The following is a 118,155-nucleotide window of genomic DNA, read 5'->3' on the forward strand; positions in this document are numbered from 1 at the left end:
GTCCCAGTGCCTACCACATGCCAGCTGGTAGTGGATGGAGTTGCTGGCATGTAATTACTCAGGAGGTGCTGGAAGGTGACCCGCATCTCCCAGGGATGATGGCGCCACTGCCTCTCCCTGGCACAACCATCCATTCTAAGCTCCTGAGTTCAGCTCCACACTATCTGCTTTGAGGCCTTCCCAGCACTATTATACACTGAACATATATGTGCGCTTCTCTAGGGGGTGTGGCCCAGGGACTACCAGGTACCCCACCCTCATGAGCTTCTGCCTAGGCATGGCCCAGCTGGGCTGCTGGCTTCAGAGCCAGGGCACCAGGGGGCAGAGTTCCAGCCAGCAGGGGCCAGAGGATCACGCAGGAGGCAGCTAAGAGAGCAAAGCGCAAGCCAGCTGGAGGCAGACAGCAGGGGCCATGGCTCAGACTCTCTCAGGAGCTGCAACACTAAGAAGGCAGCGGCAGGGCCCCCACCCCTGAGGAATACTTTCCCCACAGAGGCGCTGCCACTCACCCTCTGTCTGAAGACCCAAGACATTGAGACACACTAGCAAGGTGTCCTCACGTCAGGACTGATGGGACAGAGCTAGGGCATGGCACCTTTCTGTTTCTTTTCTGTTTTCCTTTTTGGGGAGGGGAGAAGGCAGCTTCTCCCAGGGAGTTGCTTCTCTCTGGGAGTTGCTCAGGGATCACTCCTGACAAGGCTCAAGGGGACCATATGGAGTGCCAGGGACTGAACACAGGCCAGATGCAATGCAGATAAATGCCCCACTGCAGTGCTCCTGGGAGTGGAGCATTGGTTCTTGTAGGAGCACGAGTTCACAATACAGCTGCTCCAGAACCTTCCTCTGCTCTGCTTTCAGAGGTTACTCACCCCTGTAGCATTAAATAATTAATGATGGTGGTGGATGGTGAAGGATGGAGGGATCTTTCTCTGCCATCCCAGGCCACGTGGCTCCGCAAACCCCATTCAGCTGGCCAGTCCCAGGTTTAGGTGGATGGCGGAATCAGACTCATCCAGAGACAGGCATCAGGAAGCATCATCTTTATTCATGCCCTATTCACCACATGTGTGTGGCCTATATCATAACCTTTCAAGCAATTGCTATTCTTAGCTAGCCCTGCAACTCCTTTCAGCCATCTTCCTTTGACCTCCATGCTGGTCAAAGACCAGAAGCTCCTGTGCCAGCCAAAAGCCCTAATCCCCTCTGGTCCATACCTTATCTACCTTTTCCAAGACCCCTCCCAGGAATGGGCGGGGTCTTGCAGGTAAGGTCAAGTTACCTAGGGAGAAAGGGTGGGGGATGAGGCTTCAATCCCAAATGAGGACAAGGGTCAAGAAGGCCCCTCAAAGGACCCTGGGTTGGTGTCTGGGACAGGGGGCTGCTTTCATCACCAGGGGACACATATCACTTCCACTCTGCCTCTGGCAGTGCTGGCCAATCTCTGCTCCCTCGTCCTGGTGTCTCCTCTTAGACTTCAACTACCGTCCTTCATGCTGCACATATACTGAGTTCTGAGTGAGAATATTAATGTGAAAGTTTTCATCTTATATTTTTTATTGTTTGTTTGTTTTTGTATTGGGACTATACCAGTGATGCTCAGGGATTACTCCTGGCTCTGCACTATATGGGATGCCAGGGATAGAAGCTGGGTTGAGGACCCGAGTGATAGCATAGCAGAAGGGCATTTGCCTTGCACGAGGCCAACCCCAAACAGACTTCGGTTAGATCCCCGGCATCCCATATAGTCCCCTGAGCCGGCCAGGAGTAATTTCTGAGCTCAGAGCCAGGAGTAACCCCTGAGCACAGCCAGGTATGACTCAAAAACAAAACAAAACAAAACAAAAAGTTAGGTTGATCACATGCAAGGCAAGCCCCCTATCTACTGTCCTCTCGCTCTGGCCTTCATCATACACTTCTAGACCACTTGTCTACCATTATGAGCAGGACCTCTTCCTTTGGACTCTAACTTCCCCACACTTCCCTCAGCCCACCTTAAGACCTCCTTAAGTCCAGCCCTCCTGTGGGTTTCCAGCAGCATTTCACAGCAGTAGCATGGCCTCCTGCCCACCCCACTGTCACTGCCTTGTTCTCTCTGTCTCCCAGACTCCAACATCATCTCCACTGCTCTCCCCGCCATATTCTTGCTCAGCTTCTATTGAGAAATCACCGATGTGCCCAAGACTGCGCCTTGTACTTATCTCTAGAACTCAAACCTGATCTTCATGCCATACACTTCCTTCAAAACTCAGGTAAACCCCCTAAACACTGCCAGTACAGAACTAGGAACAACCCTCATCACTGCTAGGCGTGGCCCAAATACCCCAAAGCAAAAGTTGAACGTTCCAATGACTCCCCTTTTTCTCTGAGATCAGCCCCCCAGAGTGGTATGTGGACTGGGGCATATGCTACTTCAGCCTCCCAAGGTTAGTGCCCAGTCCTCAGGCCACCTGAGTCCCACCTCCAGGCAAGCAGGACCTCTGCCCTGGGCATGGAAAGTACTATCTCTGCTTATTTTAGGAAGGGGGGGGTGTTGTTTGGCTTTTGTTTGGAGGCCACCCAGTGGTGCTCAGGGCTTGCTCCTTGCTTTGCTTAGGGATTACAAGTGGCAGTGCTCAGGGGACTATATGTGGTGGGGTAGATTGAATCAAAATAGGGTCAGCCACAAGAAAGGCAAGTGCCTTCCTCTCCCCTATACTAGCTTCTGACCCTCCCATTCTGATCTCAGTCACTAAATCCCTTAGACCCTGGTGCCTCTCAGCACTGGCAGCTACTACTACCGCTATTGCTACTACTGCTACTATGATCCAATGCTATCTCACTGCTCTCTGTATTGCTCACCCCATTTCAGTCATTCATGCTATTTTTTTCGTCTCAGGGAATTCAGAAACCCGCTCTGTCCTCATCACTGTCTTTCTCCCCCATCCAGTATCTCTCCTCCCTCTCCCCCTTCCCCCCTGCCCTGCTGCTCTCACTGTAGGTGAGCATCGAATTCACAAAGGAAGAGGCCAATTAAGATATTTAAATCCCCTGCATCCAGCCGAGAATGCCACCGTTTTCAATTACAGAGGGATACCCCCCTAGCCTCTCACTATTTGCTTTTGGAGGATAATTTTGTGGTAAGCACCTGACTGCACGGTGAGCCCACCCCACCCCACCTGTGCTTTGTATCTGCAGCTCTGGGTGCTTCCTGTATGCCCAGACTCATGTGGGTTCACCTTTGCAGCACCCTCCTAGGAAACCCTCCTTCCCTCACTGGCTCTATCTAAGAGGACTTGGCTTCTTTCGAAGGTCAGGCTCTCCGGATAAAGGTGTCTCCAAAATCTCCAACTGCCCATTCTGAGTTCATTGTCTGGCTTCACAATGAGCAGAAGGCAATGCTATCAGTGACTCGGGTGGGTCAGGGGACCCTCCTCTCCCCTCCTGTCCTCTGTGCCCCTTTCCCTTCCCCCCCCCCGCCCTGCCCCCATCTGCCCCCACTGCCAATTTCTTTTTAAAGCTGCACCTCTTAAGTCTTGATTGCATATCTCATAAATATGCAGCATTTCCTAGAAGCACCTCAGAGGGAGGATCTCTCCCCACTCTGGGCCGCTTCCCATCTCATCAGAAATGGGACATTCCTGAGGGTCTTGCCTCCAGCTCCAGCCTGAGGATGCAGCACAGGCCCTTAGCATTGGGAGGGCCCCCCGGGGGCCTGGGAGATGGCTCAAAAGGGCTGAGTGGGGATTTGCATGCAAGAGTCCTGGGTTCAATCCCTACCATTCTGAGTACCATCAGGGATGCCCTCCTAAAAAGGCTGAGGGCCAGTCTTTTGTGAGATTCTGCAAGGGTGCATGATGAAACTTGTCTGCCCAAATATAATGACTCTGATTTGGGTTAAGAGACACAGGGGAGGAAGGAGAGAAATGGATTAGAATTATGATCCAGGCCACCAAAATAAATAAATAAAAAGGTAATTTGGGCCTGGAGAGATAGTATGGGGAGGACTCTTGCCTTGCACAGCTGACCAAGGTTTGGTCCCCAATATCCCAGACTGGATCAAGTACAGAACTAGGAGTAACTCTTGAATATCAGTTGGATATGCCCCCCCCCCAAAAAAAAACAGAAAAAGACAAAAAGAAAAAAGAAAGAAAAATGACTACTATGCACCTGGCACATAAAAGACACTTAGTAAATATCTCATTATGTTGAGCATAATGGAATTTAACCCACATGCAAGTTGAAAAATTGAAATAGAAAGAAGCCTAAATATAAGCAAAGGTAGAACTGGGTGTGAGTAGATATACACAACACTCTATGTTCCCCACACCGAACAGTTTCCTAAAGGGAGCTGGCAAGCATGCAAACGAGGGAGATGATAGGTGAAGTGTGGGGCTCTCTGGCCCCTCTCAGACCCTCTCTAGACCCTAGTTCAGACACTAATTTGGAAGGGGGTCAGCAAAGCCAGGGCAAGGAGAGGCTGGAGGGGTGGAGAGAGAGGAACAGGTGACTGGAGACAAAGAATGTGGGTTCCTTTGCCAGGGGACTCCCAAACTCTTTTATGAGGAAGGAGGCAGAGATTTTGCAAGCTTGACCTCAGGAACTATTGCTGTGACATCTTACACAGGCTTGGGGTGACATGAGACACATGACCCCATGGGGGGTGCAATAGGAGCTCAGCATTGATGATGGGGCTGTTGCAAGGGATGGTCCAGTCTGGAAGTTTGCTTCGTCTCCTGGACTTGCTTCTGGTTCTAGCAGCAACTAACTACAGGACAGAGAGGGCCAAAGGCAGGAAGGGAAGTTGGGTCAAGAACCCAATAGAGATTGAGGTTGGTGGGGTAGGACAGTGGATAAAGCACTTGCCTTGCATATGACTGACCCAGATTCCATCTGTGGTATTCCATCTGGTCCCCCAAGAGAGCTTCGGGAGTGATTTCTAAATGGAGAGCCAGGAGTAAACCCTGCACACAGTTGGTTATGGCCCCCAAACTACACACACACACACACACACACACAGCAAACAAACAACAAAACACGCCATAGAGATGAAGTCCAACCAGAGAGATAGTACTGTGAATAAGGCATTTGCCTTCAAGCAGCTGACCTGGGTTCAATCCTCGGCATCCCATATGGTCCCTGAAACACCGCCAAGAGTGTAGAGCCAAGAGTAAACCCTGAGCATCATTGAGTGTGCCTTCCCCCTCCCGAAAAAAGAAATTTGGACAAAGACAAGCTCCTGGCCTGATAGCAGGATTAGCTGGGAAGAGACTAAGAGCTATGTTCTCTCCTCACACCATACTGTGGCACAACCCAGAAGGGGCCTGCAGTGGGCAGAAGTTGGCATGGGGCAGGCAGCAGTGACTTGGACTGTCACCCACTGAGCAGCTTCTAAGACTCACATAGACCCTGCTCCAGCAAAGACTTGGAGTTTGGAGGTGGGTGTGGGGAATGTTCCATGAGCCTATTTCAAAATACAGGGCTGCTATCAGAGATAGCTGTAGAAATATGTGTCCATACATGTGTGTGTATGTATAAGTGGATTGCAAAAGTAGGGACAGGGCCATGTGTGTGTGTGTGTGTGTGTGCAGGGCAGATCCGAGGACAGGGCCCATGTGTTCTGGGCTCTATTAACTAACTCCCTCCCATTCATCATAGCCTCCCCCCGGGCCCTGGCAGCTGGGTCACCCTGGGGAGGCCGAGCTGGGCTTCCCAAAGGGAACCGGGCTCCAGGCAGAGCAGCAGAGACACATGTGTGCCTGGTAGGGCCAGGGCTGGCGCCTCATTGAGAAGGGGACTCTCCAAGCTGGGCTTCATTAGGACAGAGGCACTAATAGGGGTGGGGGTCCAGGGGGTTGGGCTGACAGCCAATTACTTGCTCGTCTGCATTATGGATTAACCCATCTGGGCCTGGGAGATTGGCTCTGAAAGGGGCACAAAAGGGGGGGCGTGACCACAATCACACACTGAATTATCCAGTCAGAGCGCAATTGTCCACCGACAAAAGGGGTCTCAGGATGGGTGACCCCCTTGGGTTCCCGACACCCCCTCCCCTGTCCCCACAGGAAAAGGCAAAAATAAACTACCAAACTGCCTCAAGAGGTGCGAGGCAGTGTTTGGGAGGAGGTGAAGGGGCCAGGGCTCCAGAGAGCCAGAAACTGGGGGTGCGGGCTGGAGGTTATCAGGCTCTAGGCAAAGTCTGCCCAGCATCATTTTCTTCTTTCATAGGACGCAAGAAACTCCCCAAGGAACTCAGAACCACAAAAAGAATCAGATCAGCAGGCCTCTGCCCAGCAGAGGGGAGCAGCATGAAGGGGGACCCCCAGAGTCAGGGGTCTTGCAACTCACCCCTTTGAGGCTAATTGATTCCAAACATGAATGAGGGGCTCTCAGATGGGGTCTTAGCAGACCCCTGCCCTGCGCTGGCATTTCCAACGCTCTCCCGGTGGGGACACCCCACCCTCCCCCACACCTCCTTAGGAATAAGCCAAGGGTGCTGGTGGGGAAGGTGGGAGGGGGCGGCAGGCAGGGGGGGCGCTCTCTTGGATCTAATCCCCTCATTACCATCTCATAATCAGAATCACGCTTTCAATGTAAATGCGGATGTTAAATATTGGTTTCTCCAGACACAAGCTCCTTTGGAGAAAATTATTGATGCTCCCCCTTTTGCAGGAGCTTGGCAGCTCCCACGGAGAGGGGTTGGGGGTGGGAGCCTGCCAGGGTGCGGGGAGGAAGGTGGAGGGCAGAGCAATTTTTCTCTTTGGCCTGGCCAGCCTCAATTTCCCTGATTCAGCAGCAGAAGCTCATCCAGAGGAAATTGGCTCATTTTAAACCCATCAGGGATGTTCTGGAGCTGATTGGCTTCTGGACTCAAATCACTCTGGACTGGAGATCAATAAGGGAGAGTTGGAGATCCCCAAGTTAGATTACTGGGGGGAAGGGAAACATTCCCAAAGGGAAGCCCAGCTGTGCGCCCAGTTGGCCCTAGTAGAAACCCTTGGTGCACCTCAAAAGCGACCTGGGCTCCCGTACCAGACACTGGCAGACACAACCTAACCTAACCGAAAGTCACAAAGGGTTTTCACACACGCAGCTATATGTGTGTCCTTGGCACAATCTTGTGAGACACACGTGACAATTCTCTCCTTGGGGGACATCTGAGTTCAGCAACTTCCCCAGCCCCAGCTATTGGGGTTCAGTGGGCTGGGTGATGGCAGATTCCGGTCAGGACAAGGGTCTTGGGAACCCAAACTCAGCCCTGTGCCTTTGAGTCATGTCTTTGCCATAAGATCCAGGTGACCCATCCCTTCCCTGCCCTGTGTCTGTCAGGCCCAGGATGTCCCTCTGTGTGGCTGTGGGAACCATTTTGTCTGTCCTTGTCTGACTATAGAGACAGGTACATTGAGGGGAGATAAAGGGTTCAGAGAGACCACCTGCTTTGCTCCCCACACTGGTCTGACAAGCTACCACATTGCCTGCTCCTTCTTCCTCTGAGGGCTCCCACTGGGGTCAGAGCCTGGAGGGAAGTGGGACAGCGGCTTCTTGTCACACCCTAGGAAGCAGTCCAGCACATTATTGTGTGTCATGCCCATTTCCTGTTCCAGTGTGATGCGATCAGTATACACTTGTGTACGAATGGATTCTGTCACCCCAGTTTAGGGCCCAGTCTCATTGACTGGGCTGCTCACTCCAGCAATGTGTCTGTGAGCTCAGGCAGGTTTTGGCAAGCTCTGGCCTCTGTGTGGTAGGAAGATGAACACTGTGGAGTCTTCTGTGAGTGGTGGGGAAAGGGCCGAAGTAGGCACACAGCACCTTCTCAGCTGGTACTGTGGGTGGGGTGTTCCCATTTCCCAGAGCAAAATTCGAGGCTGCCTAGGTTTTTGTTTTGTTTTGTTTTGTTTGTTTGGTTAGTTGGTTTTTGGGTCACACCTGGCCACTCAGGGATTACTCCTGGCTCTACGCTCAGGATTTGCTCCTGGCAGGCTCGGGAGACCATATGGGATGCCAGGATTCGAACCACCGTCCTTCTGCATGCAAGGCAAATGCTCTACCTCCATGCTATTTCTTCAGCCCCAAGGCTGTCTAAGTTAAGTGGGGGAGTGTTCTGCAGGTGGTCAGGCATCTCAGGAACTCAGCATCTTCAGCAAAACAGAATGTGGGGGGTCTCCAGGGTCGCCGGGGCTCCCAGACTGAGCTTCCTAATGAGCATGGCCTGAATTAAGTAAGAGCTCCTGCCTGACTCCTGGGCACCATGTGGCCTACACGAAGTCTGTGCTGAGAGCAAGCTGGCAGGAGATGCCTTCGGACGGCCCCCACCAGGCCCCCCAACCCCCTCTGCTCTGCCCCCTCCGTTTGGCTTTTCTCCTCATTAACTCCCCAGCCTCATTAATCAGCCCCGATGAAATGCACCCCTGGGAGCACTGGCCGCCCACTCTGCTGTTTGGTGCTTTAATTATCTTCCCAGCGGGAGGAGGAGGGTATGGAGCAGAGCCGGGCACCCACAGGCAGAAGCGCACACATATGCACCAACAGAAGCACAGACATACACACACATGCCACAATGCAATCCCTACCACAGATGACCATACAAGGTGGAGGGACCCACACCCTCCATGCTGGGCCCCAGGATGCCACTTTATCCCTGCCATCACTCTCCATGTCAGTGAGTCCATGTGGTACAAACTTTCATCGCAGCAAGTTTAAGCCTGAAAAGGAAGGAGAAAACTTTCTAGATCCAATAAAGGCCCCACTTGGGCCCCAGAGATAGTATAGCAGGAGGGTGCTTGCCTTGCACATTGACTTGGGGTGAATCCCAAACATCCCATATGTTCTCCCAAGTACAGGAGTAAGTCCTGAGCATAGAACCAGGAATGATCCCTTAGCACCACTGGTGTGCCCCCCCCCAAATTTAAAACAAAACATGTCTCTACTTCATCTCTGCTACACCCTTACAGCCCCTCCAGGGGAAGGCTGTGGGCAGGGGCGTATGGCAGAGTCCCCTCATGCATAAGCCCACTAAGGCATAGTGCTACTGCCAGCACAGGATGCCAGAAAATTGCCCCAGCAGCAGTCACAGCTACAGCAAGCCCCAAAAGATTGGAATTGGGACTGACACCTCACTTGGGGAGCATCATGGGGGTGGGGTATACTTAGAGAAACAGAGAAAGCAAAGGCAACTTGGTCAGAGTCCAGGTCACAGCAGGGACCTGAGTCACAGAGGGGCAATTTCCTGTGCATAGAGGTTGTTTTTTGTTTTTGTTTTTGTTTGTTTTGTTTGTTTGTTTTAGCCACACCCATTTGATGCTCAGGGGTTACTCCTGGTTATGCGCTCAGAAATCACCCCTGGCTTGGGGGGACCATTTGGGACACCGGGGGTCAAACCTCAGTCAGTCCTAGGCTAGCGCTTGAAAGGCAGATGCCTTACCTCTAGCACCACCTCTGCTTTGAAAAGCCTGGAAGTCAGTGAGGAGGCTGAGTTGGAAAGGGGCAGGAGTGGAAGAAGGGGGGCTAATTGTCAGATGAGGTGACTGACTGAATGTAGGAGGCAAGAGGGAGAGGAGCTCAGAACATTCCCAAGCAGCTTCTGCCAAGGATGCTTTGGGGCTCTGGAGGAAGGTTAGTTATCTCAGAAGTTTCCAAAGTCTCTGTCCAGGCCCACCTGAAAGGTAAGGCAAGGCCTAGTCCTGAAGCAACTGCATCACCTGTTAAGAGCCCGATAATAAGTTCCTTCTCAATGGAGGATAAACACAGGTTGGATCTGGTTTATAACTCACATGGTAGAGGTGGGGTAGGGTAGAGGGGTGGGGATGTGGGAAGGTGGAGAGGAAACTGGCTTGAGCAGAGCTGGACAAGAACAGGTGAGCCCAGAAGGGGGAGAGGAGCAACAACCTTCACCCCATCTGTTCTGGCCTTGTTGGAGAGTGATGCAGGATCACCAGTGTGTCTCCAGGAGGAGCTGGACTCAATACTTTTCTGTAGCTAGTCATTTCAAAGTCACCTGCAGCAGATGCCCCAGAAGCAGAAAAGGCAGAAAATGGCACGATTGGCCTTTTTACCTAGGCAGGCCCTGCTCTCCGGGACCCATGAACATGGGTTGACACTGCCTAGCTGCTGAATGAAGATGAAATTATAGCATCAGAATGCCCCAATCTGACAACCATGATAAAATTCATAAGGGGTCTGGAGATGGCCATTACGGATGATGGGTCACCAGCTGCCACCAAACAGGTAAGCTGACAACTCAACAACCCGGAGTGCCAGAGACAACATTGCTTGTGACACGGTCTTGCAGCAGCCAATCAAGCATTAATTGATCAAATCTCTACAACTAACAACCAATTTACAGGAAATATGAGGACTGAGAAGATGGTCAATGAGACCATGGGGATCCATTCAACAAAATCCAGACTGTGAGAAGGAAAGTCTACAGGATAAATGACCCCATTCCTTCAAGAAATAAATGGCAAAGGATTAAAAACAAAAAGGGAAAGAAAGAGATGAGAGGTGCGTGGTGAGTTTGACAGAAACTTTGCATGGTTTAGACTCATTTGGACCCTGATCTCAGCAACAATGGCAAAAATAAAGAGGATTGGGGATTAAATAGTATTTGACTACCTCAGACCTGATAATGGCATTATTAGCACATTAAATGGGTCCCTGAATTTTAGGATGACACTGAATAGTTAAAAGAAAAAAGATCATTTCTCTTTTTTTCTCTTCTCTTCTTTTCTTTCTTTATGGACTATGTCGTGTTTCTTATCTCAAGACCATGGCGTGTGTGTGTGTGTGTGTGTGTGTGTGTGTGTATGTGTGTGTGTGTATGTGTGTGTGTGTGTGTGTGTGTGTGTGTGGTGCTTATCATTATTGTTGGAGTCCTCACTGGATATTGGACACTTTTTTTTTGTACTGATGGAATGTTTCATCTTCTTTTTCTCCTTCACCTCTCAAATCGATGATGAGAGCCTCTAGAAGGATTCCGACCACTTTCGGAGTATTAGACTTTTACCCCAGTTTATTACTTTTCTCTTCTTCAAACAAAACCACGCAAATTGAACTAGCTAGTCCTGCCTCCCAATTAGAGGGGGAAATAAGGGAGGCACCTAGACCAATCAGGTGCAAGACTAGTATGTAGTAGGATAGCTACATAGGGGACCACATATTCTAGCAGCCCTGGGGGTGAGGGAAGAGGATACGGGAGATAGGACAAAAACGGAGGTGTAGGGAGGACAATTTGGTGATGGGAATCCCCCCTGATGTTATGTAAATATTTACCTAAAATATTATTGTCAACAATATATAAGCCACTATGATCAAAATAAAAATTATATTAAAAAAAAAAGATCATTTCTAAGACCTGCCTGAAAATCAGGAAGGGTGAGTGGGAGGAGATGAAAACCAGATGCCCACGACTGAGGATGCACAGAAGTTTAGGGATTCATGGGGTCTTTCTGCCTCTCTCCATCTTTAGGAAGTTTCAGCAGCCCCAAGGTCCAGGGATGTCCTTAGATATCTGCTTCCATTTGCCTTTCAGGGGCCACGAATCCAGACCCTCAGTGACACCTTCACTAACCAACCCTTCCACTGTTCCCCCACCCTGTGTGTCTCTGATCTTCTTCCCTGCCCCTTTCAGGTGTCCATCTCCCAGAGAAGGTGATAATGTGGTAGCATTGAACAAAGCTGGGAGCACCAGCTCTTACTTCCTGGGGTAGCCACCCCGCAGGCCTCAGAAGTTGGGGCCATGAGGACCTTCCCTATTCAATTTCTTAAAGAAGATCAAGTCTGCACCCATCTGGGCAGACCTATATTTCACCCAATAGGACCAGGGTTGGGACAAAAGCCTCAGCATGAAAGGGGATTGAGGACAGAGGGGAAAATGATCGCCTGCACAGGACATTCCCCGCAAAACAGCTGGGGCTGGAGGGTAGCAGGCAGGGCTTTGGGGGTGGGAAGGAACATTTGGGGCGCGGGATGGAGGGAGGGCGCGCTTCAATGGCAGACCTGGGGAAGTGGAAGGCCGGCAGTGCGCCTCCTCTTCTCGCATAACATGTTCATCAGATGCTCTTGAAAGAAGCTGAGGGCGCAAACCTTAAAGGTGTTTTATTGGGAATAGAGCCCATTCCTGGGGGGTTAGATAGGGAGTGATATCAGAAACCCTTGAGCTGTCAGTCAGGTCATGTGCTTCTCATGATGATCACTATGTTTTTCTGTATGTCCAATTCTTGTTTTTCTGATAAGGGGATAGAAAATTGCTTTCTAACATGCACATGAAGGCCAAACCCCCAAACTCGCCACATTGGCAGAAAGCGCCCCTGGGTCCCCATCCCCAAATCTGCAGCCTCCCAGGGGCGCGCACGGCGGACAATAGGGTCCCCTCCCGGGGTTCATAATGCCCGTCCTGAGAGTCTGGCGGGGTGGGACCCAGAGGTGCCTGGGCCGAGGTTAGCCCCCCACCTCCCTCTGTCCTCATCAGTGCCCCCGGCCCGGGCCCCCGCGCCTTTCTTTGTGTGCGCACCGGGGTGGCACCGGGTCTCCGGCGCGCGCTGGAGGGTGACGGTGCGCTCGGCTGCGACCCCCGCTCGCTCCACACCTGCTCCCCGCCCCTAGCGCGGGGTGTGTCCGTGTGTCCGCCGCCTCCCCCCGGGAGGGGTCTCAGCTGGGGCTGCGCTTGGTAAAGAGGCCGTGGAGAGGCCGCCGGCGGCCGGGGAGGAGCCATAAATTTGGAGCAGATGCGACCTGACAGCCCCGCTCCTTACAGCCTCCCCGCCTCCGGGTGGCACGCATCGCTTTGTGTGCGCTTGTGGGTCCAGGCTGTGGGGACACCTAGGTGCCAGCTAGCGGGTGCTAGATAAGGTTGGGGTCCCCAAGACGCAGCTGACCCGGGGGAGCCTTGCAATGCGCGCCCCACGGTGCGTGGGCCCTGCGAGGGAAGAAGCCATCGCCACCACCGCTCCCCTGGCCGGTCCGCGTGGAAGGGTGGAGGCAGAGCCTGGGCAAGGTGGTGGGGACCCCAGGAACCACCTGGCTGTGCTTCAGCACCCCTCCCCAGTCCCGCAGGCTGCGGTGCTGGGAATGGCGCAGAAGGCAGGAATTGTGATGCAGCATGTCATCCGCCCCTGAGGACGTGCGGGGTCACTCCGCATTGCTAGGAGGGAAATGGAGAGTGGGAAGTGGCCGCAGAGCTGGGGGCACCGACTCCCCGAGGGGAAATCTGCGTGCTATTGACCGCCCGCTCGCCTGTCTGTTCCCTTCTCCTTCCTCCAGGCCTGTACTAATCCCATCTAGTTTGGCCTGGGGGAGGACTACTCACCGCTCTCCCAGTCATGGGTTTGTTTGTTTGTTGTTTTTTAGTTTTTTGGGGGGGTCACACCCGGCAGCGCTCAGGGGTTACTCCTGACTCTGTGCTCAGAAATTGCTCCTGGGGGACCATATGGGATGCCGGGATTCGAGCCACCGTCCTTCTGCATGCAAGGCAAACACCCTACCTCCATGCTCTCTCTCTGGTCCCCATCCTGGTGAGCACTGACTGACCCTCTCAGTTTGTGATTCAGTTGACCCGAAGCTAGGCCTAAGAATGTGCATTTCTAAAGGTTCCCCTGTAGGTAATGCTGCTTTGAGGTTGGGGAGCCCAGTTAGAGAGAGCAGACCAGGAAAGCGAGCGAGCGAGCGAGAGAGAGCGAGAGCGAGAGCGAGAGAGAGAGAGAGAGAGAGAGAGAGAGAGAGAGAGAGAGAGAGAGAGAGAGAGAGAGAGAGAGAGAGAGAGAGAGAGAGAGAGAGCTGGTGCAAGTGGTGTGTGTGTGTGTGCGTGTGTGTGTGTGTGTGTGTGTGTGTGTGTGTGTGTGTGTGTGTGTGTTCTGGAGATCCTGCACCCCCTTACTGTGCCCTCCTCAGGGAAAACCAACGGGGCTGGTAGCAGCTCACTTTGTCACTGAGGGGTAGGGGTTCTGGAGGCCTGAAGACACAGCAGGGCTCAGAGGGAGAGAATGTACATGAAAAGCAAATCTTTCTCCCTCCTTTTGGGGCTCCCGAACAAGACCTGTCCTCACCTTGACTCTCCCTGTTCTTTTGAGCTCACAGGTGATTTAAGGCGCTTGACTTTCAGGTATTCACTGAAAACTGTTCCTCAGGGTTATCAACATTATTCTCTTAGCCAGTGGCATGTTAGGTAGACCCAAGTCAGTGGCTGACGGCTAGTGCAGAACCCAGGTTTTTTAAATGGGGCTGGCTAGTGGGGCTGGAGAGAGAGAACACAGCGGGCAAGGCATTTGCTTTAAAAGAGACCAGCCTGAGCTTTCTACCGGACATCCCATAGGGGCTCCTGACCACTGTCAGGAGTGACCACTGACCATTGCCACGCATGGTCTCAAGCCTCCCAAATTAATTAAATTTAAATGGAGGTCTAAAGACAGTGGCGTAAGGTGCTGGCCTTGGATTAAGCTGACTCAAGTAGGAACCAGCATCCCATAGGGTCCTTTAGTTTTCCAGTGAAAACTGGGTGTAGTGCCAGGAGTAAGCTGTGACATCCTTGGGTGTGACCCAATAACAAAAATAAAATAAAATAAAGAATGTCTGTAGGTGTGTGTGGATATTTTCTACCATCAGGGGAGAAGGTAAATGACATTTTACTTCTAACCACCAGATGGCAGACCTTGCCTCTTTAATGAGGACTCGGCTCTTCGCCATCTCCTACCCATACTCTGGCTCTGTGCCGAGGTATCAGTTCTGCAGAGCTTGGGGAGCTATTTGGGAGCTGGGGATCAAACAAAGGTGGGTCGCAAACAGGTCAAGCACCTTCACCCTTGTATCATGTATGTGGTCCCTAAAACTCAGTTCTTTTTTCTTTTTTTAATAATTTTTATCGTGACTAAAGTGAATTACGAATCTTTTACAGTAATATTAAGGTACATAGTGACAATGAATCAGGGCCATTCCCACCACCAGTGTTGTCCTCCCTCCACCCCTGTTCCCAGCATGCACCCCAAATCTCCCTCATTTGCTCCCCGGAATGCTAGTGTAACTGCTCCCCTCTGTGTATAGCTTGTTGTAGATTGGGTATTGATTCTGGTGTCGTTGACTTTCGGTTTGGTGTTTGACTTTGATCAGTTTTTATTTCCACTCAATGTTTATATGGCTGTTCAGTCTTGATTCAAGTTATGTGATTCTGTTGAAAAAGGAAAAGGAAAAAAATAACTGGAAGGATTTTGTCTACAGGTTATAAGTGCTAATTTAAAAGAAGAAAGGGAAAAAGAAGAAAAACAAAACAAAAAAACCCCAAAACATCCCAGCAACTACAAAAATAGCACCCAGCTACTAAAAACAACCACCATTATATAATAACCATGAGAACAAAAAAAAAATAATAAAAAGAAGACAAAAAGAAAAAGAAAAAAAGAGAAGAAAAAGAAAATAATAAAAAGAAAGAAAAGAAAAAAACGCCAAAAAACTAAGAAAGGAGAGCTGGTATGGCAAGTTTTTGTGCCTTTTTTTTTCTGCATAGGCACAGTAAGTATTGGGGAAATTAGAAAGGGTATTCACCTAGCCTAAGAGATATAGGGTTTTTCCACTCTTGAAGCATACTGCCATGGCAACAACTACAGGCTTCATATACAATCATTTTCACACCCTAACATCTTTTTATGGTGCCAGGAAACTTTCCACTCAGTTGTGGATGATAACATCAGTAACATCAGGCCTCTGTAGCTAGAGATCTTGATATTTGCACAGGTCATAGGATGAAAGCTAGGATAGAGTCTTTCTTTATGGTTCTAGAAGTTCTGTTCCATCACTGTTGTTGTAATCAGTCTTCTGTAATTAGTGGTCTTAATTAATGGTTCCAGAAGTTCTGCTCAGTCACAGTTGTCAAAGTCAGACCTCTGGAATAAGAGATCTTGGTTTTTGTACAAATCCTAGGCCCGAAGCCTAGGCTAGGATCTTTCTTTATTGGTACCACGATAAGTTCTGCCCAGTCATGATTGTCAAAGTCGGTCTTCTGTATTAGCAATCTTGGTTTTTTCACAGAGCAAAGGATGACATGTCTTCTGATTTCATCTTACTGTTAGATAATGAGATAGGGCAACCAGCTCTTAGGTAAAGTTGTTGCTGTTTCATCGATGTCAAGATGTCATACCAGAGCTGGTGCAAGTTGATGCCAGAGCAGGATTAGGAATTTCCCAGTGGGGAGGTTGGTTCCTTGTGCTGTTGCAAGGAACTGTGTCAGTTCTACATCTGGGATCTGGTAGAACTCAATTCTTAACAAGATCACTAGCTTTCCAACTATAACCATGACAAGAGCTAAGACCTGCTCAGGACCCCTAAAGGCACCCCTAAAGACCCCATCGAGGCCAGAAGTAGAAGTACTTTCACAGCTGCATCAGTGTATCTGAATGATTTATCCCTGGAGTTTCCTCATTAGTAAGAAAGGACTTGCTGAAACTTCTAGATTTTCCTTCAAGACAACCCCCTAGTAGCTGTAAGAAAATGGATTACTTCTCTAAGGAAAGTGAAAAGAATATAACTCCAGATCAGAGATGTGTGATATGGCATAAATATGGCCGATTCGAGGCTTTTTCCTCCTTCCTCCACCCAGCAGTCAAATTGCATGCCCTTTTCTACCTAGAACTCAGCATTTTCCATTCTTTTTTTTTAAATATATATATATATATATATATATATATATATATATATATATATATATATATATATATATATGTTTTTTGGGCCACACCCAGTGGTGCTCAGGGGTTACTCCTGGCTGTCTGCTCAGAAATAGCTCCTGGCAGACACGGGGGACCATATGGGACACCGGGATTCGAACCAACAACCTTAGGTCCTGAATCGGCTGCTTGCAAGGCAAACACCGCTGTGCTATCTCTCCGGGCCCTTTTAAATATATTTTTTATTTAAGTAGCATGATTATAGTTGGGTTACAGTCATAACCAGAACACCCCCCCCCTTTACCAGTGTAACATTACCCCTTCCCCCCTTCCCATCCCCTGCTGATATTCGAGACAGGCATTCTACTACAGTTATTTGTTTTTAAGTTCAGTAAGTTGTATTTTTTTTCCTTAAAGGATAAGAGTAAAAAATATATAGTAAGGATGTGATAGTACTGTTGTTTGCATAGGTCCAGAAAAATGGGGAAAATGGAAAAAAATCCTTGACCTGATTACAAAAAGGCCTCACCACAGAAGTTTATTGGCATAAGACCGATTCTGGGTTCCAGGCATACCAGTCCGTCCAACTCGAGTCATTCTCCATGGTCCCGGTGAAACTTTTTCACACTTTAGCTATTGTTGGTATCAGATTCTTATATTTAAAGACTCTGGATTCTGTGCATTTCTTTCATCGATGTCAGGCTGATGTGGAGCATCCTCTAGTTTCAGCATACCATTAAATGCGGAGCGATCTGCCCTGCATGCAGACTGTTCCTGAGTCGTCTGGGTGTTGGGAGCACCCTTTGAAGTAAGTCAATGCCAAAGCAGTGGTAGATCTTCCCTGGTAGAGGCTTAGATCCTGGTAATGTTATAGACAATTGTGGTTGTTTCCATAGATGGTATTCATTGTTCAGGTGTGTGTGGGCGATGCCCATTCTTCTGAGGCCTGAGCCAAATCATTATGCCAATGTTCAGGGTAAAAGGCCTAATTACATTACCAAATTTGTGTTCCCATCTCTATTAGAGCATTCTCCACTCTGTTGTTCACAGAGAACTTTCCCCAAGCAAAACCAAAAGTGTGCGGCTGGAGAGATAGCATGGAGGTAAGGCGTTTGCCTTTCATGCAGAAGGTCGGTGGTTCGAATCCCAGCATCCCATATTGTCCCCTGAGCCTGCCAGGAGTGATTTCTGAGCATAGAGCCAGGAGTAACCCCTGAGTGCTGCTGGGCGTGACCCAAAAACCAAACCAAACCAAAACAAAACAAAACAAACAAAACAAAACCCAAAGCGTTCCTTTACCTTTCCACCCCATTTGCGTCCTTCTTAGCCATTCTAAACTTGTAATCTAATAGACACATTAGAGCCCTCCACTCCAAAATATCCTGATCAATGAAACTCAATATGGGATAGAACCAGGCAATGACTAGCAAGATGAATTATATTTATGGGAGGATCTCAGTGACTATCTGGGAAGAGACAAGGGTAAAGCTGTGTTTCTAAGTCCTTATCTTAGGTGCTGTGGCAGTGGATGGTGAAAACAAAGGGGCACCCAATAATAATGTCAATGTCTGTGCTTTTCCCAGAAAACAGTTCATTTGTCCACAGCATTGTCAAGTTCTCTAACAGGAGGAGCTGAACTCTGTTAACCTGTGAGATTTATTCCTTTTTTCCACTGGCCAGCTTGAGGCCTCTTCCCTATTTTTGCTATTACTTTCATTGTTAGTTTTGGGCCACCAGGTAATGCTCAGGGCTTACTCCTGGCTCTGCACTCAGAAATCACTTCTGGTGGGTTTGGGGGACCATATGGGATGGCATAGTTTGAACCCAGGTTAGTCATTTAAAAGGTAAGTCCCTACCTGCTGTACTATCTCTCCAGACCCTGGGATTCTACCCTCCTTATGGGAACACTCTGAGATTAAGGCAGACTCCCCAGCACAGGGCTGCCTTGTGGGACAACTGTGGCATGCCCCCATATGCACCATAGATGTGCATAGACAGGGGCAGGAGAAGTAGAAGAGGTAGTAAGGTATTTGCCTTGTATGTGACCAACCTTGGTTCAAGTCCCTGAGAACTGCTAAAGGTCACTTCTGAGCACAGAGCCAGGAATGGTGCCTAAGCACCACCAAATGAGGCCCCAAGCCCAATAAGCAAAATGCATCATAGATATCTGCACTGAAGAGAAGGACTATATACAATAATTAAAATCTGACATATTTAGTGCCAAGGGTGTGGCTCACCTGGCAGAGCACATCTTTGCAAGTTCAAGGCCCTTGGTTCGATCCCTGACACTACATGCCACCTGTCCCCCAGCGTGATGGTGGTTCAGCCCCCAGAGTCATTATAGAAAAACCACATGTTTGGTGATTTTTTTCCTCTGTGTAAATTGCTGTCAGTCAAAACATTTTTATGGGATGCTTGCAGGAAGCTGGCTCTTAATCCTTCATTGAAAATCCATTAAGACAATTACCAGGTCATGCTTGGAAATTTTTTTCCACAAAGGAATGTAGTTGCTGGGTTACCAGGAACGAATTTGAGATGCAAAGGTAATAGTCCCATTTGTACTAGGAAGCCCTTATGTAAATCATCACACATTGAAAATACGCACAAATTGAGTTGTCCCTGTACCCCAAGTACAGGCAAAATATTGAACCTGGCGTGCCCACACACAAACCGTGTGCTTTAATTCCTTAACCTAGCTTGTGGCCCAGGAATGATAATTTATAAATACTATTTTTTATAAATACTATTTGGATTTGGGTTTTTTTTTTTTTTTTGGTTTTTTGGTTTTTCAGGCCACACTCGTTTTATGCTCAGGGGTTACTCCTGGCTAAGTGCTCAAAATTCGCCCCTGGCTTGGGGGGACCATATGGGACTCCGGGAGATCGAACCGAGGTCCTTCCTTGGCTAGCGCTTGCAAGGTGCCACATCACCGGCCCCTATTTGGATTTGTTTTAATAAAATCTGTCAGTGTGCAAAGGATATTCCTGGCTCTGTGCTCTAGAGTGACCACTGACAGTGCTTAGGGGACCCTATACGGTGCCAGGGATTCAAATTGGGGCAGGTGGGATACAAAGCAAACACTGTAGCACCTGTAATATCCGGCCCCTCATGCTTCTGTTTTTTAACAGATGGCTGCACATTGCGTTGTGTTTTCAATCCCTCGTTTGAAAGTCTGTTTCCAAAAATAAAATAAATAAGAATTAATAGCAATTTCCACAACTAATTTAAGAATCGAAGGCAGAACTTTCCAGAAGGTTGGCAGCCCCTCTGCTCCATGCAGATTCAGTCTGAGGGATAAGGTTTCACTAATGGGCTCCTGGTGGTCAAAGTCACTACTTGGCTCTTTCTGAACAACCATGTTTCTAGTCCCAAGACTTCTCTCTTTGGTTTTGTTTTGGAACCATACTTCAGGGCTTGCTCCTGGCTCTTCCCTCAGAAAATACTCTCCTGGCGGTGTGGGGGGTCATATGGAAAATTGGAGAATGAGCCTGACTTGGCCATGTGCACAGTAGGTGCCTTTCCAGGTGTAGTCTTGTTTGCTCTTTAGGTCACCCCCAAAGGGTCATTCCTGCAGGGAATTATTCCCCACACTGTAGTGGAGGGGAAACACTGAGGTACTGAGGATAGAGGGCCTGACCTATATGCAAGTCTTTGAGCTCTCTGGTTCCTGGAATCATAGTCTTAAATGGGGTTCTTGGTGTGACCAAACCCTGAAAAACCCACCTGTCCCTCTGTGTGGTAGGAGAAACAAAGTTCAATGATATGTTCACACTCTGGAGGTGTCTGGGCTGACAACTGCAATGACTGACAGTGGCCCCCCTCTAGTATCTGAGTGCCCCAATCTATGTAATAGCATCCGACCAGGGGAACTGTGGTAATGGGTATCAGAGATACTGAAACAGTCTAGTGCTCTAGGTGGTGTTTGAGATCATGGCTGGGAAGCACCTATGGGATGGGGGCGGTTAGAGTGTTGGCTAAAATGATCAGGGTCTGTTTCAGAGATTCTGAGTTGCCTCCTAGACTCTTTTTCTTTGGGGGGGGGCACACCCAGTGGTATTCAGGGGTTACTCCTGGCTCTGCACGCAGAATCACCCCTGGCTGGCAGGGGGACCATATGGGATGCTGGGAATCAAATCAGGTCCATCCCGGGTCAGCCATATGCAAGGCACAAACTCTACCCCTGTGCTACTCTCTCCAACCCCACCTCCTAGATTTGATTTCTGACTTCAGGTTCCTGTGAGAAAGCTTTACAGGCTGGGAAAACTGGAGAGAAGAGACTATTGTTGTGTTTCCCAGGCCAGAAAATCCCGATGCTTGTAAACACCTTCGAGATTCCACTCCTGAGTTGAGCAGTCCCTCCTCCTGTTCATCTCTCACTTCCCGTACATTCTCGTATACAGCCAGAGGAAGCCACATGGTATGTTCCACATTCTGTTTGGCAATCTCTTCAATGACAGTTTCTTAAAGAGAATGGGTTCCCTCATCTCTCTATCAAGCTTCCATAGGCAACGTTTTGCCAGTTCTTCTATCTCTACGTTCAGAACTCAAGCTGTCCTTTCTCCAGTGGGATCAGTCTTTGCTTCTACACTGCCAGCTCCCAGCAACTGTGTGTTCACTATTGCCTTGCCATTGCTAACAGCTCTCTGGTGTCTTTCCAACCTCTAATCACCAACTGGTCCAAGGGCAGAATTCCCACAGCCTGAGAACAGCAGCCATAGGCTTCTTGAATGGTATTGTGCCAGGATCTTGTTTTCACCCTGCTACATTTTATCTGCTTAAAGCATGCCTCAGGATCATTCTAGATTCAAGAAATACAGGAAACAGACACATCTTTTAATGGGGAGAATTGTAAAATACATGATGGTGTTTCTCAATCTATAGCAGGCATCTGTAGTCACACAAACGTGTGGCTAAATCCTCAGAATTAATCTGAAGACTGAACTTGCCAAACAAATGCAAAGAAACGCAAGATGAAAGATGATGCTAAAAAAAAAAAAAGCAAAGTGTGTGCGTGTGAAATCAGGTCAGGCTTCCCCCTTTCCCTTCTCTCTGCTGGTGCTGTTGACCTTGACAGGATCATGGTGCTTGGCTGTGGTGCTCCTAAGGGGTTGCATACCAGATTGCTCACCAGGTCACACTCCTTTAGTTATTTGCATATGAGCTCACTATGGGTTATACTGCTGACCTGGGGGCATGCACATCTTTTTAGTTTGGGTTCTTACTTAAAAGGCCACACCTTTTAGGGCTTGCTCATACCTGTCTGCAGCCTGTTGACAATCCCTTGCAGTTCTTGGGAACTGCAGACAGCAGAGTGGTCCACACACAAACATGCTTGGTAATACTGCAGTAGCAGACATTGAACTCACAACTTAATCTTGCAAGCAGGTGCTTTAGCCGCTGTGCCATCTCCTGGCTCTTCGACAGATTTCAAATCATACTAGCAACATAGAATGGGACCAGTGAGGTCTTGCCAGATCTCACAACATGATACGTTGTCTGTGTTTATTTCTCTTCTGCTAATCTGATGGGTTGAAATGGCATCTTCCTTATCATGTTAATTTGTATTTTACATACTCGGAGCAAAATGCCTTTCAGAACCATATTCTGTACTTTAGCAGAAGTGTGTTTTCTTGATGTTGGCTCCTTGGATGTCTATCATTTTATTTAGTTTGTGTGTTCAGTTTCTCGTCCAAAGTACTCACTGTACTAAGTATTCAAGCACATTTGTGGTGAGCTCAGGAACATCAGTCTGTGCCAATCTCTCTAGTCTACAATGCCACAACTGGGGTTTCTGCTGAGAGTAACAGGATTGACTCTCTTGGGCAGGGCCATCAATTTGAGACACAGGAGTACTCATGGGAAAATGTGGCTGTGACCTGAAGAAGACTCGACTTTCTAGGCATTTCCCCCAAATCTCACTGTGCTAAAGAAAAAACATCATGGGAAAGGAAGTCCTGATGAGTCAGAATGACTTTTCTGTTTCTTGATGCCTCAATGCAGCATGCTGTGAAATATGCAACCATAAAAAAGTGCCCCCCAAGGGGCCAGAGCAATAGCACACTGGTTGCTGACCTGGGACAGTATGGGAGAGAGAAGCTGGGAAAACGTAAGGGGAATTCTGCTGGCCTTGAAGATAAAAAAATGTCTCTGTTCAGAGACTTATTTTCCCTGCTGTTACCAGGGCAGGTTGAGCTGAGAAGAAAGCCATCCAGGTCAAAACAACATGTCCTCACATGTCATCTAGCTTAATGGTACCTGAGCATTGCAACCGCTATCCTTACATACCATCTGAGTTAATGATGTCATGTACCTTTTAACTGCTATCTTCACATAACAACTGCTTGATGTAATGGCTGAGCAACGTAAAGCTGTATTGTCTACATTCTATTTCCGACCTAAATTTCGCCTGTAAAAACCCCACTCCTACCTTCAATAAATGAAGATCTTTGCTAGACGATACCTCCCTTCGAGTGGTCTGTGTATTGGACTCGCAGTCTTCCCTCCTCTTCCTGAGTCCGGCCTCATAGGCTACGGGCTGAAAAAGAACCTCTCCCCACCCTTGCTTCAGCCTCATGGGGGTCCCCCACCAGAGCCCAACAGGATAGACCTGGGTTCGATCCCTGGTACCCCATATGATCCCCTGAGCCTGCCAAGAGCAATTTCTGAGTGCAGAACTAGGAGTAACCCTTGAGCATCACCAGGTGTAGCCCCCAAACCAAAAAAAGGACCCCCCAAATGAAATTTTTTCGGTCCATAAGAGAGGACAGAGTCATCTCTGTACACCTAAACTGGCTGTGTTACTGCACTTCAAGTATGCCTGAGAGCATGAAAATTGACTGATAGCTTCGCCATAGAAAAGTCAATGAGGCCAGAAAGATAACATAGTGGTTAAGGTGCTTGTCTTACATGTGGCTGACCAGAGTTTAATCCCTAGTTCCTCATATAGTCTGCCGAGCACTACCAGGAGAATCCCTGAACACTGAGCCAGGAAAAAGCCCTGAGCTATGCCAGGTGGCCCAAAAACAAAATGAGAGAGAAAGAGAGAGAGGTCAATCATATCACCAGGGTTTTTGAACTGAACTGGAAAGATGAGCTGAGAAAAAAATCAGTTTAGAGGGAAAATCCAGGAGCTGTTTTGTACTGACACTTTAGGAAGCCACCTAGGCAATCACATGGGGGCTGCAAGTTGATGTATAGATAGATATGTGCACCTTAGATAGGAGAACTGGCCAATAGATTTACATTGGAGAGCCACGAGCGCATGCATGGCTATGAAAAGAAAAGCTGAAGACAGTGAAATCACAGAGGAACAATATCACTGAGTATCACTGAACAGGACAAGAGTCCAAGGACTGGTCTGAGGCTCCAGCAAAGGAGAACTAGGACCGGGAGAACAAAGTGTCCTGATGGCAACGTGAAGGAAGCACTGGAAGGGGCCAGAGCAATAGTACAGCAGGGAGGATATTTGCCTTACATCCAGTCAACCCAGATTCAATCCCTGGCATCCAATATGATTCTCTGAGTCAGTCAGGAGTAATTCCTGAGTGATACTAGACAACAGGGCCAGTTGATGCTTAGACACAGCTAAACTTCAGTTTTTTAACTTTTACTTTACTCAGGCCCAAACAGGACAAGGGCTCAGCAGGGGCACCCTGCTGGAGTTGTAGAGTACATAGTGCCAGAATTAAACGTGGGTTCTTGTACATAGAGTGCCTGTACTCCAATTCTCTGCACTCTTTTCAGGACTTGCAGTCTTTTTGCTTGTTTGTTTTGGGCCACACCCGGTGATGCTCTCAGAAGTCGCTCCTGGCTTGGGGGACCATATGGGAAACCGGGGGATCAAACAATGGTCCATCCTAGGCTAGCGCGGGCAAGGCAGACTCCTTACCCATTGTGCCATCGCTCCGGCTTCTGGGATTTGCAGTCTTATTTTCTTATTATATATTTCTACAAGTGTAGAAGCCAGACCACAGGGATCATAAGTTTTTAAAGCTTTTGAGATCATCTACAAAACTTTCCATACATTTTTTGCCCTCAGGGGCCAGAGTGATAGCACAATGAGGTGTTTGCTTTGCATGCTGCCAACCCAGGTTCAATCCTCAGCATTTTATATGGTCTCTAAGCACCACCAGGAGTAATTCTTAAGTACAAAGCCAGGAGTAACCCCTGAATATTGTCAGGTATGCCCTAAAACAACAACAACAACTCCCCCTCCATAAAAGAAAGAAAAAAAAAGAGAATAAAGAAAAATTTCTCCCTTGATTAAAATAAAATTTTGGTGAGGGCGGAATTTGGGCCACACCTGCTTGAGTTCAGGCACCACAGATTCCCATTATTGGGGTCACCCGGCAGTGCTCAGGGATGATACATTTCTGGGATGAGATCCAGAAACTCCCTCATGAAAGCAAGCTCTCCAGTTTACAGTCTTAATAGTAATGTAGAGACAGAACCTATTTCCCCCAATCCTTTGTTAAGTGAATATTATAATAAAACACTTTAGAAATGGAAATCACTTTTTTGCTTCTGATTATAAAAATAACCCATGCTCATACTCTCATTTAAAACAATTTGCAAATTGAAAGAATAGAACTCGTATCTCATTATTTTAATTTGTATTTCTTTTTTGCTAATCAAGTTAAAACATTTTGTCAGGAAAACATCATCTTTAGTCTCCATAAATGATATTGATCTGATACAAAATAAATGTTTTTTTTTTTTTTGGTTTTTGGGCCACACCCAGCGGTGCTCAGGGGTTACTCCTGGCTGTCTGCTCAGAAATAGCTCCTGGCAGGCACGGGGACCATATGGGACACCGGGATTCGAACCAACCACCTTTGGTCCTGGATCGGCTGCTTGCAAGGCAAATGCCGCTGTGCTATCTCTCCGGGCCCCAAAATAAATGTTTCATATGCTAAAGCAGCATTTGAATAACTATCCCAATGGAATATTTATCCCAGTGAGTATTAAACAGACACATCAAGAAGAAGCAATCCTTAAAATCTAAGAGATCAGAGTCCAAGAAAGTCAATATATTAAGAGCACCTTCTCCATGCACAGGACTGTCTCAATGTTGGTATTTTATTTGTGCTTTATGTTTATTGCACAAATGTTCACAGTAGACAGGACACTGGACAAGTATATGGCTCTCACTGCCAGAGACTCACATTTAGTGGTGTGTGTGTGTGTGTGTGTGTGTATGTGTGTGTGTGAGAAACCTCAGTGAGACACTCTTTGCTGATACTAGTGGCAATGAGAGCTTTGCCAGTCCGTCCAATATACAACCCTGCCAACTTCCAATGGGTTTCTACCGGTGCAGAAGGAAGGAGACCTTCAGGGCCAGGAGGACCTTGTGGATGCCATCCTGCTCTGAGGGCAGACACAGGAATCACTGCTCACAGCACTTACATGTGGAAGCAAAAAAGGAGACATGTGTCAGAACAGAGCAGACCAGTGCTTACCAGATACCGGGAAGCATGGAAAAAAGATTAAGGAAATAAAGTTCAAACATAGAACTAGAAGGTAAATAAGTTCTGCAGCTCTAATGCCCACAATCATGAGGGTATCAATGATACTATGTCATAAGCTTCAAAGTTGCTCTTTATTACTTTTTAAGGGGGGGTCACAACTGGCCACACTTAGAGAATCAGTGCTTGGAATGAAAACAAAGCATGTGCTATCCACACATATACATGGGTACATATGTTGATCCATTTATTAAAGAACAGACAAAAGGCCAAATAGAACAATACACTGGTGAGGTTTGAATGGGCCACAAGTATCTGAATTTCTGTTAGTATGGATTCGGGTGTGTCACCCTGTTGGTTTATGGACATGTTTACCAACCAGGAAGCTCTCTGAGCCTGTGCGTTGGTGATTTTTATGGAGGTCTCTCACGTAGGCATTGTGGAACAATTTCCTGAAACTATTTTATAAGTGTCTTTGCTGAGGTACAATGAACCTATGATGGTAGGCAGAGTCTACAATGGGGAACTCTGCTGAAGTCTTTCAGATGACATATTTTCCCGCCAGAGTTCCCTGTGCTGTGTTGTGAAACCATTGTTTTATCTATTTTTAAAGTCTTGTAATGTTTCAAAGGAGGTGGGAAAATCCAGTCCCTGGGACTGCAGCAGGCCAGTAACAGCCTGCAGAATACTGCTCTGAGTGCTGGATCTATTATAAGTGAACCAGGGAAACAAAACACTTGGATTCAAATGGCTTATGTTCTGGAGGAGTAGGGCACACAATAAATACATGAAAGAAAAATAAACATGCATAAATTAATTATTTTCATAAGGTATTGGCAAAATAAAATGGTAATGGGATAGAGAGCAATAACAGCATCTCTGGGGAGGTGACATTTGAGGATATAAGTTAGGAGAAGGAAGTTGTCACTTCAAGATTAAAATATGACTGTAGGCCAAGACCAAAGGCCAAAAAATTGGGGCCATAGCACTAGTACAGTAAGCAGGGCTCTTGGTTTGCAGGCTATTGACCTGGGTTTGATCCCCAGAGTCCTATATGGTCCCCTGAACCTGACAGGAGTGATCCTTAAGTGAAAAATCAGGAAGAAGACCTAAGAACTGCTATGTGTGGCCCCAAACAAACAACAACAAAACAAAAACCAAAACAACCCCCATAGAAATAAGCACCACTTGTTTGATGGCCTAGATCTGGGTCAGGTTGAAGTATATTTGAGATAAGGTTGGTTTGCTGAGCTAAACTGGAGTTAAACAAACCTTACACATCATGAGTCTAATTGCCCATATAACAGAAAACACCATGCTTAAATTTTGTTCCTGACTCTGGTACTACCTGGGGTTTTCTGGGTATCTTTTGCTAAGAATTTAGAGGGTTGCAGTCAGAGTAAGGCTGTGAAGGTTGGCCTTACTCTGTGTGGTCTTGTCACAGAGATTTAGGTAAGTCCAACTTCTGAAAATAGAGTTTAAGATGTCTTAACAGAGTAAGTGTCTTAGCAGAAACACAGGAAACTTGAACTGTGGTACTAGAGAGACAGCAGACACTGATGAGACGAGTTGGACAAAAGCTGATAACTCTTATCTCACAGTTTGCAGGAATTGCTTTGAAGAGACAGTAAATATGCCAAACTGACATCCTATGGAAAGAATAAACAACAGAGAGAGGGGCAGTATGTAGTGTTGGGTCCCCAGCCTTGACACAAAACGGAAGAAACCTTTTTGTTTCAGAAGAGATTCATATGTACCTTCATTTGTTCCCATTCACCTTTTACCTTCAAGGCAACCCAGAAATTGAGACCTGCCCTCAAAAAGTTAGGCATAGTTGGTTGCAGTCACAGAAATATCTGAGAAGTATCATAACAAATCCCTGAGAACTATCATAACAAAATGTGACTGAATGAGGGAAGTAGAAAGCCTGTCTAGAGTACAAGCTGGTGTGGGGTGGGGAGGAGGGACACTTGAGGGATATTGATGATGGGAATGTTGCACTGGTGAAGGTTTTTTTTTTTTTTTTTTTTTTTTTAATAAAAAAAAAAAAAAGAAAAAAAGAAAAAAAAAAACCCAACCAAAGGAACTTTTATCCACTGCTGGTGGGAATGCTGTCTAGTTCAACCTTTATGGAAAGCAATATGGAGATTCCTCCAAAAACTGGAAATCGAGCTCCCATACGACCCAGCTATACCACTCCTAGGAATATACCCTAGGAACACAAAAATACAATACAAAAATCCCTTCCTTACACCTATATTCATTGCAGCACTATTTACCATAGCAAGACTATGGAAATAGCCAAGATACCCTTCAACAGATGAATGGCTAAAGAAACTGTGGTACATATACACAATGGAATATTATGCAGCCGTCAGGAGAGATGAAGTCATGAAATTTTCCTATACATGGATGTACATGGAATCTATTATGCTGAGTGAAATAATTCAGAGAGAGAGAGAAAGACGCAGAATGGTCTCACTCATCTATGGGTTTTAAGAAAAGTGAAAGACATTCTTGCAATAATAACTTTCAGACACAAAAGAGAAAAGAGCTGGAAGTTCCAGCTCACCTCATGAAGCTCACCACAAACAGGAATGATTTTAGTTAGAGAAATAACTACGTTTTGAACTGTCCTAATAATGAGACTGTATGAGGGAAATGGAAAGCCTGTCTAGAGTACAGGCAGGGGTTGGGTGGGGAGGAGGGAGATTTGGGACATTGGTGATGGGAATGTTGCACTGTGATGGGTTCTTTACATGACTGAAACCCAAACACAAATATGTATGTAATAAAGTTGTTTAAATAATAAAAAGAAAGAAAACAAAATGTTTAGGGACTAGAAATGTAGCTCAGTGGTAGAAATCATTCTTCAAAATTATGAGACTCTGGGGTCGAAGAGATAGCATGAAGGTAGGGCGTTTGCCTTGCATGCAGAGGGATGGTGGTTTGAATCCCGGCGTCCCATATGGTCCCCCGAGCCTGCCAGGAGCAATTTCTGAGCATAGAGCCGGAGTGACCCCTGAACACTGCTGGGTGTGACCCAAAAACCAAAAAACAAAACAAAACAAAACAAAATTATGAGATTCTGGATTTCTTTTTTATAAAACTTTGGATATATGTATATAAATACACATATGATTGGGGGCCACATCCACTATCACTCAGGTGTTACTTCTGGCTCTGCACTCAGAAATCACTTCCAGTAGGTTCTGGGGACCATATGGGATGCTCAGAATGGAACCCGGGGTGCCCGCATGCAAGGCAAATGCTCTACCTGCTGTGCTATCGTTCTGGCTCTGATATTCTGGATTTGACTCCCTCTAATTTGAGGGTTCAAGATAGAAGAAAAAAATGTCTATAATGATGCTATTTACAGGATTGTTTTATTTTTAAAATACAGGAACCAAGTCCAACAATGACAAAAACCCATGTAACATCTTTATACAGAAAACAATAACACTTTTAAAGGATTGCAAGGTCTAACAAATAAATGTATCATTTTGAAATATTTTTATTTGAGGGGGAATCACACTCGAAAGTACTTGAGGTCACTCCTGGTGGTGCAATGGGTCAAATCTGGGCATACCGCGTGCAAAACATACACTTAGCTTGTTGAATTCTCTCTCTAGCCCATCCCATTTTTGTTGTTTGGGTCATACCCAGGGGTGCTCAGGGGTTACTTCTGGCTCTGCACTTGAGGGTCATTCCTGGCAATGCTAAGAGGAGGACCATACCAGAGATGAAACCAGTTTCATGCAAGGTAAGCACACTATCTGCTGTACTATTACTCTGGCCCCTCCAGCCCATTTTTTTTTTTTTAGAGATGGCATACACCGTGATGTTCAAGGACCACTCCTAGAGGTGTCAAACATCTAACTAGGGTTGGCAAGTGTCTTCCTTAACCTATTTTTCTCAACAGCTCTCTTCGCCTCATTTTAAAGGAATTTTAAGACGAAATATTATGAGGCCAGAAAGACAGTACAAGGGGCCGGGAAGGTGGTGCTAGAGATAAGGTGTCTACCTTGCAAGCGCTAGCGTAGGACGGACCGCGGTTCGATCCCCCTGCGTCCCATATGGTCCCCCCAAGCCAGGGGCGATTTCTGAGCGCTTAGCCAGGAGTAACCCCTGAGCGTCAAAAGGGTGTGGCCCAAAAACCAAAAAAAAAAAAAAAAAGACAGTACAAGAATAAAGGTACTTGCCTGGCATGTGGCTGACCCTGATTCAATCCCAAACACTGTATATGATATCTCAAGTAGAACCAGGAGTGAGTGACTCCTGAGCACAGAGCCAAAAATAGCTTCTGAACACTGCTGGGATTGGCCCCTAAAACAAAAACAACCCCCACAATCATCAGTTTTTCTTAAATTGGCCTGAAGATTCAATGAATTGTCAGTCAAAATGTTCACAGCTTTTTCTCTCGTCTTTAGTTTATTTTTATTTTATTAAAAAAAATTTCTCTAAGTACCATAGTTACAAACATGTTCGTACTTGGGTTTCAGCCATAAAATGCACGCCCTGTTCACCAGTGTAACTTTTCTGCCACCAATGTCCCCATTTCCCCCGTCTTCCATTCCTTGTCTGTCTTTGCATTTCTCTCTAACATGTCATGGTAGTTGTTAGTGTAGTTAGTTCTCTTAACTGCACTTACCACTCCTTGTGTCCTTCTGGTAAGCTTCATATCATCGGCTGGTTCTTCCGGCCTTCATCTCTATTAACTTTATTTTTTGTTTGTTTGTTTTGTTTTTGGGCCACACCCAGTGATGCACAGGGTTTACTCCTGGCCATGCACTCAGAAATCACTCCTGGCTTGAAGGAACATATGGGATGCTGAGATCATTCCAGGTCCTTCCTGGGTCAGCTGCCTGCAAGGCAAGCACTCTACCACTGCACCATCTCTCTGGCCCCACCATACTGTCTTTTATTTTTCTTATATACATAGATAAGTGAGACTATTCTGTGTTTCTCTCTCCTTCTTACTTATGTCACTCAGTATAGTAATATCTATATCCATGCATATATAGGCAAATTTTGTGATTTCAGTTTTTCTAACAGCTTCATAGTATTCCAGTGTATAGATGTACCAGTTTCTTCAGCCATTCATCTGTTGTAGGGCTTGTTTCCAGATTTTGGCTATTGTAAATAGAGCTGTGATAAAACATTGATAAACTGTGATAAACAGGGGTAAAGAGGGCATTGTATTGTGTTTTTACGGTCCTAGGATATATCCCTAGGAGTGGCATTGCTGGATTAGATAGGCAGGAGCTCAATGTCCAGTTTTTTGGTTTTTTTGGGGGGGGGTATTTTTTTTTGTAGTTTTTGGCTCACACCCAGCAGTGCTCAGGGGTTACTCCTGGCTCCATGCTCAGAAATTGCTCCTGGCAGGCACGGGAGACCATATGGGATGACAGGATTCGAACCGATGACCTTCTGCATGAAAGGCAAACGCCTTACCTCCATGCTATCTCTCCGGCCCCAATGTCCAGTTTTTTTTTTTTTAAGGAACATCTATATTGTGTTCCAGAAAGGCTGGACTAGATGGCATTCCCACCAGCAGTGAAGGAGAGTTCTTTTCTCCTCACATCCATGCCACCAGTGGTTGTTCTTATTCTTTATGATGTGTGCCAATGTGTGGGTATGAGATAATATCTCATTGCTGTTTTGATTTGCAGCTCTCTGATTATTAGTGTTGTGTAACATTTTTTGTACAACAAAGCAATAATCATTAAATGGTATTGGAATAAAGACAGAATCTTAGCTCAAATGGAATAGACTTGAGTATTCAGAGAATAACCCCCAGACATACAATCAATCAATATATATATATATATTTTTTTTTTGTTGTTGTTGTTGTTTTTGGGTCACACCCGGCAGCGCTCAGGGGTTACTTCTGGCTCTATGTTCAGAAATCACTCCTGGCAGGCTCGGGGGACCATATGGGATGCTGGGATTCGAACTATTAACCTTCTGCATGCAAGGCAAATGCTCTACCTCCATGCTATCTCTCTGGTCCCCCAATCAATTAATATTTAAAAAAGGGGCAAGAAATGAAAAATGGGGCCCGGAGAGATAGCACAGCAGCGTTTGCCTTGCAAGCAGCCGATCAGGACCAAAGGTGGTTGGTTTGAATCCCGGTGTCCCATATGGTCCCCCGTGCCTGCCAGGAGCTATTTCTGAGCAGACAGCCAGGAGTAACCCCTGAGCATCGCCGGGTGTGGCCCAAAAACAAACAAAAAAAAAAACAAAACAAAACAAAAAAAAGAAATGCAAAATGGATCAAGGGAACCCTCTTCAACAAGTGGTCTTGGGACAACTGGTCAGCCAAATGCAAAAAAGAAAACTCAGACCTCTAACATGCACAAAGGTTAAACCAAAATGGATTAAAGACCTTGATATCATGGGGGAAAGACCTTGATATCAGACCTGAAACTATAAAGTACATAGAAAAAAATGTAGGCAAAACACTTCATTACATAGAGACTAAAGGCATCTTCAAGGAGGAAACAGCACTTTCCAAACAAGTGAAAGCAGAGATAAACAAATGGGGTTACATCAAACTGAGAAGTGTATGCACTTCAAAGGAAAGAGCAACTAGGATTAAAAAAAAGGTCACCTAAGGGAGAAACTGTTCATGCAATACCCATCAGATCAGAGGCTAATATCTAAGATTATACAAGGTATTGAGAGAATTTAACAAGAAAAAAATCTAACCCCATCAAAAAATGAGAAGAAATGAACAGACATTTCCTTAAAGACGAAATACAGATGTCCAAAAGGTACATGTAGTCTTTGATTTAATTTCAAAATATATATAGAGGGCCGACATAGGGTGTAGTCTATGGGCCTGCTGCTCAGACCTGGGGTGCTCTGGACCCCACAGAAGCTCATCTGGAAGTTCTGAGGGGGCCACAAGGAGCCAAGAATCAACGTCAGGACTCTACATATGCTAGACTTGAGTTTTGCCAGTCTGCATAGCTCCTCAGTTTTTCTGAACTCTTGCATTGTGATTTTTAAAAAACCCTTTAACACCTTATCTCACAATACCTTTTAAAAAATCTATTATATTGGGGCCAGAGAAAATCTATTATGTTGGGGCCAGAGTTATAGACAGCGGTAGGGCATTTGCCTTGCACGTGGCTGACCCAAGGTGGACCAAGTTTGATCCCTGGTATCCCATATGGTCTCATGAGCCTGCCAGGAGTGATTTCTGAGTGCAGAGCCAGGAGTAAGCCCTGAGACAGCTGGTTGTGGTAAAAAACAAACAAACTCACCTATAGACTATTATATTATATTATAAAGAAACAGATATGAAAGAGAGATATAAGTTCAAGGGAGAACACAGGTTTGAAGGGCAAACCTAGAAAGACTCCATAAGTTCTAAAACCACCCCTTATGTGGCTTGTGCATAACAGATCTGGCCTTGATCCCCAGCACCACAAAAAGAAATGGATCTGCACAAAAAGGTGAACAACAAAAATAAGGTGAACAAAATGATTTCAAACACAGCATTCCATGAGCCTGACTGAACATAAAATCCTGAAGTGTATTTTATACACCTGTAACCCAGGATCTGCCATACAAGTTCATTTAAAATACACACACATTTGGTTGCCTCAACACACAAGATTCACAAAGGTGAGCCTCACGGTACAGCATAGAGTACTTAGTGAAAACTTCTGATAGTTTTAACTTCCTCATTAGATTGAGGGGTGTTTGAATAGAATCGATATCTAGAAATAATGTTGAATTTGTGGAAAAGGAGGCTATTATGTCAACTTTATCTAGGAATGCTTCCTGCATGAGTCAGTAGATTGGAGAACCATCCAGAATTAACAATAGAAAGAGAATCTCCCTCCACCCCCACCTCCCCAGGGTCCTGGGAAAGTGAAAGATAAGCAAAGGATTTACTTATTTCTTTTTGTGGTGCTGGGGATCAAGGCCAGGTCTGTTTATGCACAAGCCACATTCTCTAAGGCAGGGGTCTTCAAACTACGGCCCTCAGGCCACATGCGGCCCGCAGAGGAGTCTGATCCGGCCAGCCAGCAGTGAGCGCTTTTTGGTTGCCAAGATACCTGCCAGCATAAACACTCAGTCCATATCCAAATATCAGGAACCATGCACTCAAAATGGTAACCATCTTTGGTAGCACTTATGCCTGTGAACAGACTTTTTCAAGAATGAAACATCTGAAATCTCCAACCAGATCAAGATTAACTGATGCCCACTTGCATCACTTGTTATGGCTGGCAGTGACAAATATGGAACCGGACATTGACCATCTCATTAGCCAAAAGCAGGCCCACAGTTCCCATTGAAATACTGGTGCGTGATCTGTTTATTTATAAATGGTTTTCATTTTATTTATATAAGATATGTGCAGTGTGAGTAGGAATTAGTAGCTCATATAGTTCGGCCCTCCAGCTCTCTAAGGGACTGTAATCCGGCCCCCACTTTAAAAAGTTTGAAAACCCCTGCTCTAAGGGGTTTTAGAACTTCTGGAGTCTTTTCTAGGTTTGCCCTTCAAATCTGTGTTCTCCCTTGAACTTGTATCTCTCTTTCATATCTGTTTCATTGCTTGCTTATTTCCACTCTGGTATAGCCTCTATTGAACACAAGTCCAAATTTTATTTTTAATTTTTATTGTGGCCAAAGTGAATTACAAATCTTTTTTTTTTTGTTTGTTTGTTTTTTTTGTTTTGGTTTTTGGGCCACACCCGGCGGTGCTCAGGGATTACTCCTGGCTATCTGCTCAGAAATAGCTCCTGGCAGGCACAGGGGACCATATGGGACGCCGGGATTCGAACCAACCACCTTAGGTCCTGGGTCGGCTGCTTGCAAGGCAAACGCTGCTGTGCTATCTCTCCGGCCCCAGAATTACAAATCTTTTACAGTGATATTTAAGATACATAGTGACAATAATTGAGGGGCAAGCCCACCACCAGTGTTGTCCTCCCTCCATCCCTGTTCCCAGCATGCATCCCATATCTCCCTCCTTTACCCTTCAGAAAGCTAGTGCAACTGGTCCCCACTTGTACAGTTTGTTGTAGATTGGGTATCGATTCTGTTGTTGACTTTCAGTTTGGTGTTCAAGTTTATCATTTTTTATTTCCACTAAGAGTTTGTACAACTGACTGTCTGGTCTTGGTACACCATCCATTTCCCCCCTCAATTTATGAGGCTGAATAAAATGATTCAAGTTATGTGGTTCTGTTGGAGATAAAAAGGAAAAGAAAAAAGAAAGAACCCCCCCCCCAAAAAAAAAAAACTGAGAGGAGTCCATCTAGGTGTTATAAATATCTATTTAGAAGACAAAAGGGAAAAAAGGAGGAAAAGGTAACAAAACAAAACAAAAAAACAAAGCAAGAACAACAAAAACATTTAACAAGAACAAACAAAAAAATCAAAACCAGCACCTACAAAAAACAAATAAGCAACAAAAACAAAACAAACAAAAAACAGTCAAAAACTCAAACCAGCAACTACATAAAAAAAAGTTTATTTCTTATTTATTTTGTAAAGGCACAGTAAGTCTTGGGTAAATTAGAATGGGAATTCCCTTGGCCTAAGAGGTACGGGGTTTCTCCGCCCTTGAAGCATACTGTCATGGGACCAACTACAGGCTTCGTACACATTCATTTTCACACCCCAACGTCTTTTTATGGTGCCAGGCAACTTTCCACTCAGTTGTGGATGATAAAATCAGGCCTCTCTAACTAGAGATCTTGGTATTTACACAGGTCATAGGACGAAGCCCAAGATAGAATCTTTCTTTATAGTTCTAGAAGTTCTATGCCATCACTATTGTTGTAATAAGTCTTTTATAAATGGTGGTCTTGGTTTTTGCACCGATCCTAGGATGAAGCCTGGGATAGAGTTTTTTCATTATTTTTCCAGAAGTTCTGTTCCATCGCAGTTCTCAAAAAATCCCCTGGGATTTTGGAGACCTTGGATTTTGGACAGATCCTAGGCCAAAGCCTATGCTAGGGTCCTTTTTATTGGTCCCAGGATAAGTACTGCCCAGTCTTGGCTATCAAAGTCAGTCTTCTGTAGTTGGACATCTTGGTTTTTGCACAGATCAAAGGGTGTTGTGTCTTCTGATTTCATCTTACCATTAGGACAACCTGCTCTTAGATCAAGTTTTTGCCATTTTCTCTTTGCTAGGATGACAGAATCAAAACTGGCGCAAGTTGGTGCTAGAGCAGTATTAGGAATTTCCCGGGGGGAGTTTGTTTTTTGGTGCTGTAGCAGGGGACTGTGTGGGTTTTATGTCTGGGTCTATGTCTCGGGATTGGATGGTTGCTGCCTGATCACATAGAGTCTAAGTTGGGTCCACATGACACATGTTCAGGGTGGGAGGTGTAAGAGCTTGTTTCTATACATAAAATTTCCCTTTTTTAAGTATGCCTTTGCAAAAAAGGAAAGGTGCCATATTATATTGCTGGGGCATTTGGGGTTAAGAATGTCAGGCTACACAATCTCTGTGCCTTAGTTTGGACCTGAGCTTTTATCCCAGACGAGACTTTTTCTTGTAGTTTTTGTACCAAGCAGGACCAAGACAGGTGAAGTAAAAGAGGAGAAAGAAAATATATATATAAGAAATAAAAATAAATTAAGAAAAGGAATTAAAGAAAACAAGTCATTTAAGAGGATACCTTACATTTGGGAATGAACAGACTAGGAGGTATTATTATAGAGACATTAAATATATAAAGGACATATAGGCTTCGCCAGTAAGTCTTTTGAGATATTCTGGTGGGGGTGAAATCCGGGGTACATTTTCATCACACATCGTGGTCTTGTTGAGTTTGAGAAATGATTTGCGACCATAAGGATCAGGTAGCGTCCTTGGGCTGGGGGTCCTTCTGGGGCTGGATTGGTAGCATGCAACAGTCTGCATTTGGGAGGGTGAGAAGAAGGGCCGCAAAGCGGGAGCATCAGGAGAGAGGAGAGAGAGAAGGGGAAGAGAAGAGAGAGGAGAGAGAAGAGAGGAGAGAGAGGTGGGAGAGAAAGGAGAGAGGAGAGAAAGGAGAAGAGAGAGAGAAGAGAGAAGGGGAGAGAAAAGAGAGGAGAGAAGAGCAAGGAGAGAGGAAGAGAGAAGGGGGAGAGAGAAGAGAGAGAAGAGAGGAAAGGAGAGAGGAGAGAGGGAGAGAGAAGAGAGAGGAGAGAGGGAGAGAGGAGAGGAGAGGAGAGAGAAGGGGAGAGAGAAGAGAGGAGAGAAGAGAGAGGGAGAGAGGAGAGAGAAGAGAGGAGAGAAGAGAGAGAGGGAGAGAGGAGAGAGAGGAGAGGGAAGTGAAAGGGGAGATGTGAGAGGAGAAAGGAGAAGGACAGAGAGAAGGGGAAGAAAGAAGAGAGAAGAGAGAGAGGTGGGAGAGAAAGGAGAGAGGAAAGGAGAGAAGGGAAAGAGAGAAGAGAGGAGAGAAGAGCAAGGAGAGAGGAAGAGAGAGGAGAAGAGAGACAGGAGAGAGGAGAGAGAGAGGAGAGAAGAGAGAGGAGAGAGAAGGGGAGAGAAGAAAGAGAAGAGAGCGAAGAGAGAAAAGAGGAAGGAGAGAGGGGAGAGAGAGAGGAGCCGAGCCGAGGAGAGGCGAGAGGCGAGCGAGGCCAGAGCGGCCGGAAGCGCCGCGCCGTCACTTCCGGCCGGGCGGCGGCGGGCGCTCGCAAGATGGCGGCGCCCTGCGGGTCGGAGCTGGCGGCCGCGTCGTCGCCGCTCAAGATCCCGAAGATGGAGGCCGGGTCGCCGGCGTCGCCGGGGGGCGGCCTGAGCGACGGGAACCCGTCGCCGTCGGACCCGTCGACGCCGCGGGGCGCGTCGCCGCTGGGCCCGGGCGGCGCGTCGGGCGCGGGGCTGCCGGGGCCGGGGCCGGGGCCGGGCGCTCGCGGCGCGGGGCCGGGGCCGTTCGCGCTGCCGCCGGGCTCGTCGTCCGGGGCGGCGTCCTTCCCGCCGGGCTCGTCGTCCGGGGCGTCGGCGGCGGCGGCGGCGGCGGCGTGCCGCGGCATGTCGTGGACGCCGGCCGAGACGAACGCGCTGATCGCCGTGTGGGGCAACGAGCGGCTGGCCGAGGCGCGCTTCCAGCAGCTGGAGGGCGCGGGCACGGTGTTCGGCGGCAAGGCGCCCGGGCCCGCCATGTACGAGCGCGTGTCGCGGGCGCTGGCCGAGCTGGGCTACGAGCGGACGCCGTCCCAGTGCCGCGAGCGCATCAAGGTAACGGCCGCCCGCCCGCGAGCGCCGCGCCACGCCACGCCACGCCACGGGCCAGGGGGCAGCGGGCCTCGGGCGCGGGGGGCCGGGCTGGGCCGGGCGGGCGGGCGGGCGGGGGCCGAACCCCTGCAGCCCCGCGCCACCGCCCTGGCTTCTCCTCCTTTGATCAGCAGCATCTTGCTTCCCTCTTCCTTTCTTCATCCTCTTCTCCTCCTTTCTCCCTCCCTCCTTCCCTCCTCCCTCCCTCCCTCCCTCCCTCCTTCCCTCCTTCCCTCCTTCCCTCCTTCCTTCCTTCCTTCCTTCCTTCCTTCCTTCCTTCCTTCCTTCCTTCATCTTTTCTTCCTTCCTTCATCTCTTCCTCTTCCTTCCTTTCTTCTCCTTCATCTTTCTTCTTCTTCATCTTTCTTTTCTTCCTTCCTCTTCTCCCTCCTTCCTTTCTTCTTCCTCTTCTCCTTTCTCCCTTCTTCCTTCCTTCCTTCCTTCCTTCCTTCTCCATCTTCCCTCTTCTTCCTTCTTCCTCTTCCTTTTTTCTTCCTCCTTTCTCCCTCCTTCCTTTCTTCTTCCTCTTCTCCTTTCTCCCTTCTTTCTTCCTTCTCCATCTTCCCTCTTCCTTCATCATCTTTCTTCCTTACTCTTCCTTTTTTCCTCTTTCATCCTTCTTCCTTTCTTCATCTTCCTTCCTCTTCATCTTCCTTTTCTTCCTTCTTCCTTTCTCTCTTCTAACTTCCTTCCTTTCCTTCTTTCTTCCTCCTCTTCCTCTCTTCTTCTTCCTTTCTTCTTTCCTTCTCTTCTCTTCCTCTTCATTCCTCTCATCATCTTCTTTTCTCTCCCTTTTTTCTTTCTTTCTTCCTCTTTCATCCTCCTTCCTTCTTCCTCTTCCTTCATCTTCCTCTTCATCCTCTTCTTCCTTTCTCCCTTCTTCCTCTTCCTTCCTCTTCTTCCTCCTTCCTTTCTTCCTTTTTTCTCCTTCCTCTTCCTTCCTTTTCCTTCATCATCATCTTCATTTTCTTCCTTCCTCTCTTCCTTTCTCCCTTTCTTCCTCCTTTTTTCTTCCTCTTCCTTCCTCTCTTCCTTTTTCCTTTCTTCTTTCTTCTTTCTTCCTCCTTCATTTTCTTCACCTTCCTCTTCCTCCCTCATCTCCTTTCTTCCTCCTTCCTTTCTTCACTCCTCCTCTGCCTCTCCTCTCCTCCCTTCTCTTCCTCCTCCATCTTCATCTTCGCCCTGGGAAAAGGCCTTTTCTTTTTTATTTTCTCCCTTTCTTTTTTTTTCTTCCCAGGTAGCCGCCAGCCCGTAGGTTTCCCCCGAGTTTGAAGTGGGGCGTGCCTGCCGCCGCCCTTTTGCTTGCCAATGGAGAAGGAGGAGGATGTGCCTGCCTTGCCTTGCTTTGCCCTGCCTTGCCTTGCCTGCTCGCTTGCAATTTGGTCGTAGTTTCTGGCATTGTGCGCTGGGGGCCGCCCTCGCTTTTGTTCCCGGCCCGCCCGGGGGGGGGGGGGCAGGTCGAGGGTAGGCCCGCCTTTGAAATGCCCCCCTCATCCCTCCTCACCCCCAGATCGGCTATTATTTATTTTATTATCCCCGCCCCCCCGTGAGTGGCCCTGGAAAGGACTCCGCTGGCCGCCTTTGTGCCAAGTCGCCGCCACCACCGGTGGTTCCAACTTGAGCTCCCTCCCTTCCTCCCTCCCTCCCGAACAAACGAAGCCCTCTGGCTGATTTATTTACAGATGCTTTTTTGGGGGGGCCGACTCAGAAATTGGTGAGGAGTCGCTGGTGGCCGCGGAGTTCAGGCGCTCCCCTCCCTCCCCAGGGCCAGCTGGCTTTGGCCTGGCTGCAAGTTGGTGTGGAATCTGGAAGGTCGGGGTCCCTCCCCCTCAATTTCTTCCACACACCCCCCCCCCCCGTATTGGATTCCCCTTTTGATTTCTGTCTGTGGCACCCCTTGCTGGAAGCCACCTTTCCTTCCTTCAAACCACCTTCAAACCACACACGTGTTTGATGCTTTGGTGCTGCAGGGGCCGCTCTAGGGGCCAGGAGTGTTTGGGGAGCATTTTGCAGTTTCTGCTGACTTGTGGTCTGGGCACTCAAGTTTGTAGTGGCCGGTGCTGTTTTCTCTCTTTTTTTTTCATGTTTTTATTTTTAAGATTTTAGGCTGCTTCCTCCCAGATTTCACTGAACTTTCGCTGCTTGCCTGGCTTGGAGGTGTCTGCAGACTTTCCTTATGTGGATGGAGCTTTTCGGAACTCCCTTAGGATAGACGGTGGCAAGTGTAGAAGAACAATCTTGTGCCCGCCCACCCGAAGTGCTAGATCAGGGTTTAAGGAGCCTTCCAGCATGCACAGTGTTGCCCAGAAAATTTGGTCTGGAAGCTAAGGTCTTGCAAACCTATTTGTTGTTCAGGTGCTCTGGCAGCTTTCATGAGTTCATGTTCCCAAGTATGAATTGATAATGTGTGCTTTTGGGTTTTCTCATACGCCCTTCCCTTTCTCTTATTTAAAAAGGATGTCCTGGAGATAGTAGCTTATGGCACTGTTCTCGATTTTACTCATTGTTCTGCCCAAGGTCACCAAGGTTGGGGGAGAGATTTTGCCTCGTGCTGTTTGGCATCTATCTTTAAGCCTAGTACTGCCCCCTTCAACTTTGTGGTTGTGTTCGTCTGAAATCTTTGTCCATAGACTTTTCCCAAAGGTCAAACCAGGTGTGCTAAATGGGGGAGAACACACATCTCCCCATAATTACACTAGTGAAAATACATAGAAGTCCACACCATTGAAAGCCAATCTTTAGATGCTAGAGAGGGAAAAGCCAGTGGAGAACAAGGGGTCATGCCAAACCTTTTGCTTTGTTGTTACGAGAACTGCAAGGAGAGATTCAGTAATCATTTATTTGTACAGAGGTTTCATGAGTAGAAAGAGAAGTATAGTTTGCACCTGTGGCTCCAGGGAAGCACTCTGCTGGACTTAAATTTCTATGTAAGATAATACTTGAAATACATATCCGAAGTCAACGATGAAAGCTCAGTAAATAATCGCTTTTACATTTGAAGGGTGGGAGGCAATCCATAGAAACTGTTCTTCGTGAAACTTCCCCTTTTCACCACGTTTGAACCTTTGGGTGCTGCAGCCTTGTACCTCACCATGTGCAGGACAGTTTCCCCTCTGGAATACTCTTCAGCTTCTGCTAGAGACCTCTTCCCTGTGTGAAGCAGTGAAACGCTGAACCAGGTCATCCCTGGACTTGCTCTCAGAGCACTATTTGTTCCATATGAATGTGCCTGTTTCTAAGTGCCAGGATTTTAAACTTAAATTCAGAAGTGTGTGTTGCCACATTCAGTTTTATTTTGATGCCTAACATGTGATGTCCTTAGTCTTTGTTCTGTCATTTAGGTCAGAGGATGTATTTGAGACAGCCTGGCTCTGCACATCATTTGGTTCCAAAGTTTTGATGCTTTTTGTCGACCAGAAGAATTTTTGGCTGCTTAACAGTTCCAGCCTATTTGGACTCCTGTTAAAAAAAGTGTTGGCTAAAATCTTTCTAGATATTGTATGATAGCCCTAGGTATGTCCAGGTAGCTGTGATTTCTCTCCTTTTTCTATAGACCTTTGAGAAAATGTCCATTCACCCAGTATTTGAGTGCCAGTATTGTGTGCAGGACTGTCTGTTAGGTGTGCTGATGAATGAAAGAACTAAAAGCCCAGAGCGTCCAGTGTGTTTGTTTGGTTATCTACAAGCACATGAAAGCATTCGAGTGCAGTACCAGACAACCGAGGGGCTGGTGCGTGTTATGAGGAAAGGGGACACAGTCTGTGGGATGGCTTCAAAGGAGGGCAGGATTGCCTAATGGTATCCTAATTTACCAGGAGTTAAAAGTATGCTTGCATCTAGCTTGGAAGTTGTTGAAAGCATCTCTTTCAGCACCAGCTGCCAGTGTTCAACCACGAAGCATGTAGTCAGATGCCACGGCCCAAATTCCCTGGCTACACAGGTCCTGTAGTTTTGGAGTGTCTCCAGCGTTTGCCTCTTGGGAGTTGGCTTGATATCTCTGAAACAGATGTGCTCTTCAGGCTCTGCCTCAGAATAAAATACAAGGTGATTTCCTGGCCGAAAAACCCAGCTTTGCCGGATCAGTGCATCCAGGGTGTTTAAAAGTAGTAGGAGTTGTGTGCTTAGCAAACAAAATGTAATGTTCTAGCAACATAGCTTCGATTTTCTCCTCAGTGTCATCCTTTTCTGCAACCAATTTTGCACTTAAGCAGGCAGGGTAGTATATTTATTTGGTCTTGCATTTCAGCTGTCAAGCCATGTCAGTTTGGGAGAAAAGAAATGACAGGCTAAAAGTAACTTAAGTTAGCTTTGTCCCCAGGGCTTTTCTCTGGTGTTTATGCTTAAGATTTGTGCCCTGTGATGATCAAGAAATAATGACCCAAACTGTTCGTTATAAAAAGACTTGGTCAATGTTTTGTCCCATCTACCTTTTTTCTATGTGGTTAGCACACCCCTGAAGTTAGCACGCTGCTGTTGCTGATGGCTTGAGTGTGCTCTCTTTCTGCTTGTGAACCCACAAAGGTGTGCTGGGACTCATTGGCATCGTTTTTGACTACCTGCCATCCATTTGTCTTTAGACCTACAGCTTTGGAGGGAAGAACTAACAGTCATATTCCAATGAAATGAGCAGGCTGCTGAGTATATTTCTCACTGTTAAGGGAGATAGATTGAGCAGAGTGAAGTTGAATTTTTCAGAGGATACATAAGAAGAAAAATAATTCCAAAGTACACGGACTAGAAAGTGCAGTTGAGTCAATCCTCCCTTGAAGATAAAATGGAGCTCTCTAAGCAGTTTGATTCCAGAGTAGCCTGTCACTTATTGAACCCTTGGCATGATGTGGCACTAGTGCCCGCAGAACAGATATTTATCTTAAATACTTAAATTTTAGTCATTTAATTTTAAATAAGTATCTGTGTGTGGTCAGATGGCTCTTTATTTGGGGCCTGAGTGATAGTACATGGGTAGGGCAGTTGCCTTGCATACATGCAGCTAGCCCAGATTTGATTCCTGGCCCCATATATGGTCCCCTAAACTCCACTAGGAATAAGCCTTGAATGTAAGACGTGACCCAAAACCATATAAAAAGCTTTTCAGGAGTTCTCTGGGTTACACGCTTCTACCTGCAGGGGGAACTCAAAAGTTCCTGCTTGCTGCCTGTCACCTTGCCCTGACTAGAACCTAGGTAGAAGCCAAAGGGGGGAAAAAAAAATCAACCCCCTAAGGGAACTTTCTGGTGCTTGGAATAATGTGATGAGCTCCTTTGGCTGGGCCACTGTCAGTCTGTCTTTAGGATCTTGCTGCCCAGCGGAACTAATCATGAGGACCCATGTTCTTTGTCCTCACCGGTCCCCAGTATTGTTGTGAGGGCTGGCCACAGAGAACTGTGGAACTTCCCATGTTGCCATAGCCTGTTGCTAAGACATTGAAGCAGAACTTGACATTTCAATTAATTAAAATTTGAATTGCCACATGCCACTAGCGGCCCACTCAGAATATAGCCCTCCCCCCCTCCAGGAGTTTTCTCTAAATGTCTAACTCTCCCTTAAACATTTTAAAATTGATAGTAACTTTTGGGAAGTTCGTAGTGTTTGAAAGTTCATAGGAAGTTAACAGGATAAAAGAAATAGTAATTCTAGAGGTCAGAGTGATGGACTTTGTACATGGCTGACCCTTGTGTTCAATCCCTTGCATCCATATGGTCCCTGAGACAGCCAGGCATGATTTCTGAGGGCATAGCCAAAAATAAGCCCTGAGCATTGCTAGGTGTGACTCAGGAGAAATAAAATAAAAAAAAAAGTAAATCTAGCATGATTTAAATAAGATGAAGATTTGGATTAGAATTCTTCAACAGTATACTCTGAGTCTAAAAAAATTCACCCAAATTTTTTATTCTCCGTTATATCACATATATCTTTAAAATGCTGATGATCAGTCAGTATTCTTATGTTCAGAGAACTAGTATGTCTACATTGCTTTGTTTATTCTAAATTTAGGAGCTACTGTCTACATCTAGAAAATACATACCAGCCTGGATGAGGTGACAAGTCCCCAAGGACCAAGTGCCTTTAAGTAACCAACCTCTGAAATCCGTCTTTGTTTTCTTACCAATAAACAATAGAGCCCCTCCTGCAGGAGACCCTGAAAACTGAGCTGACATCCCTTATCTGCAAAGGTGTGCCCTTCTGGGTGGGGAAGGCAGCTGAGATCTGGGGCAGGGGCCAAGTGCCTGTGCTACAGGCATACACAGGAAGGAGGGAGACATGTAGACGTTCAGTCTGCAAGGGGCAGGGTCCAGGCAGGGTCCAGACATGGTCAGGCGGAGGGCAGTCAAAGCTTTGGTGGAGAAGCCCAGAGGCAGCATAACCGACAAGGATGCAAATACAACCTAATGCTTTGTTCCAAGAATGCCAAAATTATCTATTTCAGTAGTTTCCCCAAAAGGATAAGTGACCAATGATTTAAAAGGTATTTGGATGGGGGCTAAAGAGATGACACATCAGATAGGGCTCTTGTCTTGCATAAATCTCTTGGCCCCCATGAATGACTCTTGAGTGCAGAATAAGGGAGTAATTCTTGAGCAACTCCAGATATATCCCAAAACCCAAGTCTCTTGGAGGGCCCAAGATATTGTACGAGGTTAAGGCACTAACTTTTTTGTTACAAGGCTCCACACCCCATATAAGCCCACCCTCCCCATCCCATCCCCCTGCCAGGATGTGATCCCTGAGTTCTGCCAGCTGTGCAGCCTTTTCCTCCATATTGCTTTGAGTAGTTCTTTTAAAATCTGTCTGTTGGAGAAAGACTTGATTTATATCTCTGCAATTCTCATCTTTGTAAGATTTGGTAGTTGGTTCCTCTTTGTACTCAATCAAGTGAGCATTATCCTTGTCAGGTAGGGGGGATGTGTTATTCCTGTGTAAGATGCCATTCTGTGTTTATTCTAAGAGATTTAGAAAAACAGTCATCACATTTCTCTTTGTTTTTTGGGCTGGATTTAGAAATTGCCTATTTCAGAATAAGTCGATATAATAGAATGTTATTTAGTTGCATTTTCTCAGCCTATGTAATACTACCTTGTTGTAATAGCTTGGACTTTTGAAGCAATATCTACTAATATATCTTCAGATGATTTCATTTACTGGAAAAAGTAAATTATGCTTGTAATTGATTTTAATAAACCCAGAATAAAACTTGTATCTACTGCAAACTGCTTTATTATTATTATTATTTTAATTTGCAGATAATTTTCTCTAAAAGGAAAAGAGATGATTTCTAAGTTAGAAGAAAACATTATAGGTAAAAAAAAAAATACCTCCACCTCTATTTTGATCTCTCCACGACCACATACCATCTTATGGACCATTTTGCCTCATCCATTCATTCATTCAGCCAGATCCTGATGACCAACTCATGCATCCCAGGCATTCAAATCAAAAAGGGGGGAAATCCCTCCTAGCTTTTAAAGATCTTATATTCTGGCAAAAAAAACACTGAGATCTGAAGTAAAGCATTCAAAAGCAGCCCCCTCTTAAGTAACGGCTGTGGAACAGAGCGCATTCCTGGATAGCCATCTATCAGATCAACCTGTGAAAGTGTGAGCTCTGCTTTGATACCTAAAAATTAGGAATCTTTTTGCTAAGAATGACTTGCATGATTTTGCATTATCCCTTTTATTGTGATGTGTCCTGTGGCCACAAAGTGAGGAGGCCTCGTCTGTGCATCTGGTCATTTGCATTTGAAGTGTCCTGAGCAGTCCTGAGCCAGTATTCCTCAACCTTTTCACATCCGCAGGCCTGTCCTCATCAGTCCATGGCAGCTGTTATCACCCCAGCTGTTTCCACCTTTCTCGCTTTACCTGTTGAAGGCTGATCATCTCCAGAGTCTAGTTTTCATGCATATGAAGAAACAGGATCAGAAGGACTTTGAGAAGTCCTTGCTGTGCCAATTTTCAAATGTAAATGCAATGTGAGTAATAGAAAACATCTCAATTATGAATTAAGATAAGACATTTGATCTTCACTATCAACAACTCATTTGTGAAATGTTGTGTTTTAAGAAATGAGAGAATCTTGATTTTAATTCCAATAAATTCCACTGTAACAAAAAGAATGAGAGATTTGCATGCTTTTCGTTCTGTCAAATTTCATGAAAATATGTGGGTTATTCATGCTTGTTTGGTACTGGATTTTGTCTGCCTCTTCCTTTGAGATTATAGTCAGGATTTCTTTCCCCCCCTTTTTATGCTTAGCGCGTTAATCCCATTGTTTTTGCCAAGACATTCTTTAAGGTAGTTAAACGATTGGCATTTATCGAAGATGCTATATTAGCACGAAGTGTATGAAGGAAGATACAGCCCAGGTGTATGCCTGAAACTGGAACACGGATTCTAAAGTGTCTCCTAAATTGTAATCCTAAATTGTAACCATGTTACTTACCTAAACAAATCTAAACCTAGGCATAAATCTAATATCCCTTTTTTGTCTAGCCCTCATATGTAATCAAAAGCAACTTTATCCAGCACTAAGTATAATAAAGCTTAAAATGCAAAGAAACCTAGTTAGCATTTCTTTCATAATAGATGAGATAGTTTAGCTCAACTTAAATTGCTTTTCTAAAAAGATTTTGATAGTGGCTGTTACAGTTAGGTTTTTTGGAGTTAGTTCTTTTTCCATGTATCTGTGACAAACTTTGCCATGACTGTATTTAATTCCTAAAAGTAGCCTTTATTCATGAGCACCTTGGTCACCATATTGCATGACTGCCATTTGTATCACAATAATGCTGAATGCAGATATTTTTAAATGACCTTGTGTTCTTTATGTAAAGCTCACCACATATCTATGTCAACAGTACGTTCTTAGCACTGTCTTACAGAATTTGAGGCATAGCGATTCATGTATCTAATGCCCAGCAGGTTAGAACCAAAGAGTTTGATTCCAGAGTCTCTGCTGAGGTCTCTGGTTGTTTATATTGCCTCTCTATGAGTTCCAACTTTATTACAATTTGACAGTGAAAGAAATAATTTTGGAAACTACTTGATCATATGTAAGCCATAAATGCAAGATCAAATTATACAGCAACACCCAGAGGGTCATGATTATACTTATTTGTGTTTGTTATTTTGTTAATGCCAGGAGAGAAATAATAGCAGAGAAAGAAATGAAACCACGGGAGAGGACTTTGGTGGCAGAACAAATGCCCAGAGCACTTGCAAAGCCCTGAATTCAATCCCCTCACACTACAGAGCCCCAATCCCCAACCCCAGCACTGTTGGATGTGATCTCCATAATTAAAAATGAAGGGGCCACTGATTCGGTAGTATGAGTGCCTATCCTTGCATGTGTTCGACCTCCAGGACCCACCAAGAAGAAAAAATATAAAGCACAACTTTATATTTTACATTCTGTTAGCTAACTCATGGGATCATAAATACAGTAAGAAAACATTGATTCCGGAAGTCTGGAATTTTAAACAGGCATATAGCTTTCATTGTATAAGATGCACTCATTCAAGACTTTCTATAAATGATGGCATTGGGGGCCAGAGAGATAATACAGTTGGTTAAGGCACTTGCCTGGCCTTGCTGCCAATCCTGATTAGCATTCCTAGCACCACATAGGCTTCCCCAAGCACTGTCAGTGTGTCACTCCTGAGCACAGAGCCAGGAGTAGCCCCTGATGGGCTAGAGAGATAGTACGGCAAGTTAGGCACTTGCCTTGCACACAGCCAATCTGGGTTTTATATTCAACACCCGTATGGTCCTGAAAGTCCCTCAGGAGTGATCCCAGGTCACAGGACCAGGAATAAGTCCTGAGCAATGTTGCCATAAAAATAAACACATTTCAAAAGGAATGATTTTCTCTGCTGTGCCAGAATAAAAATTAGGGAATCCTCTTAAATCCATTTTTTTTAAGTTATCATGTGTTAATAAAAATGAACTTTTTGGAGGTGGGGGGTGCTCACATCTGGCAGCACTCCGGGTTACTCCCGATTTGAGCTCAGAAATCATTCCGGCAGGCTCGGGCAACCATATGGGATGCCAGGGATGGAACCCAGGCCTGTCCTGGGTTGGCCCGTGTGCAAGACAAAAGCCCTACCGCTTTGTATTGCTCCAGCTCCAGAAATGAACCTTTGAATGTCATTTGAAGACTGCTATGAAGACCAAGTTTTAAATCCTGATTAAAAAAATATTGAGCAGAGATGCTAAGGGTGGCTTCAGAGGCAAGCTGCAAGGGAGAGGGAAATGCCCCACTAGCCGAGCCTTCATGGACCAGGGCCAACTTTCTCTTTGAGCTGGGGAGGAAGATAGAGACAAAGACCAAGAGAGCCATTTGCCATCTTGGATGATAAAGCTGCTTGTTGCTGCTTTTGTCTAAGGAAGTGAGGTTAGTTTTTGCTTACTTGAGGACTCCATGCTGAAGTATCTTGGATCCCAGAGAGTCCGTAAACAGCCCTTCAATGTCACACACAGGGCTGAGGGCCCAATGAACCACAGTGTGCCTGCAGCCAGGTTTTAAGAGCTTGGTGACAGTTTCTTGAGCACAGAGAGTGCTTGATTTTGACAGAGCTCACCAGGGTTTTTGTCCTTAACACCAGTGGGTAAGATCCCCCTACCCAGGGGCTGGCCAGGAACCTAGAAAATTGAACAGACTCTCACTGGGACCAGAAGTCCCTGAATTATTGGTTCTGCAAAGAAATCCCTCCCTCTGGAGGTAATGCTGATCAATTCAGAGACACAAAAGTGAGTTGCTAGTTCTGCTCTGAGGCACCTGCTGCTAGAAATCAGTTCTGGCTACTTCCCCCACACAGCCCGAAGCTGCCGAGGGGGTAAGAGAGCCAGAGTGTCTGTTGGTGGCCAGTCCTCTTGTGCGACCCTCCTCATAGCAGGAAACAAGCGAGTCTTTTCTTTTTAATGTTGAATGTTTGGCTAAGAGAATGGTGTAGGGCAGAATTACATTGGCTGGACGAGTTCTCTCTCCCCAGAGTGGAGCTGTTTTCGGAGTTTGTCTTGCCCTCTGCAATCAGTCCTTTTTCTTAGAGATTAGTGGATTTACTAATTATAGATTATGTGCTCTCTAGCCTTTATTGCTGCCCTTTTTTTCCGTTTTCCCCTGAAAGGTCTTAGGAGGCCTGCCTACTTGAATTTATTGATTTTTTATAAATATAGCCCACTGTTTGTGGTTGTACACGGAGTTTCTTGATTTTTCTTGGCTAAGAAAGGTCATCATCCTTACTGATGATTTATTACTTTTAAAAATTACATGAATGTACAGGAGCTTAGAAAGATGATACAGGAAGTAAGTTGTCTGCATTTGCAAAGCAAACCACCTCATGCTTGATTCCTGACATTGAATTGATCCCCAGAGCATCCTTAGGAAGCCATCCCTAAGCACATAGAGCTACGAATGAGCCCCTGGGCACTGCCAGCTGTGGTCCAACTCCCCCTCTTCCAGCTACATTTATTTCGGTACTTAATAAATGCACAGGTAACAATCCTTAGGTTAGAGACACTAATTCATGAAGTTTACGGTTTTGCAGGGGTCTCAAACTCGAGGCCCGCAGGCCGTTTGCTGCCTCCGTACAACATTTTGTGGCGCTGCCCTAGAGGCATCTTTTTTGTTTTGTTTTATTTTAGTTGTTTGGGTCACACACCCGTGTTCAAGGCTTACTACTGACTTTGCACTCAAGTTCACCCTGACTTTGCCTCCTGTGGCCCACAGGTAAATTAAGTTGAGACCCCTGGTTTAGAGGAAATAGACTTGCTTAGGAAACATTCACTTGGTGAGTGCAGTTGGTGCTTGGAGCCTTGTTGTCCAGTGAGGAAACTGGACAGGAAGATGGCTATGGGTCTTTTCCAGAAAAAACTTCCTCGGTGTTTTTGAAGTTGGAGCCTGGTTTGCCATTAGTACCTTGGGTGGTTGGTTCCACTTGCCCTTGAATCCGAATGTTAGAATTTCATGCTGGCCAGGGAAATGACAGGGAAAGGTGGTGACGTTTGAGGCAAGTTCTATAGCCCCAAGGTCTAGAACCATTCTTGTCAGTAATGAAGATGCCACTGAGGAGAAAAATGAGCTCTCTTGGAGGAATCGAAGACAGGGCTCCAGCTGTAGCTTTAGGAGTGACTGCCCATACCACAGCTGAATCCTATGAGCCCTGTTAGTGAGCTGGGCAGAGGGAAGCATTGGATGTGCTCAGCCATGGCAGTGCTACCCACAAAAGGTAGGCAAGACTTTGTTTTGGGGCACACCCGGACGCACTCAGGGATTACTTCTGACTCTGCTCAGAAATGGCTCATGGTAGGCACAGTGTATTGTATGGGATACTGGGGATACCGGTTCTGTCCCAGGTTAGCAATATGCAAGGCACGTGCCCTACTACTGTGCTATCACTTCGGACCCTGTGACTTTGATTTCCTATGTGCAAGTTTTCATGTGAAGTGACTACCACAGGTAGGTCATTTATGATAAGCCAATAAAATAAGGATGAAGTATTATATGACACGATGGGAACTGGTAATGAGTATAATAAATGAATTTTTTAAATTTTGGGGACCACACCTAGTGATGTTGGGGATCTATTCTTGGAGCTAGGGTCTGAGGAAGTGCTGGGGATTGTACCTGGCATGCAACATTACTCAGCATCACTCCACCATGCTGAGCCCTTCCATCTCTCACAACTGAGTATCCTAATAATGCCTAATTTCCTCCCCAGAGAAAGATTTTTTGCCACAGGTAGGAAGTTGCTTTATACTTATCAAGAGTAAACTGGTGTCTCTTTATATTGATAGAAATACTTTGTTTTATGAAAAGGGAGTGGGAATGGAGCAATAGTATAGCAGCTAAGGCACTTGCCTTCCACGAGTCCAACCAGGACATGAACCTAGCATTGCATATGGTCTCTCGAGTCTTGTCATTTGTGACCTCTCCCCACCCCAAAAATAAAAAATAAATAAAAACAAATGAGCTAATCTAGCTCTTAGAGGAAATATCAATGCTTTGTTAGCTCAAGGAGCAGGCATACTGAGCCAACTAGATGAATAAAAAAGTGGCTGCCCAATCTTTAAATGTCTTATTTAAAAGCAAAGTCACCGATAAATTCCACTTTTCTTGTTCTGACGGCTGCCTATTCTGGAAGCACTTTTATCCGGAAGTACTTACCTGGGGCCCACAACATCTGCCTCCCCTGGGAACTGGTTAATAAGACCTTGGTGTAAGCCCCTGCTCTGGGGAAGGGATTAAAACAAATCTCTGCTCTGTAGAGGAAAGGGAGGAAAGAAAATTAAAAAATAAAAAGGTCTTCTACTCTCCAAAATGTTCCCTGTATTTCCAGGAGCTGAGGTTTGGGAGACAAGTCCTTTTGGGTGGGGTGGGAGTGAAGTGGGTAGTGGGCTGGTTTTAAGGCATTGACCAATCAGTTTGCCCACTTTTAATGCACAGGAAGACTAAGACATTGCTGGCCCTGATGGTGTTTGCCATACGTAGGTGACTTCCCAGTTCTTAGGAAGGACATCAGGCACAGACGCCTGGCACAGAGCATGCCCTCTCCCCTCTGCTCCCTTGGACGAGCGCATGCTGGGTACAGAGAATGTGTTTACTCAGCCTTTCCCTGTCTTTCATATCTCTGTGCTCGCAGCAAGAAAAATTTTTTTTTTATTTGGAATTGTTTTTAATGCTGAATTAAACTCAGCAACGTCTGTTGCCTGAATTATGACTCAGTGACATCTACCGTAAAGATAAGTAGCCTTAGTTTGAATGAAGAAGAGAGGATCGGTTTGCTTTTCATTTGGTTCAAAACTCACACCTGCTTCAGGCCCAGTGTTTGTTTCTGAGACCTGCGTAAGCCAGTAGGCAGATGTGGCTCTAAACTGGCATGCAGCTGTGTTTTGGTGTGGTGTTAAGCTGCCAGGCAGATAGTGTGCAGTGTGCTCACGCCCTCTGCTGAGCAGTAGAATGTGTCTAAAACTTTGTTTTTACCAGTAGTAGTGTGTTCTTTATTTAAGGACTTGGGTATAAAAATAATCTCACGTTTGTCATGGTTGGTTGTGACAGGGTTAAAGCCACGTAATCCGGTTCTGATGGTGCCGGTTTGAGGACTGCATTTGAAAGTCTGTGTCACTGTTTTCCTTGCTGTGATAACAAAGGTCTTCCCCCTGCAGTTTGATTTGATATTTTTCGTTGGATATTTTAGGATTATACCTGAGCTTTATCAACCAACATGAGCCTTATTTCTGGTTTTCCTTGTCACATGCCCCCACCCACCAGTAACCAGTTAGGACAGGAATGTCATATCATGGTGTTTACGTCATACCTTTAATGCTATGGAGTGCAGTTCAAGAGAACAGTTGAGTCAGTAGCGGAATTGGTTGGCATGTGCCCATATGATTTATTTGCTATGCTTCCTGTGCAGCCATAAGATGGAAGAATTCCATTCTCCCCACATCCTGAAAGACACCAAAGCGGGGGGAAATCTTTTTTATTTTCACCCCGAAAGGTAGCTGGTAACAATGTCAGGGAGCATTTAGATGCAACCATTGTCCCTCCTTAGAGATCTTACTTTCCCAACCTTTCATGATTTTGTTTGCCCTTGTCTGAACTCTGCAATTTCCCTCTCTTGTAGCTGGTTCGATGCCCAGAACTGAATGCTGTGCTCCAGCTGTGGCCTGACCGGTGCTGACTAGAGAGGAAGAGCCACCTTCATAGCTTACATGTGATTCCTCTGCTTATCCAGCCCAATACTGGATTTACTTACCTTGGCAAGACAGCTGCATTGTGCACTGTATTTAATGTTCCGTGTACTGTAACCCTGGGTCTTTCTCTGCATCGCTGCCATGAAACGCCCCAGTCCTGCCCATCTGCAACCCCTGCCTTTGTTTCCCTGCCGCCCCCCATAGACACGCCTTATATTCATCTGCAGTGAATGTCACCTTTTGATTCTGTCCTTTCCTCTCACGCTGTAAACTTTGGCAAAGCTTTTCTCCATCCTAGAAGTTGTCAGTTGTTAGCTATGTTTATTTATTTGTTTATTATTTCCCCAAAATTGTTTATTTGTTTATTTTCTCTCTGCTCTGGGAATGGAACATCTTTTTCATCATTTCTCAGGTGCTTTTCCTTTCGTAATCACAAAAACTCTTGGCATGGTGAGTTTGGCAAACATTCTCCTGGCCTTTCTTCCCATTCTGTACCTGCCCAATCCCTCCAATTTAACCTCCTTGTATTCTAGCTCTTCCCCCCAGATTTCCTTGTTCCCCTGATCCCATCCCCATGACTCATTTTTGGCAGTGTTCTCTCTCAGCTCTTGCTTGAAGGGGAGACAGTCCTAGCCTTTGTGCCATGACCATTTCTAACTGCAAGGAGAATGTTATCTTCATTGGGAAAAGAAACAAGATTTCCTTTCCCCAGATCTTTGCTTGAAAACAAAAACAAAAACCTCTCCAGATTCCATTGACAAACCTAAAGCACATACATTTTCACAGCTGAGTGACACACCGGAGGCTGGAAGGGAAGCCAGGAACTTGTGAATAGGCCATGTTTCTCGGAGAGCGTGAACAGCGAGGCTAAGTCCTAGCAGGTGTGGTGTCGTTGGCTGAGGTGGGGGATGAGACTATCAGATTCAGAGAAGAATTTCAAGTAGGCTTATGTGGGACTGTTGACACACAGACACACTCTTTATTTTTTTTCCCAATCATATCTTTGGTGAATCATTTTTTAAGTGTGGAAAGTGTAACTAATGATTTCTTTTGGGTGGTAAGAATTGGATGGTCTCCATAAGTTCTATTTTAACCCATTTCCAAACTCTTCATGAGTTGAACAAAAGCCAAATATTTCTTCCAGAAACCATGGAATGGATATGTGATTTCTTCTTCTGGTCTCAGATGTTCCTTCTCAGAAGCCTTTCTTTGCATCTGGGTCCCCACTGAATCCCAAAGGTAGTTACCTTTTTAGGTGACATGTCTTGAGAGAGCTGAAATACATTTAGAAACCTTTTAAACACTTGAGTACATCAAATTTCTATTACGGAGATTTAGAAATTGTTGAATATTTTCCTTTCTGAACCTTAAGATATTTCACCTAGCTGCATATGACACTACAGAAGTGAATTACACAATCGCACCACACAACAAAGAATGAAGAAGGGGTGTCAAGATCTATTAGCCTTTATTTTCTTTAGATGAGATGCAAAGTCTTATCATCTGATTTTCATATCTACTGCATTAGATGTTGCTCGGTCCCCTGTTATAATTGCAGGAGCCAAGTGAAATTGTAGCTCGGATGGTTTCAAAGAAAGTCTTTGCTTTGGTTGCCCAACGTGGGTGTTTCCAGGAATAGGTGGCTTTGCTTATGCCATAGTCATGTCCTAGAAAAATGGCATCTTTCTTCGGAGGAATGTACGTTGTATGGTTTGGCTTCTGTGGCAGGGCCACTGGGCTTTATTGCGCCAGGGGCCCTTCTAGAAGTTGCAGTAAGTCATGAACACTGCCTGGCTTCCATCTCCATTTATGGTGAAGGGTGAGAGGGATATCTCTGGATTCTCCATTTACGGGCCTTGGAAGAGTCGAAAAGAATGGATGTGGTGTTCTCGGGGGCAGGAAAAAAAGTGACATTGTGAGATAAAAATAAATTGGCAGGAGATGTTTGTGATCCAAATTCCAAGGAGGGCAGAGGGCACTGGGAGAGAGAGAGAGTGATGTGGGAAATGGAAGATCTGCAGGCATTTGTCTTCCTCCATTGGAAGGGTGACACGTGTCCCAAAGTCATGGCAAGTTTGTTCTAGAAAGTCTGTTCTGTATGGGGATTGGTCTTTACAAAGAGACAGAAGGAACCATTTTCTTTCAAGATTGTATTATCAGAACTCTTTGTCCTGTCAGGCCCCAAAAATACTCGAAAGAGAGAAAATGAGGCAGAAACTCATACAGGGGATAGGCTGGGTGGGCTAAGGTCAAGGTCTGTGTCTAAGGAAGATCTTCTATTCTCTATCATTTTGGGATCACACCCTGCATTGGTCATGGGTTGCTCCTGGCTCTGTTTTCAAGTGTCACTCCGGGCAGAGCTTGGGAACCCTGTGGGATGCCAGGGATTGAACCTGGGTTGGCTGCGTGCAAAGCAAGCACCCTCCCCATGGTACTATCATTCCAGCCCCTTTGTGTCAACCTTTTAAGGATTCCTTTTGCTTTTTCAGACTTCTGGTCTCTAGGGACAGATCTGCTAATAAGTATTGGATATAATGTCACTTTGGGAGTTTGTCCCCTGGAACTTAAAAGACAGTGACCAAAAAGGAAACCTCTGTTTAGATTACTAAGAGCTGTTTCAGTTTGGTGAGAACAGATGGTTTTGCCTCAGATTCCTACGTGTAGGCAAAATCAGTTGGCTGGCAAGCACATGAATTAAGTCAAGTGGTGAATGTGTCAAGTTGAGTTTGGCTGATTGGGGGCATCGCCACTGAAAAGGGGTCTTGCAAGTTTCGAGGGAACTCTAGAGAGTGAAATCTGGTGATGTTGAAGGAAGATTGGTAGGCTGATAGAAGGAATGTGCACCCAGAAGGCAGGAAGCTGTCTTGAACTGTCATCTCTGAGTACCTCCGAGGTCTGGTGACCCCAGAAAATGGGGCTCAGAACCAGGCTGCATCAGGAGACCTCAGAGCAAAGCCCACAAGCGAAGAAATGTGCCGTCCAGGCTCTTTTTGTGATTTGCATGATCTTGGTTTGCTGTGTATCAGGAAGCAGCCTCCCCCACCTCACCTCATTGCACCCTTGAAAAAGCTTTGAGGTGCATCTGTGGGTTTGCATTGCCAGCATGTGTTGGTCGGGTACAGTGGTGCTGTTGGCTGGCTTTGTAGGCAGGTATTAGTGGATTGTTTCTCAATACTTGATCTTTGTTCAAGACTAGGATTCCATAGTAGTATTGATCTGAGTGCTTCCATTTTGTTCTCCCCCAAAGACAGAGTTAGTGAGAAATATGGAATATGGTAAAAAAAATTTTTTTTTCCAGCTAATTCATTCGAAGCAGGCTTTTTGATCCTGTGTTCTTTTCTCAGTCACAAGCGAGGAAGGTTATAATCTTTGCTTTGGGGAATTCTTCTCTCTGTCCTCCCTCCCCCCACCCATTTTTTCCCCCTAAATTCTGGGCACCATAGCAGCTTCCCCCCCCCCCTCCTTCTGTGGCATCCTATTGGCTGGCTGGTATTTTCTTGTTTGTTTTTTTTTTTAATTCATTTTTTTGAATGGGGGTTGGAGGGTATAATATATGTGTATGGGTTACATGCAATAATGTTGTAATGTTTTTTGTTGTTTAATGGATTAATTAATTGCAAAATGATTGTTTGAATGATAACATGTTTGAGTAAATGCTAAACGTAGTAAACATTTTTTCTAATATGATAATGAATTTGAAATCTAGCATTCCTGTAACGATGTGTCTCTTGTTTGTCTGTCTGTGTCTGTCTAGTAGTAATTAATATCTGTGGTCCGTCCCCGGAAGAGGAAGTTCAGCTTTAAAGGAATAACAAAAGACTTTGTGTCTTAGACCCTTCGCAGGTGTTACAGTCGGGTGAAAGAACATGGTGTTGGGAAAAGAAAGAGCAGTTACACATTTGAACAGTTGGAACAGGTGTTTGGTCAGGGAGGATGGGATGCTCAGCCCTGCCAGCCTGTACTTATTAACAGTAGTGGCTTGTACCAGGAGCTGGAGTCAGATGGCAGCACTATGGAGGAGTATTCACAGGAGGACTGGGGAAACCACAGTCAGGAGCTCCATGGTTACCCCACAGATCAGGAATTGGGTAAGCGATGCACGCGGGGCGTGTGCATGTACATGTGCGTGTTTGTGTCTTTATGTGTGTTTACCTGGGAACTTAGATCCACATGCCTTCTGGTTCCATTCCCGCCTTCTAGGTACATTGCCGGTTTGTTTGGGGACATTGGGCCTTCAACTGCCAGTTAGTGCTTGGTGATGGTCATAGGTGAGGTTGATACCAGTGAGGCTCCCAAAGACCCCAGAAGGAAGCTCAGTAGCACAGATAGAGTCCTTCAAGTTTTAAAATCAAGATTTTAAAATCTCTTGTACCTCCTAATCTTAAAATGACTGTGAAGAACATTGGCTCCTGTTCCAGCTTCTAAGGGAGCAACTGGCTCTTTCTTCCTTTATCTTGAATATGTTTTCTCTCAACTGTGTAGCTTGAGAAAAATCTGTTTCCCAGAACTTCAATCTGAACCGAGAATGATGGGCAGCTCAGTTGACTGTGAAAAGAGCTGATATTTGGCCTTTTCTGTCGTCTTGCTCCTTCCACTTCACAAAGGGAGCCTCTCTTGGCAGAAGTGGGCATGAAGTATAAACCATCTTAGACATCAGAAAAGATAACTAAATCCTGGAGACAACACATTGCAGGCCCAGTGTATCTGTCTGAGCCAGGGAAGATGGACCCACTCTGTGCATGTCCATGGCTTGTTGGAAACCATGATGACAGACACCAATAGGTCCTAAATATTGTCTCTGCCACCATTTATAATATGTATATATATTTTTTTATTTTTTGGGTCACACCCAGCAGCACTCAGGTTATTCCTGGCTCTGTGCTCAGAAATCGCTCCTGGCAAGCTTGGGGACCATATAGGATGCTGGGATTCAAACCACTGTCCTTCTGCATGCAAGGCAAACAAACAGACGCCTTGCTTCCATGCTATCTCTCCAGCCCCAAAATGTATAATTTTTAGGCAGTCGATGTGGATAAGACCTAACCATAGATTTATGAATCCACAAAGGAAAAAAAAAAGGGTTTTCTGGCCAGTAGATTGCCTAAGTAAGTTGGTATATGTGGTGGTTTTTATTTCTTTGGGCAGGAATGGCTCCCAATTTCATTTCTCTGATGGAGAAGCCCCTGGCTCTGTTTCTGTGGCAGCTGTGGCACCTTGGCAAAGAGTGTGATACGGCTCCTGTCTGAGGAGCAGAGCTTATTCTCCTTTGGTGTGCTCAGGACACTTCGCCATCCTTCCCCCTCCAAGTATCAGTAACCTGTCCCTGGCTAAAGATAAAAAGTTCACAGGTTCTGTGAGGGGAAGGTGGATGGGATAGAAAGTGGCAGGAAATGTGCACTGTTGAAGGATGATGTCATTCTGTGAGTGGAACTCAACCATGAACAAATTTTGGCAAGAAAGAAAATTGTCAGCATGTGGCCAGAGCGATAGCACAGTGAAGGCGTTTGCCTTGTACGCGACCAACACAGGACAGACCATGGTTCGAATCCCCGAATCCCATATGGTTCCCCGAGTCTGCCAGGACTGACTTATGAGAGTAGAGACAGGAGTAACCCCTGAGCACCTCCGGGTGTGACGCCCCACCCCTCCCAATAAATTGTCAGCCGAGATCCTTGATTACACATGCACCGCTCAACTCACAACACATGTCAAAAATACAACAACATGGTGATGGGAATGTTGCACTGGTGATGGGTGGTGTTCTTTACATGACTGAAACCCAAACATAATCATGTATGTAATCAAGGTGTTTAAATAAAAAATAAAAAAAATTGTTAAAAAAAATACAACAACAAAATTTGAAATAGTTGGAAAAAGGAAGAAGAGGGAACAGGCTATAAGACTTAAAAGGATAGTGCAGGCTTGGGTAGCCCAGACTCCAAATTGGAACAGTACAGGGAGGAAGGGCATGATACACTTACATGAAGCCCAATTAAGTCTGTAAAAATGAAAGAATTCTCATAACCCAAAGGCCAGACGGGAAATGCTCATTACCAGTTCTTTCCCAACAAAGATCTCAATGACCTTGGCCTTCGTAACTCTGATTCTGCAGAGAGGATTCAGTTGCCCAAACCTTTGGGAGGAAAAAAAGAATATGGAGAGTGTTGATTCTGGGGGGATAATCTTGTTATAAAATCTACGTACATAGGACATATATAGGGCAGAATAATTTTCACGCTTATTTCTTAAAATAGCTGCGTGCGCAGCGAAATGAAGTTTTAAGCTCCTCGTTAGAAAGCCGCTGGTGACCTTGGATGAATTGCCCACTTGTCGAGTTGGTGTCTGAGCTTGCATATAAATGTTGGCATCTCATTATACAAGTCATAGGTATAAATCTGGTGTTGGGCACTTGGTGCTAGCGTGAAGGCCTCTGTTTGGAAAGTGTAGGAGGAATGGTAAAGTTAGTCAACATCTGTTTCCTGTGGGGGTAATGGTAAATTATGGCAAATGTGTACCACCCTTGAGGAAAATATAATCGTTTCCCACTGCTTTGCTTTTCAGATGAAATACCTGTCACAAAGAGAGCATTAAAAATAAAGCAGGAGTCTTCTGAGGAAGCACAGTAAGTAGATTGTCTACTTTTTCTCCCAGTCCTTGGGCAAGTTTAATGACTGTGGGGAGGACCCGAAGCCCACTAGTTCCTCAGGTCAATGCAGAGAGGTCCAGGCCTCTTGCACTATGGGGCCGCCCCGAGTTTGTCGGTGACCTTTTTAGCTTAGCCTTTTCCTGTGAGTCGAATCTAGAATGTTGGAAATATTATCAGCGCCAGGAAGAAATAACTGTAACATGATAGTTTGTTTACTGTGTTTGCCTGTGTGTGGATGTGGGTATCGCAGTGTTTATGATCCAAGATAAAGGCCAGAACTCTGTCTTTGATCCCCAGTGCTGCAACAAATTGGAAAGCTTTGGAAGACAAGCCCCAGGCCTCTGAGTGTACCCGAGGCTTGATGGCAGGAGAGGGCACTAACATACATGATAGCGTTACATCTGGGCCTCCAGATGGGAAGCTGTCAATAGAGAGGGACGCTGATGGTTTGGGAAGGCAGGACTGGAGCCAAGATTGAGAAATATCCAGGCCAGTGGCTTTGTACTGGATTTTTTTAAGGGTCTGGATAGCATTTTTTTCACTTGGTAACCTTGGGTCATCCATGGCACCTCCCATATGGGGCAGCAGAGGGGAAAGGCAGGCAGGGCAGAAGGGTCTTGATCAACAGTGTTCAAGCAGGCAGAACTCACCCTGGTTTCTAAGCAAACAAACTTTTGCTCTCCTCTTTTTTTTTTTTTTTTAAACCTACAACACCCAGTATTCTCAGGCGGTTTCCCATCCAAGTACTAGCCAGGCCTGACCCTGCTTAGCTTCCGAGATCAGGTGCGTTCAGGCTGGTATGGCCATAGACTGCTCTCCTCTTAACATCCAGAGTGTCTCCTGGAACAAAGAATTCTCAGTGTCATTAGAGTCTATATCTGGGGGGAAGGTGAAAATTTAGGGAGGAAGATTGTTCCCTCCCCCCCAAGAAATATCATAATCATTTTCCATTAAATTTTTTGAGTCAAATTGCTGAATTTAAGGTATTTTCTTATTACAGTTGGGGTAATAGTTCAAGACCCCAAAAGAAGAGAGACATCAGTTCTCTTAAAAATTAGTCCAAACGGGGCCGGGCGGTGGCGCTAAAGGTAAGGTGCCTGCCTTGCCTGCGCTAGCCTTGGACAGACCGGTGTCCCATATGGTCCCCCAAGCCAGGAGCAACTTCTGAGCACATAGCCAGGAGTAACCCCTGAGCGTTACCGGGTGTGGCCCAAAAAACCAAAAAAAAAAAAATTAGTCCAAACATGGGAGCCGGAGCAGTGGCGCAAGCAGTTGGGCGTCTGCCTTGCACCCGCTAACCTAGGATGGACCGCGGTTCGATCCCCCGGTGTTCCATATGTTTGGTCCCCCAAGCCAGGAGCAATTTCTGAGCGCAGAGCCAGGAGTAACTCCTGAGTCACCGGATGCGGCCCAAAAACCAAAAAAACTAATAAACAAAAAAAGAGAGTCTGTAATTTAGTCCCTTTTTCGACAGAGACAATGTTGCTCCCAGAATGTTATAGCTTTCCCCTTAATTCTCTGGACCTAACAGGGAAGGGCTGTTGATATCATTTGGTCCAAACTCAGACTTGATTCAATTGTCCCAATTCCGGGTTGTCCAACCCTCAGGGTTGAAAGATCAGGGGTCAGGAAGTGTTCCAGCTTCTAAAAGCTGATCTGCATCTTGAGCCCAGGGTACTACAGGCTGGATGGGACACAGACATTTTCTGCAGAAATCCCAGTCTGTGCCTCCCTTGACCAAGTGCCTGCTGTGTGTGTGTGTGTGTGTGTGTGTGTGTGTGTGTGTGTGAGAGAGAGAGAGAGAGAGAGAGAGAGAGAGGGAGGGAGGGAGGGAGGGAGGGAGGGAGGGAGAGGGAGGGAGGGAGAGGGAGGGAGGAGGAGAGAGGGGGAGAGAGGGGGAGAGAGGAGAGAGAGGGGGAAAGAGAGGTCCGAACGGAGCTCACTGAATAGTATCATTTGCCCAGCATTGACCAAGTGCCTGCTGAGAGAGAGAGAGAGAGGGGGGGGGGGGAAAGAGAGAGAGGTCTGAACGGAGCTCACTGAATAGTATCATTTGCCCAGCATTGGCCCTTCCTGATGGCGAGGCTCTGGCCCTGCTAAATAAAATCACTGAGACATACGGATTCTTCCCAGTGCATATTGGGAAGGTCAGCTTGACAGTATTGGGTGTTACCCAGGAAGGAGATGGAGAGCCCTGCCCTCATCTTCAGCTCATTCCTCAGTTCTCACTATGTGCCAGGCGCTGAGCTCTGCCCGAGAGCAGCACACAGACATCTCATTTCCAGAGCAAAGCTCTCCTTGAGATCAGAAAGACACTAGAGGAGGCTGAGGAAGGTGGTGGCCATGAAAGGTTTCTCTTAGAAGCATTTGTCCCTGCAGAAACGAGGCCTTTATCTTGTCCTGGGGAACCACAGTTGTCAGTGTCACTGTGTACTCAGAGACTCTACCATGAATCTCAGCTCAAGGCTGGAGGCCTGGGGCTGTTTTGGGTTCTAAGAAGCAACAAGTGAAAATATTCACTTGCAGGGAACTAAGAGGGTTCGGAAATGGGCAGAAACTTCTCTAGTTAGTTCCAAATGCTTTTCCCTAGAAGGGCCAAGGATTGAAAGGAGATGTTTTAGGCTCCATCCCCTTCTGGGGTGGGGTGTGTGTGTGGGGAGCTAATCTTAACCCCACTTACCCTGTTTTGAACCTGTATTTGGTTGTACTTAAGTGAGCTGGCTATGTATTTTGTAGTTTCTCCTCATCATCAGTGGATGGTGCAATCATTTGTGCTAAGTTATTATTTAATTAGTTTCAGAATCCCAGTTAGCAGAGTTTTGTTGGACCAGAGAAAACAAGCAGTTCATATTCTTTGACGTCTATGAACTTCATGAAGTCACAGTCAAATATTGGGGAGCCAGTAAAAGAAGAATTTTCCAGTATAGTCTTACTCTATTCAATTCTGTCAATCCAAATGAAGACAGTTTCTTAGACCTTTTCTTTTCCTTTATAAAACAGTTGTCTAGAACGTTCTCATGACGTTCAGATAGGCTGAACTTAATATGGGCCTTTCCCGTCGGAATTCCCAAGTCTGATGTCCTGGGTTAAATGGATAGTTCTTTCAGTGATCAGTTGAGCACCATTGGGCACAGCAGTTCATTTCAGACAACCCAAAGAAAATGTTGCTTGGTTTTTATAGTGGGTCATGAGTCATGGTCAATATGTGACACTGCACATCTTTCTGAACAGCCTCCATTACTGCCAGCTCTGAAGCCACTTAGTAAGGCCTGATCTGGGGCTGGAACAATAGCACAGCAGGTAGGGCATTGGCTTGCACACAGCTGACCTGGGTTTATATGTTTCTCTGGGCCTGCCAGGAGTAATTTCTGGGCACAGAGCCAGGAGTAACCCCTGAGGGCAACCAGGTTTGCCCCCCTATAAACAAGAACAACAGAAAAGAAAGGTGCAGTCCTTGAGTTTCTGACACCTGGGGTGTGTTAGAGGTTACTGGGGTTAATACAGCTAATCTAAACCATAGGAGGAATCAGGGTGAGTGTTCCTCTGCGTTCAGTATGTATCTACGTCTGCTCTACCCTTTGTGAGCATGGCAGCTACTAAGCTCTGTAACGTCTTGACTGATTCCTTAGACTTGGCACATTTTGAATGCTGATGTCCATCCAGAGTACATGGAGTGTTTCTGTCTTTGCAGAAAGTGCCACACACTGATGAGCTCAACATGTAAGGAATTTGTTCTTCTTTTTTATTTATCTAGAAAGAGAGACATCATGCAGAATATTGTACAGATTTTGGAATCGGTACAATTGAAATGGGAACTCTTTCAGAGCTGGACAGACTTCTCACGGCTTCATCTCTCCAACAAACTAGCCATTTTTGGAATCGGTTATAACACTCGCTGGAAAGAGGACATCCGTTACCATTACGCTGAGATTAGCTCCCAGGTGCCCCTGGGCAAGCGGCTCCGGGAATACTTCAACTCGGAGAAGCCCGAGGGACGGATTATCATGACTCGGGTGCAGAAGATGAACTGGAAAAACGTCTACTACAAATTTCTGGAAATCACCATCAGCGAAGCCAGGTGTCTGGAGCTGCACATGGAAATCGACTGGATCCCCATCGCCCACTCAAAACCCACGGGCGGCAATGTGGTCCAGTATTTGCTCCCAGGAGGTATCCCCAAGAGTCCCGGTCTGTATGCCATTGGCTACGAGGAATGTCTAGAGAGGCCGCACTCCCCCCATGGGGACCGGCACTCTTTGGACCCAGGAAAGGAGGGCCGGGCTGAGCTAGAGTCTCTCTCTGCACAAGCCTCATTGCAGGTGGAAATGGAGCCCACCCGCATCACTTACTGCTACCTCGGGATTGCTGAAGTGAGGACTCTCCAGCAATGCCTGTTCTTACACTTCCAAGCAAACACCAAAACCTTCAGCAAAGATTGGGTCGGCATCAATGGGTTCTTGTCTCAAAACTGTCTGGTAGATCCCGGTGTTTCTCCCAAATCTATCTACATCAAGTTTGTGGAGGTCGAGAGGGATTTTCTTTCCGCTGGCTCTTTAGTTGAGTGCCTGGAAAAAGCCATCGGATACCCCTTGAAATTTAATAACTGAACGTCATCCTTCATAAGGATTTGGGCTCCTTCCACCCCATTCCATCCCATCCCATCCCCACACCCTTGTACCCAGACCACCCTCCCAATCCCATGCTGCCAACACTCTTCATGGGAACTAGGTGCCATCAGGCCAGATTGACTTCTGAGGGTCTATAGACTGGGCAGGAAATGGAACTCCCCTGGAAATGCTTGTTGGGAACAAGCGCGGTACACAGTGAACTTACCTGGTGGGTCAGCTGGTTTTTTTCTAAAGAAAAAAAAAAGCAAACCCATCCAATTTTTAAATGGATTTTAGAGCCCTGATATAAACAAATGTAGGTACATTCCATATTGGACAAGACTTATACTTTGTGTTTCATATGAAATTAAAAAATATTGTATTTTTTTCACAATGTTTCATTTTTACACATCTCTATGTCTATAGAAGTATTATGTACAACCCTGAATAAATAAGCAATAGATAATGAACATGTCAAATCTTGAATCACAGTAAAAAAAAAAAAGACTCTTTTTCATATCACACTTAGTGACAATTCTAGAGAATTTAGCGTTTCATATTTTGCACCAAGTAAGTGTTTTGCTATTCCCAGTCAGTGTTGCCTGCAAAACCCTTCGTTTTTGTGATGTACCACTTCATGGTTGTGTTGCCATTGAAACTTTTTATATATTAAAGACGAAGAAAAGGAATATTAAAGTCTTATTCCTGGCCTCTTGGTGTGATCATGGGGAGTTTGGGGGCAGAGGGTGGCCAGCCAGTGGTGGGCACAATGCTCTGGCTCTACTGGGGAGAACAAGCTTCCTCTTACACATTCGCATTTGGGAACAGAAACAGCGAAAACTATTCATCCACGCCCAGAGCCTTTGAGTAGAACCCATGCACCATCACTCCTCTGGGGCTCGGTGCCACCTTCACAGATCCTAGCAGCCTGCTCTCTCAAAGGGGGGGACACCTGAGGGTCTCCAGGCATGACCCAGTGTGAGCCAGTGCGCCCACACCAAATTTCTGTCGGAAGAGTGATACCAAGAACAGCAGTTTGGTCAGCACTGAGACATCTTCTCAGTAACTTCCTCTTTTCTTCTCTTGTGCTCTCACAATGGCTTCATGTGGCGACTGGACCTTGGAGAAGGCTCTGTCCTCTCTGCAGCCCTTTAGCTCCCTGTCAGCCACTCCACTATCCTCCCCTGAGACCTTCTCTTAGGAGCCCACAGAATCCTTACGCAATTCTATTAACCTTGTGTATGCTGGGGCTGGAGTGGAGAAGACACTTACCTTGCAACCTGGGTTCGATCCCTGGGTACCACGTATGGACCCCAGAACCCCATCAGGATTGATCCCTGAGCACTGAGCCAGGAGTAAGCCCTGGGAACTGCCAAGGGCGGCCCCAATCCAAAAACCAGACTGTTACCACCTTGTTTAGGAACTCTGAGCACTTTGAGCTCCCAGAGCTTTGAGGGGCTGGAGGCAGGAGTATGGCGCACTCCATCTCTGAAGCCTGGGCTTGGGCATTCCTGCAAGTGCTGGGACTTCCAGGACAGGTTGCCCCTCAATTGCTGTTTCCTGTTTTGTGTCCCTTGGGGGTGGGATGTCAGCAAGGCCACAGGGCAGAATATAGCTTGACTGGCATCTTCTACCAGCATGGCTGTTGCAGACACTGGCCACACGCTTGAACATGCCCTTTATCCATTGGGCTTTAAGGTGCAGAGGGGCCCATCCTTGAGGAGACAAGCGCCGAGCATCAAAGGCTCTTCCCAGAAATGGGCAGGTCTTACTAGCAGGTAAGGTTACACAGGAAGAATGGGGGATGGGGTAACAAACAGCCTGGTGGTTCAACAGAGTACCCAGAGCCATGCTTTCCCTGGTACACTCCCTTGGTACAAGAAGCTGACCTGTCTGTGAGGTACAAGGTGTTGGCCTTTTGGGGGAGCCGAGAACATAAGTCTCTATTTGCTGGTCAGACAGTCCCATGTAGCCCAGCTGTCTGTAATGCTGCTCCTCCCTTGACTCAGAACAATCTTTCACTCCCACTTGCATTTCTTAATCATTAGATAGTTCTTATATGTGTGTCTGTGTGTAGGGGGTGGGTTGGGGTCATACCTGACAGTGTCAGGGATCAAACCTAGGCCTCCTGTGCGCAAAGCACAGATTCCAGCCACTCATCTTTGTTTTTGTTTTTTGTTTTTTTAATGACTGAGTACTTGAATTTGAGCTGAGGTTCCTCAACCTTCAGTTGTCAGGATCATGCCTTCTGCATAAAGAGACCTCGTCATCTCAGAAACAGAACTAGACCCAACATAGCATCCCAAACTGTCTGGGAGCTATAGGAAGTAGACGTGTGACTTGAGCTCGGTGCAAACTTTCACAGAGCAATGAAGCTGTTCTGCTTACTTCCAACCCTTGAATGCTTGGGGTCAGAAGGAAGAATATTCTTTCTTGGGACAGAATTAATATTCGTTCCTTAGGTTACAAGCTCTGAATCCCAATGGATCTGCCCAGCTCCAGATACATTGCTTCCTGCTCTGACTGGGTTGCACCTTTACTTTCATGTGGAAGAAAAAATTAGTTACAAGTGAATGTGGAAGCTATAATTTATGAGGCACTTTGGGAGATAGGCATGGGCTGTGGAGTTATTCTGGGGTACCAAGTTTTCATAGAGAACTTCCCAGAGGGGTTAATTCATGGAAGTCTTTGATCTGGGGATGGGTATATACAATAATATATAATTGGCTGCAAAATATCTTTACCCACCTTGCATGGCATTGACCTGGGTTTGGCCCCGGTCAAAAGTAATCTCCCAGGGGCCAGAGTGATAGTTCAAAGGGTGCGGAGATTGCTTTGCAAGAGGCTGACCCGGGTTCAATCTCCAGCATCCCACGTGGTCCCTCAAACATTTCAGGAGTAATTTCTCAGCACAGAGCCAGGAGTATCCCCTGAGCCCCGCCAGGTGTGGCCCCAAAACAAACAATAAGCCCTGAGCACTGGGCTGTGGCTCACGGTGTCGCCCTCCCCCAAGAATGTAAAGTCAAGAAAATTGTGAACACAACACAAGGAATACCAAACCATCAGTAGCCCAAAGAATCTCCTACCCAACGTACCTCTACAATTCCAAGCGCCTAAGGTAATGAGCCTCTCATGTCTCTGTTTGCTTGTGTCGCCTCTGCTGCACCAAGCTGACAAATCTCAGATTCCAGGGGTTGCTTGAGCAGTGGAGGGTTTGCAGAGGCATTTGCGTGGCAGGTATTTGAAGAGCACCCAACCAAGTCACAAGAGGAGGAGGAGTTTGGGGGGGGGGTGCCTAGCACACAGCACGATCACCAATACCAGCAGGACACCCCACTCGTGGAGTAAAGCAGAGCCCCAGGGAACTAGCTGAACTTCCTGGTCACTGACTGGCCACCCAGAGCGGGCAGTGCCAGGGCCAGTTCTGCCTTCTGCCCACCCTCACCACCCCACCCTGCGACCCTTGCCAGCCCTGGGTGGCACCTGGGTGCCTGGAGGTGGGAGTGCAGATGCGTGCGCTCACAGGTGGCACTACCAGAGGTACACCGGGTGTGTGTGTGTGTGTGTGTGTGTGTGTGTGTGTGTGTGTGTGTGTGTGTGTGTGTGCTTGCGGGGATCTTTCCACCTGAATTGCGCTCCAGGGGGCTGGAAGGATCACTGCGGACCCTGGAGGAAACAGGGAGCAGAGGGACGAATATGAAGAGGAAAAAAGTGGGCTTTTGGTCGACCCCAAGCAGCAGAGGATAGGAAGCTACCAGCAGGATAGGAGCTCAGGCGGCCCAGGGATGGGGTGACCCTGTCCCCATCTTTTCCCCATCCTCCTGGCAGGATCCCTGTCAATGGCTCTGAGGATGATGCCAACACTCTCTGAGGTCAATTTGCCCACGGACCACAGGTGAACCCCAAGGGGTATGCTGGGCTTAGGGGATCCTCCTCACCCTCTTTTCCCGGCAACTTGGGGGGCTGGACCACAGCCTTGTGATGCAAAAATCCAAACTGATTCTTCCCTTTGGCTCAGCTGGACTTGGAGGCACAGCAGAGCAGGACCCCACCTTGCTCAGCAAGCTCTGTTCTTATCCTCCTGGCAGGCCACCGGGTTTGGGATGAGGACGGTGCCACCTTGCGGCCAGTCCATTGATCCTAGCAGCGGGTGACGGGATGGAAGTTTTGGGTGTCCCCGTCCTGGAGACCTCCCGCCCGCCCCGCCTATTACCCTTCCTGGCCCGCGGTGCACCACCCTCTGTCCGTCCGGAAGGCCCCGACCTCCACGCCCGGCACATGCTCCGCCCCTGTCCCCGGCGGTCCCCACCCGGCTAGGACTCTCCCTCCAGCTGCCAGAAGCGCTGCTGGCTCCGCTCCTGAGTCTACACCCGCTGAGCGCCCGCTGGCACCTGCGGGTCGGGGTGTCCCGAAGGTCGGGGCCAGGGAGGGCCATGAGTTCTCTGCCCCTGGTCGTGGCCACCAGCCTGCTGCGGTGTTGGTTCCTGGCCCTGAGCACGTTTGGTGAGTGACCCTATATCGGGGGAGAGACTGGGGTGTGTCCTTGCCCTCAGGGAAGGATTTGAGGTGCTGGGTTGCTGTCTGTTCTATGTGGGTTGGGTGGGACTCAACCCTCTCCACTGTCCTGGCCCTCACCCACAGCCTGATCTTTTTTGGTTTATTTTAATTTAATTTAATTTAATTTTTATTTATTTTGGGGAGTCACACCCGGCAGCACTCAGGGGTTACTCCTGGTTCTGCTCAGAAATCGCTCCTCGAAGGCATGGGGGACCTTATGGGATGCCTGGATTCGAACCACAGTTGGTCCTTGGTATTGGCCGCTTAAAGGCAAAAGCCCTACCGCTGTGCTAACTCTCCAGCCCCAGTCTGATCTTTTAAATGCCAACTTCTGTCTGTTTGTCCACTATGTCTGGGATAGCACTGGGTGCTGGGGACCATCCTCCCACATTTGGCTCCCTACCGCCCATCCCCAAAGCTCAAGCCTGATCAGCTCTACCTGATGAGATTCTGGCTAAAGAGCTTAAGGACTTAACTCCAGCCCCTCTCCTGCTTCCTCCCTGTCCCCAGATATATAAGCTGATGACCAAGAGCCTGTCCATTCCAGACCCCCCCCTACCGTGTCCCCAAGCTGGATGTGTGGACTTATATCAATTCCCCAGCCCTGGTCCTCCTGATGCTTCCTGTCCTACAAATCAAGGGAGGTGCCCCCCCCCCCACCAAGCACAACTGTGAGGTCATCTGGGACACAGGAAGTGGGGGAAGGATATGAACACAGGTCCAAAGGACAGAATTGTGGCCCCCGCCCCAGAGACATCCCCACTCCCATTGGTCCCCCAAAGGACAAAGGGAATTTAACGAGAGAGAGAAAGAGAGAGAGAGAGAGAGAGAGAGAGAGAGAGAGAGAGAGAGAGAGAGAGAGAGAGAGAGAGAGAGAGAGAGAGAGAGAGACCCCTCCATCAAAGAGGGTCCACTCCCTACCCAGACTCCCAGAGTCTGGGAGTCCCTCAAATAGAGTCCTGAAAGGGGCCAGTGGAGTTCAGCACCACGATGGGGACTGAGCTAGTCCAAGTCCTGTTGCTTTTGCGTCTGGGGTTCCCAACGGGAAGTGTCTCCAAAGGAACTAAATCTAAGGGGCTGCTCCAGAACCCCACAATAGCCCAACTTTCCCCCCCAGCTCCTCCACCTCAGTGCTCCACCTCCCTCACCCCTACATTTTATGGCCTTTGGGTTGACATCCCAAGCAAGGGAGCAGAACCCCGCGCCCTGTAGCTATCTTCGCAGCCCCTGGGCGCTGTCCTGAGCTCTCAAGCAGCGCCCGGACGCAACAGCTTAGGGCAGGCACCCGGCTCTGTCCCTCCGGGATCAGGGAGGCCCCGCCGGCTCTCTGGGGCGTGAGAAGCCCGAGGGGGTAGTTTCTCAGGGAGCTGCTGGAAGACTAAAAATAGTTGCCCCGGGAGCCAGGACTTTGCTTCCCGCCGGCTGCGCCCTGAGCTCCGGAGAGCGCGCCCAGGGGCTTGCTCGGTCCCAAACTCCCTTCTGCACCTTCCAGGCCAGTCCACACTCCAGGACAGAAAGGGAACCCCGAGTTGGAGGGATTCCGTTGCATCAGGCATCCCTGGAGTTGGGGAGCACTTGCCCAGACTCTAGGGAGTTGAGCAAGGCATTGGAAGGGACTGCTAGACAGGTCCCCATGCGGACTAGGGTTCTCGCCTTCCTGGGACACAGGTGGCCCCTCGGAGGCAGTTCCTAGGCCCAGGTGTACACCAGGAAGTCTCCGGGCCATCCACCCTGGATCTCCTTGAGGTCCACAAAGGTTGTCCACCCCCTTTACTGCCTCCCCCATTGTCTTCAGGCTTATCGCAGGGCACAAGTTTCCTGTCGGGCCAGCAGGGACCGCCAGGAAATGGGAAGGAGGTGCCTAGAAGGCCAAGGAATAGGGTGTGGGATGCTCAGGACGCACGGCCAGGAAGTGGTGGGGGTGGTGGCATCCTGTCCAGGCCTTAGGGGGGCCCAGAGACCCTGGGGTGTGGCTGTCCGAGCGCATGGACACTAGGCACCAGGGGAATGGGTAGCTGGCTTCCAGGGGCCAAGCTAAGCTGCGGCCGCCTTTGGGGTGACTGCCCGAGAGGCCGAGCCTCGCTGTCCCCCCCTCCATTCCACCCCAGTTTCCTGGCAGGGCCATAGTGAGTGCCTGGACTGCTGGTTCAGGCACCCACTGACAGCTGGGCCGTGCCTACAACTGTTCCCCACCTCCCCACACCTGCCTAGGTCCTTTTGAGTTTTCTGGTTTTCAACCCTCCCAGGGGGATTGGCAGTCAAGGCCTGGTGGGGAGGTTTAATGGGGGTGGTGGTGGTGGCTGAGGTTCTGCTGGGACGTTCTAGGCTAGCAGAGCCTGGCAGAGTGGGGAGGCTGGAGCCTGTCGCATTGAGGGAGCGAAAAGAGGGTGCTAGGGGCAGCAAATGAATTACCTGGTGTGTGACCCCAACCCTGAAACCTGCTGTGAATCTGAGTCTCCTCGAACTGAGTTGCAGGGACCCTGGCAACAAAGGAAGGTCTCGAAATGGGTCCACCAATGTGCCCCCATCGGGCTGCGCACAGTAATCTCCAGCGTCCTTTATTTGGGGGGGTGCTCAGGGCTTCCTCATGACTGGGCTCGGGCATGGCATCTGGGGAGGTGACATAGTTCAAGTCGGTCTGTCCCTTGATTAGATCAGTGGTCCCAGGTGGGTGTATCCAAGTCTCTTTTTGTTTGTTTGTTTTTGTTTTGGGGTCACACTTGGCAACGCTCAGGGGTTACTCCTAGCTCTCTGCTCAGAGATCACTCTTGGCAGGCTGGGGGACCATATGAGCTGCTGGGATTCGAACCACCGACCTTTTGCATGCAAGGCAAACGCATTACCTCCATGCTATCTCTCCGGCCCCCTTATCCAAGTCTTTCCACATCCACACTGACCCTGCTTCCCTCCCCTGTGCTCTCTTGCAGTGGTACCCACACCAGCCCAGTTGCAAGTCAACATGGGCCTGGAGGAGAAGCAGGTGGTGGAAGGTTCCGACTTGGTGATTCCTGCTTGGTACTCAGTCATGCCAGAGGAGTCCGGGGAGTCCTGGGAGGTGCTCTCAGCCATCTGGTACCTGCAGCACGTAGGGAAGGAGCCTGAACAGGTGAGGTAGAAGGGGGACAGGGGCCCCGGGAAGGGGGGGCAGGAAGGAGTGTCCTCCAGGATCCCCTGCTCTGTTCCCATTTTTTTTTTTTTTTGCTCTGATCTTGGAGGAATGACCTTTCTCCCAACTTCCCCTGGAAAGCCAGAGCCCTGGGGGGCTTGAGGATTTGGGTTTGGAGAAGAAAAGTGTTTGGGGGGAGTCAAACGTTCATCAAAAGTTCAGCTTGTGGGGCAGATAGCAAGCACAGCAGGTAAAGCACTTGCCTTGCATTTGGACCATATGCTGCCCCAGAGCCAGGAGAAATCCCTGAGCACTGCCAGGTATGACCCAAAACCAACCAACCAAAATATGTTCAGCTCATTTTTATGTTTTCTGGCTGTGAACCTCCTTCTCAAGTCACTTCTCTCCTCCTAATGATTATTCTGCTTGCTGCCCCTTTTTGCCCTCCTGAGGAACAAGGGACGGTGGGCAGCCTCCCCCACTGACCCCACCTCTCCCCCTCCTGATCTGAACCTCACTTTTTTCCTTTCCAAGCACCCTGGCTAGAGATGAAGAGGCTGCTGTAAAGGATATCAGGACCACTGGGGGGGGGGGGAGTGAACCACTGTGGTCAGAGGGTGGCAATGGAACCGGATGGCTGCAGGGGAGGGTCTGGGGTGCTCATATAGTAACAGTATGGGGTTATGTCCACAACAGGTGCTGGCCTATATTCGGGGCACCACAGTTAACAAGGATCAACGAGTGGCCCTGGTCTACGCCATGCCCAACCAGAACGTGTCTCTGCAGCTGCGGGGGCTCCAGGAAAAAGACTCGGGTTCCTACTTCTGCTCTGTGAATGTGAAAAACCGGGCAAGCATGAGGGCAGAGCATGCCACAAGCCACCCTATGGAGCTCAATGTGCTGGGTGGGTGAACCCCACACTAAACCCCGAGAGGGCTAAATGGGAGGGGGATCTGATAGTGTTTGGGGTGTGCTTTGGATAGAGTGGAGGGGGGATGGACTGTGAAGCAAGGCGTCCAGCACTGGTACCCACATCCTGGGAACTGGGAAGTTGTTTTTGACCTGTTACCTTGTCCCAGTTCCTCCAGCGCCTCCATCCTGCCATGTCATGGGCACCCCCCATGAGGGGACCAATGTGACCCTGAGCTGCAAAACCCCGAGGAGTAAGCCAGCTGGTGTGTACGAGTGGAAGCGGTTACCCCCGAACGCCGAGGTTTTCTTTCCACCAATCGTAGGTGAGGAAATTCCTGGAGATCCTGAGCCAGTGTTCCAGCTGAGGGGATTGAGAGGAGAGGAGAGGAGAGGGCTGGGGAGCACTGGAGGGCATCTGTCCTGTGCATACAGCTTTCTCTGGGGCTCTGGAATCCACAGTGTGATTTTGGGGCCATCTGGGCCTCTCAGACGCCCCCCCCCCACTTTTTTACTTGTAAAATGCAGCTGTCAAGGGATCAGAGAGATAGGATAGCAGGGAGGGTGCTTGCCTTGCATGCGACTGACCCACGCTTGATCCCCAACATCCCTTATGATCCCCTGAGCACTGCCAGGAATGACTCTTTGTAAAATAAAAATACACAAGCTGTGAGATCACCCCAGGCACCATATTTCTAAACTCCATGAAGCCAGGTCTGAAGAGGCAGGGTAGCGACAAAGAAATAATCAGCCAAGTCAGTCAGGAAAAGGATGGACATGGAGTCCATGGTCTTTTGCTTCATGCATTCTTTTTTTTTTTTTTTTTTTTTTGTGGCTTTTGGGTCACACCCAGCAGTGCTCAGGGGTTATTTCTGGCTTCAGGCTCAGAAATTGCTCCTGGCAGGCACAGGGGACCATATGGGGCGCCGGGATTCGAACCGATGACCTCCTGCATGAAAGGCAAACACCTTACCTCCATGCTATCTCTCCGGCCCGCTTCATGCATTCTTGCTGAGCCAAAAAGCCAGAACTTTTTTTCTTTATTTAAACCATTATTTTTGTTTGTTTGTTTTTTGTTTTCTTCGGCCACACCTGGTCATGCTCAGGGGTTACTCCTGGCCATGCGCTCAGAAATTGCTCCTGGCTCTGGGGATCATATGGGATGCCAGAGATGGAACCCAGGTCTGTCCTGAGTCAGCTGCATGCAAGGCAAATGCCCTACTGCTGTGCTATTGCTCGAGCCCCCTCAAACCAATTCTTAATACCAGGAGGGGAAAGGTCAAGAAATTCAGTGGGCTTTTACATACCCAAAGAGAGATTTACGGGAAAGAGGAAGATGGAGAACACCTTCGTTTGGGGTTGGTTGCTGGGTGCCATCTTATAATTCCTGAGTGCCGAAGTAGGAGGAACCCCTGAGATTGAACATTGCTATGTGTAGCCCCCAAATAAAACAAAACAAAAAATGTGAACTTCAATAACTTTGATTTAAACACACCCACCGTAAAGGTTAGGTAGGATGGGGTTAGGGAAGGCTTGGTTTTGAGGGGCTATTCCTGACTTTGTGCTCTGAAGTGACAGCTGGTGGTGCTTAGAAGACAGCTGGGGTGCCTGGATAGAACTAGTCAGGCACATGCAAGACCAGCCAGGTCTTTACCTCCCCTCCTGGTTCTCTGCCCTGGAAGGCTTTAATAAGAGTATTAGGTCCTTTAAGTAAATATTTATCAATTTATTATCTGTGGCTAGGGTTGACATTGCACTGAGTTAGGCCCATGTCCTTATTGAGGGGGGGATTTATGGCCATTTTAATTTTTAAATGTTTTACAAAAAATAATATAACAGGTATAGCAAAATGTCAGAATAGTTGAATCTAAATGATGGATTTTCATTTTTTCTCTAGTTCTACTTTTACCAATTGACTGTTCTTTTGGGGGGGCAAGAGGTCTTGGGCCACACCCTGAGTGTTCTGGGCATTCTCCTACCAGTGTGACTCCTACCAGTGACTTGGGAAATCATCTACATTGTCAGATTCAAACTGAGGTTGGTGGGTTGCAAAGCAAACACCTTAACCTCTCTCAATCTTTCTCCAGCCTACCCATTTGCTTTTTTTTTTTTTTTTTTTTTTTGGTTTTTGGGCCACACCCAGCGGTGCTCAGGGGTTACTCCTGGCTGTCTGCTCAGAAATAGCTCCTGGCAGGCACGGGGGACCATATGGGACACCGGGATTCGAACCAACCACCTTTGGTCCTGGATCGGCTGCTTGCAAGGCAAACGCCGCTGTGCTATCTCTTCGGGCCCCCATTTGCTATTCTTATAATAAAAGACCTCTATCTCTCTAGATAGTATAAGGATTAAGGCACTTGCTTCACATGTGACCAACTGTGGTTCGATCCTTGGCACCACATGGTCCCTTGAATATCTCTGAATATCTCTGGGTTCAGAGGCTTCTCCTAGCATCGCTGGAGGCCACCAGCCCTGCTGGGGTGACCCAGGCAATCCCTGAAACTACAGGGGCTTTATTTATATTTCATCCTCAGACTTTCACATTGACCCTCCAGCCTAGTTGGCCAGGAATCACCGGTAGAGGGTCCCAAGACCTCCTGAGCACAACTTGGGAGACCACCCCCTTACTCCCAAGAAAAGTTAGGCTTCTCTTCCACACAGCAACCTGAGACTCCAGTTAGTCAATGGGAAGATCACAGTGGGTAGGGCGTTTGCCTGGCATGTAGCTGACTGGGTTCGGCTCTGGGGTACTGGTGGGTAGAGTCAGTGGCCTGTCACAATTCTACCCCCACCAGAAACAGACACAGGTCCTGACTGTCCCAGAAGACATTGCAGAGAAGCAGGGCTTTGGAATGTGGGGGGAAAACAGGGTTCTGAGACTTACTCTGTCATGTCACAGATACCTTCAAGGGGTTCTTGAACCTCACCAACCTGTCCTCGTCCATGTCCGGAGTCTACACCTGCAAAGTCCACAACGAGGTGGGCAGCAGTTCGTGCAATGTGACCCTGGAAGTGAGCACAGGTCAGTGAGGGGTAAGTGAGGTCAGGAGAAGTCAGGGGGTGGGGTCTGGGGGTCCAGGGGTTAGTGTACTAAGGCTCTGCACCCTAAGTTCCTCATAAGGGATTTGCTGCTCTGTTGTCCTGCTCAATGCTTGGTGGCTTGTAAAATTTTATTTATCTTATTTTGGGGCCACACCTGGAGAAGCTCAGGGCTTATTCCTGGTTCTGAGCTCAAGAATCTCTCCTGGCAGACTATGGGATACTAGGGATCAAACCTGGGTCTGCCACATGCAAGGCAAAGGCCTTCCCCACTGTCCTGTTATTGCAGCCCCACTGCTTGGTGGTTGTCTAACCATTTCCTGCCTCATGGCCTTCTTCCTGCCTGGGAAAGGCGCAAATGCATAAGGCAGCCGTGGATGGTGGGGCTGGAGAGGGTCGGGAAGCGACTAGATGTCCCCCGCTGACCTCTGGATTTTCCAGGGCCTAGGTCTACGGTGGTGGCTGGGGCCATTGTGGGCACCCTGCTGGGGTTGGCCCTGCTGGCTGCGCTAGTCTTTCTGTTCCGCCGCCGTGCCCAGAACAAGGGTGTGGAAGAGTCAGCCAACGACATCAAGTGAGTGAGCCTGACCATGTCCTCCAGAGATCAGGGCACCATGGGGCTTCTCTCTGGGAAGGCCCAATAGGGGAGCTCCTCACACCTTCTTCCTCACACCCCTTTCTTTCTTCCCTGCTGACCAGGGAGGATGCCATGGCGCCTCGGACCCTGCCCTGGTCCAAGGCAGGGTCAGACACCATCTCCAAGAACGGGACCCTGTCTTCAGTCACGTCTGCTCGTGCCCTCCGCTCAACCCCAGGCCCTTCCAGGCAGGGGGCCATGACCCCCACACCCAGCCTCTCCAGCCAGGCCCTGTCCTCACCCAAGCTGCCAAGCACAAATGAGGCCCACCAGCAGCCGGCAGCCCCCCCAGGCAGCATGTCTTCCTCAGCACTCAGCCGCATGGGCGCAGTCCCTGTCATGGTGCCTGCCCAGAGCCAGGCTGGGTCTCTGGTATGAGTCTGGCTGGGCCCCTGGGGCCACATGTCATCTCTGTCCTTCCTTTCTGGATCCCTGAGTCTTGAGAGGAGGGGGCCACCTTCCAGACCCCCAGTTTTTTGGCCCTGACTTGTTTTCCAAGTGGAAACTGAGTCTAGGAGGTGGGAGAAGGGCCTGGAAGGAAATAGCTCTTCCTTCCCTCCTGAGACAGCTACTGAGATTCAAGACTGGAGACCTCATGACAATGAACCCTCCAGGCCCCTGAACCCCCAACCACTAACACCATTCCCCCCCCCCCCAACCCTGTGTACTGGGAACCTGTCCTGCTGGTTTGGTTGGGTTTGGTTGGGGCAGGGACTCTATTTTTAAAACTAACTTGAAATGTGTGTTTTGGGTTTTGTTTTGCAAGTTTCAATAAAGATCCACTGTGTGTGTATGGGAAGTGGGGTCCTAGCTTTTTCACATTTGCAGAGGGGGTGCCGTGGGGACTTGAATGACTCAGAGAGGGAGGCCCCTGTACTGGGTTTGAGTGATTCCTATGGCCAGACTTCCTGGCTTGCATGGTGGGTCTTTGAAAGCCTGTGGTATTCTCTAGTGAGAGGCTACTTCTGGGATCCCCTGAGATACTTGCGTCCCCTCTCTGATCCCAGAGACCTTCCTATGCCTGTTCTGCAGCAGCAGAGACCCCTGTCCTGGGTTGAGCTAGACACTACCCTTTCCACTCACAGGCACCAAGGGGTTCCGAGTGGGAGGCCTGGTTTCCATGGCAACGCCTATATGAATGCAAGTGCCTGGGAAGGGAAGGTGGGGAGGAGAGCTGAGGACAAGAAGGAGGTTCTGGAAGGGGTCAGCTCACCCTGCTCCCCAAGGCCTGACAGTTCCGGGACAGGTAAAGGAAGACTCACCAATGGTAGGCCTGGCCCAGAGGAGGAGCGCAGCTCTCAGGCTGGCTGGTTCAGGCCTCGCCTCTTGTTTGCTCTGAGATAACCAGGCGTCTCCTGCCCAGAACCTTGCCAGCTCCCAGACCCCTCAACACAGACGGAGCATGGCCCGGCCTTCTGGCTCCTTCCTCTCAGGGGTCCTGCTGGTTGTGGCACGCCTGAGTGGTGAGAAAGGGGCTGGTCCCATAAGGGGGTGGGCAAAAAGCCTCAAAGGGCAGCTGGAGTGAGGGGGCAGGGCATGGAGAGGGGCTCCTGCCTGCAAAACATCTGAACCCCAGCAAAGTCCTAGGTTCCCTGCAGAGCAGCTAACACACCCCCTACCTTGCCCAGTGGGTGCCTTTCACCCACTGACTAGGAAAACTGGACGCCTCCCTCCCGGAAGCTGCATGGTTGCTGAAGGGGTTGCTGGAGGGGAGAGGGAAATTCTGTTGCATGGTTGTTGCAGGGGAGAGGGGAATTCTGACAAAGGTGGTTTGAGGAAAGAAGCCAAGGGTTGGCCGACACCACGTCAGCTGGCCCCTGTCCCCCAGCTCCGGGGCTGGCCGTGGAGGTGACGGTGCCCCCTGAGCCCCTGAGTGCACCACTGGGTGGGACAGCAGAGCTGGGCTGCACCTACCGCACGTCGGTTGGGGACAACTTTGCCCTGGAGTGGAGCTTCGTGCCGCCTGGGAGACCGCTCTCCGAAACCCAGCCTGTGAGTAAGGTGGGGTGTCTACTCTTGGGGGTGGGCTGATGCAGGGGTTCCTGCTTTGGGGGGTCCTGTTCTGGAGAGGCAGGAGCAGAGTCCAGTCAACCTATGACTCTCGTGGGGAAGCTCAGTATGCATGGAAGGGGGGTAAGGACACTTGGTCCTGGTCCAACCTCCCTGATGTTAGTGCAACCCCAGGTTCAGTCCAATCCTTCATCGTACACTATGGCTCTTCCTGGTTTTCTCATTTGTTTCTTTCTCTGTGGAAACATTACGGCGCCCATCTGGACCAGGTGGGTCTTGGGGGTTGCGCCCACTTTTGAGAAAAGCCGTGTGTGTCTGTACCCTCTGTTCACCACCAGATCTTATACTTCACCAATGGCCGCCTGTATCCAACTGGTTCTAAGGGAAAACGGGCCAGCCTGCTGCAGAGCCCTCCCACGCGGGGGGTGGCCACCCTGAAACTGAGCAGCGTCCAGCCCTCAGACACTGGGACCTTCCTGTGCCATGTTAACAACCCGCCTGACTTTGACACCAACGGCCTGGGGATGATCAACCTCACTGTGCTAGGTGAGCCAGGCTGGGCTCCGTGATTCCCAATTACCCAAGAACACAGCTGCCCTGGGGGGACCCCACAGGAAAACACTTCCTTCTCAGTGCCTCTGACCTCCTGCTCAACCCTACGGAGCACAATCTCTTGCCCAGGCCTGAGTAGGCCGCACCCTTATAAAGGCACCTGAGTCACAGCCCTACAGTGCATTTCCTGGGAGCTGATTTTGTCCCTGCGAGGGTCAGTGGCCCTCAGCAGCCTGCTCCCAGCTTCCTGGATCTCTTGAGATCCAGTCAGATCAGCGATGAACACCTAGGAGGAAACTTCCTGAAGCTGAGGATGGTTATAGTTGGGAGCTAGGACTTAGAAGCCTGAGCTGCTTTCAAGCATCCAAAAGGCTAAGAGATGTTTTGTGTTCCCTTGTGAGCTCAGAGGGTAGGAATGGATACAAGGACAGACTTGTCTTGGGGCCAGAGTGTTAGCACAGTGGAAAGGGCATTTGCCTTGCAAGCAGCCCAGGTTCAATCTCTGGCATACCATAATGGTCTCCTGAGCCTACCAGGAGTGATTTCTGAGTGCAGAGCTAGGAGTAACTCCTGAGTGCCGCTGGGTGTGGCCCCAAAACAAAGACAAACAAACAAAAAAAGACAGACCTGTTAAGTTCTGAGCATTTCCAGTACAGGCTGAGATCACTTCTGTGGGGCTGGGCAGAGTGGCTTGGGAAGAGACACAGCCCTATTTGGTGAAGGAGCTAAATGAGATTCTGATTATTTCTGGGTCTTGCAGTGCCCCCCAGTAGACCCTCGTGCAGACGAACTGGTGACATCTCCGTGGGAGGAGCTGCGGCGCTGATGTGCAGCTCTTCCGAGGGCGCCCCCAAGCCAGTTTATAACTGGATTCGCTTGGGGTCTGCCCCTGCATCTCCCCAGGGCAGCATGGTGCAAGGTAAGGTGCAGGGCATGGGGAGCTGGGGAGTCTGTACCCAGGCAAATCTGGGCACTTTGGGCCACAGCAATAGCACAAAGGGGAAGACATTTGCCTTGATGCAGCAGCTGACGTAGGTTCGATCCCCAGATCCCAAACGGTCCCCTGAGGCTGTCAGGAGTAATTTCTGAGTGCCATTGGATGTAAACACCCCCACTCCAAAAAAAAAAGTCTGGACTCTCTCTTGACATTGTCTGCCCACCCCCCCCCCCCCCCCCCCCCCCCCCGTCTTCACTGGTCTGTCCTGTGACTGCATGATCAGGGGACAATTCCCAAACTAGTGCTGGAAGAGAGGAAGGTAGGGCCACTCCATGTACATGAACATGGCTGTTTTTGGAGGATTTCTCTGAGATTTTCTGCCATTCATAAGTCATTTCCAAGTCTTCTAGCAAGAATTCAGTGGGCAGTGTGGACTGGCCTGGCTCATATCTCCAGTTTTGGTGGCAGAAGCATCTACCTGGCTTCTCTTCTCCCTTGCTAATACCTGTTCCTGTGAACCCCTCAATGGAGCCAAATGGCCCCCAAGGGGACCCAAAGCAAATGCTCAGTGGAGACCAGCTTGGGTCAGTGTAGGGCCATCCAGGGAGGACATGAAGGCAGCAAGCCAACCCCCCAAACTACAGCCTCTGCTCCCCTGCATGGGAAGTGGGAGGAGGTGAGAGTGGGCAAGCAGGGGTTGTTCAGGCTCAATGTTTCTCCTGGGCCTCTTTGGACAAGTCACTTCACCGCTCGAGGTTGCTTTCCCCACTGACAGATCCAGGCAATGGCTCCTGAACAGGATAGGACTGTGTTAAAGCAAAAGCTGGGAGAGAGGACGTGAGGGTGTGCTCAGCACTGGGCCCCTGTGGCCTCCTCTGTGCCCTCCAGATGAGGTGTCCGGCCAGCTCATCCTTTCCAACCTCTCCCTGGCCTCCTCGGGGACATACCGCTGTGTGGCCACCAACCAGTTGGGCAGCGCATCCTGCGAGCTGGCTCTCTCCGTGACCGGTAGGGCTGGGTTGTGGAGGAGGCCCTGGGAGGGGGTGCGGCAGGCGCTGTGGCCCTAAGAGTTCTGTCCCCTCAGATCCCTCCACAGGAGGCCGGGTGGCTGGAGCAGTGATCGGGGTGCTCCTGGTTGTGCTGTTTCTGTCCATCACTGTGTTCTGCCTGATACGGGTTCAGAAGGAAAGAAGGAAGCGGCCCCAGGAGACATACGTGGGCAGTGACCTGAGGTAGGCAGGGGAGGCCTGAGGGTGTGCAGATAGGGAAGATAGAAGAGCCATAGGCCAGTTGCCTTCATGTTTGAGACTCTAGGCTCAATCCTCCAATCCTTTTTTTTTTTTTTTTTTTTGGTTTTTGGGTCATACCTGGCGACAGTCAGGGGTTACTTCTGGCTCTGTACTCAGAAATTGCCCCTGGCAAGCTCAGGGGACCATATGGGATACTGGGATTTGAACCACTGTCAATCCTGGGTTGGCCTAATGCAAGGCAAATGCCCTACTGCTGTGCTATCTCTCTGGCCTCTAGGCTCAATCCTTGACACCAAAAAAATGGTTGATTTCAGCCAATGCCAACTGACATCTTTGTGCATTTTGGGATGGTATTCAGAGTTGAGAGTCAGCCTTGAGATTCAATGCTGTTGAGGGGCATGGCCATATATAGTATTGGGTCACAGCAAGGTCAGCTGCATTCTGGGCACGATTCCTCTGTGCTCTGCCCTGTTTCCAAGGTCTCTTCATAACACCTGTAGGAAGTGGGCCATGGGGGGGATGGGTCCTGAGTCCCCAGCTTTGGGGAGTCCCATGGGATGGGTCTGGGCCACCAGGTGAGGGGAGTTTTGTGCTAGCCAGAGGAGCACCACTGCCTCAGTCGTGTGTGTGTGTGTGTGTGTGTGTGTGTGTGTGTGTGTGTGTGTGTGTGTGTAGAGGGGTTGGCGGAAGTGATGGGGCTGACAGTTTTGCAATGAGTCACACAGCTGATCAGGCCAGCTGTTCAGCCAGCGGGTAGAAAACTTCCAGGCTTCACTAACAACATCTCCTGTGTCTGCTCATCAGGGAAGACGCTGTGGCCCCTGGGATTTCTGAGCCCGCTCCTGCCAAACCGGACCCCAGCAGTGGCCTCCTGGAGAGACGCCTCTCCACCAGCACTCTGACATCCACCAAGTCCAAGCTCGCCATGGTGGTCTGAAAACACACTTAGTCCCTGGAGGGCTGTGGGAATGTCAAAAATTAAAGTCTTTGGGTACCAGACTTGTCTTCACTTAGTGGTGCTCAGAGGTTACTCCTGTCAGGCTTGGAGGACCCTAGGGGATGATAAATATGGAACCTTGTGCAAGGCAAAAGCCTTCAGGTTTCACCACCTGTCTTCCCTTTTCTGCCAGTGTGGCCAGTTCTTGAGGCAACAACAAAAGTCTAAGAGAAGAAAGCACCTCAGGGGCCAGAGTTGGGTTGGTTCCAAGAGGGGTGGGGTGAAGGAGCTTTCATCTCAGTCTCCTCCCCTCTCCATTCCTACAGTACCTTTTGGGTCAAGTGCAAACTTCCAAAAAAACCCTTCAGACCCCGGTCTCCCTCCCCTCTGGCACCCTCTGAACACTGGACATTCCTCTTTATTGTTCACATTCCAACCCAGCACGGTCACATGCACACACCGAGATCAAAAACCCTTCCGGCCCCAGCCCAGGAGCCCGGCGGGAGGCAGGGCCCGTGCAGACTCCTCCCCACTGGGCCTCCTGGCCTTTGCTTAGAAACTGGGGGAGAGTTGGAGAGGCGGCTCTCGGGGTGCGCTGCGCAGCAGGGGAGGGCACGACATAGGCAGGCGTGGAGTTGGGGTGCAAAGTGGGGACTGGGCTTCCGATCCGAGCCAGGGGTGTCCGACACCCCACATAGAAAAACCCTCTTCCCTTCCCTCCTCCTTGCCCCAGATCCCAAGGGCTGCTGAGGCTGGGGTGGGAACAGCACAGAGACTCAAGGGTGCCTCCCCTTTGGCTGCGCACAGAACGAAAGGACTTGGGGAAAAAGAATAATAATAATAAGAAGATAATAATAAAAGAAAAAAAAAAAACCAAAGAAGTGATCATCCGCAGGCGACAAGGAGGGCGAGCTCTGCAGTGCGCCCCAGGGCAGGCGGCACCCCGGCCAAGGACGCAGCGCTGCATGCGGGCGGGCGCGGAGAGGAGGGCGCAGAACAAACTCAAAGGGGGCACGGATGGGGTTGGGGGGCGCAGGGCGGGCTCCCGAAGCTGAGGCGGTGGGAAGGAGGGTCACGAACACGGCAGGGAAGTCTCGTCACTGCGAAGGGGTCGCGGCATCCATCTCTCCTAGAGAACTGAGCAGAAGCAGGGACTCAGCATCCTCTCCACTTGCGCACGTCTGTGCGCTTGGAGAGTATGGGGGGGGGGGGGGAATCTCCTCTTCTCGTCCCCGGGGACCCCGCCCTGCCGCTGGGATGCTTGTCCTTTACCTTCGAAAATGCTCAGCTCTTCCATCCAGGTACAGGCCAGGGTGCGGGGTGTGGATGAAGGGGAGGATGGAGAGAAAAGCTGGGTGAACTCTCCAATTTCCTTCACTTGCCCCCTTGGCTCCTCCACCCTGTTCCCCTAGGCTAGGATTCCAGTCCCCCCCCCTTGCTTGCTCCAGGCCCCTACTCCATGTGTCCCCCCGCTCAGATTCAGGGTCCCCCCCCATCCTTATTTATCTCTGAGCATCCCCATCTTTCTCCATGGTTCCCCTAGGCTTGGATTCCAGATCTCCCCTTGCTTCGAGCTCCATCCAGGTCCCTCCCGGGGCACCTGAGACTTCTGCACATGTCCCCCCTCTGCTCAAATTCAGGGTCCCCGATTCCAGGTCCCCCCCATCCTTGCCCTGTGCCCTCCCACCGACCCCTGGCGCGCGCGCGCTCACCAGGTCTAGTCTCCGCTGGGGCCACCGCCTGCGCCTCCTCGGGCGCCCCCGGCTCCACCTGGCCCCCCGGGCCCTGGGCCTTTCCGTCCACGCTCCCCACTCTTGATCTTCTTCCTCGCCATATGGCCCCGAAAACTAGCCTGGATCTTGGCAGCGGCCGCGTTGGCCCCGGGGTCATCCAGGGGGATGTCCAGGATGTCGTCATCCGGCTTGGAGCAGGCGCTCTCCTGGGGATAGGACAGGGACACAGGTGGGATGGGATGCCCTGCCCAGGAGAGTCGGGGATATGGGTATCAAAGGTCCTGCGACGCGGGGTGCCTGGCAGGGGTGTGACACTGAGGGCCATGTGGGTGTGGGGTGCTCGGAAGTGAAAAAGAACACTTGGGGAGGCTGGAGAGATAGCATGGAGGTAGTGTTTGCCTTGCATGCAGAAGGACGGTGGTTCAAATCCCAGCATCCTATATGGTCCTCCATGCCTGCCAGGATCGATTTCTGAATGCAGAGCCAGGAGTAATCTCTGAGCACTTCCGGGTGTAACCCAAAATAAAAAAACAAAAACCAAAAAAGATAAAGAACTCTTGGAACTGGAGCTGGGATAGGGGCACCCTGACATGAAGGCCTTGACTTCGCTCTGAGTCAAGTCCAGCTGAAGGGGTCGCTGCAGAACAGGCTAGAAGATGCTTTTGGAGGCGAATTCTGCTGGCACCCCCTTTCCCAGCCAAATCCCACCCCAGTTCCTGACAGAAATTAGACCTCTGGAATGTATATGTCCTCCTTCACCCAGACACCGCACTGCTCCCAGGTCGGACCCAAACACAGAGGAGCAGGTGGCTTGGGAGGAGGAGCTCAGGTGGAGAAGTTTTCACACCTCAAAAAGACAAAAGAAAAACTCAGCAGGAGCGAAAAGCCTTTCCAGATGTGACCAGAGGTGAAGAGCTGTGGAAGGCCTGTGGCTTGTGAGCGCCACCGATCCAATCTCTGCAGGGCCAACAGGCAGCTGATCTGTTGGCAGGATCTCCCGTAACTCTAGCAACAAGGGATGACGCACCTTTTGTTGGCATCCTGCATCAATCTTGAGGGACAGGTTCAGAATATGCCTGGGGTAGTTACCAGACCAGACCAGACCCCCAACCCAGTATGTCCGACTCCAAAAAATGTTTTTAACCTTGACTCTGAGGACCCAGAAAAGGGTGTCAAGAAACCTGGTCTCTACCAGTTGCAAACTGCGAGGTCCTGCAGGGTTACCTAACCACTTCCATCTGCAATCGGGATAATAATTATGTGCCTCAGAGTGCTGAGGGGGAAGAACAAACATCACGATAGGCATGCATTTCTGGCACAATCTAGCCACTCAATTAATGGAAGCTATTATTTTCATTCTTTTAGATAATGCAGAGTTGATGTGAAATAGTTGTTTTTGTCGGCCCATCGTGGTAAAAACAATGTCTTTCGGTTCAGCCTAGTAAAAAAAACAAACAGGTCCCAAGCCCCCAGATTTTGCTTTGTCCACAGCCTGTTCTCTCTGATAGGAAGAGAGGTTTAGGGGTTGGAGTGCGACATCTCAGAGGTGGACCCGATCTCTGGAACAGAGAGGCGGGGTTCCAATTACTAATGAGGGTTTGCATATGCCCAGTCAGCTCCAAAAGAAAAATGACCCAGTTCTTTTTACTTTAGATGACTGTTTTGGTTTGGGGGGGCCCCACCTGGCAGGGTTGGGTGGGGAGTTACTTCCGGTGCAGTAATAACTCCCTGAGTTGTGGGATGCAGGGCATCTCACCCTAGGCTGCTGCATGATTCTAGGACACTTGTCCTTTGAGCATCTCTCTCTGGATCCTAGGCATTTGTCCCCACCCTTAGCCTGAGAACTTCCTGTTTCTTGAGTTTTGCATCTCGGACAAGAGAAGCCCACGGGAATAGTCATTGTTTTCACCATACCCTATGTTTCACAGATGCTAGGTTGGTATTCAATGGGCTTCTATAATGACACCCCACCTGGGTTCTGTTCCCCTTTCCCAGACGCTCAGCACAGGCTCACAACCACCTCCCCCTCACTCTCTTCCCCAAGACGGTCTTCCTTTCCTGGGCATCCAAGTTTTCAGTCTGATCCAGATGCTCCCACTTGATTTAATCTCAGCTAGAAGAAATCCTCTCATGCTGGACACAGGGTAAGGGGGGCTTGACACATATATTTTGGTCTCTCCAAGATGGATCCCCCACCAGTTTCCCAACTGCCCTCTGGCTCTCGAAGTTCAAGTTTCTCAGAATGCTCTGTGAATTGTGAAGCTTCTCAAAGAGGATTGAATAAGAAAAACAAAACAACTAAAATCAGACCTAAGCAAGCTCTCTCTGCTGCTGTGGTGGCTGAGAGCAGAAAGGGGCATCTCCGCCAACCTGCTGCCAAACACCCACCCCAATTGGATCCAGAATGGAAAACTGGGACAAGAGGGAAAGCCACCCCAGCATGACATGCTGCTTCTCCCCAGTAGTTCAGCGCCTACTTGTGTCCTCTGGGTTACAGGCAGACCTGGAGGGACACGAAGAAACCAAGATGGACTCCTGACTCACAATGCTTGGCCATGCCTCTAAAAGGTTTGTTGATGTTACTGAGACCTCTGGCACCCCTAGACATGTCACTTCACCTCGACAATCTCCATTTCTCCTTTTTTCTTTTTTTGGCCACATCAGTGAGTTTAGGCCTGACTACTGGCTCTGTGCTCAGGGATCACTCCTGATGGATTCGTGGGACCAAATGGGATGCTGGAAATTGAACCTGAGTTGGTTGTGTGCTAGGCCAATGCCTTACTCTCTATACTATTGCCCTGGTCCAATAGTTCCTGTTTCTTTCTTTTTTGGGGGGGGAGCACACCCAGTGATGCTCAGGGGTTACTTCTGACTATGCACTCAGAAATCACTCCTGGCTTGAGGGACCATATGGGATGCCGGGGAATCGAACCACAATCTGTCCTAGGTTAGCGCTTAGCAAGGCAAATGCCCTACCACTTGCGCCACTGCTCTAGCCCCTGTTTCTTTCTTTTTGAGGGGAGCATATCTGACAAGATTAAGGTGTTACTTCTGGCTCTGTTCTCAGGAATCCCACCTGGTGGTGCTTAAGGACCTTCTGGATGCCTGGTATAGAACCTGGATCGGCCGCATGCAAGTCAACCACCTTATCCACTGGACTATTGCTTTGGTCCAGGGAGTCCCCATTTCTTTTTTTTCTTTTTTTTTCTTTTTTTTTGGTTTTTGGGCCATACCCAGCGGTGCTCAGGGGTTACTCCTGGCTGTCTGCTCAGAAATAGCTCCTGGCAGGCACGGGGGACCATATGGGACACCGGGATTCGAACCAACCACCTTTGGTCCTGGATCGGCTGCTTGCAAGGCAAATGCCGCTGTGCTATCTCTCCGGGCCCGAGTTCCCATTTCTTTAGCTGCTTCTAGAACTTGACCTACCTGAAGTCTCCTTCAGCTCCCCAGTCCAATGAGGATTTAGAGTCATTGCTGCTGGGCCAGGGATGTGGCTTGGTGGTAGAGCACAGTAAGGAGAACCTATGGTGTCTCCCAGGTGTGAGGCACTGAGTTTGATCCCCAGCCCTACTATAGGCCCACTGAGCTTTGCTGGGTATGGACCCAACAATCTGATGGTGACGATGATGATGATGATGATGATGATAATAATAATAAAGAATCAGCTCTGTCAACTTCTCTTGTGTGAGGCCCTGTGCTTAGCACTTTGTACCTGTAACCTCACTGAATCTCCAGATGCACATTTGAGTAGTAATCTTTTTTTTTGGTTTTCCGACCACACCCGTTTGATGCTCAGGGGTTACTCCTGGCTAAGCACTCAGAAATTGCCCCTGGCTTGGGGGACCATATGGGACAACGGCGGATCAAACCGAGGTCCTTCCTTGCCTAGCGCTTGCAAGGAAAACACCTTACCTCTAGCGCCACCTCACCGGCCCCAGTAGTCTTTTTTGTTGTTGTTGTTGTTTGTTTGTTTTGGGGCCACACTCAGTGATGCTCATAGGTTACTTCTGGCTATGTGTTCAGAAATCCCTCCTGACTTGGGGGACCATCTGGGATGGCGGAGATTGAACCAAGGTCCGTCCTGGGTCAGCTACATGCAAGGCAAATGCCTTACCGCTGTACTATTGCTCTGGCCCCTTGAGCAGCAGTCTTAGATCATTTTCTCACTTAGTCAAGGTCACACAACTGACAAATAGAGTATTCATAAACAATTGCATTTAAGCACGTATTTCTTTCTGTGCTTTCAGTTGGACCAAGTGAGCTAGAGACTGAGTAAAAGTAAAGAGTAAGAGTCCCCGCAAAATGCAAGGATATGCAGGAGAGTTCTCTGTCTCTGAGTCTATAAACTAGCAACTGTAGCAATGGAATCAACAGCTCAATCTTTTTTTTTGTTTGTTTTTGGGCCACACCCAGCGGTGCTCAGGGGTTACTCCTGGCTGTCTGCTCAGACATAGCTCCTGGCAGGCACGGGGGACCATATGAGACACCGGGATTCAAACCAACCACCTTTGGTCCTGGATCGGCCGCTTGCAAGGCAAATGACGCTGCGCTATCTCTCCGGGCCCTTTTTTTTTTTTAATGAACAAAAACAGGAGCTGGAAAGATAGATTGGGGGAAGGCCTTTGTCTTGTACTTGGAAGAACCCAATTTCATCCCTGGCACTATATGTGGTTCCCCAAACCCTACCAGGAGTGAATCCTGAGAAAACAGCCAGAAGTAAACCCTGAGCACAGTTGGGTGTGAACCTTCAAAACAAAACCAAAACAAAACAAAACAAAACAAAACAAACACAAAACAAACACAAAACCTCTGTAGACCAAAATGATAGTACAGTGGTAATATTTGCCTCGCATGTGGCCTACTCAGGCTCAATCCCTTGTACCCCATAAGGTTCCCCAAGTAATTCCTAAGTGCAGGGCCAGGAGTAACCCCTGAGCACCACAGAGTCTGGCCCCAAACACCAAACCTCAAGCCAAATAAATCAAAATGCCCCAACTTCTATGCTTCTTATCATTTCCTTCTGTGCCTATTTCCAAGAGGGGAGAAAGACATAAGGGAGGACGAGGGGGTCCCAAACTCTCAGTCACAAAAGTCTCAGGACAAAAGGTTGGAGCCGGAGAGATAGCATGGAGGTAAGGCTTTTGCCTTGCATGCAGAAGGACGGTGGTTCAAATCCTGAGCCTGCCAAGAGTGATTTCTGAGCGTAGAGCCAAGAGTGACCCCTGAGCAGTACTGGGTATGACCCAAAAACAAAACAAAAAAAAAAGGACAAGAGGTAAGAGAGAGAGGCATACCTTATCCCCCCGACACTGTCCCTCTGTAGGGTCCAGCCTCTCTTGCTCATCCCCTTTGCCCTGCAAAGCTAGGCGAGTAAGGGGAGGCTCTGTACCCAGCAGAGGTGCCCGCAGGCCATGACCACTGGCCTAAGTGTCCTTGTAGCTTCTGTTCCCTTGAGTGGGCAGCTTCTGCTGTTTTTTTTTTTTTTTTTTATTTGGGGGGCACAGCAGATGGTGTTCAGGCTACTTGGGGATCATGCAAGACCAGGATTGAAAGTGGGAGACCTACATGCAGAGCAGGTACTCCAAGAGCTACTTGCCATAGGGACCCTCGCTCCAACTGTTTGGTAGAGTTTCCTACACACTCAGAGCACAGTCCCAGCAGACCAGGGCTGAGGGCAGACACCAAACCTCCCACCCCTGGATCCCAGCACAATCTTCCCTGAGCTTCTTTCCGGAAGCCTTTGCTCTCTCACCTCTATTCACTGACCAGGTTCCTGCCTTAATTTCTCTACCATCCTTGCCATCTCTACTATTTCCCTTGCCCCAAAGCCTAGCCCCACATCCATTTATTTTCTTTAATTCAAATAATTCCAAGTGCTCCAGAGTTCAACATCCATCACTGATCCCACTTCTTGGGGCTGGAGAGTTAGTACAGTGTGGAGGATATTTGCCTTGCATGCTGCCAACCTGAGTTCGACCCCTGGCATCCCGTATGGTCCCCCAAGCCTGCCAGGAATAATATCTGAGTGCAGAACTAGGAGTTAACCTGGGGTGTGGTCCAAATCTCCCTCACCAATATGGGTTCATTATTATTTTTCCTACCTAGACTCCAGGTAGAGTCAGGGAACAGAGACTACAATTAATTCATGTAATAAGTGCTAAAATTAAAGATATGTGTAAAGTGAGGATCCACTTCTTGGCTAGAGATGTAGCTCAGGGGCAAAATACAAACCTTATACATGTAAGGCCCCGAGTTTTGGGTTCAATGCCTGGCATTGCAAGAAAAGGAGGGCAAAGAGATAGTATAGCTAGTGAGGTGCTTACCTTATATGTGTCAAGGAGGGTTCAGTCTCCAGTTCTACATAAGGTCCCCTGAACCCACCAGGAGTCATCCCTAAGCATAGATCCAGGAGTAAGCCCTGAGCACAGCATAATGTGCTTTCTATCCCCCCCAAAAACCTCAACAACAATAAAAACAGACAAAAAGGTCCACTTCTGCTATTCTAACCAAATGTCTTGTTGAGGGAAAAGATTAGAACGAAATAGACTATCACATGATCAGGTTTTCTCTAGGGGATGAATTTACTTTTTTTTTTTTTTTAGTTTAGTCTCCCAGTTTAATGTTATTTATTTTATGTTCCCCTCCTTTAAAGTGGGGGAAATAACACACAGAGGGAGGCTGTAAGACAGTTAACCTGAATCAGACAGGCCTCGGTTGAGATCCTTCCTCTTGCCCAGATATGTCAGTCTCCTTGGACATATCGTTAGCTCTCCCTTAACCATTTGCACATCTGTAAAAGGGTGGGGGGTAATAACAAAAAATATCCGCCTCACAGGGTTCCTGTGATGATACGGTGGATGGAGCCAGGTACATGGCAAGCATCCATAAATTACCAGTACCACTGATGTCAGTTCGAATTCATTCTTGATAACAATCCCAATGACTCGACCCACATTTATATACATATATATATATAATAATTTATATATATATATATATATATATATATATATATATATATATTTCCTCTTGGCACCCAAGTTCATCTGATGGTGCTCAGGAGCCTGGGAGGTGCTCAGGATAGAACCCGGAACCTTCTCCCCGTCCTCCCTTTTTAAGATCTTGATGGAGAAACTAAGAAAGGGGAGCAGCTAGCTTCAGTAACCTCTAGGCTCACTAGTTGGGGTGGGGGGCTAAGAAACACAGGACCATGTCATGAGAGGAAGTCCCAGAAAACATACCACGGAGATGCTGGCTCCCCATCCTCCTCAGAGAAGGCGCCTGGTACCCCCAATCACCTTAGCAGCAACCCACGGTGCCAAGAGGCTCCTGCACCCCCCAGGTCTGTGTGTGGGCGCTGATAAGCCACAGACACTTCCTTTCCTCACCAGCAGGGTTCCCTCGCGGTCACTGCACCCAGCCCCCTTCAGGCATTGGGGGCCAGCCCAGCCCCTCCCTGGACCCGACTCTTTTTTTTGGGGGGGGGGGCACATCATCATTCTCCAAAGCTAACTCGGATGAACTGCCTGTCCCATCCTGGTGCTCGGTTCAGGGGTGCCATCATTCTGTCCCCCCACTTGCTGCAGCTTAGGGATGGGGTGTGGACCAAAAGCCAGGGGCAAGGATTCTGCAAGGGGGTCCCCTTGCTTCTCTGCGTAGCATCCTTCCAGGGGGGGTTGGGTGGAGGGTTAGGAGCTTCCCTTCTTGTCTCAGCTGCCTGCAGCCGCCCTTGCTGCAGAACCCCCCAAGAGCTGGGGTCCAGCAGGGACCGGCAGGAGGATATGGATGGGCGCCCAGACGCCCCCGTCATCTGGGGAGCATTTTTCCCAAGTCAGGCCGCCGCCTTCCACCACCCACCACCCACGGATCAGCAGGCACCCCCTTGTGCTCCCAGGATTGCAGCCTCCACTCCCTGCCTACACGCACACCCCAGCCTTGCAAGGGTGGAGGGTTTGGGGAGACCCTAACTCCAGACCCAGCTGAATGCCCGGGGCTCCCCCAGGCTCTCTAACTTACGGTACAGCAATCCATGCTGGTGTTGGGGTCCTTGGCAGGTGCGGAGGCTGATGGATGGAGTGGGGAGGGTCCGTGTGGTGCCAGGCGAGGGGCTTTAGGGTTCTGGGATGCCTACCGACCTGCACCCAGACCTGTAGCTCAGCGCTTGTGTCCTCTCTCCCGCGCTCAGCTCTGCTCTGCGAATGTCACCTGAATCCTGAAGCCCCAGAGCCAATCAGGAGAAACCTTCGGCAGGATGGGCAGGGTTAGTGGTACCATGGCCATCCCCCCCCCCTGGCCCGCCTCTCCCAGCTCCTCCTCCCACAGTCACCCCTCTTCCCACACACTTCCATCCAGTCCTCCTACACACACCCCATCCTACCCTGCCAGCCTCCCCGGCTTGCGGTTGCTGCTGCTGCGATACACTGCCAGCCAGATGCTTGCCAGCCTGGGCAGGAGGCCACCCCTCTCCCCCCAGATATCCCAGGCATAAACATCTGGGCACAACAGCTCTCCTACCCATAGAGGGAAAAGCACGCACCCAGCTAGCTCTCTCCCTCCACTTGGCCACAGCCAAGCTGGAGTCCTTGATCGGCTCCCTCTGGCTCAGCCCACTAGGATAAGCCCCCCAGGAATGTGTGGAGAAAAGTCCCATCCTCATGCCTCTGCAGAATGCACAGAGCTGACAGGACACAAGCTGGCACTGGGCTGGCAGAAACACAAACGTTCCCACATGCCCACATCGGATACCAAAAACATGGACTTCTTCACCCAGCAGCCACTCCAGTCAAGCCTGCACACTGAAGAAACGGTGCACACGGATAAAGGAGCACACACATGTGATCACACACGAGCCAGCACCTGGCTGCGTTCCTGTCTGTGACAGAGCGATGGTCCATCTGTCCATTTTCTCCTCTGCAGGCTTTCTTCATACAGTCCCCATGTGACAACACCGCCTTGAATGTATTTACATATGGATGCAATTGGGGGAAAGAAAGATTTCTTCTTCCCCCTCTTCATCATACCTGACTCTTCCTAGCCTCTTGGTCACTGCTTCTGAGTCAGACCACACTAGTCAGTCTCCCCAGGGCCCCCCGGGGAAAGAGGCACAATGTCTAGCTGCAGGAAGGATGTGGGCTTTGTAAGCACCAAGGGGGGAGATATGGAAGGATTCTGGCCAGTGTTTGCTGGCCAATTTCCCTCCTTGTCAGGGGTTGGGGTGGACTAGCAAGGTGTTGGCAGTGTGACATGTTAGAAGATGTGGTGGGTTTTCTCTGAGAACACCAGAAAATATTCCCTGGGAGGGGCTCGGAGGAGAGAGGCAGGGAGACTGAACAGGTCTGAGAAGAAGCAGAGCAAGGACAGGGGACTATGGGCATAGTTGTTGTCGATATGGAGGGCCCACAAAGCATTAATGGGGGCCGTCAATCTTTTTCTACAGCCCCCCTCCGGTCAGGTGCTTCCTTCCCATCTGAACATCGAGTCCATGGGCTCTGCTTGCCAAAGGGAGAAGAGTAGGAGGGAAACTCCGTGGCCGCTCATGACAGAGCCAGGCTTTGCCAGCTGAGATGGAAGCGCTGGCTGGGATTCCAGGGCTTGGGGGTGCAGGGGTGTCGCTCCCAACATGTTTGGGACCCACCCACCCTTGTAACTGAAAATCTGTTCCCCAATCTGTCCCTGGCACATCCTCCATCCCCCAACCTCAACCAAATGGCAGAGGGAGTGCTGGGCAGTCAGGCCCTGGCCTAGGTGTCAGGCACTGTTAGGGGACTTTTCAGTGCCACTTCCCATAGACTTCCAGTCCAGGATCCCCAGGGGGTTATGGAGAGGGAATGTGGGGGCAGTGTGGAGAGTGTTTCTGGGTTCTGCACTTTTCTCCACCGGAATCAGAGCCGAGGAATTGGGGATTTAGTGAGTTTGCAGTCAAGTCTCTTTAAGTTGCTAGGCAACACACCAGAAACAGGCTGTAATGCTCTGGGCCCTTTTTCTCCCCCCTAAATTCCCCCCCACTGGTCCGAGATGGAAGGAGGGCCTCTTTCCAACACCCTCACCTCCCACACAAGCAGCACACCTTTGAGTGGGGTGAGGGTATCTGTGAGCACCCTAGGGGGGATCAGACGGAGCTACAGTCAGCTTCAGCCACAAACCCATCTTCTCACTAACAAACAGCCCACTTGAGGTGCCTCAGCAGGGCTGGCTCTGGGGGTGAGAAAAGATGGACAGAGAAGAAAGAAGGTAGAATGGACTGAGAGGAAGACAGAGCATGAGGGATGAATTGTGGACGCAAAGCCTGGGGCCCAGCACTACTTATGGGCCAGCTGTCTCCAGCACAGTGACACCATCAGGGACTCACACATGAGCACAGACACATGTCCAGGCACAGACTTGTCTCGCTTCTGAATGAATTGTCCTGAATTTCAGCATGCAGTCAGAAGAGGTGCTGGGACTGAGTGCAAAGGAACAGGCTGTCTTGCTCAGGCAAGCCCCTGATCTGGGCAGGGCACTATAGAGGACTCCCCGGAGACTCCTCTAGGGCCTTTTGAAGTAATCTGACTCAACCTGCTGGCCTTGGCCCCTGTGGCTGGTACCCTGACCCCACCAATTTCAGGGGTTTTCCATGTTTGTGCCAGTCATGGAGTGAAAAAGATTTTAGGCATGGGATGTTGGGCTAGAGAGCTGGGGTAGTGGGGTGCATTGTTGGCCTAGCAAGGATGGTGTGGAAGAGATGCCAGGTCTCCAGAGAAAGACCTGAACCAAAAGGAGTTTTGGGGGCCCTGTCTTACCTTTTTTGCTTTTGTTTTTGGACCACACCCGGTGATGCTCTGGGGTTACTCCTGGCTATGTGCTCAGAAATCACTCCTGACTTGGGGGACTGTATGAGACTGGGGGATTGAACCACAGTTCGTCCTGGGTTAGCTGTGTGCAAGGTAAAACTCCCTACCGCTGCACCATTGCTCCAGCCCCATCTCACCTTCTTGAGACAGATGGAAGGGGATTTGGAGAGAACAGAACCTCTGAAGTAGAGAAAGGCCCAAGCCCAAGGTAGCTCCCCTCTCTGCATGTGGCATTTCAGCTCTAACCCACAGCGGGCATTGTGACAGGAATGGGAGCCCCTGGGAGACCTGGGACTAGATGGGGTGCTGCTATGGGGTCTTTTTAGGTCAGGATTTTACACACTTGGGGGTAGGGGGCGGGGGGAGCAAAAAATTCAGTTTTCTCTGCAAATATTTCAGCTTTTGATGTCGTATTTTTAGCAACTTGGTTGGCAGAGGAGGAGCCCAAGTACATTTTTAAAGGGGCCTCTGCCAGGCTGGAGGCCTCCTCCCACCTTCACCCCACATGTCATGACAGAGAAAGGGGGGGGGCAGCACATGGCTCAAGAGGAGCAACCAAGTTCAGTAGTTGAGATCACTCTGGCTTAGGATAATGTCAGTCGCCTTTGTCTTCAGCCTGTCATCACCAGAATCCGCTCTGTGGACAAGTCGGCATTTCCTGAACTCTGGGCATGGCTGAGTTAGGGATGCCTGGTTGGAGACTTTACATCCTATGCCCTGGGGAGATGGGATGGAGGTGACACCTGATAGAGCCACAGACCATGGAGGGTGCTCCCCCTGTCTTGCCATGTGCTCCCTTTGCCACATCATGTGTTCCCCTACCTCAGCATCTTTTCCCTTTGCCTCATTATATGTTCCCGTTGCCTCTCCATGTACTCTTCCTGTCATGTCATGTGCTCCCCCTGCCTTGCCAGGTGCCTTCAAAATCCCCTGCATTAACATGGTTACTTCTGTCACCAGCAAGGACACAAAGACTTCTGGGGTTGAATAACGTATCCAAGGTCACACCATCATTGAATTGAATACAGATGAAAAACCAGAGCCAAGGAGACTGAGGATGCTTGATGATACAAGTACTTCTTTCATTTTCTTTTATTTTATTTTTGGTTTTTGGGTTACACCCAGCAGTGCTCAGGGGTTACTCCTGGCTCTACACTCAGGATTCACTCCTGGCAGGCTTGGGGGACCATATGGGATGCCGGGATTTGAACCAACGTCCTTCTGCATGCAAGGCAAATGTGCTACCTCCATGCTATCTCTCCGGCCCGGTACAAGCACTTCTTACAAGGCCTAAGGTTGAGAGTTCTTGGGTTGGAGAAATAATACAGTAGGTAGGGTGCTTGCTTTGCATATTGCTGAGCTGGGTTCTATCCTCAGCACCATATATGATCCCTCAGTCCCTAAGAGGAGTGATCTCTAAGCTCAGAGCCAGGAGTATGCCCTGAGCACAGAGTGGTGTGGCCTCCAATAAAAAACAAAAAGGAAAAAAGAGTTCAATCCTCTGTGCTGCTTACATGTGATGCCCAGTGTCTCTGATATTTGCTCAGGAATCATTCCTGGCAGTGCTCAGGGGAATGGTCAGATAGTATGCTGGGACTGAAACCAGGTCAGTCAGTGCAAGACACATGTCCTCTGTTCTCTCTCTCTCTCTCTCTCTCTCTCTCTCTCTCTCTCTCTCTCTCTCTCTCTCTCTCTCTCTCTCCCCTTTTCCCTCTCTCATTTTATTCAGTTGCTAGCACTTAAACTGGATGAGATGGAACAGGTTATAGTCATTAACAAATCACAGAGTCTTTTATCTCAGATAAGATGGTCTGATGATAAAAGTACATGTGTGTGTCTGTGTGTATAAATACACATGTAGAGATCTATGCATATGGATAGCTCTCAATGTATAAATATATATGTCTCGATGAGAGATATTTCTGCCTCCCAACTAATCCATAATAGGATGCCAGTGAAAGCCAGTGAAAGCTACAGGCAGAAAATGTTTAATTTACTTTCATTTACTAATTATAGTTTAGGTAACAGGGTTACAACAATGTTCGAGTTTAGAGAATTAATGTACAAACTTACAGTACAATCCCATTACCCATGTGCCCATGATGATGCCCACAGTGGTCAAGGCAGTGGGTATTATGGAGAAGTGCAGGAGGTGAGTGAGATTTGGATGCTTACAGAGGCTTAAGGCTAAGGATGGAGAAGATGAGGAAGAACAAGACAGGGAGTGAAGGGGCTTGAGGGATCAATATGAGCCAGACAGAGCCGAGCATTCTTGTCCCTGTCATCTCCTGCTGCCCCAGCTCAGAAGGTCCCCAAGGACTGTCATGCTAGTCTCCAGCTCATGCCCAGGGCAGCTATAGCCCCCAGCCCAGCCCCAAACAGGTCAGGCACCCTCCCCCCATCCAGGGATGAACTGATGCTCCATGGCCCTGAATCTCTGAAAGTTGGATGCCCCATCCCTGCTCCTACTCACACAGAGACACAGGTCAACTGCTCCTCCACCAGTGCTTCTGCCCTGGCTCTCAGGCTGGTTCTAAGACCTGTGTGACATTGACTCTTTCCTAAGTTGCCTCAAACACCTCCGTGTTGTTTCCCACTTCCTTTTCCTTGGGTCCCTTTCCCACTTTTCCTGTTGTAGCAGAGCATGTGGGTCCAGCAATATGCATGCCCTCTGATCTCCACGCCTGCTGGGGACATTGGGCTGCTCACTGCAAGCTCACCACCATTAACACACTAGCACAAACCTAATGGCCACCTTTGTTTTGGTCAGGAAGGATTGGCAGTAGGTTCTCTTTAATGGTTTGAAAGAATTCACTAATAAATCCATCTGGCCTGGGCTTTTGTTTTTGGGGAGCCCTTTGATTACCATTTCAATTTACCTGATAGTGATAGGTTTGTTCAGGTATTTTGGTTTCTGGGCCACATCTGGCGGTGTTCAGAGGTTACTTCAAGACTATGCTCAGGCATCACTCGTGATGGGCTCCGGGGACACATTCAAGGCAAACATGCTACCTGCTATTTTATCCAGCCCCCTTTGACTTTATTTTTATTTTATTTTTTGTTTTTGTTTTTGGGTCATACCTGGCAGCGCTCAGGGGTTACTCCTGGCTCCATGCTCAGAAATCACTCCTGGCAGGCTCGGTGGACCATATGGAATGCCAAAATTGGAACCAATGACCTTCTGCATGCAAGGCAAACATCTTAACTCCATGCTATCTCTCTGCCCCCCCCCCCTTTTTTTTTTTTTTTGGTTTTTAATGGTCCCAGGATTGAGCCCAGGATCTCTCATGCCCGATGCAGGGGTTCTACTGCTGAGCTGCCCCCTTTTCCTGGAAACACTTTTACAAAAACTCTCCTGCTGGGCCCCTGCTCCTGCCATTCTACTGGCTAATTCCTCATTTGACCACTAATATGTGTTAAATGAGGTCCGGGCCATTGTCCTTCATTGTTCTACCTCAGGGAAAAAATGGGAGACTTACCAGGATGGGGCGACCGAATAATAGTCTTCCAGGACGAGTGCTCGGATTGCTCAGCCCCAGACTCTCTCTCTTCGTCCCTGCATGAAGGATACTTTGGGGCTCAAAGTCCTGTCTATGACCGGCTTTCATTAAATGGTTAGAAGTTCTTGCCTTATTTATTTATTATTATTATTTTTATTATTATTATTTTATTTATTTATTTATTTTTTGGTTTTGGGGCCACACCCGGCAGTGCTCAGGGGTTACTCCTGGCTGTCTGCTCAGAAATAGCTCCTGGCAGGCACGGGGGACCCTATGGGACACCGGGATTCGAACCAACCACCTTTGGTCCTGGATCGGCTGCTTGCAAGGCAAAGGCCGCTGAGTTATCTCTCCGGGCCCCTTATTTATTATTTAAAAAAAGAAAACAGCAGGGGCTGGAGAGGTAGCATGGAGGTAAGGTGTTTGCCTTGCATGCAGAAGGATGGTGGTTCGAATCCCAGCATCCCATATGGTCACCTGAGCCTGCCAGGAACGATTTCTGAGCGTAGAGCCAGGAATAGCCCTTGAGCACTTCCGGGTATGACCCAAAACCAAACAAACGAACAAATAAAAAAGAAAACAGGGGGCCGGAGAGATAGCATGGAGGTAAAGCGTTTGCCTTTCATGCAGGAGGTCATCGGTTCGAATCCCGGCGTCCCATATGGTCCCCCGTGCCTGCCAGGAGCAATTTCTGAGCCTGGAGCCAGGAATAACCCCTGAGCACTGCCGGGTGTGACCCAAAAATCACAAAAAAAAAAAAAAAAAAAAAAAAAAGAAAACAGCCACAACAACCTATGTTTAGTTTAGAAAACACATGTAAGCATAAATTATGTTTACAAGGGGCTAGGGTATAGAAGGCAGGGTGCTTTTTTGCACACAGCCAAATTGAATTAGATCTCTGACATCCCGTTTGTTACGCCATTACATCAAGAGTAATTCCTGGGGCCGGAGAGATAGCATGAAGATAAGGCGTTTTCCTTGCACGCAGGAGGATGGTAGTTTGAATCCTGGCATCCCAATTGGTCCCCTGAGCCTGCCAGAAGCTATTTCTGAGCGTAGAACCCCTAAGCACTGCCAGGTGTGACCAAAAAAATCCAAAACAAAAAACAAAAAACAAAAAACAAAAACAAAAAGGGTAATTCCTGAGTGCAAACCTAGGAGTAACCCTGAGCATTGCTTCAAATGCTGGGTGTTGCCTCAGACACTCTCTCATTCACTCACTCACTAAACTAACTTAACTAGCTAACTAGGGACATAGACCCATGCTCCTCAGAAGTCCATGGCAGGTGGGAGGGTCTTCCTGGAGAGCACCACCTGAGACAGTATAGACAGGGTCTGAAGGCTCTAATGAGCCACACTTGGAAACTAGTTTACCTAGTTTAATGTTTATGGTTTAACACCCTACCACTGCACCACTGGTTTAACAGTTATTTTTATTTATTTTTCTTTCCTAGAGCTTGACTAACATTTCAATTTGGTATCAGCCATACAGGGAACTATTTAAGGATGAGTGATGTGCTCGTTCTTGAACATAGAAACCACCACCTTCTCCTTCCTTTCCATGAGGATAGTAAAAGTTAGTATGAAAAGCTCTTACCTTTCAGTTCAAAAATGCCCTGGTGAATTGTCATCCAACATGGCCATGATACAGTAGACTCAGTTATCAGAGGGGCTCTGTGGCTGGAGAGAGCTTCCTCCCACATCAAAGACATATCATACACTGCCAGGAGATTGTATCCTGACACATATGTTGGTTTGCCTGAATAAATGTCTTTCCTGATGTAAAAATGAGAGTTGTTGTGCTCAGATTATAATCTTGAAACCAACCTATGGAAGTGGTGTTTATTTTGTCTGATTATTATTCTTCTTTTGGTCGGATTAAAGGACTGGATTACTAGCTCCAACCCATTGTTTTTCTGGAGTTTGGGTGGCTCTTTTCAGTTTAAATGAGTTAAGTACTGATAGTTATTTGGGTTGATATGCCTTTTGTTATTTTTGCTTTGCCTGCTGTGGGATTGTGTGTTGGAGTGGGGGGTGAGGGCGGGGAGTGCGGGAACATGAGCTGTTTTGGGACTGGTTGTTAGTGGAAATGCTTCTGTACTTTGAGAGGAGACATGTGGGGTGAAATTGCTCTGGCCCTTTCACCTAGAGGCGTCAGAGCAGTGGTTTTCAACCATGGTCCGGAGAGTACTGCTGTTCTGCTGTTATGGAAATGTTGAAGACCAATTTCTACTGCAGGAATGACATGGTTGTGATAGGTTGAAGCACACTCATTAAGTCTCCCACCAATGCTCAGATATAACTAGGAGACAGAGATACATAGAAACCGCCCTGCATAGATGATGCTCAAAACTGATATATAAAGCTTGGTCTTCAAGGGACAGAGTGCTTTCTGCTTCATTGGACACTCAGTGGAGATGTGGACCCCCCTTTATGATCTGATAAACCTAAATCTGATCTTAAGAACAGCAAAGTCCCAGCTACTTTGGGCTACTACCAGGAGTCTAGACTTTGCTACAATCATCATAGCAGTCACTACAGATTATCTAGCCAACATTTAGGAAGCCCTTGAAAGCTAACAGAGAATTTTGTGCGGAAGGACCTGACAAACATAATCAGTTTGAACCTGGGCCTGTTTATTTGTTTGTTTATTTAGTTTTTGGGCCACACCTGGCAGTGCTCAGGGATCACTCCTGGCTCTGCATTCAGAAATAGCTCCTGGCAGGCTCAGGAACCATGGGAATTGAATCTGAGTCTGCCATGGGTCAATCACGTGCAAGGCAAATATTCCTACTGCTGTGCTATCTCTCAGACACTCTTAGCGTGTCACAGACCCACACATGACCAATGAGATAAGAGCAAAGAGTGGTCTCATACGTGGCCAATGAGATATAAGTAAGGATGGTCATAAGCAATAAAATACATAATCAATAAAATACAAATAATTATGGTCATATGACCAAGATATAGGCAATGATATTCAAGCAGTTTTATGAGTCTTAGGTTTTGGGGAAATCTCCTTTCTAGGGTCAAAGAGATTGATGCCACTAACAGTATCCTATTCCCCCCCCCTTTTTTTTCTCAATTGCAGATTTGAAGTCTATACTGGCCTCAGCTAACTTTTGACCCTGTTGGAACGAGTCGGCATGCTCAGCTCCTGAGAAGGGATATTCCCAGCTAGTTCAGCCATTATTTCTCAGGCTCTCTGAGTGTTGCAGTAGTGGGTCCAGACTAGGACACAGGATATGCTTGTGTGGGTCAGACTGAAGCAGATTCCTTGAGAGATAGAGACTGTGTATTGCTCATTTTTTTCCAAGGGTTCTTTGATGACACAGCCTGGAATTTCTAAATAGGAACAAGTAGTAATTAAGGCGCGAGTTTATGGACCCCACTTGACTTCCTAATTGGCTGTCCTAGATCGTCTCTGCTTAATTGAAGAAACCATTAGAGGACTCTTAAGTGAGCGTTTTTTTAGTTCCTGTCGTCAGGCTCAAAGATAGTTCCCTGGTCTCAGCATTTCTATCAAATCCGCTTCTCCCAGTTGTCCCATGGCTGGTGTGTGAGCATGCTAAAATTAAAACTCTAGAGGATTAAGATAAATTCCTCTAAAGCAGACAAGAATCTAGAAGTAGATAAGGATGGAATGGGTTTAGCCAGATGGTTGAGTTTTTTTTTTATTTAAAAAATGTTATAGGTCAGAGATCCTGAATTCCTGTTGCTATAGGGAATTGTTATTATATCAATTAAATTATAAAAGAAATTTGAATTGTTAGGGTCCTTACAGAAATCATGTTGCTGGATGAAAGCGCCCATGTGATTGTGTTTGTCTTGTTTTGGAATGCTCAGGGGGTAACTCCTGGCTCTGCATGCAGGAATCACTCCTGGAGGCTCTGGGAACCATATGGGGTGCTGGGATTGAGCCTGGATTGGCCATGTGTATGGCAAGTGCCCTAAACATTGTACAATAGTTCTGGTCCTGAAAGTTCCCAATTGGATAGATGAACATGCTGAGGTTAGAACCATGAGGAGAGAGAGCAAAACAGCAGGTGCTGGTCCAATATCACCTGTTGTGCAGCCTTTGGAATTCAGGGTACTGCTCCCTTTTAGCTTACAAGTTGCAGACACTGTGGTCTAGCTAATGATTTTTAGGATAGCAGTTCTCTATTAGTTCTTGGGCTAATGGAGCCTTCTCTCCTGTTACCTTGGTGTACCATGGGCAAGAAAGTAGATTAGTGAAGCCCTTGTGGATCAGTGAGGCCCTGGATTCCTCAACACACAGGAAATAAAAATAAGAGTATTACTTTTTTTTTTTTTTTGGCTTTTGGACCACACCCAGTGATGCTCAGGGGTTACTCCTGGCTATGCACTCAGAAATCACTCTTGACTTGGGGGACCATATGAGATGCTGTGATTTGAACCACCATTTGTCCTGGATCAGCTGTTTGCAAGGCAAATTCTCTACTGCTGTTCTATTACTCCAGCCCCAAGGATATTATTTTGTAACAGCTACATGGGAATAACTTTATAAGTAAAAACCTCTGGAATGCCCGAGGGTATTTTTTAAAAATTATTATTGTGGGCCCGGAGAGATAGCACAGCGGCGTTTGCCTTGCAAGCAGCCGATCCAGGACCAAAGGTGGTTGGTTCGAATCCCGGTGTCCCATATGGTCCCCCGTGCCTGCCAGGAGCTATTTCTGAGCAGACAGCCAGGAGTAACCCCTGAGCACCGCTGGGTGTGGCCCAAAAACCAAAAAAAAAAAAAAATTATTATTGTTATTATAAATCCATGTCTATATTCAAGGACTTCTGAATTTAAAGAGATTCCATAAGCTTGGGGCCTCACACCATTTTCTGTGAGTACTTTTTATGCCAAATGTTTATTGTGAGCATTTCTGTTGCCATCTGCTTTATGCTAAAGGCATCACATGCTGTTTGATTAAGACCTCTTTGGTTGTAACTTACATTGGCATCAGCACCAATTCCCTGCCAGGGCTGAATGGCAGCTCCAGGAACAACTAGGTCAGAAAAGCTAAAGCTAAATCTTATCAAGACTCTGCTCTTCTCTCTCTCTCTCTCTCTCTCTCTCTCTCTCTCTCTCTCTCTCTCTCTCTTTTCTCTCTCTCTGTCTCTCTCTGTCCCTCTCTCTTTCTCTCTGTCTCTCTCTCTCTTCATCTTTTTCTCCCTTTCAAATGAACTATTAGTTTTCGTTCTTTGAGAAATAAAAACTTGTTTTCAGTTCATTTTTTGGTTTGCCAGGGATTGAGCCCAGGTTTCGTGCATGCAGTCCACGCACTCACTTTAATTTTGAGCCATATACTTAGCCTGAATTTTATTTCTGGTTCCTTATTTTTCCTGCACAGTGCTGCCATCTCATTCTACTGGAACCTTAGCCGCTGGTGGTTCTGAACCTGTAGACTTGGGACCAAGGAGGAAGTAGCATTCTTCATTCTTAGCTTCATAAATAATAGTTTAAATTACCAGTAGTTGAGGCCAGAGGGCCAATGGGGAGGGTACTTGCCTTGAACATGGCTGACTTAGACTGGATCCATGGCATTAACAGCTGGTGGATAGAGAACTGAGATTCTGGTCCAGCCTATTTCATTCTAATTGATTCCATGTGTAGTCCCCTCTCCTACCTTGATTTCTCTTCTCTCCCACCCACCTCTCACTGTTCTCTGTCTTCCATTCTATATACACAGATACATATCAATCAGAGATATTAAGATCGTATTATTCCATTTTATTTTTGGCTTGTATTTTTGGGTCACAGCCATGGTACTTCTGGATCATTGCTCAGGGATTGCTCCTAGTGGACTCAGGGAAGCCAAATGAATTTCCAGGGATCTAACCTTGGTCAGCCGCCTGCAAGGCAAGAGCCTTTCCTACTGTATTGTCTCTGGCCCTCACAGAGTATTCATTTTGGCCAACAGAACTCTGCCTCTTTGAGGTCATTTTACATTAAAGGCACTTTCTTACTCCTGCTGCTTGCTGGAGTTAGATGCTTAAACAGAAAAGGGATTTATAGGAGACAGAACTCTGTGGGCATGACTGAACCTAGGAACTTCTAGTGGTATTGTCACTTCTGGATCTTGTCCTGCCTTTCATCTGGGTATCCTCAGAGACCCTTGTGAAGTCTCCCTTCTGATCAGGTTGGTACAACAACTGTGGATAGTGCCAACCTTGCCAAAAAAAAAAATAGATCAGGGACAGAGTTAGAGTTTAGGTGTTAAGGTGCTTCTCTTGCTATGGCTGACTATAATTTGGTCCTTCACTATATGTGGTCCCCTCAGCATTGCTATGAGTGACTCCTGAGTATATTGTTGGGCATAGCCCCTGAACACCACTAGGTGTGGCTCAAAAATTAAAATAAGAAAGAAAAGGATAGTTCAAATCTTCACCAAGCACTAGGGGTGAACTTCATAAGCAGTTGTCCCAGTTCTTTGTGCTCTGTCTCACTGGGCAGGCAGGCCTAGATCTAGGCCCCACATTTACTGGATCTCTGGGGTCCATATCTAACCACCTAGTCCAGTTTAGACAAGGAGCAGGAAACTCAATCAGTATTTAGGGGCACATGAATCCATTGTGCTCTACAATGCTGTGCTTAAATAAACAAAACTTTCCCAGAGGTCTGGATGCACAAGGGAAGCTACCATTTAGATGCTATTGTGTAACTTAGCAAGTAAATGGCAACTACTTTGCAGAGATATTTTATATTTGCATCTATTTAAACCTGAGCCCAATGCAAATGTATGCACCACTTCTTAGGAGCTGAGCACTTAGCTGATGCCATGGAAAACTTTCCTCTTTCCCCTCTGTTTTGCTGTTCTGAAAGTTAAATCTACAGAAGATTAAAAAAAAATTGGTATGTATGGGAACCCCATAGACCTGTCTCTCCAAGAGAGTGGAGAGGCTCCTGAGCAAAGGAGGGGAAACATTTCAGGGGAGCAGGCTGCAGCTATATCCTTGAGATAAGAAAAAATCTCTGATAATTGATTCCTTCCTGGAACCAACCCCTTTTCAAACTTGTTTAGTCAGTTAAGGGAGCATCAGAAGCTCTTCCCCAGTCAGCTGGATCTTAATTGGCTTCTACTCAAAAATAGTCTATGTACCCAAGTGATATATTTGTTTAGGGGGGGGTTGCTATTCTTTTCCCTCTTCCTGGGTGCATTGGAGGGCAGAAAGCATGGAAGGAGCACAGATGAGCGGTGAAGAGAGTTTGGTTGGGAGAGGTGGTCCTTGGAGAACTGGCCAAGGCAGTGAGGCAACCCGCCCTTCACAAGGAGGCGCTCCCTGTGAGACTTCCAAGTCAGGCAGGGGCTTCCAAGAGGGATCAGGAAGCAAAGGGGAGACCTGAAGTGTTTGGGCTGAAGGGAGAAGGCCTAGACGGGAGGGCACCATTGTCACCGAGAGCACTGGTGGATGATGACCAGCTGTCCTCCTTGGCCGCTGACTGAAGAACCAAGGGAAATGGGCTTAGAAGGCAGAGCTAAGATTAGAGAGAGGCAGAGCTTGGCAGGGAGGGAGGTTGTATAACCTACTTTTCCAGACACTTGGGAACTGGGGCTACGGTCTCCCACATGCCAGAGCCTGGCCCAGTGGACTTCTGTTTGGGCATGGTCTAGAAGGATGACTGTGGGGGCTGGAGAAGAGGGGGCTCTAGCCTCTGGGCACCCTCTATTTCCCACTGGAAGTGAAGCTCCCAAATTTTGGAACTGACAAGGCAGTGCCTCCCCCACCCACCAGGCACTGCACTGGAGTTCTGGGCTGGGTAATAATGCCTGTCATTTCCTCTCCCGGGGGAGTGGGGCGCAGCCGCCCGCCCTGACAGCCTCGAGGGATTGAAGGCTACCAAAAATAGTGCAGTACATAGAATCGGTTGAGGGGCACATTTGCATCTTGTTTCTCTCGTTTTCTCGACTCTTCCCTGCTGGACAGGCCAGACCAGGCCAGGCCAGGCCTGTCTGGAGCCGGAGCCTTTCGAATGGGCCCTGGTTCCAGCTGCTCTGCTGTTGTAGCAGGATATCCGGGATGCAGATCGTCCAAAGGCAGCTGGGGGGCCTCCCCACCATGTCCCCATTCTTCCAAGGGACCCCCTGGATGTGTGGGGGGGCCCTGTCAAACCAAACCAGGAGCAGAGCTGGTAGAGGGAGAGGCGGGGAGCCAGCTCAGCTCGGGCTTTGTTCTGCCATCAGCCACTTCCGTCTGCTACACTCTTTCTGAGGTTAAATATTAATTAAGCGCAGAATGACAGTGAGCGCTGAGCAGTGTCACTATCTGTCCCAACACAAATGCTAATTTCCTTCCTGGTAGAGAGTGACTTTGCAGTGGGATTGGCAGCTGGGGTAGGTGAGGACAGAGGGGGCCTCTGCTGCAGAACCCCGAGTGGGCTGAGTGGGGGCTTGATGCTGGAATGGGAGGTGAGAAGCAGAAACCCCTCTGCTAATATAGGGTGGGCCCCGTTTCTCCCAGTTCTCCCTGCTTTGACTCTAAGATCCAACAAGTGGGGTAGAGGTGGCAGTCCCCTCTTCTCTGAGACAAGTTTGGTTTTTTTTGGGTCAATTATGTGCTCCCAGTGGTGCTTAGGGGGCCATGAGGTGCTGAGTATTGAACCTGGACCACTTGTATGGAAGCATGAGCTGGGTCTCTTGAACTCTCTCTCAAGCACCCCAAACATACACTTTTTAATAATGGTTATGGGGGATATAGCTATGGGGGACATGCCAGGTGATGTTTGCTGGGCTGGGTTGGGGAGCAGAACCTTGTTTCTCCTACGTGCTCTGCTACTTGAACCATAACGCCAGCCCCCAGCCCTGAAATGTTCACTACATGGAGTATGTGTGCACAGTAGTAGCAATTTTGAGGGTACTTGGAGAGTTGTGACATTCAGAGGGGGTGATAGAATGTTCAGTGGTAGGTCATTTGTCTTGCATGCAGTCAACCTAGGATGGACCAGGGTTCGATTCCCCGACATTCCATATGGTTCCCTGAGCCTGCTAGGAGTGGTTTCTGAGCTCAGAGTCAGGAGTAACCCCTGAGCATCGCAGAGTGTGACTCCCCCCCCCCCCAAAAAAAAGAATGTTACATGGAGGCATCCCTGGCATGTGGTGCCCATCTTTGAGGCCTGGTACAAGACCTTACTTAGCTCAACATGCCTTGGCATGAGACAGAGGAAAGTAGGCCCAAGGTGGAAAAAATGCCACACTCACTCCAGCTTTCTCGCCCCCTAGCAAGAAGCTTTCCCCGAAATCCACTTCCAGCATACTGCCCACATTTGCCCACAAGTGAGGCTGGGAAAGCAATTCTAGTTGGCCGTGTGCAGCTCTGGATGAAATCAGTAAGAAAAAGGAGAGAGAGAGAGAGAGAGAGAGAGAGAGAGAGAGAGAGAGAGAGAGAGAGAGAGAGAGAGACAGAGACAGAGACAGAGACAGAGACAGAGAGACAGAGACAGAGAAAGAGAGAGAGGGGAGAGAGAGAGAGAAAGAGAGAGGGGAGAGAGAGAAAAGAGGGGGGGGAGAGTAAGAGAGAGAAAATAAGAGAAAGCAATCACCAGAAAGGACTTCTGAGCACTGAGTCAGGAGTAGCCCCTGAACACCACCAGGTGTTACTCCAAACCCCTTATCCCCTCTCAAGAAGACAACCACATTTTTTCCTGTCAGAGCCTGGTTCAGTCTTTGGTTCTCCAGGTAACAAGCTGGGATCAGCCCCTGAGCACTGTTGACTTGGTCCCCACCAGTCACGCAGCAGGATGGGCAAAGGGAAGGACCAGAGCAGCAGACAGCCTTGTCTGTGCAAGGGCCAGGACCCTCAGATTGTGGGAAGGAAATGGCCCATATCTGCAGGTGCTCCTGCCCCCCCCCCCCCCCAGGGAAACCAGGCACCTGGTGTCTGCTTCAGTTCAGAGAGTGCTTGGATGGGACCTAATTTGGGGGAGTGAGGGCTCTATCCAGGCTCTGAGGCACTGCAGTATCATGTCGTGACTGGGACCATCTTTGGTTTCTCCTTCCTGCTGCTCTTGAGTTCCCCCAGTAGGGTGAGGTGGCCCCCACCAGGGAAAGGTATTGTTCTTAAGGAAATGTGTATCTTCATGGTTGCTCTCCTGGGGCCTGGGGCTGGAGGTGGGAACACTTGTCCTATGAGAACTTCTCTTAGATCTTTGTGCCTGGCACACAGGCACCATAAGTGAGTTCCAGGACTCTGTCCCCCCATTGCCACCCACCCCATTGTGATTCCCCCAATCCCCACACATTCTCGGAATGTTTTGGTTTTGATTTTTTGAGCTACGCTTGGCAGTGTTGGGATTTGACTTCAGTGCTGGGGATGGAACCCGGGGCTCCTGCATGAAATGTAATGCACCCTAATCCTTCGAGCACCTCTTATACCCCACATAGTGTCAATGTCTGCCCTTACCGGGCTTTGGTAGATGGCCACAATGGTAGGGTAGTTCTGTCTGGAACCCCACTTTCTGTAGGGCTCACTATGCGGGCTCTGTGAGGTCCCCCACATGTCCTGGGGCTGTGCTGTGCTTTTGAGAAGCAGCTAGAAAAGAAGATGGAGAACTCTGGATCCTGGAGTTCACCTTCAGGGAGAGACGGAGGCAAAGATCACTGATCTTAAAAAAGATAATGAGGTGCTTGCAGGTATTTTTAGAAGAGCAGGGAGAGATGCGTAGATCAGAGTGGGGCCTGGGAGAGTGGAGATTTGTGTCAGGTCTTGGAGTAGGGGTGAAGCCCCCTCTTAAGGGCAGTGAGAGGGGGAAGCTTGAATTCAGGGGTAGTTTGGATGTGTTTCTGCCTGAATACTGAAGACAGCCTGCTTTTGAGTGGGGCTGGGGACAGGCCCAGCCCTGCACTCGTCTGCTCTTTCTCTGGAAGAAAGAAAAGGTGTTTGGACCCTGTGCAGCTGGAAGGCAGGTGTAAGATGACAGGCTCTGGATGTAATGCTGTCCAGAGAAGAGGAGGGACAGGTGGGTGTAAGGTGACAGGCCCTGGTCTGGGTGTTTGGGGGGCCTATGGGAAGAAAGTCCTCTGTTAGGTTCTCCCCTCACTGATTTTTTCTTTTCTATCTTTCTTAAAATACTTCGTGTTCCTGCAGCAGTGCGGCTGTTCCTCTAAAAACAGCAGGAAATGCAAATGGTCAGGTTCTCCTAGCAACAGGCACCAGCCCACGTAGGGCGCAGAGCAGAGTGGAACTGTCCGAGTGGAGGGGCAGGAATGGGGTCCTTCACACAGCTCTCCTTTGCTTTCGGAAGCACTGGTGGGCAGGCAACTCTGCTTGGGGGGCCTGGGTCCAGGGAGGAGTTGGAGCCCTGGCTTAGAACCTCCTCAACCTGGTGCGAGTGATTTAGTGCATCTCAGGGCACAGTCCAGAGGGCCTGTCCTTGAATCAGCCTGGATGAGCAGATTCCAGGCTGGAGAGTAGGTCAAGCAGCTACTTACCTTGTGTGCATACAGTCCCGGGTTCGATCCTCAGTACCAGGAAAGATGTGTGGGTTCTTTGGTAAGGAGATAAAATTGGAAAGTGGAATTCTCTTAGCACCCCTAGTCCATTCCTTCTGTTCCAGAGGGTGAACATATTCTGGAGAGGCTCGGCTTTCCCTAGGGCCTGTGCGATTAGCAGCAGAGATGAGGCATGAATGGAACACAGCTTAGAGGCCAACACTTGGGTCAGTACTAAAGATGTTCTTCACACACTGTCAAGACATTGGAAGCCCTGAGAGAGCCTTTCTGGGGTACATCTTCCCCAAAGGTCATCCCAGCACTCAGTGTAAGGACACTGGAGAGGTCAGGTGAACCATAGGGGAGAGGAGAAGATGAGAAGGTTCAATGAAGAAGGAAAGAGGAGGATGAAGAGACCCTTTCTGTCATGTTGGCCAAAGAGGTCTTGACTAGGGTAGAACCGAGGGATGCAATTCACTGGAGCAACCCTGTGAGCATGCAGTAGGCAGGTTGCCTGCCTTGCATGTGATTGACCCGGTCAATTTCTGACACAAATATCATCCCCAGCATACAGCCAAGAGTGATCTCTGAGCAGAAGTAAGTAGGAGTGTGACCCCAAACATGCTCCTCTCCCCGCAAAAGAATATAGCTCATCAGGGGCACAGCTTCTGTGGGGGACTCAGTGGGTGGGGAGGGAGAGGTAAGTCCTGTAAAGTTCCTTGGGAGGAGAGTGGAGAAGATGGGATGATTTGTTCAAGAGAATACACCAAGTTGGAAAACTTAAATTCAAACCCTGAAACCCCAAAACCCCAGAATACCAGAACCTTGAAACTCCAGAACTCTGAAATCCTGGAATCCTGGAACCCCCAGAATCCTGGGACTCTGGAATTTTAGAATCCCAGAAGCCAGGAACCCTGGAATCCTAGAACCTTAGAACCCTGGGTCCCTGGATTTCTGGATCCGTGGAATCCTGGAATCTTAAAACCCTGGAACTCTAGGACCTAGAACCCTGGAACTTTGGGTCACTGGACTTCTGGATTTTAGAAACCTAGAACCCTAGGTTCTGGATCCCTGGAACCCTGGATCTCTGGAACCTTGGTGGCTCAGAGAGCTCTAGACAGGGCGATTTTCTGTTACATAAGCACCAAACATTCCTCAGACTTTGGCTTCCTCTATTACATCTCTGACTGTAGCTCTCCCTGAAAACACTTGGGAAGAAAAGGGTTCTCAATGCCAGTGCCATCTTCATGGCTCCTGCCAAAGGGTCTCACTGCAGGGGTCTCAAACTCAATTTACCTGGGGGCTGCAGGAGGCAAAGTCGGGGTGATCCTTGAGTGCAAAGTCAGTAGTAAGCCTTGAACATTGGGGATGTGACCCAAACAACTAAAACAAAACCTCTAGGGCAAGGCCACAAAATGTTATACGGAGGGCCGCAAACGGCCCGAGGGCAGCGAGTTTGAGACCCCTGGAAAGAGAAGGCATCATAGCTGGCAGAGCAAGCCAGTGTGGAGGGCTGGTGTGTACAGTGCAGCAGGAGCTTTCTGAGCCAGTGACTCCTGAACACCAGCATCCGTGTGGCCCCAAGACCAGGCGGAGGGTCGATGGAGAGAGGCTGGGCGTTGGTGTCAGCAGCTGGACTCAGACCCTCCCTTGTCATCGGCTATGTGACCAGGGGCACTCCGACTTCTGAGAAATCTTCCTGTTCTGCAGAACGGAGCTGAGTTCTCTCAGACACTTGGGAATGCCAGTGTCACAGTCACACTGGCGGTGCCAAGCGAACATTGCTTCCACACTTCTGACTTGTGGTTACGGTTGCTCAGGGACCAGGTGGGAGTCTCGGTTGCTGTTGCCAAGGCAGGGAATGCTGTTATCTAGGGCGCCCAGTACAGAGCCAGGAACAAAACTCCCCACTTCCAGAAAACAGTTTGCTGTTGTTGCTGATGGATGTTTAGAGGTTGATTTGTGCACAGAAGCTCCATGTCTGTTTTCCACCGATGTGACTCCAGTACCCGGTACAGTGGGGGGCCCATAAACTGTTGTTAGGGATCAGAGATGTGACCCAGCAGACCAGGTGTGACCTTGATGTCTCACAAGCACTGTGGGCTTGTGTGTTTTCGACAGAGCAAACTCCTGGTACATGGGCAGTCTTGGGATTGATCCCTTCACAGGAAACAAAAGTGAAAGGTTCAAGTTTTGTCCAGCGAACAAAGGTGTTGTTTGTGTGTGCTTCCAAAGGGGGTATTTATTTTGTTTCTTTTAATTTTTTTTAAACTTTATTTATTTATTGATGCTCAGGTGTCACTCCTGGCTGTGCACTCAGAAATCGCACCTGGCGGGCTGGGGGCTCACACGAGATGCCGGGAGTCGAACCAAGTCCCTCCTGGGTGCTGCTGTGCTATCTCTCCAGCCCCCCAAAGCGGGTATTTGAAGTGTAGTGCTCATGTGTCCCATGTGCTCCCAGGTAGTCTGACACAGAAGTGAGCAGGCCCTGTAAATGGGCTCTAGCTGCTCATTTTAGAGGGGCACACCCCACCCCACTGACCTCAGGCTGTCCCAGAATAGTGTTAGGGCCTCTCTCTGGAGGTGCTTGGTGGGCCATGTGGTGGCCTCCTGTATGCAGGGCTGGCACCCCCAATCCTCTGAGCGGACTCCCCTGCCCTTCAGCAGATATTTGGCATGTCAGCTGGCGATGCGGGGAGGCCTCTGTGGCCTTGGCATCCCACTCTCTTGTGGAGCTGCACTGGCACATCCCCATCTCTCCACCCCTCTCAGTTGGAAACATCTCCCCACCCGCACGCGTTCCATTTCCTCCCTCTCTCTTTCCCTCTCCCCCCTCTGTTTCCCTCTCCCTTTTCCCCTTATATAATTAGATATGAATTTGTTATTGATCCTGTTATTTTAACCCCAATTCTAGCTTTTAGATACAGACCATTCTGCTTTATTCCTTGTTCTCATTGCAGGAGTTGTTGGGAAAAATTATTTCCCCATTGTTACCGAGAGTTGCTGCCTCAGGCGACTGCTCTTGGGGTCTCTGCAGGGATGGGGCATGCCTGTGAAGGCAGAGGCTGTCCTGGCTGTGAGCTCAGCCAAGGAGGTGCTGAGGGGCTTCTGGGCAGTGCGTGGAGAAAGCACCTCTGCTGAGCTCTCTGGGGATCCCCAGGTTCTGCCCTGACCCCATGGGGGAATCACAGAGGACTCTACTAATACAATATATCTTGGGAGAGACAGTATTCAGCCTTAGACCAGAATGAGGGTTTTTACTCCCTGGGATCAGGACACATGGTTGCCTTATCCTTGAAACAGTCAGTGAGTAAGAGAAGCGCCTTTCTCCTCCTGGGTGGGAAATCAGGCCATTTTCTCCAAAGGTGGAGAATACTCCCCCGGCTGTGGAGAACGGGTTCTGGTTTCTACCCAGAAAAAATAAAAAAATAAAAAAAACTAGAGAGGAAAACTGTGTCTGCCTACTAGTGAGTATCAGGGGAAAAAGCAGAGTTATTTTTAACATACGGAATATCAGCGAACAGAATGCTAAGGAACTAGAAAAGTTATTCCAATAAATAGGAGGCATATGCTCAGCCTAAAGCAAACCAGCTTTTGCTATATACAAATTTTATAAAGGGAAGACATGTCGGAAATGGCAGGAAGAGCTGGCTGTAAGTGGGCCACAACCATTTACTGTTAAGACCTGGAAGGCACAGAGGGCATGGGAAGGGGGTCTTGGGGTACTGGGGGCTGCACTCTACTGGGTTGACTCTACTCTGCTCGGGTCCCTGGGAGCCCAGCTGCAGATGGATGTTTCCACTCCCCAGCCCCCAGCCCAGTCTATAATGTCAGGGATTCGTCATTCACACTGGGCACAGTACCCGTCCCGCCCTCCCCAAATCCTTGGGGGATTCTGCGTGGAAAATGCCTGAGGGGTGTGGAAACACCTCTAGGGGCGGAAGTGGACAGGCTCTTCCCTTGGCAACCAGGAAAAATTATTTGTAGACATTTCCTTTGTGAGTTGGGGATCTTAGTCTTATTGCTGCACCTCCTAGAATGCTAGAGTGGGTAATTGCAGCCCCAACAGTCCTTTTGTGCTCCCAGATGGAATGGGTGTGTGTTGCCATTTCCGTTAATAAGATTAGTCTCTTGCACCAGCAGCTCCTGGGCTGGGCGAAGGGGAGATAGAGCAGGAATCCCACTGGGGGCTGTTGGTGGGTGTGTGTGTGGGTGTGTGGTGCAGTGGGATGCAGTGTGGGGTGTCTTCCTGTTTGCCTGGGTTCTAGAGTGGGTTGCTGTACAGCTGGGGAGCTGGGAGAAGTGGCCCCTCGATCAGCTGGGAGCTTCCAATGCCACCTGAGACCTGGTCGGGCCCTGGCCTGTGTGAGCAGGTGGAACTGGGCAGGCCAGGATGGACATTGGCACTGGAAAAATCCTCCCTTTCTGCTTGTGCATAGGCTGCCTGGCCCTGTTCCATGGCCAGTTCCCTCAATGTCCACACACCTCCAAGCTGTCATTTAGAACTGCCTGTGTCATGGGACTGGGTCTCTGCAGGGAACCAGCCTTTTTTTTTTGTTGTTGGTTCCCCGGGGGTCTCTCCACAGTAGCTGGGGCCACCTGCATTGATGGCACACCAGGCCCCAACCAAAAGGAAGTGATATTGAAACATCTGTACCCACATCACCTTTAGGGGTCCTGAGTTGGGTGTGACCTGCCTCGATGGTGGGGGTGGCCTTTTTTCCCAGACCACTGGTGGCACCCGCTATTACTTCTGAATCCAGGAATTGGCTCCTGGGACATATTTTCAATCTGACTAAAGACCCTCCAGAGGTCAGTTCCCCAGCTCCCTCCCCTTCCCAGGAGAGCACCTTAGCTCACTGCTTCTGGTGCTAATTCAGCTCCTCTCCATGGTCTAGCAGTGAGTGATGCTGGTGTGGGGTTCTCCGTGAGAGCAAATATGAGAAGTTGAGAGCAATTGCTCAGGATTATTTTGGGCCTAAGGTGCTTTGATTTCCTGGAAAATAGATGGTAGGGTGATGGGGGTGGTCCCCGTCAAGTTCTTAAGCTCTGTAAACGTGCTCATGGCAGGCCTTGGAGACCATAAGTCTACATCAAGACTTGACATTTACTGGAGAAGCCAAGAGTGTTGGGTTGGGGTTGCCAGTCTGAACCCAGTCAAGACTCACACTCAGTTTCTGGGCTTGGTAGTGGATTGGCCCAGACCAGAGGCCCCAGGAGAACTGTCTAAGAGTTTCAGTCAGACTTCCTGAGTTTCCAGGGGCTTCTGAGCTGGGGATTCAGGTCTCCAATATCCCTTTTTCTGTTTACTTAAAAGCAGCCCGCTGACCCCTCCACCTTCCTAAGCTCTGTTGTCACCATGGCAACTAGCTCCCACAGTCACTGCTTGGCTGTGGCCTTGCCACCTGAGCTTCATTCCACCCCCAGTGCCCGACCGAACCATTGTGATGACACCCCCGAGTGCCAGGGGTTACCACGACCTATTTATTCCTGGCAAAGAGATTCCTTGTGTGCTTCTTAAGTATGGAAACTATCACAAGCCCATTGGAACAGAGGCTGTTTTCTTGGCCCCTTCCTGATTTATACTTATTACTGGGGTGGGAGAGTAAATCACCCCTGGAGGAATCAGGGATCACTCCTGACTCTATGCCCAAGGATCACTCCTGAATCTGTGTTCAGGGATCACTCCTGGCAGTTCTTGGAGAACTATATGTGTGTGGCACTGGGATCAGCTGAATGCAAGGTTTTGCCTTGCACCCTTTATTATCTATCCCTTGAGGCCCCAGGTTTTATTCTTAAAGGGTCTGGAAGGAAGCACATATCACACTCAAATAGGAGCACTGAAGTGGATATAATAAAGACCCTCTATTAAGATGGAGGCAGGACTGTTGAGGCCTCGTGGAGTCCCTTCTTCTCCCCTCCTCTCCCATACCCTTTAGAAGCCTCGCTTGGAGTGCACTGTACTTGCACTCATTGGGCTTTTAGCCATATGATCTTTTAGCCATTGGCAGTGGATAGAAGGAGAATGTGTCAGTTCTGATCCAGACCCTTATACCTGTGCGGCATGTCCAGTCATGTGCCTTTGTTTATTGTGGAGCTATACTCAGGGTTTACTCCTGACTCTGTGCTCAGGATCACTCCTGGTGAGACTTGGGGGCTCATGTGCAATGCTGAGGACCTACCCTGTATCGGCTGCAAGCTAGACCAGTGATCTATCTGCTGTGTGTTCTCTCTGCCCCCTAGGCTCTGATGTGCTTGGCCCTCAGGAGAGAAACAGAGTTGTTGATTGCAGCCCTACTTTCCTTTAGACCTACAGGGAACTGTGCAACTGCACCTGCTACCAAAGCATGAGGAAAGATGCCCCGGGAAGCCCAGACTGGAGCAGCCAGGTTCTAGCTGTTTCTTTTCAATGAGAATCAATGGTGGCTTTAAGTCAATGGGGGTTGGCTTGGTGAAATGCAGCGGTCATGGACATGGATGGCCGAGCGAGACATTAAAGCACAGAAAAGACAGTCAAGTAAGGTGGAGTAAGAACCTCAGAGATGCTGACAGCAGGCTTACAGGCTCAAAGTGAGGAAGAAGTTACTAGAACTTGGAGAGATTGGTTACAGGAGAGACTGTTGGATCATAGTGATGGCCTCTGGGAGAGGGATTTAGACAACCTACAGAAACTTGAGAGGAAGGTGGTGCTTGGGGGTCTGTGGTGCCAGGGGTCAGACATATGTCTCTGTACACAAAGTCATTTCCCCAGTCTTTTTTTTTTTTTTTTTTTTTTGGTTTTTGGGCCACACCCGGTAACGCTCAGGGGTTACTCCTGGCTATGTACTCAGAAGTTGCTCCTGGCTTGGGGGACCATATGGGATACCGGGGGATCGAACCGAGGTCCGTCCAAGGCTAGTGCAGGCAAGGCAGGCACCTTACCTTTAGCGCCACCGCCCGGCCCCCATTTCCCCAGTCTTGAGCCATTTCACCTTTGAACCATCTTGCTAGCCTGAATTTTTTTCCTTTAAATATTTTTTAACTTTTTCTTGTTTTAAGTTATCAATATCTAATTTATTTTCTTTGCATAATTTGTCGCATGAAGTTAAATTTTTGGGGGCTGGTACTCCCCAAGTGGTACTTAGGAGACCCAGGACTCCTACTAGGGATTCTGTCACCTGGGTTTAATGCAAGGGATCAAAGATGTGGCTCTGCTTAGGAACAGAATCCGCTACTGGGGATACTGTGGGCTACCACAGTGGTGTTCAGGAGCTTCCAGGCTGAACCTAGTGATTCTTAGTCTATGTGGTACAGAGGGTTGAATTGGGGTATCTTAATCACGGTCTGATCTCCCAGTCCTAATAAAGTTAATTTAAAAATAATCTAAAATTATTAATTAATTAATTTTATTTTATTTATTTATTTATTTTGGTTTTTGGGTCACACCCGGTGGTGCTCCGGGGTTACTCCTGGCTGTTTGCTCAGAAATAGCTCCTGGCAGGCACGGGGGGACCATATGGGACACCGGGATTCGAACCAACCACCTTTGGTCCTGGATCGGCTGATTGCAAGGCAAACGCCGCTGTAATATCTCTCCGGGCCCTAAAATTATTAATTTAAACCAACGATTTATTTATGAATTGCTTTAATTAATTTGCAATTAATAATTTAAAATTTAGTATAAGATTTTGTTATTGGGCTACACCCAGCTGTGTTTAGGACTTACACACTTGGACTCTGCACTCAGGAATCACTCTTGCAGGGACTTGGGGTACCAGATGGAGTGCTGGGGATAGAACCTGGGTTGGCTGCATATAAGGCAAGTGCCCTATCATACCTCTGTCCCTAAACCACTATATATAAGTATGTATATGTATATATATGTATATATGTTTTTATTCAAGCTCTTAGCTGTTACTGTTTCATTCTTTATTTTTAAAGTCTTTATTAAGACCAATCTGACTTACAAGTTATATTTAAGGTACAGAGTAATAGTGAATTGAGGCAATTCCCACCACCAATGTTGACCTATCTCTGCCTCTGTTCCCAGCATGCTTACCTTACCTCCACCCTTAGTCCCCTGGGCTGCCAGCATAACAGGTCCCTTTTGTGTATAGCTTGTTGTAGTTTGGGTCTTTTGATTCTATTGTTGTTGGCTTTGGGTCGGACATTTAGATCTGATCGTTTCTGGGGCCGGAGAGATAGCATGGAGGTAAGGCGTTTGCCTTTCATGCAGGAGGTCATCAGTTCAAATCCCGGTGTCCCATATGGTCCCCCGTGCCTGCCAGGAGCAATTTCTGAGCCTGGAGCCAGAAATAACCCCTGAGCACTGCCGGGTGTGACCCAAAAACCACAAAAAAAAAAACCAAGATCTGATCGTTTCTTAGTTCCATTCAATGTTTGTGGAACTGTTTTCCCCTAGTGCTTATCATTCACTTTACTTTTCTTAATTTATGAGGTAGAACAAGATGATTCATG

At 48.3% G+C, this 118,155-nt stretch overlaps 4 protein-coding genes and 1 pseudogene across 6 annotated transcripts; 3 read left to right on the plus strand and 2 right to left on the minus strand.

Annotated features, from left to right (window-relative positions):
- Positions 1-37,748: 37,748 nt before the first annotated feature.
- MSANTD2 (Myb/SANT DNA binding domain containing 2) lies at positions 37,749-64,928 on the plus strand. 3 transcript variants are annotated; one of them, XM_049777977.1, is made up of 4 exons: positions 37,749-38,288; positions 56,844-57,099; positions 59,573-59,633; positions 63,412-64,928. In XM_049777977.1, the coding sequence occupies exons 1-4, from the start codon at positions 37,749-37,751 to the stop codon at positions 64,262-64,264; spliced, it is 1,710 nt and encodes a 569-aa protein (XP_049633934.1). In that variant the 3' UTR covers positions 64,265-64,928. The 3 variants fall into 3 exon arrangements, with proteins under 3 accessions (XP_049633934.1, XP_049633932.1, XP_049633933.1); XM_049777975.1 differs by lacking the exons at positions 56,844-57,099; positions 59,573-59,633; positions 63,412-64,928 and adding an exon at positions 52,942-53,921; XM_049777976.1 differs by lacking the exons at positions 56,844-57,099; positions 59,573-59,633; positions 63,412-64,928 and adding an exon at positions 41,666-41,865.
- Positions 60,360-60,468, minus strand: LOC126016837 (uncharacterized; annotated as a pseudogene).
- Positions 64,929-68,620: 3,692 nt separating the features above from the next.
- ESAM (endothelial cell adhesion molecule) lies at positions 68,621-77,311 on the plus strand. The gene is made up of 7 exons (XM_049777939.1): positions 68,621-68,767; positions 71,749-71,927; positions 72,624-72,831; positions 73,007-73,162; positions 75,736-75,858; positions 76,317-76,449; positions 76,575-77,311. Exons 1-7 carry the CDS (start codon positions 68,698-68,700, stop codon positions 76,888-76,890), a joined length of 1,185 nt encoding a protein of 394 aa, XP_049633896.1. The 5' UTR covers positions 68,621-68,697; the 3' UTR covers positions 76,891-77,311.
- Positions 77,312-77,646: 335 nt separating this feature from the next.
- Positions 77,647-82,260, plus strand: VSIG2 (V-set and immunoglobulin domain containing 2). The gene is made up of 8 exons (XM_049778360.1): positions 77,647-77,758; positions 77,876-77,975; positions 78,279-78,504; positions 78,861-79,068; positions 79,835-79,993; positions 80,900-81,019; positions 81,096-81,243; positions 82,066-82,260. Exons 1-8 carry the CDS (start codon positions 77,647-77,649, stop codon positions 82,196-82,198), a joined length of 1,206 nt encoding a protein of 401 aa, XP_049634317.1. The 3' UTR covers positions 82,199-82,260.
- Positions 82,261-82,596: 336 nt separating this feature from the next.
- Positions 82,597-92,117, minus strand: NRGN (neurogranin). Its single transcript, XM_049777999.1, has 4 exons — positions 91,951-92,117; positions 83,911-84,137; positions 83,471-83,488; positions 82,597-83,335 (listed from the first exon to the last, which is right to left on the minus strand). Exons 1-2 carry the CDS (start codon positions 91,963-91,965, stop codon positions 83,916-83,918), a joined length of 237 nt encoding a protein of 78 aa, XP_049633956.1. The 5' UTR covers positions 91,966-92,117; the 3' UTR covers positions 82,597-83,335; positions 83,471-83,488; positions 83,911-83,915.
- Between the last annotated feature and the right edge of the window lie 26,038 nt (positions 92,118-118,155).

Source organism: Suncus etruscus, chromosome 8 (assembly GCF_024139225.1).
Source record: "Suncus etruscus isolate mSunEtr1 chromosome 8, mSunEtr1.pri.cur, whole genome shotgun sequence".
NCBI lineage: Eukaryota > Metazoa > Chordata > Mammalia > Eulipotyphla > Soricidae > Suncus > Suncus etruscus.

Bases quoted from the DNA above. Each gene is read 5' to 3' on its own strand.
- MSANTD2 (XM_049777977.1), top strand. From the start codon at position 37,749: ATGGCGGCGCCCTGCGGGTCGGAGCTGGCGGCCGCGTCGTCGCCGCTC. The intron at 57,100-59,572 runs GTAAGCGATGCA...TTTGCTTTTCAG, and splicing joins CCCCACAGATCAGGAATTGG to ATGAAATACCTGTCACAAAG. The intron at 59,634-63,411 runs GTAAGTAGATTG...TTATTTATCTAG, and splicing joins GAGTCTTCTGAGGAAGCACA to AAAGAGAGACATCATGCAGA.
- ESAM (XM_049777939.1), top strand. From the start codon at position 68,698: ATGAGTTCTCTGCCCCTGGTCGTGGCCACCAGCCTGCTGCGGTGTTGG. The intron at 73,163-75,735 runs GTGAGGAAATTC...GTCATGTCACAG, and splicing joins TTTCTTTCCACCAATCGTAG to ATACCTTCAAGGGGTTCTTG. The intron at 76,450-76,574 runs GTGAGTGAGCCT...CCTGCTGACCAG, and splicing joins GAGTCAGCCAACGACATCAA to GGAGGATGCCATGGCGCCTC.
- VSIG2 (XM_049778360.1), top strand. From the start codon at position 77,647: ATGAATGCAAGTGCCTGGGAAGGGAAGGTGGGGAGGAGAGCTGAGGAC. The intron at 79,069-79,834 runs GTGAGCCAGGCT...TGGGTCTTGCAG, and splicing joins GATCAACCTCACTGTGCTAG to TGCCCCCCAGTAGACCCTCG. The intron at 81,020-81,095 runs GTAGGGCTGGGT...CTGTCCCCTCAG, and splicing joins GCTGGCTCTCTCCGTGACCG to ATCCCTCCACAGGAGGCCGG.